Source organism: Malus domestica, chromosome 01 (assembly GCF_042453785.1).
Source record: "Malus domestica chromosome 01, GDT2T_hap1".
In the NCBI taxonomy this organism is placed as follows: Eukaryota; Viridiplantae; Streptophyta; class Magnoliopsida; order Rosales; family Rosaceae; genus Malus; species Malus domestica.
In genome coordinates, this window is record NC_091661.1 from 26683890 (window position 1) to 26825098 (window position 141209).

General features: G+C 38.1%; 13 protein-coding genes, 2 long non-coding RNA genes, 2 other non-coding genes and 1 pseudogene across 29 annotated transcripts; 11 read left to right on the forward strand and 7 right to left on the reverse strand.

Moving 5' to 3' along the window:
- Window positions 1-11087: 11087 nt before the first annotated feature.
- On the reverse strand, window positions 11088-12320 carry LOC103438287 (F-box protein SKIP19-like). The gene is made up of 3 exons (XM_029106483.1): window positions 11953-12320; window positions 11544-11642; window positions 11088-11451 (listed from the first exon to the last, which is right to left on the reverse strand). The coding sequence occupies exons 1-3, from the start codon at window positions 12318-12320 to the stop codon at window positions 11088-11090; spliced, it is 831 nt and encodes a 276-aa protein (XP_028962316.1).
- A 4647-nt stretch (window positions 12321-16967) lies between these two features.
- On the forward strand, window positions 16968-19645 carry LOC103426425 (superoxide dismutase [Mn], mitochondrial-like). Of its 2 annotated transcripts, none has more exons than XM_008364514.4 (6): window positions 16968-17392; window positions 17779-17825; window positions 17914-18039; window positions 18148-18204; window positions 18684-18761; window positions 19341-19645. In XM_008364514.4, the coding sequence occupies exons 1-6, from the start codon at window positions 17095-17097 to the stop codon at window positions 19431-19433; spliced, it is 699 nt and encodes a 232-aa protein (XP_008362736.2). In that variant the 5' UTR covers window positions 16968-17094; the 3' UTR covers window positions 19434-19645. The 2 variants fall into 2 exon arrangements, with proteins under 2 accessions (XP_008362736.2, XP_028958074.1); XM_029102241.2 differs by having other exon boundaries at window positions 17003-17392; window positions 19078-19645.
- A 600-nt stretch (window positions 19646-20245) lies between these two features.
- LOC103406439 (small ribosomal subunit protein eS26y-like) lies at window positions 20246-22545 on the forward strand. The gene is made up of 5 exons (XM_008345420.4): window positions 20246-20978; window positions 21066-21158; window positions 21262-21346; window positions 21532-21665; window positions 22281-22545. The coding sequence occupies exons 1-5, from the start codon at window positions 20976-20978 to the stop codon at window positions 22353-22355; spliced, it is 390 nt and encodes a 129-aa protein (XP_008343642.1). The 5' UTR covers window positions 20246-20975; the 3' UTR covers window positions 22356-22545.
- Window positions 22546-22615: 70 nt separating this feature from the next.
- LOC103438303 (uncharacterized) lies at window positions 22616-26536 on the reverse strand. Its single transcript, XM_029102253.2, has 6 exons — window positions 25634-26536; window positions 25174-25374; window positions 24977-25076; window positions 24276-24476; window positions 24123-24185; window positions 22616-23191 (listed from the first exon to the last, which is right to left on the reverse strand). Exons 1-6 carry the CDS (start codon window positions 26347-26349, stop codon window positions 23087-23089), a joined length of 1386 nt encoding a protein of 461 aa, XP_028958086.2. The 5' UTR covers window positions 26350-26536; the 3' UTR covers window positions 22616-23086.
- Window positions 26537-27751: 1215 nt separating this feature from the next.
- On the forward strand, window positions 27752-29225 carry LOC103438311 (tRNA (guanine(26)-N(2))-dimethyltransferase-like). Its single transcript, XM_029106491.1, has 3 exons — window positions 27752-27964; window positions 28106-28761; window positions 29021-29225. The coding sequence occupies exons 1-3, from the start codon at window positions 27752-27754 to the stop codon at window positions 29223-29225; spliced, it is 1074 nt and encodes a 357-aa protein (XP_028962324.1).
- Window positions 29079-36556, forward strand: LOC103437981 (uncharacterized). Of its 5 annotated transcripts, none has more exons than XM_029102285.2 (10): window positions 29696-29840; window positions 29946-30284; window positions 31409-31603; window positions 32870-32962; window positions 33733-33915; window positions 34002-34104; window positions 34188-34370; window positions 35180-35589; window positions 35727-36181; window positions 36266-36556. In XM_029102285.2, the coding sequence occupies exons 2-10, from the start codon at window positions 30060-30062 to the stop codon at window positions 36321-36323; spliced, it is 1905 nt and encodes a 634-aa protein (XP_028958118.1). In that variant the 5' UTR covers window positions 29696-29840; window positions 29946-30059; the 3' UTR covers window positions 36324-36556. The 5 variants fall into 5 exon arrangements, with proteins under 5 accessions (XP_017189012.2, XP_028958118.1, XP_070675823.1 ...); XM_029102273.2 differs by having other exon boundaries at window positions 29758-29874; XM_070819720.1 differs by having other exon boundaries at window positions 29774-29840; window positions 29954-30284.
- Window positions 36531-41131, reverse strand: LOC103437970 (alpha-galactosidase 3-like). Its single transcript, XM_008376508.4, has 15 exons — window positions 40787-41131; window positions 40439-40497; window positions 40124-40180; window positions 40009-40040; window positions 39590-39693; window positions 39420-39492; window positions 38965-39023; window positions 38810-38875; window positions 38635-38718; window positions 38214-38278; window positions 38035-38117; window positions 37565-37655; window positions 37398-37456; window positions 37014-37154; window positions 36531-36893 (listed from the first exon to the last, which is right to left on the reverse strand). Exons 1-15 carry the CDS (start codon window positions 40993-40995, stop codon window positions 36780-36782), a joined length of 1296 nt encoding a protein of 431 aa, XP_008374730.2. The 5' UTR covers window positions 40996-41131; the 3' UTR covers window positions 36531-36779.
- Window positions 41132-44066: 2935 nt separating this feature from the next.
- Window positions 44067-44372, reverse strand: LOC103438317 (uncharacterized). Its single transcript, XM_008376869.3, has one exon. It carries the CDS (start codon window positions 44370-44372, stop codon window positions 44067-44069), a length of 306 nt encoding a protein of 101 aa, XP_008375091.2.
- Window positions 44373-50547: 6175 nt separating this feature from the next.
- On the reverse strand, window positions 50548-54138 carry LOC103437992 (receptor-like protein EIX1; annotated as a pseudogene).
- Window positions 54139-56713: 2575 nt separating this feature from the next.
- On the forward strand, window positions 56714-56910 carry LOC114826809 (U2 spliceosomal RNA). The gene has a single exon (XR_003775835.1). It is a non-coding gene; the product is annotated as a U2 spliceosomal RNA (small nuclear RNA).
- Window positions 56911-58502: 1592 nt separating this feature from the next.
- Window positions 58503-61600, reverse strand: LOC103426428 (receptor-like protein EIX1). Its single transcript, XM_070825606.1, has one exon. The coding sequence runs from the start codon at window positions 61544-61546 to the stop codon at window positions 58727-58729; it is 2820 nt and encodes a 939-aa protein (XP_070681707.1). The 5' UTR covers window positions 61547-61600; the 3' UTR covers window positions 58503-58726.
- Window positions 61601-67857: 6257 nt separating this feature from the next.
- On the forward strand, window positions 67858-68047 carry LOC114826821 (U2 spliceosomal RNA). Its single transcript, XR_003775836.1, has one exon. It is a non-coding gene; the product is annotated as a U2 spliceosomal RNA (small nuclear RNA).
- Window positions 68048-68393: 346 nt separating this feature from the next.
- LOC139197666 (uncharacterized) lies at window positions 68394-69167 on the forward strand. The gene is made up of 2 exons (XR_011583211.1): window positions 68394-68777; window positions 69078-69167. It is a non-coding gene; the product is annotated as an uncharacterized lncRNA (long non-coding RNA).
- Window positions 69168-79810: 10643 nt separating this feature from the next.
- On the reverse strand, window positions 79811-87711 carry LOC139196063 (uncharacterized). Its single transcript, XR_011581106.1, has 2 exons — window positions 86970-87711; window positions 79811-80045 (listed from the first exon to the last, which is right to left on the reverse strand). It is a non-coding gene; the product is annotated as an uncharacterized lncRNA (long non-coding RNA).
- A 5164-nt stretch (window positions 87712-92875) lies between these two features.
- LOC103417793 (potassium transporter 2-like) lies at window positions 92876-98886 on the forward strand. 7 transcript variants are annotated; one of them, XM_070825633.1, is made up of 10 exons: window positions 92876-93367; window positions 95016-95113; window positions 95287-95521; window positions 95624-95869; window positions 95955-96008; window positions 96162-96422; window positions 96707-96759; window positions 96850-96967; window positions 97179-97433; window positions 97583-98886. In XM_070825633.1, the coding sequence occupies exons 2-10, from the start codon at window positions 95075-95077 to the stop codon at window positions 98686-98688; spliced, it is 2367 nt and encodes a 788-aa protein (XP_070681734.1). In that variant the 5' UTR covers window positions 92876-93367; window positions 95016-95074; the 3' UTR covers window positions 98689-98886. The 7 variants fall into 7 exon arrangements, with proteins under 7 accessions (XP_070681734.1, XP_070681731.1, XP_070681738.1 ...); XM_070825630.1 differs by lacking the exon at window positions 92876-93367 and adding an exon at window positions 94212-94397; XM_070825637.1 differs by lacking the exon at window positions 92876-93367 and adding an exon at window positions 94443-94589.
- A 2350-nt stretch (window positions 98887-101236) lies between these two features.
- Window positions 101237-102402, forward strand: LOC103438335 (glucan endo-1,3-beta-glucosidase-like). The gene is made up of 2 exons (XM_008376885.2): window positions 101237-102292; window positions 102376-102402. The coding sequence occupies exons 1-2, from the start codon at window positions 101237-101239 to the stop codon at window positions 102400-102402; spliced, it is 1083 nt and encodes a 360-aa protein (XP_008375107.2).
- Window positions 102403-102929: 527 nt separating this feature from the next.
- Window positions 102930-108087, forward strand: LOC103438345 (mini-chromosome maintenance complex-binding protein-like). 2 transcript variants are annotated; one of them, XM_029102331.2, is made up of 13 exons: window positions 102930-103254; window positions 103480-103593; window positions 103685-103792; window positions 105614-105658; window positions 105757-105876; window positions 105970-106128; window positions 106297-106371; window positions 106539-106652; window positions 106816-107018; window positions 107089-107224; window positions 107313-107537; window positions 107694-107761; window positions 107846-108087. In XM_029102331.2, the coding sequence occupies exons 1-13, from the start codon at window positions 103087-103089 to the stop codon at window positions 107958-107960; spliced, it is 1650 nt and encodes a 549-aa protein (XP_028958164.1). In that variant the 5' UTR covers window positions 102930-103086; the 3' UTR covers window positions 107961-108087. The 2 variants fall into 2 exon arrangements, with proteins under 2 accessions (XP_028958164.1, XP_028958167.1); XM_029102334.2 differs by lacking the exons at window positions 102930-103254; window positions 103480-103593; window positions 103685-103792 and adding an exon at window positions 104995-105185.
- Window positions 108088-115235: 7148 nt separating this feature from the next.
- Window positions 115236-123475, forward strand: LOC103438046 (uncharacterized). The gene is made up of 5 exons (XM_008376583.4): window positions 115236-115398; window positions 122099-122356; window positions 122469-122775; window positions 122862-123019; window positions 123161-123475. Exons 1-4 carry the CDS (start codon window positions 115274-115276, stop codon window positions 122988-122990), a joined length of 819 nt encoding a protein of 272 aa, XP_008374805.2. The 5' UTR covers window positions 115236-115273; the 3' UTR covers window positions 122991-123019; window positions 123161-123475.
- The last annotated feature ends 17734 nt before the right edge of the window (window positions 123476-141209 follow it).

Genomic DNA, 141209 nt, shown 5'->3' on the forward strand with positions numbered 1-141209 from the left:
ATGTCCAAAGATGGAAAGGTGAAAAATGAAAAAGGTGTGTGTCAGAGCATGAAAAAGTCGTGCATAAGAGCATATATATAAGTATAACCTCCTCTTTTCAGTTCAATACTCTTAGAGCAAGTCCACCCTTGTGGACTTTGCGCCAGCACCCAGCGCATTTATCCACTCAAATAAACAGTAACAGACTCCAATGAACAGTAATAGGTCAAGGCATCTCCACCCCTAAAACTAAATAGCCTAGTCAATTTTATTAAAATATTATTAATTTTTATTATAAAATAATAATTTTTATTAAAGTACTCTCTCGACTCTATTCTTCTTTTTCTTCCGTGATTTTCCAACTGTGATGTCAAGCACAGTTTCACCACTTTTTCTTCCCTTCTTCTTTTTCTTCTCTTCAAACCACCAAAACCCATGTGAGATTAGCCAAGTTCGGCCCTACCCCACGAGCCGCAACCACCAAACGAACCCGACGACCCGCAATCCCCCCCAACCCTCCTCCCCGATCCCCTCACCCACTAGTGCGCCAACCAAAACTGCAAACCCTTCGCCGTCGATCCTCTCAATCCCCGGAGCTCCTCCGATTGCGACTGGTTCTCCGACGCCGCCTCCGATTCAGACCATGACGTCAGCTACTTCGTCACCGATCTATTCAATCGTTGCAGCTCCGAGCAACAGCCCAAGACCGAGAGGGAGAGTTTTGGATATGGAAGCTCGAGTTGGGGTGGTGGTGGAAGGAAAGCAGAGAGCTTCGAATTCAGCTCAAGGAGATGTGGCGGTATCGCCTGGCATCATGTAGGCCGGGCAAGAGCTCAGCACATTCTGAGCCGGCCTAGAGACCAGCTTGGGCTGGGTGCCAGCCTATCTGCTCGGCTGGAATGGATTGGCTGGGTGCCGGGCCAATAATTTGGCTGGGTGCTGGCCTAAAGGTTCCCCGGTGGAACTGCTCTTACAGCTGCACTCCCCTCTCGGACAACACCCTCAGCCTCAAGCAGTCTCTGTCCCAACACCAAGATCTCATTGCCAACCCTCTCCCTCCCCTTTCCCCGGCCATCTTTCTGTCATATTCTGTTAAAACAAACGTAACAAAAGTCATCCAAAAGTTCACATTGCCAACATAAACTAATTGCAAACATCTCTCTCTGTATCTCTTTGCTATTTTTTCTAATTATATATTTGTTTTCATTTGCTGCATTTTCAGATTAGGAATTTTTGTTGAATTTGTTAAAATAAAGTATAAATTTAATTAAAATGTTTAAATATTTGTTGAATTATAATTGTTTGTGGAAGTAAACTGATATTAGAAGTAGCAATTCAATTAGGTAGCATGGTGTTAGTTTTCCCATAATTAGGCTGCTACTTCTACTAATTACCGCGATCGAAACCGCTGATTTAATTCTTTGGTTTCAAGTTTTTGGATGTCTTGTTAATCTCAAGGTTTAAGCTCATGATTGTGTTTGTTTCCATGCCGAAATGCATTGTATTTCCTTCTACAAGAGAAATGTTGGTTAATGTAGAAGGGATTTCTTTTTTCTCGCAGGTCATGTCAACCAACCGATTTGCTGCAGGGTTCTGGATGGTTGTAACTTGTAAGAGTTGAAGAAACTTATGGTTGAAACCACCTCAAATCAGGTAAACCTCAAATATTTACATCAATACCATCTAATCTAGTAGAGTAGAATTTTCTTATTCAAATTTAAGTAATGCCTTTTAAAACTGAAACAAAAATGAGTTTGAAGTGTCAACCCAGATAGTGCTTAAAGTGTTGATTTATCCCAAAAGCCTAGATAAAATCCTACTAACTGCTCTGATACAAACAAACACTTTTAAGTTAGCAAGTCTGTCATCATTTTCTGACTTGAACTAGTTAATGTTAGATGTCATGGAAGCTGGCCGATGATACACTCAATAAGATCCGGTCTTCCTCCTAACTTCTGCTTCTTCGTCTCCTAGCAAGGGATACAAACAACAATGTTGGTTTTAAAGAAAAACCAAATAGAGTATAGACATTGGAGGTAGTGAATGCTAACAGCCATATAAAAACTATTTGAGTAGAGACATATGATATATGAGATACTACCTTATTAGTTTGATAGAAAGACCATGCTAGTCCCCGAGGCAACCAGAAATTCAAGGAGGCCTGTTAGTGTAGTCGGGAACAATCTGGTCAGCTCGCACTCTATTTCATGAAGTGTCTGCATAGAACATGCATATGATACTTAAAAAAAAAAGGTGGGGAAATTATCAATACGACAGACTTGAAAAGCATAACCAAATCATACCATCCGATTCTCCCCAAGCCTTTGTGCATGTTGATTCCCATGGTTTGCTGTATTTTTTGTGAAATCAAATATACCCACCACACTGTCCTGGTATCCCTTTTTGTTGTGCGATCTATCATTGAGAACCGACAGTAAACATTTTTTGTGGACTGACGTTTCAAGTGATGATTGAAGGCTCACCACTGTCCCCTTGTGCTTATGAGTGTAAGCTTGTCTCCAGTTGCTCCTTTTCGTGTCATTGAGGTGCAGAATGGCGCGAAATGGGAAAAAGAACCTCTCTGAAGACCCTTGTAGTAAAGGGTGGTGATATAGGTCATAAAACGTAACTCTGTTGGATTGTAAATGAATTTAGTCTGAGTCTTGTTATAAAAAAACATAACAAGATTTTTATTTGTAAAGTACCTTTGTTGTCCTGCCATGTACATGAAGTGTTTAAGTTTAGGGTAGTCTTTGTCACCTGGAATGGTTTTAAGTAACTCTATCAACTGTTTACGAAGTGGCGCCAACGGTGTTCCTCTGCTAAGTACTTTAAGTATTTTTCCCTCATCGGAGGTGATATTTTTGCCAGTCCCAAGAACCCGCGAGCATTTTCGCTTTCGAACAACTCCATTAAAATGAATCTATATGTAGGAAAAAAAGAATTATTAATTTAAGAAATATAGAGGGAGGGTCTAATTCAATTAATGATTACCTGATCCGATTCCTGTATCGAGGAACCAAACTTTGTCCGTTCCATCGGCTTTCTATGTTGTCTTTATTGAGAACATACGATAGTTGGTGGTACGTTCTACTGAGCCCAAGTACCACCGACTATCAGATGTTCTCAATAAAGACAATACAGAAAGCCGATGGAACCGACAAAGTTTGGTTCCTACATATAAGAATCTGATCAAGTAATTCCTAATTGAATTAGACCCTCCCTTTATATTTCTTAAATTAATAATTCTTTTTTCCTACATATAGATTCATTTTAATGGAGTTGTTCAAAAGCGAAAATGCTCGTGGGTTCTTGGGACTGGCAAACATATCACCTCCGATGAGGCAAAAATACTTAAAGTACTTAGCAGAGGAACACCGTTGCCGCCACTTCGTAAACAGTTGATAGAGTTACTTAGGTATTTATAGTTTTTTGTGAAATCAAGTATACACACCACACTGTATTTTTTGTGGACTGACGTTTCAAGTGATGATTGAAGGCTCACCACTGTCCCCTTGTGCTTATTAGTGTAAGCTTGTCTCCAGTTGCTCCCTTTCGTGTCATGGAGGTGCAGAATGGTGCGAAGTGGGAAAAAAAACCTCTCTGAAGACCCTTGTAGTAAAGGGTGGTGATATAGGTCATAAAACGTAACTCTGTTGGATTGTAAATGAATTTAGTCGGAGTCTTGTTATAAAAAAAACATAACAAGATTTTTATTTGTAAAGTACCTTTGTTGTCCTGCCATGTACATGAAGTGTTTAAGTTTAGGGTAGTCTTTGTCACCCGGAATGGTTTTAAGTAATTCTATCAACTGTTTACGAAGTGGCGGCAACGGTGTTCCTCTGCTAAGTACTTTAAGTATTTTTGCCTCATCGGAGGTGATATGTTTGCCAGTCCCAAGAACCCACGAGCATTTTCGCTTTCGAACAACTCCATTAAAATGAATCTATATGTAGGAAAAAAAGAATTATTAATTTAAGAAATATAGAGGGATGGTCTAATTCAATTAATGATTACCTGATCCGATTCCTGTATGTAGGAACCAAACTTTGTCCGTTCCATCGGCTTTCTATGTTGTCTTTATTGAGAACATACGATAGTTGGTGGTACGTTCTACTGAGCCCAAGTACCACCGACTATCAGATGTTCTCAATAAAGACAATACAGAAAGCCGATGGAACCGACAAAGTTTGGTTCCTACATATAAGAATCTGATCAGGTAATTCCTAATTGAATTAGACCCTCCCTTTATATTTCTTAAATTAATAATTCTTTTTTCCTACATATAGATTCATTTTATTGGAGTTGTTCGAAAGCGAAAACGATTGTGGGTTCTTAGGACCGGCAAACATACTTATCACCTCTGGCAAGGTAAAAATACTTAGAGTACTTAGTAAAGGAACGTCGTTGCCGCCACTTCGTAAACAGTTGATAGAGTTACTTAAAACCATTCCGGGCGACAAAGACTACCCTGAACTTAAACACTTCATGTACATGGCAGGACAACAAAGGTACTTTACAAATAAATATCTTGTTGTGTTCTTTTATAACAAGACTCAGACTAAATTCATTTCCAATCCAACATAGTTACGTTTTATGACCTATATCACCACCCTTTACTACAAGGGTCTTCGGAGAGGTTCTTTTTCCCATTTCGCGCCATTCTGCACCTCAATGACACGAAAAGGAGCAACTGGAGACAAGCTTACACTCATAAGCACAAGGGGACAGTGGTGAGCCTTCAATCATCACTTGAAACGTCAGTCCACCAAAAATGTTTCTTGTCGGTTCTCAATGATAGATCGCACAACAAAAAGGGATACCAGGACAATGTGGTGGGTATATTGGATTTCACAAAAAATACAGCAAACCATGGGAATCAACATGCACAAAGGCTTGGGGAGAATCGGATGGTATGATTTGGTTATGCTTTTCAAGTCTGTCGTATTGATAATTTCCCCACCCTTTTTTTTTAGTATCATATGCATGTTCTATGCAGACACTTTATGAAATAGAGCGCGAGCTGACCAGATTGTTCCCGACTACACTAACAGGCCTCCTTGAATTTCTGGTTGCCTCGGGGACTAGCATGGTCTTTCTATCAAACTAATAAGGTAGTATCTCATATATCATATGTCTCTACTCAAATAGTTTTTATATGGCTGTTAGCATTCACTACCTCCAATGTCTATACTCTATTTGGTTTTTCTTTAAAACCAACATTGTTGTTTGTATCCCTTGCTAGGAGACGGAGAAGCAGAAGTTAGGAGGAAGACCGGATCTTATCGAGTGTATCATCGGCCAGCTTCCATGACATCTAACATTAACTAGTTCAAGTCAGAAAATGATGACAGACTTGCTAACTTAAAAGTGTTTGTTTGTATCAGAGCAGTTAGTAGGATTTTATCTAGGCTTTTGGGATAAATCGACACTTTAAGCACTATCTGCGTTGACACTTCAAACTCATTTTTGTTTCGGTTTTAAAAGGCATTACTTAAATTTGAATAAGAAAATTCTACTCTACTAGATTAGATGGTATTGATGTAAATATTTGAGGTTTACCTGATTTGCGGTGGTTTCAACCATAAGTTTCTTCAACTCTTACAAGTTACAACCATCCAGAACCCTGTAGCAAATCGATTGGTTGACATGACCTGCGAGAAAAAAGAAATCCCTTCTACATTAACCAACATTTCTCTTGTAGAAGGAAATACAATGCATTTCGGCATGGAAACAAACAAAATCATGAGCTTAAACCCTGAGATTAACAAGACATCCAAAAACTTGAAACCAAAGAATTAAATCAGCGGTTTCGATCGCGGTAATTAGTAGAAGTAGCAGCCTAATTATGGGAAAACTAACACCATGCTACCTAATTGAATTGCTACTTCTAATATCAGTTTACTTCCACAAACAATTATAATTCAACAAATATTTAAACATTTTAATTAAATTTATACTTTATTTTAACAAATTCAACAAAAATTCCTAATCTGAAAATGCAGCAAATGATAACAAATATATAATTAGAAAAAATAGCAAAGAGATACAGAGAGAGATGTTTGCAATTAGTTTATGTTGGCAATGTGAACTTTTGGATGACTTGCATTGTTACATTTGTTTTAACAGAATATGACAGAAAGATGGCCGGGGAAAGGGGAGGGAGAGGGTTGGCAATGAGATCTTGGTGTTGGGACGGAGACTACATGAGGCTGAGGGTGTTGTCCGAGAGGGGAGTGCAGCTGTAAGAGTATTGAACTGAAAAGAGGAGGTTATATATATGCTCTTATGCACGACTTTTTCATGCTCTGACACACACCTTTTTCATTTTTCACCTTTCCATCTTTGGACATCTGGTCAAATGAAAGCAACGACGTGATTGGAAGAGAAAATACTGAGCTTTGTCCTGTCCCAACCAAAATATATATATACATACACACACTTTATACCAGGTTTTAAAAAACGCTAGGCGCTAGTCGGGCAACGGGCTGGTGCCTAGTGCCTAGGAGGCTAGGTGGGCGCCTAGGCAACCTAGATGGATTTAAGTAAATTTCTTGTATATATTGTAAATAAGTGCATATTGACACTTACAAAAAATTATATTTGTATGAAATCCATAGATAAGATAATAAAAAAAATGATAAAATGCAAAAAGAGTATTCAACAAGTCCAAAATTTAAAAACACATTAAGCATATATGTCATATAACCATAGTGAGGAGTATTGTAAGATGACAAATGTACAACAAGTTCACAATTTTAATTCACTTAGACTTATATAGGATTTTTTATTTTATTTTTTAATTTCATAAAAAAAAACCGCCTAGCTTTCATATGGCGACCATCCCTCTATATTTCTTAAATTAATAATTCTTTTTTTCCTACATATAGATTCATTTTAATGGAGTTGTTCAAAAGCGAAAATGCTCGTGGGTTCTTGGGACTGGCAAACATATCACCTCCGATGAGGTAAAAATACTTAAAGTACTTAGCAGAGGAACACCGTTGCCGCCACTTCGTAAACAGTTGATATAGTTACTTAAACCCATTCCAGGTGACAAAGACTACCCTAAACTTAAACACTTCATGTACATGGCAGGACAACAAAGGTACTTTACAAATAAAAATCTTGTTATGTTTTTTTTATAACAAGACTCCGACTAAATTCATTAACAATCCAACAGAGTTACGTTTTATGACCTATATCACCACCCTTTACTACAAGGGTCTTCAGAGAGGTTCTTTTTCCCACTTCGCGCCATTCTGCACCTCAATGACACAAAAAGGAGCAACTGGAGACAAGCTTACACTAATAAGCACAAGGGGACAGTGGCGAGCCTTCAATCATCACTTGAAACGTCAATCCACAAAAAATACAGTGTGGTGTGTATACTTGATTTCACAAAAAATACAGCAAACCATGGGAATCAACATGCGCAAAGGCTTGGGGAAAATCGGATGGTATGCCTTGGTTATGCTTTTCAAGTCTGTCGTATTGATAATTCCCCTTTTTTTTAAAGTATCATATGCATGTTCTATGTAAACGCTTGATGAAATAGAGCGCGAGCTGATCGGATTGTTCTCGACTAGACTAACAGACCTCTTTGAATTTCTGGTTGCCTCGGGGACTAGCATGGTCTTTCTATCAAACTAATAAGGTCGTATCTCATATATCATTGTCTCTACTCAAATAGTTTTTATATGGCTGTTAGCATTCGCTATCAATTTCTGTACTTTATTGAGAACATCTAATAGTTGGTGGTACATTCTACTGAGCCTAAGTATTGCCGACTATCAGATGTTCTCAATAAAGACAATAGAGAAAGCCGATGGAACGGACAAAGTTTGGTTCCTACATACAAGAATCTGATCAGGTAATCCTATTGAATTAGACCCTCCTTTTATGTTTCTTAAATTAATAGTTCTTTTTTCCTACATATAGATTCATTTTAATGGATTTGTTCGAAAGTGAAAACGCTTGTGGGTTCCTAGGACCGGCAAACATACTTGTCACCTCCGGCGAGGCAAAAATACTTAGAGCACTTAGTAGAGAAACGCCGCTGCCGCCACTTCGTAAACAGTTGATAGAGTTACTTTAAACCATTCCGGGCGACAAAGAATACCCTAAACTTAAACACTTCATGTACATGGCAAGACAACAAAGGTACTTTACAAATTTTGTTTTTTATAACAAGACTCAGACTAAATTCATTTACAATCCAACAGAGTTACGTTTTATGACCTATATCACCACCCTTTATTACAAGGGTCTTCGAAGAGGTTCTTTTTGCCAACCAGTATACCTTCTATATATTGGGAGGGGTGACACTGCAGCTTGGCTACAGTGCAATGAATGGGGGAATTTGATTATAGTTACGAAATTGCCATTATATTTTTCCATTACAAAATTGCCTTTTTTTTTTATTTTCTATATATATTCTTAGATCACCTCCAATGGAAGGCTAAATGCTAAATTCCCCCCCCCCCCCAAACCATCTCCAACCCATGCTAAAACATTGGGCTAAATGCCAAATGTTAAAGCTAGGCCAAATACCCCCTAGAATTCCCCCCTTACGCGACTGGACTCGCTGGCCATTGGGCCAGTCTCGGCCCGTTCATGCTCCAACGCGCCCCACGCGAAGCGCCTGCAATTCGTTTCCGACCAGGGTGGGCCCCGCTGTCAGCGGTTTGTCGGCCACCCAATGCAGTCCAACGACTACATTTTCAATCCGATGGCTGGTTTTCACGGACCATTGGTTGATCCAACGGTCCATATTCAAATTTGATTTTTTTAAATATGTTATTTTAAAATACATTGAATCCAACGGTTGAGTTCAAATATAATCAAATCTAACGGTCCAAATTTAAATCCAACGGCTAAAATTATTTAACTCAAAATTCACCAAAAAACTCTATAAATACCTAAGTATTTGTTCAAACATCCACACAAAACTCAATTTTCTCTTACAATTATTCCAATTTATCTTTCTACCATTTCTTTCCATTTCCAAATTGTTCAACATGGCAAGAGAGCATATTAGAGGTCGTAAGTGGACATGTGAGGAAGATGTTGCTCTATGCTTGGCATGAGTTTCTATTAGCAAAAATGGTGCAGTTGGCACAAATCAAAATAAGAAGGTTTTGTGGGATAAAATCATTGCAAAGTTTCAAGAAAACTGCAATGGTGGTGGGCGGGATGGTGGGGGTGTTTATGAGCGGTGGAAGACTATCAACAAAGCATGCACTTTATGGAAGAGAAGCTTGGAGAGAGTCATGGTTGGCATGGCTAGTGGACGGAGCGCCACAGAAATTGTGAGTTTTGTTTTTGATATTTTATTTGTCATGTACATAATATTATGTTGCAACTAATTATTTTTATGTATTTTTTGCATAGGGTGACGAAGCAATGAAAATTTACAAGATAAGAGTAACACCAAAAAATCAAGTTTTTAAGTTGCAACATGTTTGGGACGTCCTCAAGGATTGTCCGAGGTGGGGAATCGATGCAGACCAACAATGGGGAAGATTATTTCAACGTGAAGCTGCACAGACAAATGCCGGAGGTGAAGGTGTTGATGAAATGACCCCATCTCCTTCTTTTGCAAGGCCATCGGGAAGAGATAAGCAAAATGAAGCAAAGAGAAAAGGGAAGTCCCAAGATCCGATGAGTGGACACTTTGATACCGGAATTGCAAAATTGAACAAAACTCATAGCACTCGCCAAGAAGAAGCTGCCCGAATGTGTTTGCAAATGAAGGAAATCTCAGATATGGAGGAAAATAGGTTTGAAATTGAATTCTTGATGAATGACCACAACAAATACACTCCAGAGAGGAAGAAGTTCTTACGTGGTAAGCAAAAGGAAATTATGCGAAAGTCTGCCTCAAGGAGTATGTTTCAAGATGATGAATCATTTGAACCCTATATCCCAACATTTCAACGAAGTCCATCACCAAGTGAAGATGGTGGATATGATTGTTAAGTTTATGTAGTGTATGAATTATGTGCTTTGAAAGATTGGTAAATTGAAAGTTAGCCCAGGGCTGAAAGATTGGTAAAAGTTGAAGGCTTGCTTTGTGGAAAATTTAGTGGTTTTTCAATATTTATCGGAATTTAAATTTTTTTAGATTAAAATGTTCAAAATTAATTTACGATAGTCTACATTTTTTTTTTAAATTTAATTTAAGAAAAAAAATAGCCTAAGTTCATTCTTTAATAATCTCAGGCTAAAATTTTAGATCAAAACGGTTGGAGCAAAAAATATGTTTCTAGGCTAAAATATTTGACTTTTAGCCCAACCATTGGAGATGGTCTTAATGTTAAGTATGGACTATCGTTTGGGCTTGTGGGTATGGTCTTAATGCTAAGTATGGGCTATCGTTTGGGCTTGTGGGTTTGGGTGCTACATGAGCTGAGGTATGGATTAATTTGTGGGTTTGGTCATGTGGTGTTCCTTGGTCAGAGTAATGTTTTTGTTCATTTAGACCCGTATTAAGCCTGGCAGAGTAATGTTTTTGCCTATTTAGGCCGGTACTAGGCCTAGCACGATTAGTTGTGACTCATTTAAACATATCTGATTTCTCTTTACGTTTAAGGATTTCATTAGTGGGGCAAGTTCATTTTTTCAGAGTAACATTTTAGATAATGGGTTGAATGTCATGATATGTAAGCACATTTAGTTGTATTTTTTTTTCAACGACATTTAGTTGTATTATTCTAAAAAACAAATGTAGTTTTTTTAATAGTGCTCAATATGACCGTAAAATGTTTCAACTTGATTTCCAAAGGAACAAAGAGCCTAAATTCCCTAGCAAACAACTCTTCTACCAAAAACAACTAAACTATCTAACAAAGAATACAAATGAGATCGATGTTGCTTGGATGAGTAAGGCGGTTATTTATTTATTTATTTATTTATTTTTAACAAACGATATTCTCTACATTAAGGGGAGTGGGTAAGTTTAGCCTCACAATGGGCTAGCAATAATGTGGTTTAAATTTGCCTTTGACGAGAATCGAACCTAAGACCTCTTACTCACAAGCGAAGAGGCATATCACTAGACCGAAGTGAGTATGGCTGTTTTGTTTTCAAATTAAAGTCACCGTAACTTACATGTAGGATATCATAATCGTAATCGTAATCGTAATCATTATACCCTGAGTCGGAATAAACCTTCTATACCAAGGACCTGAGTCGGGATGAAGGTAGTTGTCTATAGCTGATTCAGAAAATTCATAGTCAGCAATGGAATCTTCAGGTAGCCACAATGTTCTGATTCCTTCAGCACATCTCATTCTCAAATCTCCGTCAAGGTCAAGATTGAAACAACAGCGCAGGTCAAGCGACACGAGACGAGGACAACAGTCAAGAATTTTTCGCAAGCCTCCGTCCGTCAGCAAATTTCCGATAATTTGGAGGTGCTGCAAGCCATGCATGGTTCCTGCTATTGCAAGAGCGTCGTCGTTATTTCTCCTCCGTACCACGTTTTGTTAAGTTTGAATGATTTCAAAAGTGGACAAGAGCGTCCGACCACTTGCAAGGATTCACGTGACAATCCATGATACAATGAAATTTCAAGGTGCTCCAACAATGGAAGCTTTGAAGCCACTTTCCCCAGTTCCACAGCAGAATTCACGAGTCGGAGACTTCTAATTCTACTCGAACTGCATAAAGGGTTTAAGATTTTTAGCCACCGATGTACACCAAACTCACATACTAAAGTAACAATAATATATAAACATGCAAAACTGACCCCCGTCCGTCGTCCAACATGGTATAAATTCTAGGGAACTTTAATGAAACGCTTCCGGTACTGTTTACTTTAACGAAAAACCATATTTTAACACTAAAAAGTCAATCATGATACTATTCACTCTATCTTTTGTTTTGTTCTTATCGTTAAAACTCAAAGTTTTCAAGTTCTTTTCATTAGTTTTCCTTAAATTCTATGGTGTTTGAGAAAGCATGACATACCTATCAGCGATATACTCAAGGACAGTAGCGGCGTCGTTGAAGTCGTCTAACTTGACCTCGACCAAATTACCACAGCTGCTATCAACCGCGTGTCGACACATCTTCTTCAAATCGTACTTCATGGTTAAGAGATATATCTCACGATTGCTCTTGACTAAGAGTCCTCGCATGTCAATGGTGCGCCACATGAGAGGATTCTTACAGATGTTGAACCACACCTTGCACACCATCGGAACGCTCGTCAGGATGTCGAAGGTTGTCAACCGTGAGAGTATTGATATTATAACGTCATCTGGTAGTTCCGTCCATCGATGGCAGTTTCGCACACGCTTTGCTCCAAGGCTTTTCATGATCTTTTTCTTCCACATTGCTCTGGTGTTGGTTGTTGTCTCTTTAAAGATATAACACAATAAAACGAATCTATATACACACCCATATGATAATTAGTTTACAAAGAATACAAAAGACAATTAGAACAACTAATCCTATCGTAACCCTAAAACCTAATAGTCTTAGGAGATAGAATTCGTTTTCCATTCCTGATTATGATGGCTAAAATGTCCTATGTGTTGTGATTTTGTAAATAGCTAGTATATTGTATTTATTATACTAGAAGATGTTTATCACTTATTGTATAATTCTATGCAGTTTACCATAAATAAACGCATGAGAATAAACAAAGGGTTGACAAATATGTTTACACTTGTTTTTAGCCTTTAGATTTATCCTCATCCGATGGTCTTAAAGAGTAAAAACCTCACCCTTCTTCCTCTCATCCTGTACGCCATATCACTTATAATCCTCCATTTAAAATCGAGTAGAAGTCGGAGAACTGTGGAAGAAAGGGGGAGGAGTCGTTCTTGTAGTTTAATTTCTTTGTCAATGATTTTTAGTTCTAAAAAGCGAAGGGTGGTGAACAAATTCGCACTCAGACGAATATGTTAATTGATTAGTTTGTTTTTAAACCACTACTCTTTTGCACGATGTCAATTTACACTTCTCCAGCTAACAAACAGAATTTAGGAGATATAATATCAACATTTCGTGGATCAAAAGAACCATATCTATCTTTACAAACCCTCAATTCTTTGCAAAAAAAAAAAAAAAAAAAAAAAAGAGTCACTAAAAGACCTAAAAGAGATGCAGAAAGTTACATGAGGGCTGGATCTTGGTGTTGGGACGGAGAGTACCCAAGGCTGAGTGCGTCTGCAGGAGAGAGAGCACGGGGTTGTTAGAAGTGAGAATGAATAGGGTTATATTGAAAGGGAGAGTGATTTTTGCATACAAAAATGATACTCTTACTTGCTAATCGTACCATCTTTCTAATAGAGATGAGACTTATATGTGTTGGCGGTTTCTATTAGAGAGATGGTACAAATTGTGGTATGACTAGATGATAAGTGCAGCATTACCATTTTATACATTTCGCACCTTTTATTTTTTAAGCAACTGAACTTAATAAAAATCAAAGAAAAAACAAAATGAGCGTGTTTAGAAGGAGAAAATTGAATGTAAAAATTCTTATAAATATTGAACATATACATTAGAAAATGTAATGGTTACATGGAAGCTCAAGAGTCGAAGACAACTAACGTAGAGGGATCCAATTTGAAAAATAATGTAACTATCAATATTCAAACATAACTATTTTTTTCTTTCTCTTTTTCGATTTTTTCTCTGTTTTTTTTTTTCTAGTAACAATAGTGGTCATGCAATGTCTATAGGATAGAAAGACTCATTTGCTTTACCTTGCAACTTCCATGCAAATACAGTGTTTGGTTAAGGGCATTTACTCTTGTACATGATGTCCCGTTCAAATCCTTTTCCTTGGTAGTTTCCATCACATTATGTTAAAACTAATGTAAGTAAGTCATCAAATAGTATGGTTTCACCACAGAGAAGAGAAGGCTGCTGTCAAACGGACCTTACAGGAAAAAAGAAGGCTGGAGATTAAAAGATGAGTTCTAACGGATACAAAGCCTAAAGCAGTGCAACAACCCCATACAAGTCAAATTATGGTTGTAGACAAGCATGAAGAGATGAGAGATAAAAGTACAAGTAACTTTGAAACCTAACTCACATTCATGACTCGTGAGTGTGAGAAAACCAGCGAACTATTTTGACCTAATGAGTGTATATATAAGAGCATAAAAATGTTATGTGAAGATAAGCTCCCCTTTTCAGCTCAACCCCTATTCATTCTCACTTCTCACAGCCGCACTCCCTCTCCGACAACACCCTCAGCCTCAGGTTGTCTCCATATCCCAACACCAAGATCTCATTGCCAACTCCTAGTGAGTAATGTTATTCATACCATGTTTTTATTTGACATTTCTATGCCACTTTAGATGGCATCTGATGTGGACAGCCACATCATTTGAAAAATTTGCAAAACACAAGGAAAAGAAGGAGAAAGACTCCTCGTATACCACAATCATCATTTAATTAACTAGTTTTTCTTAATGAGTAATGCTATTCATACCATATTTTTATAACACATTTCTATACCACCTTAGGTGGCATCTGATGTGGACAACCACATCATTTGAAAAATTTGCAAAACCCAAGGAAATGAAGGAGAAAGACTCCTCGTATACCATAATCATCATTTAATTAACTAGTTTTTCTTAATTATTAGTTTATTAAATAATGAACTAAATTTAAAAATCTGATTAATTCAAATGATGTGCATGTCCACATCAAATGCCACCTAAGGTGGTATGAAAATTTGATACAAAAACATGGTATGAATAACATTACTCAAGCTTTATTGGCTAAAATCATTCTTTTTAGGCTCATTCAACATTGTCACTTTCGAATTTTGGTAAATACTTATTTGTGAAGCATCCAATACTCCGCAAGTTATCCCTTCTTCCTCTAATTGGGCAACTCTTTTTTTGGCAACTCTGGAAGAGTTTCTAGTTGGAGGAAGAAGTAATAACTTGTGGAGTATTGTATGCTTCAAATAACCGAAATTTGAAAGTAACAATATTGAACGAAAGAAAATAATTTTAGCCAGGAAAGATTTAAAACAGGTCAAAACTTTGGTAATAAAAACTCTCCTTTGACAAATTTCGGCTAAAATTCGTAATTGCTTTTCCAATTTTCATACTCGGCATCAAATTTGTTTACAGCTTCTAGCAAAGATTACGCCTTTTGTTCGTACCATAGCAAGAAGGTGTGACTTTCCAATTGACTAAGACTATAACAAAAAGAAGAAATTAGTTACTTGGAAAGTCACACCTTCTTACAATCATATGAATAAAAGGTGTACTCTTGGTTGGAAGCTGTAAACAAATTTGACACCGACTATGAAGATTGGAAAAGCGATTACGAATGAGAAGGGAACAAGTTCGTAGGAATCTATGGCGTGGTTGGTGATGTGAAAGATTACTCAAATATCCTTTGTTTTTATGAATATGGAAAATATAAATAGACGCGTTAGGGTCATACTCAAGAAACGTTGTTGCCCATATTGAAAAGTATTACGAATGAGTAGGGAACAAGTTTGTAGAAATCTATGACGTGGTTATTGATGCAGAAGATTACTCAAATATCTTTCGATTTTATGAGTATGGAAAATATAAAGAGATGCGTTAGGCGCACTCTTGTACTCAAGAAATGTCATTGCCCATATTGAAAAGTATTTTTGAGATAACGAAATGTTATCTTGCTTATAATTTCTTCTTAGCCACGTTTATGTTATAGTTATCAAACCATTTTGAAGGCATCTCTGTAGCACCGTATTGTTCATATCTATTCCAACATTATTTTCTTAGTAACCTAAAACATACAACTTGAAAATATTCATTTCTCTTATTGATGTTTTAAGATTTATATCGTACACTTTAGGGTTTAGGAATCAGATTGAGAGGTCGTATTTGGACATAGAATTGAGGTGCTGTTTGAGTCAACGTCGGAGACGTTTGCTTAATTTGCTTTAGAAAAACAAAGCAAAGATGAAGCATCATGCTGAGATTTGAGTTTTCTTCATGTCTAATTCATCTTCTATGCCGTTTAATTTGGACAAGATTTGGAGGTTGACATTCATTTCTGGTTTGAGTTAGTAGGCACTGAATCTAATGATTGATAACTCATTGCATTCAATCTATATGTCATTTTCTAATTTTGTGTAAGTTGAAAGTAGAGCAGGCATGAAAAAAACCGATTCCTTTTAAAGGAAAAGGATCCTAGCCGGATCTTTTTCCTAGAAATCCTGGAGATCCCGTGATCATGACCGTTCATCGTATATCGTGCGGTCAGTTTTCGTTAGGTACTATTTATATTTAATTTTAAATAATTTTTTATCACACGATATACGATAAACGGTCACGATCACGAAATCCCCAGGAAAAGAATCCGACAATGATCCTTTTCCCCTCTTAAACACCAGACAATGCCAAAACGGCAGAGGAGATAGAGTGTCGTTCATGAAGGGGATTGGGGAAAAAGGCTGAAGATCGATAAGGTCTGGGCATCGAAGGCATAAAAATTCTAGGGATTGAAGAGCTAGAAATTGGGTTTCTCTGGTGGGATTTAAGGTAAGTAGGATTGAATTGGGTTGGGATTTTCTTCATGTTTAGGTCTTCAATCACATTGAAAGAGTCAAATCAAGCGCAATCAAAATTACCAACTTCACTTTACTCGCCCGGCCTTGGGCAGCGAGTAGGCACGCCTGTAACACAAACTAAAAGTACCAAGAAACCCCAAAATCCTCAGCTTGTTGGCCAAGACTGATTTTAAGACCACCAGTCGAACCTAAAACCACCTAGTCGTAGTACTAATGAAAAGGTAGTTTTTGAATGCAAAAGGAATTGATCTTTGGATCTAAACATAAAGGGTGCTAGAGTAAATAATTTGTAGTTTAGTTAGTTAAGAACATTTATTCTGGTATACAAATTCAATCCTTTCACCGGTCAGAAATTGCTTTTATTAAAAATAAAAAAATAAAAATTTAAGGTAGGAATTATTGGATTAAGCCCACAAGAGGCCCAATGTATCTGGCCCATAGTTTGCATTTCCCTACTACGCCCACAGATTCGCACCAAAAATATATACCCCCTTCCTTCTCCACAAGTCTTCTCTCACCTTCTCGCACTGTTTCTCTCTACTCACTCTAAGTTCTTCGCAAGCAGCATTTCCATGGCTCTCCGAGCTCTCGTGGCCAGTAAAGCGCTCCGATTAGGTCTTCAGAGCGAGCCCAGAATCCTTGCTCATTCTCGCGGCCTGCAGACCTTCTCGCTCCCCGACCTTCCCTACGATTATGGCGCCCTGGAGCCTGCAATCAGCGGCGAGATCATGCAGATCCACCACCAGAAGCACCACCAGGCTTACGTCACCAACTACAACAATGCTCTCGAGCAGCTCCACGACGCCATCGGCAAGGGCGACGCTGCTGCCGCTGTTAAGTTGCAGAGCGCCATCAAGTTCAATGGCGGAGGTCAAACATCTCTCTATGTATCTCTGTGCTATTTTTGTAATTATTTATTTGTTTTCATTTGCTGCATTCTCATATTAGGGTTTTTTTTTTCAATTTGTTAAAAAAAAAGTTTAAATTTAATTAAAATGTTCAAATATTGGTTGAAGTAAACTGATATTAGAAGTAGCAATTCAATTAGCTAGCATTGTGTTAGTTTTCCCGTAATTAGGCTGCTACTTATACGAATTACCACAATCGAAACCGCTGATTTAATTCTTTGGTTTCAAGTTCTTGGATGTCTTGTTAATCTCAGGATTTAAGCTCATGATTTTGTTTGTTTCCATGCCGAAATGCATTGTCTTTTCTTTTAAAAGAGAAATGTAAAAGGGGTTTATTTTTTCTCGCAGGTCATGTAAACCACTCGATTTTCTGGAAGAATCTGACTCCTGTTAGTGTAAGTTCATGTTTCCCTCTCTCTCTATCTTACAAGCTGGTTATTAACCGTTCATTTCCCTAATACAGTAATGCTTTATTTATGGCAGCAAGGTGGCGGCGAGCACCCTCATGGTAAGCTGGGCTGGGCTATTGACACAAATTTTGGAACTTTTGAAGCATTGGTGCAAAAGATCAGTGCAGAAGGCGCTGCTTTGCAGGGTTCTGGATGGGTGGTAAGTTTACCATCTTCTTGATTTTATAGCATTTGTTCCATGTTATTCAACTAGATGTTTCAATCGACATTCAACCTGTTCGCATGCTCGTTTGATCTTTCTTGGCAGTGGCTTGCTCTAGACAAAGAGTTCAACAAACTTGTGGTTGAAACCACTGCAAATCAGGTAAACTCAAATATTTACTTCAATGCCATCTAATCTAGTAGCGCAGAATTTTCTTTTAGGTCTACTCAACATTACTTCTAGCCATATTCAAGTTGCACAAATCCATCCTGTGTGTTGTTTTACATTGATAGCAATGATAGCCTCTCAGCAATGTAGTTTAGACTCCTCGTGAATTGTTACTATTAGTTCCTTACGGAATGGTATATCTTCTTTCCATTAATCATGTAGGCTACTGTTGGCTGTTGATTTATGACGGTTAGACTTAGTCTAAAACTTTAGCTCCAGCATAGAACTCATGTTGAAGATCTGTTTTCTTGTTACCCCATCTCAAGGATTATTCAACATTCAGGACTTTAGGATTTACAAAGGTTTCTGTTCTGAATCTCTTTGTGCAAAGCACTTGTAGTAGTTGATATGCAGCACGCAATTATGGTTTTTGTTTCATCTGAATATCCTTTAATTTGAGTAACTTGTTACAGGATCCATTGGTTACTAAGGGAGCATCTTTGGTTCCATTACTTGGTATTGACGTTTGGGAGCATGCGTACTACTTACAGGTACATCCTTCAGTTATTTTCACTTATCAGTTTTTAAGCGACTCAGTGTAGTATATAAGAGTCAATACAGATTGACACACTCTTATTGCCTAATTGGCGAGCCTTGGAAGTCTAAGATATTGTTTATCTTGTGGAGTACAAGTGGATTAGGTAGGAGGGTTGTTAAAACTGTCTTTGTGAAGGACAAATTAGTTTTTGCTCCTTGGAATTGAATTGTTTATGAGGGATAGGTCGTTCCGTGGGATGAAGTTTATAGTTAGGCTTTCGTTCAGACGCTTCGGAAGTGACACCGATTCTTGTTTTCCTATAATGTTAGGTGTCCGTGCACAGCCTCCATCCTTTTCTGTCACTACTTGAACTAGCATCTGAAATGCACCGAGACCTGAAACAAGCTCATCGTTTATTCAATTTATCACCGTCATCAATTTTATCTACGTCCAATGATGATTTTTTGTAGAATACATGTCAGTGGTGTTTGCTCTTGTCAGCTGTTTGTATTATTAGTTTCCTCCTATCCCGTTTCGTGTATCATGCGACGTGAAAGTTTGAATTAAGACACATCCATTTTTCGAGTTGCAGTACAAGAATGTGAGACCAGATTATCTGAAGAACATATGGAAAGTCATCAATTGGAAGTATGCCAGCGAAGTGTACGAGAAAGAAAGCCCTTGAGCTAAACAAGGTGGCCGGATTTGCAGCTGGTTGGGTTCATTGAAAATAAAACAGCCAACGTGACGTGACAAATGAGGAACCCTTATTTAATCACGGATATGTTCCAAGTTTATGAGTTTATGTACTTTTTAATCTCTGTTTTTATAATTTGCTTCTTGTTATGACTGAGGGGTTCGCAATTGATATACAATGAACGGAAATTGATTTTCGCACTCTTTTTTTCTTGTCAGAGGAAGAGTGGTACATAAAAAAAAAAAAAAAAAAACGGGTGTGCAAATCACTACCCTATCTCCTCTGGTCCATTGGGCTTTCTGTTTAACAAAAGAAAATTATTTATAAAGGATAAAATATGGCGCAGAGTATTAAATGAAACCCAAAATTGAATTACAATTATGTAAAAATAACCAAAAATCAAGAGCTTCAAATTTCAACTCATCTCAAACCAAAGAGCAAATTTTTTAGTGTTAATAAGGTTCGGTATATCAAGTGTCATAGTATAATAGGTTAGAATTTTTTTTTAAATTTCTAATCAATTGTTTTTTAACACTTGGTGTACAGGGTCGTAATCCCGGAAAACCCACTCCAACCAAAGATATTGTGGTTATTGGTTCTTACCTGAGCAACAACTACAATATTTTAAATTTCGTTTATGCAATGATATTCTATTTCAAAATGTGGAGATTTGATGCATGTCATATAAAAATTAGGCATCAGTACCTCATTATTTAAGTTAAAGAAATCCGAAATCTTCCACTTATAAGTGAGTATGAATATCATTATACTGTAAGGGGACGTTTGTTGCGCCGGACTATCTCAGACTGGACTAGCTTCAAGGACTAAGTTGGACTGGCTTAGACTAGACTAAGCTGGACTAACTTAGTGAAGCGTTTGGTGCAGTGTTGGACTAAGAAGCTGGATAATAACAAATTCTAATATTATATTATTTAATATATAAATTACTAATATTTTATTATGATCTAGGTGACCGGAGATGACGATGAATCTATCGGGAGTGGTTGTTGAGCATGACGAGGACGGGAGATGATAGTCTTAGCTAGTCCCATGGTTATTGGGGGGTCTTGCTAAGACCTCTTCGTGAAGAGTTTTGTCCATACTAGTCCCCTTTAGTTTCATTAATGTTAGTCCCATCATGGAACAAACACGGTATTGGACTAACAGCTAGTCCTGTCCAGTCCAGTCTCACTTAATGAGGGCAAACAAACGCTCTCTAATATCATTGTCTAATCTTAGGATGATAACAGCTATGATTTTCATAAACTCTTTTTCTTTTCTTCCCAACTTCAATATTAATTTTGGTTTCTAATTAGAAATTATAGGGATCAAAAGGTAAATAAACAAAACAATGGGGACGCAATTACAAATGTGCAACAACGAAGGGCCGTTTTGCTGGGCTAGGGCGCCAGGCCGCTCTCCCATATAAAACGGAAGCCTTCCCGAAACCACTCACTTTCTGGCTTCTGCAGCAGCGAGAAAAAACCTAAACGGCCCCAAAACTCTCAGATCTCCTCCTCTCGGAACGCCATGGTCAGAACTCCGCCCTAAACGCCGCGTTTTATTCGTCTCTCCGTCCTCTGTTTCTTTTTGCTTAATTTTCGTGTCTTTTCTCTGCAGACTTTCAAGCGCAGAAATGGAGGTCGCAACAAGCACGGCCGCGGACACGTCAAGTTCATCCGCTGCTCCAACTGCGGCAAGTGCTGCCCCAAGGTATATATACGTATACATTTGTACGTTTCTGTATATGTATAGGTATACGAATCGTATAAATACGTGATTGATTGGATTTGATTTTGTATTGGTGATGAACTAGGACAAGGCCATCAAGAGATTCCTGGTGAGGAACATCGTCGAGCAAGCTGCGGTGAGGGATGTTCAGGAAGCCTGTGTCTATGAGCGTAAGTTCCAATTTACCGTCACATTTCTCTGTTTTTTCATAATTTGTTATTGATTTATCAGTTTTTTTATTCGATTATCGCGGTGGTTGGTTAAATTTGTAGATTGTGTATTGCATTTGGATATTGAGATCATATGGAGATGTAAAGGATTGATTTTTTTTGTTGGTGTTGTTTGTGATGTGTAGAATACACGTTGCCTAAGCTGTATGCCAAGATGCAGTACTGTGTTTCCTGTGCAATTCACTCCCATGTTGTGAGGGTGCGATCCCGCACCAACAGGAGGAACCGTGAGCCACCACAGCGATATATCAGACGCAGGGTGAGTTCTCGTTTTTGATATTTGAGTGTCAATGTTTGTTCTCTTCTATTTAACGGTGTCATTGATTCTTTGCTTGTATTATGCCGTATTAAGTTATTCCCAAAACCTAATTGAAACATATACATCCCGAATAGTTTGTTCCATGAAACCTGCTCCAAGCAACTCCATTTTGTATAAGGAAATAGGACCCGCCACAGTTTTATCTAACTGATTGTTTGTATGTTTCTTGTTCATCCATTGAAGACAGTGTGATGAATGATTGAAAATTATTTTAATTCCATCTTAGATTTGTGGTGCTGTTACCAGAAACAATTTGATCATGTAGAATCTAAGTTTATTTTTCCGAAGCTCGGAACTGTATATTTCATGTCTATAGTGTTGATGTTTCAATGTACTTTTCCACAACCGATTTTAAGGCTTTTGTAGCAGCATGGGTTTTGTTATATATTTATTTACGTGGCTGTCTATTTTATATCGTGTTGCTAGGCATTTCGTGTATGCTTTTGGTTTGCGCTTGGCACATACATATTTTAATGTCTAAGGAGCCTGATGACCGATGCTTACAGTTGATATGTTATTCTAGTTTACCTGATATACTTATATTTGGCTTTCCAGGATGATGCCCCAAGGCCCGGTCAGCCTGGTCAAGCTCCCCGACCTGCTGGAGCTGGTGTTCCTGCTCGTACTTGATTTGAGCATATCGATCCTTTCGTTATGTGATGGACGCCTCCCGGTATCTACACGATCTTCTGGACTGAGTTGTGTAGGAACTTTTTTGTGATTCTCGTGTTGTGGTTTAGACGTTTTGAGGATTAAAGTACAATGTTTTTGGATGTTTTATTTTGATGATAATGCAATTTTAGAATTCGTTATGGTTTTATTTCGTGGTTTCTCCACTTTCGTTTTCAGATAAACTCTTGTAATCAATTTGGTTAAACCCTAATCTACAGTTTGAAGAACACAATGTGAATTTTCAATTGATTGTTTCTTTCGTCCACCGCCGTTTATGTGTGCAGTCTCAGCAGGTTTACACGGTGATGCAAAATCGTTGAATTCGAGTATTTGACAACATTGATACGAGAGTAGTCCATTTTCTCCCATAAACCGTTTCTCACATGTAACAATTTGCTCCCAAGTCACAATCAATGTTTCAGATGCTTTCTGTGGAAACTTGCAAGGTTTCGGGTATCGAAAAGTGTCAAAACCAAATTTATGAATCCGACTCTAAAATGTTACATGAGCTGAGCAGAGCAGAGCAGCTACCCCATTGCGTCTCTCATTGAGCGACAACACCTCCAAGTCGCACAACAAAATGAGACGCTGCTTTACTGGCCCGGCGAGAGGTTCTTTGATCCGTCAGTGCCCTTGACCCTAACGGAAGTGCAAATGCGTCTGGAAACTCGTCTTCTCATGGGTGTGATTCAGCGCTGCTGAAGTTGCTTGGCAATTCTAATGCAGTCTTCCATCGGACAATTCGTCTTGATTGCATTGGATTCAATGTGTGACCTACTCACAGCATATCCTTCCTGCAAGAGATTATTAGTCTTTGGACTGAAACGAAAAACTATGAGGACTCGAAAAGTCCAGTAAAACCTAAAGCCAACAGCCCGCCTAACTCAATGCTAATAAGACTTTCTTTGCTCAAGTGGGCCAAGCCTCTGGGGCAAAACTATGAGGTGGCAGCAAGTCGATGTAGGGACTCTGACAATGGAACGGGGTTGTGTTTTTATCCAACTTCAAGTGCAACTCCCAGTACACAGGGTTATACTCTTTGTGAAAATGGTTTTGACCTACCAAAGTTTTTCTCTGTATAATTGCCAAAGTAGGCTGTCAAACATGTAACTCATACCCGACAAGTGTCAAACACGCACTTCTAAGTAGTCAGTGGTTAGACTGTCATACTCAAGTTTTTCTCCGTCAAGTGGCATACATGCAAAACCATACCAACAAGTGTCAACATGCATTTGAAACTGACCAGGCTGTCCTACTCAAAATTTTCACCATACAATTGGCAAACATGCAAAATCGTACCCAACAAGTGTCCACCATGCACTGCAAATCAAACAAGTATTCAACACGCACTTGCAACCGACAACGCTCTGTATAATTGGCAAACATGCAAGACCATATCTAACAAGTGTCCATCATACACTAATCCCCAACAGCTCCTAAAACCCCCAAGTGGAAAACATGCACCCATATAGCCAACGGAGTAAGATTCTCTCTCCTCCGAATTCCCCTTCCCTTCTCTCCCCTCATATTTGAACGGTCATGAAGCCACGTCAACATCTTGTGTTGACTTCTTTATAGAGAGAGACAAAAAGAAAAGTGAGAAAGGAGGAGAGAGAATGCGAGAGTAATTAAAGGGGAGAGAACCCTACTCTATTCCCAACACCCCCCCCAAAACAAATGTCAAACATGCACTCATATGCCACACTAGAGTAGTGTGGAAATTACCTTTTGAAGGGTGGACATCACGGCTCTCAGTGACGGAGAATTTACTTTCGCACGACTTGCCACCTGGGACAGTAAAAACAGAAAATCCATCATTTTCCCAGATTAACAACTTTGGGAACAAAAGTGAGTGGTAATTTTTTTTTTAGTAAGGACCTCGTCCAACTTGGTGTAGCCAAAGGGTAATCTGGGGTCACTCTCAGCCACCATTTGGTTCAAAAGTTTGTCCAGATCAGTTCCTGTTTCAATGCCTGCCCATCCCCATTCCTCGGCCAAACTTAACATTTCTGTAATATAAGCAGTGTCATGCAACGGCCCTGTCCAGAGAGGGCCAGAAACAACAAGTGACTTGGAGACCTACAAAAAACCGAAACAACTTAAGGTTTCATTTAAGATTAGAGTACATTGGAACATTGATCCTTAACTTATGACCGAGTTATAGCTTTAGTCGTTAAATAAAAATCAATTAAAATTGGTATCGCAATTTGACAAAATGTGAAGTAGTTCTTGATGCCAAGTCCACGGGTGTACCCGCCAAACTTAAGCACATGACATGCATGTATTTAAAGGGGCATGTGCCCTATTCCTTGACTTACTCCTTAAAAGGGATTCACAAGCCTAATTTTGGTGGGAATTCTTTTCGTGATGTATTTAACAAGGCATGTGCTTTATTCCTCGACTTACTCCTTACAAGGGATTCACATGCCTCATTTTGGCGGTAATTGTTTTCGTGAAAAAAACAAAAACTAAAGAATCATAATTCAGAGATTCAAGATTAATCTGTTATAGTGAAAGAAAGAACAAAAACTTGGGAAGTCAACAAAACGAAATCATACGACCTAAACATTACCCAATACCTTTGAATCACTGCAGGGGCAACCGATCCGACCAAGTTCAGCCCATGAGTACTCTTGAGAACTTCCACAGCTGTTGCAGTAGCTGATGAACCCATAATGTCTGTCGGAGAAAGTATAAAAATTGATCAGCAACAACATAAGAGGTCTAATAAACCACACAGCTTTCACACACATACAAAATCATGCAACCACCTTACTTGTTATCAGGAAGCTTTCCCCGATTGACTTGGAGCATGACTCTGAAAATTGGTCCATGATATGAATAGTATGAAAACAGTGGAGTAACTCGATACCCCAGCACTGAAGCTTCCCGCACAGCCCCTCCAATAAGCATTCGCAAACCAAGCTCATTCGAGTATGGCATTGGCCGGACATAAGCTCCATATGCAGCTAAAGTTCTACAGAAACAAAGTAAAATATATCAGAATTGTATGCAATCAACCAATACAACCTTCAATTGTAAAGTCTCCAACTTCTCGTTCAATTGTAAATCCCATTTAATTACGATATCAAATTCGAACGCATCAAGAAAAAATGCAGTTAGTACTGCAATACCAATTGGTCAAGAAATGAACATGTTATTGCGCAAAGCATCAAACTTTAAAGGAATAGAGAATTGAAACAACCATTTTGCTTGAAATTAGATTTGACACTCACTGTTGAGGCCTGCGACCACCGGACGAGAACCCATCAGTTGAAGTAACATACAACAATCCATTCAACTTCAAAGCATTAAACGCCGACCTCAAAAACGACGAATCGCTCCCAAACGAATCAATGTCAATCAAATCAAAGAAATCCCTTTTCAGATAACACTCCGTCATGATCCGATTCGCATCCGTAAGCGACACCTCCCACCTCGCCTCATCCCCGGAACCACTCTCCACCTGCGACAAGTTCTCCGTGATAACTTTCTTGTTCTCATCATTCGCGTCATTTGCCAGAACAAAATCGGCCTCCGCCTCGACGAGGTACCGAACAGACCGAATCCCGCAGCCACACAGTGCATCGAGAACTCGCAATTTGCCCTCGGACTTCTTGTACAGAGCGGCGGCGAGCACGCCGAGGTCGCGGCCGGTGGCGCTTTCGTGGCGGAAGAAGGTCCCGCCGACGTCGAATTTAAGACCCCTCTCTGTCTGGAACACCGATTCACAATCGGAATCGAGGGTTGGCTTCGAATTGGAGTCTGAGTATTGGGTCACCGCGGCGAATTTAGGGTTTTGGATTTGGGGTTTTGGGATGGGGTTGCAGAGAAATGAGAAAGGAGATAGGGTTTTAGGCGAAGAGAGAGTTATCATGGCGGGAATTAAATGGGTTAGATGGGGGCTAATTTTGGCGGGTCTTAATAAAATGGGTTTATCTACTGCACACATGTATGTGTACGCCTAAGATTAAATCTCGGATTTTGATTTTGCCACATCATCAGATGGGTCCCGGTCTGTTTGTATAGTTGGTCCCACCGCACCGTCGAAATTATACTGCCATCGGAGCAGTGAAGTCTTTCACTGTTTCAAGCATTTGCTCTTTGTTGGGTTTTTACTTTTGGTTTGGAATTAGGGTTTTGACCAGCGAAGAAGATGGTGGCAATGAACTTGCTTGTGTTTGGAAAAGTGCTTATAGCTTGTGACTTTGTTTGCAATAAGCAAGTTAATGATGGATTAATGTGTTTGTAAGAGACCATAGTAGTAGGTTTAGTTGTGTTGGTTTTCTTTGCTTTTCGGGTAGGCAGCTTACCCAATTTAGTTGTTACTCAAAACATTGTAATGTTTTGAGTCTTTCCCAAATAGGGAAAGCACAAACATGTTGCTAATTTGGGAGAATTGCATCGAACCCTTAGATTGGATTTTGGATGTGATTTTTTTCTTTCCAAGATAAAAGTTTATGATGAAAGATAACGAGAAATGAGAGGGGACAACAAAAGGAAGTGGCTAAATATTTTGTTCAAAATCTTGAATCAAATCACAAAACTTTTATTTTGTTTAATCACTTACCGAATGGGAAATTTAGTGTATTCAGTTTTTCAATCTCAGTTAACATTATTGCATATTATTCCAAAATTATAGTCAGTTAAGCATTCATGCTCCTCACACCCATATGGTTTGAAGGCCGTATATGAGCCATTCCGGCAACATGTTTCATTTTTACAGCTGACTATAATTTGGAATAATATGCAATAATGTTAACTAAGATTGACAAACTTAATACACTAAAATTTCCATTAGGTAAGTGATTAAAAAAATTAAAAGTTTTGTGATTTGATTCAAGATTTTGAACAAAAGATTTAACTGAAGCTTAGCCACTTCCTTTTGTTGTCCCCTATCATTTCTCGTTCTCTTTCATCATAAACTTTTATCTTGGAAAGAAAAAAATCACATCCAAAATCCAATCTAAGGGTTTGGTGCAATTCTCCCAAATTAGCAACATGTTTGTGCTTTCCCTATTTGGGAAGACTCGAAACATTACGATGTTTTGAGTAATAACTAAATTTTGTAAGCTGCCTACCCGAAAAGCAAAGAAAACCAACACAACTAAACCTACTACTATGGTCTCTTACAAACACATTAATCCATCATTAACTTGCTTATTGCAAACAAAGTCGCAAGCTATAAGCACTTTTCCAAACATTTTCGAATAAAAATCCCATCTTTCACAATATCTAAAAACTACAGCTGAAATTCTCCAAAACCCAGCTAAATATTTCAAAAAACAATCAAATATGGAAAAGCATTCATTGCGAACGAAAACATCATTAAAGTTCAAAGCTTTCTACCTTTCATGGCGGTTTCCTTCTGCTCCTCCGCTTCATCTTCCGCTTTTGGCCAGACCCCACTTCTTTGTGGGACCCACCAAACGCAAGCAAGTTCATTGCCACCATCTTCTTCGTTGGTCAAAACTCAAATTCCAAACCCAAAAGTAAAAACCCAACAAAGAGCAAATGCTCGAAACAGTGAAAGGCTTCAGTGCTCCGATGGCAGTATAATTTCGACGGTGCGGTGGGACCAACTATACAAACATACCGGGACCCATCTCATGACGTGGCAAAATCAAAATCCGAGATTTAATCTTAGGCGTACATTCATAGACGTGTGCAGAGGATAAACCCATTTTATTAAGACCCGCCAAAATTAGCCCCCCTCCAACCCATTTGATTCCCGCCATGATAAACTCTCTCTTCGCCTAAAACCCTATCTCCTTTCTCATTTCTCTGCAACCCCATCCCAAAACCCTAAATTCGCCGCGGTGACCCAATACTCAGACTCCAATTCGAAGCCAACCCTCGATTCCGATTGTGAATCGGTGTTCCAGACAGAGAGGGGTCTTAAATTCGACGTCGGCGGGACCTTCTTCCGCCACGAAAGCGCCACCGGCCGCGACCTCGGCGTGCTCGCCGCCGCTCTGTACAAGAAGTCCAAGGGCAAATTGCGAGTTCTCGATGCACTGTGTGGCTGCGGGATTCGGTCTGTTCGGTACCTCGTCGAGGCGGAGGCCGATTTTGTTTTGGCAAATGACGCGAATGATGAGAACAAGAAAGTTATCACGGAGAACTTGTCGCAGGTGGAGAGTGGTTCCGGGGGTGAGGCGAGGTGGGAGGTGTCGCTTACGGATGCGAATCGGATCATGACGGAGTGTAATCTGAAAAGGGATTTCTTTGATTTGATTGACATTGATTCGTTTGGGAGCGATTCGTCGTTTTTGAGGTCGGCGTTTAATGCTTTGAGGTTGAATGGATTGTTGTATGTTACTTCAACTGATGGGTTCTCGTCCGGTGGTCGCAGGCCTCAACAGTGAGTGTCAAATCTAATTTCAAGCAAAATGGTTGTTTCAATTCTCTATTCCTTTAAAGTTTGATGCTCTTCGCAATAACATGTTCATTTCTTGACCAATTGGTATTGCAGCACTAACTGCATTTTTTCTTGATGCGTTCGAATTTGATATCATAATTAATTGGGATTTACAATTGAACGAGAAGTTGGAGACTTTACAATTGAAGGTTGTATTGGTTGATTGCATACAATTCTGATATATTTTACTTTGTTTCTGTAGAACTTTAGCTGCATATGGAGCTTATGTCCGGCCAATGCCATACTCGAATGAGCTCGGTTTGGGAATGCTTATTGGAGGGGCTGTGCGGGAAGCTTCAGTGCTGGGGTATCGAGTTACTCCACTGTTTTCATACTATTCATATCATGGACCAATTTTCAGAGTCATGCTTCGAGTCAATCGGGGAAAGCTTCCTGATAACAAGTAAGGTGGTTGCATGATTTTGTATGTGTGTGAAAGCTGTGTGGTTTATTAGGCCTCTTATGTTGTTGCTGATCAATTTTATACTTTCCAAGTTGCAAGCCACATAAATTTGTATTCTTAACCCCATTACATTTATCTTTGTTTGTTAACTCATTTATGGAGAAGAATCTAGTCTTCAGAAAAAAAACTGAAAATTTGAGAAAAGTTAGACTAAACTTTTATATGGTTGTAAGCTTTGATTAAGACCGTTTCATTGGATTGTACTTAAGTTCACTTCTGAGTTCTGTCCTTTTCTTCTATAATTTTTCGTGCTTGTAGAGTTTCTTCAGATAATTTCCCTTGAGGACTTGGGAATCTTTTCTATTTTTCATCAGTTATTTTGACGATTCCTTTTCCCCTATCCTCATAGCACACATGTCAAAATAGCCCCAAAATACATAATTTTCAGCACTGACAAGGACGTTAAATACAGAGTTCGAGGATGTAACAGATATGGACGAACTCTGCATAAAATTTCAAGCATCTAATTAGCTGGTTTTTTTCTCTTCTGCTGAATACACATCCTGGATTAAGCTCTACTGATCTGTGAGCTATTTCAATTGCTACTCATCTGCTGAAGGTGCCCCGGTCTATCCTTCTATCTCTGTTCTCAGGTTTTTTTTAGCCAACCCATCTCATTCCTCCCCCTCCCTGCACCAAAAACTCATTATTTTAAATTTCTTAGTTTTGCAGGTTCCTAAAACCGTGTAAACATTCACTTGTTGAAATCATCAATGGGAGAGTGTTTGTGTGGGTTTCCTGGGTTGCATTTTTAAAGAGTTGAAAGTCTTACCATTTTATGGAAGATTGTCAAGTGGGGTTATCATATTCCCCTTATTTTCAATCTTCTTCCTCCTCCACTAAGAGCTTGTTGAGGACGATGGATGCAGAAGTGTGGTCCTCTCTAGAACAAAGGACCCAAGAGATTTTACGGACTATTCAACCAAATGTTGAATCTGAGTTGAGGCGGAGGATTTTTACTAATTATGTTCATGGGCTTCTTGTATGTCATTTGCCACCAGAGGTGAGAAGTTCCCCATCTCCCTACTTTCTTTTTTATATTTTTGCTACTTGGCGCGAAGAGAAATCAGCAGTGGTGGATTTTTTATTTTATTCTATTTTTTTTATAACTGTAACCAAGCTTCTTTAAAGTCTGTTCGTGAGGAATTAAAATTGTACTTCATCACATTGCTATAGGTCTGTGCTTCATAATTTTGGGTTCATTGATTACCTCTGTATGTTTTCTAGATTGGTAAATCTCAATGTCTTAAGATGGAAGAATGTCAGTAAAATTAAAATCTATAAAAGGGCCTGGATTTATCTATGTGTATCCATTTCTGTGATTAGATGTATGCTCCCTCCCTAGCATTTCGAAGCATTCCCATTGTTACCTTTATCAATTGGATTCTCTAAGTATAGTCAGCATACCTAGTAATTTATTCGATTTCCTGTTGGCGCGGAAAGAGCTGAGCTACACTATGGAAGTGTGGTTTTTCGTTACAGCCAAACGAAACTAAACAAAGTTTTAGGCGTCAACATGAAGTAACTATTTGACATTGTAGCATGTCTGGATAATGAAATTGGTATCTCTTATCTGTTACAAAAAGAGCACAGAGTCATTCCTTAGATTTTGCTGATGTCTTCGATGCCACTGCCACATGACCTAGTGTCGTATGTCCAGCTTTCAATGTCATCTTGGAGGGTTTTGTATTTCATTTTTATTACAAGTTGTATTCATAGGTTCTAGTTCTGTGAAAGTCTGACCTATCTTCATAGAACTTATTTATGCAGCTTCCATAACATTAAGCATCCAGTACGTTAACTGTTTGTGTTGGATATGCTTTTAGGGTTTGGCATGGAGGTGTTGGATATGCTTTTAGGGTTTTCCGCTTTTTTCTTTCTTGATCAATACATAATGTACGTGGCCATTCATTTTGGAATCTGATTGTCACTCAAATCTGAAATCCACGTGTTTCATTCCGTGGACCTGAAATTAATATAATTGAGAGACACAGGATTTCGATGTTTTAACTTCTAACTGCTATTTGCAATAAGAAAACTCTACTGGGGGAATCTTTGATTGATTCATTACAATTATTGTATGCTGCTATTTTAATATGCCTAAATTAATGTGAGCTTGTGGAACAGCTTGCGTTACAGTTCTACTCCTTTGGCTCATTCCCGTTGAAGGCCTATCTTCCTGATGGAGATATTGATTTGACTGCTCTCTGCCGTCCAAACTTGATGGAGGGGCTTGCTCGTAAAATCTGTGCGATCCTCAGGAGTCGTCAACCACAGGACTCCGAGTTCCAGATTAAGGATGTCCATTACATTCGCGCACGGGTTGAGATTTCTTAGCTCCTTTTATCCTTTCCAATAATTGATCTGCATGTTTACTATATTTTTGGTTACATATTACATGTATCCTTTTTAGTATTTTCCTCCCTCATTCTTGATTGTCTGTTATTTCAGTTATTCGCATTAAGGGCTATTTACCCCTTTACTTTCACAAATGAAAATGTCCAAAAGCGAAAAGTTTGTCAATTCTTTCTTTTCTTCTCATTACAGTGCTAAGCATGAGGGCCACATCCTATCTCCATATCTTGAAATTAGACCAACATTAGTACTCTAGACCCCAATGACTTATGACCCTTGTTATGTTGGATTTTTCTCCATCTTGACAAGTGGTGATTCCCAAAAGTGTGTGATAAAATGAAGAAATATCTACTCAATCAATCCTCGCACCCTGGTACCACATCAACCAAGGCTACACCTGTAAAAAGCACATCATATGTGTGCATGCCTAACACCTGTTTGGCACTTAAAAGACAGCTTATTAGTTTATGTTCAGAGTATAAAGACTTCTGCCTTGTTCTCATGAGTGGTTTTTATCCGCTCCCACTGTTGAAATTCTTATTAGGTTGTGAGAACTTCAACGAAAAGTTAATTTCGTGCTTATGAGCCTGAACCATTAATGTTCAGTTCTGATATAGAAAGGGTGAATAAGTTTGTAAACGTATGGATCGTGCATGCTAATTGTGATATAATTATTTTCCATTTATTAGAAAATTGTGTGAACGGGTTGATTTAGTACATTCCAGGAAAATGGATAACTCAAACAGAAAGATGGGGGATGATCAGGGGATGCGCACAAGGAAAACCAGAAATTGACAAAGATGGCATACATCGCAACCTCAAGATTCAAATTTAAGAATTGAGATCAAAAGCCCATTGCTCCACCTCCTCTTCCTCTTCTCCTCCTTGATATCCTCTATCCTACTTCCTGACTTTGCTCAATGTCACCTTCTCTTGGACTTATTTCTTCTATCCTCAAGCTACTGCTAAGCCAAACTGTTTGGATTTATTTTTTATCTGAAATTTTATTTTTGGTGGTTTCTGTTTAATGTGAAATATTTATTGGATTGGTAGACAAATTATTTTAATGCTTTTGTCATAGTTTAAGGGAAGCATTTTCACTGCCTCAGTTGCTTTTTTTGTCTTAATAAATCAATCATGTTGCATAAAGGAGGTATTATCATTTCTTAACTTTAAAGGGGGGGATCCACTGTACTTTTTTGATATCGTTCTTGCTGGAATTTTGGGTGGTAGGTTAAGGTCGTAAAATTCTTTGTGAATAACATGGCAATTGATATTTCCTTCAATCAGACGGCCGGCCTCAATACACTGTGCTTTCTGGAGCAGGTTAAAATCTTAACCCTTGATAATATGAAGCTATTACTTAGAGTACTAACTAGCATTCTTAAAAGCTTTCCTTCAGCTAGCTTGATTTTTTTTACAAGCTTAGTTAATTTCGTACTAATAATTGTAAATATAAACTTAGCTGCACTTGTAATTTTTGCAGTTAATTACTTTGAACTTCTTCTGTATAAGTTAACATGCTTCACTTCAACTTTTGGTTCTGATCTGTTGGCAGGTTTGAAGTTGGCTTATCCCCAATTTTTTGTCGCTTTCTTTGCTTAGCTCCCCATTTACATAGACAATGTTTTGATGGTTCAGTTAATGTAGTCAGCTCCATCTGATTTTTTTTTTTTGTCGTTTTCATTCACTATAGCCGACCCCACTTAGTGGGAAAAGGCTTTGTTGTTGTTGTTGTTGTTGTTTTCATTCACATAAATGATTATTGTTCTACATGGAAACATCTTAATTTTTCTGGGATAGTGGTAAACCAACAAACAATTTAACATGTCGAAGATCTTGAGTTCGAATCCCTCCAGCTTAAGCTTTTTGGCTCTTCAGTAGCGGAGGAGACTCATCTGAACAGCTTAATCTTTTTGTAGTAGTCGTAAACCAACAAAATATCTACACTTGGCAATACTTAATAACAACAAAACTTATTAACATGCACACACGCGCGCCACACACACACACACACACACTCTCTCTCTCTCTCACTCTCTCATTTGAAAATTTTAATGTTCCTCTTTAACTGACATGCCTGGTGCTTTATACAGGTTGACCAACTGATCGGAAAAGACCATCTTTACAAAAAGAGTATTATCTTAACCAAAGCTTGGTGCTACTATGAGAGTCGAATTCTTGGGGCCCAATATGGCCTGATTGCATCATATGGACTGGAAACATTGGTGTTATTTATCATCAATCGCTTTCATTCATCGCTCCGTGGTCCGTTAGAGGTATTTCTTTTGTTTTGTTTCTTCAGTTCAGCAGTCACATTTACATCTGTAAGTGCTCAAACAAGACTTTGAAATTGTATGAACAGGTCCTGCATAGGTTTTTGGAATACTATAGCACATTTGATTGGGGCAACTATGGTATCAGTATAAATGGTCCATTTGCCTTATCTTCCCTTCCTGAAATCATAGGTAATTTATGCTCAAATATGTGAATGTGTAACTGATCTGTTTACTCATTGATTAGAATCTTTTATCTGTATTATTTGCGACAGTGACACCCCAAAACGAGGGGGAAGAATTTCTCCTGAGCGAGGAGTTTGTAAGAGAGTGCAGGCTGGTGTTTCCAGATCCAGCTGTGGCAAACGCAGCTAGAGTTGATGAATTCCAAATTAAGTTCCTCAACATAGTGGATCCTCTAAAGGACAACAACAATCTAGGCTGTAGCGTCAGTAAAGGTACTCGACCACTTCACCTGCTGGATCAGTTTTTTGTTCACTCTCTTAAAAAAAAAAAACATTTTTGTTCACTCATTTTGAGATGACTGAATTTGCAATATACTGTATTATCCCTGGTAAATGAAAGTGGGAATATCTATTCTTCCTCCATCATCGTTAATGTGATAAACTTGAAGCAGAATATTAGTGAATAACAAAGTCGCAACAGATATGTTTGTATCATTTAAAGGTTTCTCCATTGTGACCAAAAGGCCATAGGTTCAGGCAACAGAAAGGTTGCTCCTTTGTGACCAAAAGGTCACAGGTTCGAATCGTGGAAACAGCCTCTTTGCAACGCAAGGGTAAGGCTGTGTACGATAGATGTTCCCTCCCTGACCCTCACAAAGCGGGGAGCCTTGTTAGCTTGGGGTCGCCTTTTTTTATTTAAAGCATGTTCAAGGAGAGATTTAAGTATATCATACTATTAACATTTTTACGCATGAAGCTGTTATTTTAAGAGTTTAATCTATGTGCCCTTATGCCGAAAATGTTTGTAGAGTAGATTATAGTTACCTTGATAATTGGCATAACTATCCAATAATTAAATTAGTAGACAAAATCTTGTATTTAAGACAATGACGTTTTCTTAATAAGGTATGATTTACAAAGCATAAATTTGGTATATTTTTAATAATCTTTAATTCATATAGATTTCCATTTTTTTTAAATCTCTTATTCAAAGTGCTTACTTTCCGTTCTAGTGTATGTCTATTTCTTACCCGTTCTGTATGCTAATTAGCTGACATGCTGAACCACCTAATCTTCTCCAGGAAACTTCTGTCGTATAAGATCTGCTTTTTCCCTTGGGGTTAAAAAATTTCGAGAAGTATTAATGCTACCAGGTGAACGCAGAGGCATGGCACTTGACAAATTCTTCGCGACCACTCTAGATAGGAATGGGGGTGGACAGAGAGCAGATCTGGCAACTCCTGTCCCTGGATTTGGTACTGGAACATCTGAAAAATCTGACCTCACTGGGGACTACGAAGAATATTGTGATAGCCTGTTGTCTGCAAATGCATATCAGTTTTCTATTACACACAACAGTGCTCCACCTTTTGAAGCCGATGACATGAGCAAATGGAATGCCCTGGTTCATACGGCTCAACAAGATGGGAATGTCATTTTTCAAATGGCAGAAAATGCAGACCAAATCTTTTCATGTCGCCTTCCTCACCGGGTATATTGAATTCAACTCAATTCTTTAGTTCAAATTAAAATTTTAGATACTGCTGATCTCTTCTTCCTCTTTTGTTTCAACTTTGGACTGTAAAAGATGACTGACTGGCTTTCTTATCCCAAAATAAAATACTTCAGGTAATGCAGAATCAAAATAATTCCACCAATGTGCCTCCAAGAGCGAGGGGAAAAGTCCCGGAGTCTAGCAGCTGCGGTCTGAGGATGAAATCACTTCAAAAGACTAACCAAGTTGAGGTTTCCATCAAAGCAGGCCCGAGTGAAAATGCTCCTTGGTTTAAATTTTTACCTGAAGAACAAAATGATTCCACCAATGTGTCTCCAAGAGCGAGGGGAAAGATCCCGGAGTCTAGCAGCCGTTGTCCAAGGATGAAATTGCCTCAAAAGACTAACCAAGTTGAGGTTTCCACCGAAGCAGGCCCAAGTGAAAATGCTCCCCAGTTTAAATTTTCACCTGAAGAATTCCCACAGCTTCCTGGCACTCAAATGCCTTCATCATCAGATGTACATCAATCTGCTCAGACTGAATTGGCATCTCCTCCAGCCAAGGAATTCCCACAGGTTACCGCAGCGACGTAAGGCCATTTTCATCTCTTGAGAGTTTCTTGCCATATTTAAGATAGCAACTGATGTACCCTTTTAAATGGTTAACTCTGCAGGATTTGCTTTAAGAGGTTCAAGCTAGACAATGATAATGACTTCCCCCCCTTGACCTAATGGCGGCACCGAGGTGGCAAATGTGGATTAGCTCAGTTGACCAGCACAATGTGTCTACCCCTTTGAGTCCGATCTCAAATCCTTTTGAAGTTTAAATAAAAAACGCTGAGACATCAATTTCGTTTTGTGTTTCCGATTTCGCTATTTGAACTTGTGCATAAATGTTGAAGTTTTCCTTTGGTTTCTGGTTACTGAGATATTATCCTATAAATGTTGAATGTTGGAGTTTCACATTTAGGTATCATTATTTCAACAGCTGATGGTTCCGAATAAGTACGCAGTCATATACAAACTGCGGTACGATACTTTTATGTGAGCAACATACATTACAGATAGGCACTTCGATCGTCGCCAAGTTCTGCAAAACCCTAGAGATTTACAGCCGTGAACTGTTGCAGACAACGGTTGTGATGCGTTAACAGATGGACGCCGCCTTTTGCTGGAACCATTTTAAGGCTAAGCTATATTTCTGAGCGAGGTGGTATGGGGAGTAAAAATGTACATCAGGCAGTCGTGAGCGTCAACTTGAGCACCAAATGATGATACTGCATCGACCGCTACTTCCTTGTGCTGCAGGAAATTTGGATGCCATATAAGCATGAAACGAATAAGTTCATAGAAGGAGAATGAAACGAATTAAAGCTGTCAATGGATGAAATTGTTATACGTCGTATAGGTCAGTTTCGTTACCTGCCACAAATCTCTCACTGAGACACTAATGCCGGATTTGAGTCCAAGTGCTTCCCATGTAGCTGTTATGGTATTTGCTTTCGAGCAACGGTTCCAGAGAACAACGGCCCATCGATAGCCTGATAGAGGACCTGCCCAAACCTGGAAAACAGAATTATCACCAAAGTTTTAACGAAACAGTTGATATACAACAGGCTTATGTTAAAGATCCAAAAGATGTAACGAACTTCTCCCTTGGCTCGTAATGATATATGCGAAGGGAGATATATTCTGTCAGAGTACCATAGATACTAAATCTATCAACCAGATATACAAATTTTATCCTATCAAGTTTCGACTAAGCAATCACTACAACTTTGTACAGCACAAGAAAGGGGGGAAAACCTGATAGCAGCCATCTGGTCCAGAAACATTAACCTTCCTTCCCTGAACCCCAAGTGGATCTGCAAAAACAAAAACATTCCTCTTTTAGTTTCAGAACTTCATAGTTCAAAAGACTGATATGGCAAAAATGATACTTTCAACCGAACCGATTAGCACCAAATTTTCACCTTGGTTTACAGCAATAACCTCCTCATTGCTTAGAATCTCAAATGTTTCTGCAGTCATGTTTCTCACATCGCAACCAATCAAAAGAGGGGCCTGGATATTCGAACGCCCAATTCTCAGTATGTGAAGAACTAGAAAGTATATGAATCGAGCCAAGGACAAAACAGTTCATATGCAACATGTATTATGATGCCCCTTGTGCAAGATAGAATTGAACTAAATTCGTTATATGGACCGCAGAACAAATAAAAGCCATTATGACTTACGAAAATGATACTTTTACTCAGACTAGACAGCGTGGTCAAAACTGATATTAAATATGAAATAAAGCAGCCGAGAGAAAACAAGTAGCTTCTTTGAACTGCTCATATAAGATTATTTTTGTGACACAACTATGCAAGACAATGGATGAAGGTTCGATCTGAATTATGGGAGCGACATGCCAGGAAGAAAGGAGCAGAAGTTTAAGGACCTTCATCAAAGCCCAGATGCTAAAATGAGAACGGTACTCCTGGTAAGTCATGCCTCCATTGCCAACTTCCAACATATCGGGATCTGCCCAAAATAAAAAGATGGGGCATGAAAAATAAATCACAGTTGGAGTACTGATACCTAATATCTATGCCTGTTTCGAAAAGCTCATGTTTATACCATTCCATCCACCAGGTCCTGCATATGCTGCCCACTTGTCATTCAAATCAGCAATTGCTGTCATGCTAAATAACATAAGAACAGACAACACTGAAGATTTTATTAAGAGTAAAACTGCAGGATCATGTATATAAAACCTTGCAGCCAAATAATAACAGCAAGAAAGAATGATGGACAACAAATGTGAGACATTCTTGTACAATTTCTACAATTTCTGAAATAAATGCACATATATGAACGATCAACTTGGAAGTTACAAAGCACTTTTAAGGGTCCTCTAAGGTGAAAGCATATACCACAAACCATTTCTGAGGGTTTACTACAAAATTACAAATGATGGTTTCAGTGTGTGCAAGTAGAACTATGATGTAACCCCAGACACTGAAGTTACTGTCCAAGTTAATGGATGAAGAGTTATAACCTCGCCCAACTATCATTGATGTCGTCTGTAGTACGCCAACTATTTCCGAGCTTGCCAGCCCATAAAGCAGGGTCGTCAACACCCCTGTCAAATAAAGAATTTATGAATCAGGATTTCCATAAACTTAAAGTGAACTAATCCAAATATTATAACACAGATCAATAAACTGGATTACCATTCACAAATCGAATAGAAAATTGTGCGTCCAGACACATTTAGGGCCTCACGCATTGGTGGGTATCTGGAAAGTATGAAACCACATCAAATAAATTTATAGCTACTGAATGCAATACCCTCGCAATTAAAGTTGAGAGTAAGAATAGCCAATACCGTTCCTTTGGTGGGATCCCCAGGTTATAACAGTTGTCATACTTCAGATAATCCACACCCTAAAAATACAACATTACTCCTTGATTATAAATAATATCGTAAGAAAAGGAATGGCTATAATTCCAAAATAATAATTCTCAACAAAACTCATGCATCCCAAACTTTGATTGCAAAAAATTGTTGAGCGGAGATAAGGGGAAAAGATTACATACTGTCAAATATTTGAGCAACTCCACTTTTTTGCAAACATTGATTAAGTCTATTAACATTGAGAGTAATCAAAATAGAAGGCTTTAAATTTAGTAGTAATGAGCTCACAGGTGAATCTGTTCTACTTGTATTTCAGTCTTTGACTTACAAAAGCAATATAAAATGCAGAAACAGTGCACTATGAATGCCCGCTAAACCAAATATAGACATTCAACAAAAATTGAATCGAGGAAACAGAAACTAACCCAAGAAGCAAACAGCTTTGCATCATCACTTTCATGATAAAGTGATCCAGGTCGAACTTGACATGTAAAAGCCCTACAAAATAGAATCAGTGGGAAGTAGTCAGGAAACTGTACTGAGTATAACACAATTCATATTGAAATAAAAATACATAGAGTTTCATTCATTCTACCCAGCGTCAGAATAAATTCCAAGCTTGAGTCCTTTTCCATGTATATAATCAGCAAGTGCTTTAATTCCCGATGGAAATGCTTTAGGATCCGGGACCAATTGACCCTGAAACAAGAACAGTTCGAAATTCAAAAATTAAGCATACATCAAATGATCAAATTCACAATTTTACAAGGACGTGGATTTCCATGCTAGAACCTCTATCGGAAAATTTATATTCTTCCATGTTTGTGCGCATATATCGGTAGAGTGGAGAAGAACTTATAGCTACTGGACAGAGATATGATTTTGAAAAGTTGCACTTAAATAATTTAAAGCAAAAGTGCCTTCATATACAATGAAGACGGGTATTCCCCAGAGACCACAAATTATAGAGATAGTGAGAAATATATCTTGGTTAAGTAATGCAATTCAACTGACCTCAGAATTTCGTGTTGGACACCAGCAATCATCTGCATATATTGACATTGCATTACATCGTAAGTATAAGCAAGTGTTAAGTTTACTAAATACTTAAGGTTTGCCAGAATGATACCTATATTGACATACACATAGCCCAAATCAGCTAAGCCAGTTGAGATGAGCGCATCAGCTGTCCATCATCAAAATACATGTTAGTACTTTCACAAAATTCGATTGCGGATGAAGAAATGTTATACTTCATTGAACTGATCGAATCATAATGGTCATTTTCCCCAATTAATATAAGCATATTTCACCATGTGCCGGATACACCGGCACAAAACCAACCATTGATGCAATAAGGAAATGCAACGAATGATCTATAAATGGTATCGGAGCAGAATCAATCGCAACGAAAGGAGATGAACAATGAAAGCACAAAATTTACCGGTTTCTTTGATCACGGTTTCATCAATATTGCAAGCAAAGAAATTCCAGCTATTCCACCTGCCCACATATAGTACAATACTCAATTAACACAATTACAATGTCAAGAAGTGAAATTCCCTTCATGTATCCAAAAACAAGTAAACCACCAAAAGGGTAACTATAAAGCTGTAATTCCAAGCTACCCAATTCCAAAAACCCACAAAAATTTCCAATTGACACATAAAGATTTAATTTTTTCCATCAAAAACAAACAATCCAAAAAGTGGGTAGGAGTAAGCAGACGAAGAAAGAACAGACTTCAAAGACTACAAGTTAGAGAGACAGAGAGAAAGAGAGAGAGAGGAACCCCATCTGAGGCGTTTGAGCCAAGCCGTTGTTGAGCTGCAAAATCCCATACTTGGAAGTATCAAAAATCCGATTAAATGTTGGTCTTTTAATACTGGGCTTCTCCTGGGTTTGCAGGACAGGCGTTAATCTGACTGCAACTGCCAAGGAGACAACCGATAGAGAGAGAATCAGAGTGTAGAGAGAGAGAGTGATCTTCCTCTTCGCCATCGTTGAATGAATGCTCTGTTTTTTTTCCCTTCCTCTATCTTCTTTTGGCTTTTTTAAAACTGAGAGTCCGTGAATCGGAAGGAACCCAGAATATTAGACAAAGAATGAAAATAGCGACGTGGGATATCAGAGCAAACACCCGCCAATTTGTTATTGGTAATATTAGGAAATTAAATTTGTAGATTATTTATAAATTAAATTGTTATCAATAGAATATAAACATGTTTATCAACATTTATAATAATTCAATCATTAATTTTTAATTTATCAATTTTTTTTCTACAAATTTAGTCTCTAGCATTACTTATTTTTCATTTATTTTCAAAAAACAAAAATGTCAATCTTACCACATTTATTAGTGAGAGATTTTTTAGTGTACCAAAAGTATAATTCGGTACACTTCAATATCATAATACAAGTAGTTAGATATTTGAAGAAAAGAATTTTAATCACTTATTTTATGCCACTTGATGTACATAGTCGTAATTTCAGTACACCTGAAAATTTTCTCTACTAATAAAATGAGATACTTATGTTAGTGAGCTCTGTTTCTATTAAAAATATAGTACAAATAGGATATGAAATTGTAGTAATTATACCTTTACTCTCCTTTTATTACAAATTAAATAATTATATTATGTTACTAGTGTATTGAAAGGTTAAACTCAAGTCTCTTTCTCAGAATAGATAATATATTTTATTAAAAAAAAATTATTGAATTATTCTCGAAGAATCAAGCAACAATTAAGGCTTATCCTCTAATTGTCATGTCATGAGTCATCATCTCATTTTTGGATTTACGTATTTTTTTATTATTCATATCAAATTATGATTTTGATCTTTGTAATTAGGGTGAAGTTGTTTTTGGGTTTCTTTAGTTTTGCAATTGACTCGTGTGTGTTGTTACATTTTTTTTTTTAACTACCCCACCCTTACCCACACCCTCACCACTAGGCCAGTGGTGAATTGCGATTGAAAAGGCAAATTTCAATTGTTACATGTGACAATTGAAAAGAAAATTCAACGTTACTTTATATAAGTTATTTTTGCATATACGTGAATTGCGATTTGCAGCAAATGAAAAAAAATGTAATGTTAGGAAGATTAAATTTGTAGATAAAAGTTGTAAACTAAATGATGTGTCATCAATATAAAATGTGCACGTTTATCAACCGTTAATCAATAATTCAATCGTCAAGATGAAGTTTATCTACAAATTTAATATCTCTAGCATTACCTGAAAAAAAAAATAATGAATCCATAAAGATGAAGTTTTTCTTTTAAGTGTAGAACTACGTTACAAACATGTCATTTGGAGATGACATCAAGTCATTGACCATATGGCACTTGATAAGCATAAGATGGTAAACAAGTAAAGCTTTCGACCAAAAAGAAAAAGTAAAGTGAAGCCTTGTTCTCCACTTAATTATCTGCTAATTTTTCAAAGGGTGGCAATGGATAGAGATTACTTGCAAAGCTTTCCCTTTTTTTTTTTTTTTTTTTTTTTTTCGGAAACTACTTGCAAAGCTTCTAAAACCAAGGTCTAATAGACTAATTGACTGACGGCTAGGTTGTACAGTTTTGTTAGTTAGGGCACCAAGCAGCTGCGCCTACACATTCATCTTTCTTGATTTCAAAACTAACTTACTTTAGTCACTTAGTATTATGGTCTGATGGTATTTCTCTTCATTTAGAGGTAAGGGGTCTTAGATTCGAATCTTGTGAATGACGAATTCAATACCAAATTAAGTTGTTCATTGTATAGCTTAGTCGTCTCCCCCCTTAGTGTAAAAGAGCGATGTACTAAAAAAAAAAACTGCTTAATTTTCTCATCACTAATTAGAAAACACCGATAAGAATATTCATTGTTTTCGGCTTTTTAGTCAAAATAGTTTCTGAGATTGGCATAACTCTTCACTTTGGTCTCTGAAGATGAAAACTGATAGAAGTGGTCCCTAAGTTTGTCCATCGTAAATTATTTTGATCATTTCATGACAAATTTGTCAATTCATATCTTTGTTAAGTAGAGAGGTTGGTTTGACAAAAATACACTTTAAAATGTAGTCTCGTAGTTGTTCAAGTGACAATTAAATGATGACATTGACAAATTTTTCACACTATGACCAAAATGAGATTTACAATGGATAAACTCATGGACTACTTCTATCAATTTTCATTATTAGATATCAAAATGATGAATTATGTAAAATTCAGAGACCATTTGGACAAAAAAAAACCGAGGGCCTAAATATCTTTCATTTTTCCTTAAGGTTCCCTCTTTCTTTGAACTGCAGTCTGTAGCTATACCTATCAAAGTCAAAATTGGACAGCAAAAATTGATTCCTTAATCTTTATAGTATAGAAAAACTTCTATCTTCACAAAGAAATGTCAACTTCTTTGCAATTTTTTATTTATATATTAAGTGTGGTTATTCTCAACCGAAATATTCATTTAAATTGTTTAGCTATAGATCATGATCTGCAGGCACCCTTGGTTGTTAATTGATTGTTTGAAACCAAGAGTAGACTTTGTGATTAAATTACTCCGCTTGAAGGAGAAAAAGAACTGAAATAAGGGTAAATTAAAGTATATAGCTTTGTTATAAGTTATGAAGCTTTCATATTTGAAACATGTAACGCTTGTAGGAAGTTAGGTTTCCATGCATGCACCAAATTTATAATAACTGAAACAAAATTTATGGCTTATGGAAACTTAAGTTATTATAAATTTGGTGTAATGCGCTACAAATTTGGCTAATATAAACTTGTCATGATTTGAGGAAACTATCTTGATTTCATTCAGAACTTTATATTTGAAGGATTGTATTTCATTTTAATAGTTTTGAAATGAGGTCATTTCCTTTGAAAAAGATCAAAGAAAAAACGTACAACCTAGCTCAATGCTTGACTCATGATATGGATCATTAGTGGATAAACCTTGCTTAATGCTTGACTTAAACCAGTATTTGTTTGGATTAATTAATGAAATATCAAACTATTGTTTCTTGCTATAAATAAATACATAAACACAGAGAAATGAAATCTGCTTCGATTCGTATCACTCGATGTGTTTAGTTCTTGAGGTCGTTGGTTCCTTTGCTGGGTCCAGAAGGCGGCTTTGTTCCTTTGGGAAGAAGATTCAAAACGAGCGGTCCATACTTTGCAGCTGCAGCAGCACCAAATATTGCACTTTCAACAGCAGAAGCTTGAATATCTGTATTGTCGTCTTTGTGGTATGGCAACACTTGCTGTTTCCGTGGCTGTGAAGGGTTTTCTGGTAATAACGTAAGGTGGTCGTTCAAGAGCCTAGCGGATGCAGAAGATGTTAGCACTGATGACAACACTATGAGGAAGAGGATTAATACCGTTTTTGCCATTATGGTTTCTGTGAAAAACTTGGAGAATATGAACTGATTTGGAGGGAAGTAATGGGATTGGAAGATTGAGGAGGAGGAGGAGGAGGAGGAGGTGGTGGTGGAGGAAGAGTGGTGTGAGCTAAATAAGCTGCTGGTTAATTTGGGTTTTGGGTGCAGTGTTGAAGAAGGTGTGAGGTTTATGGGGATTTTGTGGGGATTTTGTGTGAATTTAAAGTGTGTTTTGGAACCTCAAACTGTTGTATTCTTCAGTTTGACGGAGTCTTGTCACGCGCTGCTACGGCTTTATTAGGAAGTTGGCTCCTTATCATTTACATAATTTCAAGCATAATTATTATTTCGGACTGACTATGGTTATGAAGTTTATATTTTTTATGACGTGATATGTTAAATGATGCGTACAACTAATATTGAATAAAATAAAATTCTTAATTAACGTAGAGTAGAATGGTACAAAATATGTTCTCATTTAACATTTTTCTTTTGGTATTAAGGGCGTCAAAGCTGAAACTGCAGTCTAATTTTTGTTGTGTCTAAAAACTTTACAAATATCTTCGAACAAAACTCATCTTGTATAGGTTGTTCAATCACATTTAACAAAATAATAACATTAATCAATATAAAGTGTACATCTTAATTTAAGAAAAAAATTTAGTGTGATGGGAATACAGGTTGGTATACTAAATGTCGTAATTCAAATAGTTAAAAGTTTGTGTTTCAAGTATCCAACTATTTGTATTGTAATATGCGGTGCACCGTGATGTGTTCTTGACACGCATAAAAACTCCACCCAATTTAGATGTTCACTATTTTCTTTGAAACTGTTATTAGCACTCTAAAAATATTTTCTTACATTCCTCACAAGTGTATTTTTCTTTCTAATTATAAAAATTTTTGAATGCAAAATAAGATTTTTAGAGTTCCAATAATTTTTTTTTTTTTTTTTTTTTTGTGGTGCTATAATTTTGGTGAAGGCGCGTGAAGAGGACAGGGAGTGGGAGAGGAGGTTCCAGCGATTGCGGACCAGATAAGATGCAATCGGCCCCACGTCAGCTGAAGGGAGATTTCAACCGCGTAGAAATTTGTCAACTTTTAGTACGCGTAGAGATTTCAAACAGTCCGCGTCCGAGAATCGCCACCGTCCCTCACAACTCACAAACCTTTTCTTTCTGGACATTTGGACCGGGCACTAGGGAAAACTGTTTGCTAGGCCTGCTTTGGCAATTTATTTACCTTTTCCCAAGAGAAATTCCCAAAACCGTCCATTGCCCATGCAGTATAGAATGGACGATGATAGATGTTTTAAATTACTCTAAAAAAGTAATCACTACAGGTGGTTTAATGATTGAGGATAAATTTCAAATTTGTATTCAACATAACACGTTTTGAGTTTAATTTTTGGCTTTGATGAATCGCACGATTATGGTTAGGGAAGGTTGAAATGCCTCTTTGAGTATTCTCAACTCCTGAAATGATAAAATATTTGACGAAACTATCAGTTAGTCCCATTTTTACAAAGAAAAAATTACTCTACAAAAGTTGAGTTCGAATGCAGAGAGACGTGCGTGCTCTTCTAACTAGTTGGCCTAACCCTATGTACGTATTCGAGATGGACAACATATAAATTGTAAAATGAAATTTAAATTGCACTTAAAAAAGGTTGAACAATCAACAAGGCATCTATAAAAAGTGACTTGCTTAGGAATCGAATTTGAATTTTGTCACTACTTAATTGGATTCATTTGGACCGTAAGTGTCACCCAATTGGAGCATAATATTGGAGCATGGGATACTTGCTTGACTATATGCATTGGAGGAATTAAACCGCGTTGATGTCACAACTTGTATTCATCAAATAGTATACAACAAATTGAAATTTGAAACCAATAACAAGTATTTAATTCAAAGTGGAGAAATGGCACGGTTGCACCATGCATGAGATCAGGGCCGGCATTAAGATTTTGGACCTTGAGACTCAAGTGGAGATCTTGTGCAATGGCACCACTTACACTCTTTCAGAGTAAATTCTGCATGAGATAAAAATATATATTTACTTACTCATTTCGTTTTTAAAAGTTATTTGAGAATGTTTTTTAAAAAGTTGAAAAGTGTTTTTGAAAAAGTTAAAAATGTTTTCTTACAAACAAAACGTTTCTAACCATATTAGCGCATAACTTAAAAGTGTTTATGAGGAAGGGAATCACTTTACAGATAAGTACATGATATGTGCTCACCACATAAGCTAGTTCTCAACATGGCCTTAGAATGAAGTCGGGAACTTTCCTCATGGCAATGTCACAGTCGATCCTAGCTAGTTCCCAACACATTATAACGCGTGTTTAATTCACTCCGTAATATAAGTATATAAATTTTGTTGTTCACTTATATTATTAGTATGTGATGGTACGACTATGACATCCAAATTTGCCTTGCTTTTGCGAGTTCTTTTGAATGAGCAGCATACATTGAAAATGCTTGCAACCTGTTAGTTTGTACGTGCGCATACACATGTAGCTTACGTGTATAAACCATTCGGCAGATGATCAAAATCCCATCCGAATGAACAGAGTTTTGAGAAAATATATGTCATTCGCGCGCAGTCGTTGCATCATTTGGGACATAGAGTGGTACTTTTCCTTTTTTGGGTCAGTACATCCGGTGGTACTAAAGGAGTTCCTCTTCAAAAGAGCATCCTCTCTTAATTCACTTTGTGGGTATCATAAGGATTCTCATATCCTAACCGTTCATTATATATCGTACGATCAGTTTTCATTAAATACTACTTGTGTTTAATTTTAAATGAAAAGAAAAATCAAAAGATTTATGATCATATGATACACAATAAATAATTAAAATATAAGGATCTCTAAAATTCCCATAATTTGAATCTGGATAGAATCTAATTCCTCTTCTAAATAATAGGTTTAGGCTTAAAATTTAAACTCAGCTTTTGGACGTGAATATGCCAAAAATGTAATAGTCAATAAAATAATAGTAAAACTAATGAAAAGAGCTTCAAATCTTTACATTTTAATCAAAAATCACCCACTAACTTTATTTTAATAATAAGGACAAAAGACTAAAAACAAAAAAAAAACATAACAAACCCAGCGCGTGCCCCCCCCCCCACCCCAGTCCACTTTTTTTCTCCTACCTTTTGTCCCATCATTCAGCTACATTAATAGTTTTTTTTTTTTTTTGCATAGAATAAAAAAAAACTTCGAATTGAATTACATTCTCCTGTTTTATTTTTGTGGTGTTGTTTTCTAATAGTAGTCATGATGATGAGAAACTTTTCAATGTGCCCATAACACGGAATGGTACACTCCATACAAGTTATGAGAATCTTGTGTTAAAAAATTAATAACATAAAAAATAAAATTTCCCACCACACTTATATAATAACATGTGGTATATCATTTGTGTTATGGGCACAAGGAAAAATTTCTCGAATATGACACCTAAGCTCAAGAAATTGGATGGAAAGCTACATTTATTATTGTAGGTATATGAAAAAAGTGAGGAAATTTATGAAACGAAAACAAGAATTAGACATAATTTGAACACTGGACTATACACTATTTCTGAAACTGGAGTAAGAACTAGACAATATTTATGAATTATGACAAAACAAGTATGCACTATTTATGAAAGTGAACTAATAACTAGACACTATTTATGAAACCGGACCAAGAAAGAGACACTATTAATGAAATGTTACCAATTAATATACATTATTTATGAAACTGGACCCAATAACTAGACATTATTTATGAAACATGATCAAGAACTAGACATCATTTAATGAAAGTGGACAAAAAACTAGACACTATTTATGAAATTGAACCAATAAATAGTATAGTACCGCTTAGTTTCATAAATAATGTTCAGTTTTATAAACATTATTCAGTTTCATAAATAGTGTACATGTACTGCGCGCGCGTCAGGTTTTTTTTAATTTTAAATTGTGTCATTTTCGTTAAAAATTAAGTTTTTCTATCATTTTTATTAAAATTTAAGGGTTTTTCATTAAAATTTAATTCTTTTTCATTAAATAAAATTTATAGCATATTTTTTTGTTAAAATAAACTTAGTTCAAGCCCTTTTCATTAAAGTTCCCTAAAATAATATCAAGTAAATTATACTTTTTAAAACCATTTTGCTCATTACGAAAGAATAATAAAGAATTTAAAAGTAATCGGTTTAAACAAGCCGATCAAAACCAAGTTCGAGCTTGAAAAAAGACATGCCCCGATCTCGGTGTCCTTCATGGCCATGTGTTGGCCGACATTTGAAGGTGAAGCAAGTCATCTTATCATGTGTATGCTCTGAACTTGTTCATGTATTTTCATATTTTAATTTTTAAAAATACATATTTTATTTGGAACAAATTTGTATGGATATTTACATCTTCTTAGCATAAACAAGAAAGGATAGCTTGCATCACCCTTGATAGTCGGCCAACACGGGGTCCAATGGCATAGCCAAAAATTATTCGGTGGGTGGGCTAAGCTAAAATTATACTACGAAATCAAATTTTTAATCTTATGTTGCCTACATAAAGTTATATAATAGTAAAAACTTGAATGTAGTAATTTGAAACAAGAATTTTATGCTATGTTTTCTAGGTTTCTAGCCTTCAAAGCTTTCAAGTGAATAAACTAAGAAACCATTTGTGGTATGAAAGTTTTAATGTACTACTATTAAATATAATATTGGTTAAAGTGATAAGTTTATTTAACATCTATTAGCTCTTATTATTATTAAAAGCAGCCTTACTAATAAAAAAATTCATTTGTTAAGTGGAATATGACAATTAACAAATGAATATTTTTAAGCTTGAAGAACCAAACTCTCCCTATGCTATAGCCTAGAGGAGCCTTGTACTTGGCTCCGCCCTTGACGGGGTCATCCTGTTGTAATATGAGAATGTATAAACATGTTCAGAGCATACACATGATAAGATGACTTGCGTCATCCTCGAATGTCTTCCATCACGTGGCGATGGCCATCTCGGTGTCCTCCTATGAGCCTTTTTTGAGTTTGAACAGAACTTGAACACGAATAATATCATCTGATCTTAGTTTGAGCACTTTACTACTCAGCTTGACTCGGCCAATTTACATCCTTTAGTGGTGTGTGTCTACATCAACCTTATATACGTTGGTCCGCAGGCCAACTTTTTAACGAAGCTTTATCTCTGTCCAGATTGGATGACATGACACTAGCACCATATGGTGGTTCATGCACTAACTTAATAAATCAAATTCATGAGCATATGGCCTCACCACCTATTAAAGTAGTGCATGTCTCGCTTATTCTTCTCCCTTTCGACTATTAATTACCATATCGATTCTACTGAAAAATGGGGAGGAGGAAGTTGTTCGATATTCTGCTCATTTTTCTCTTCTTCTACTGCCTGTGGGCTGTGGTTGTAACTATCAGACTCAATAGTGGAAAATATCAACTCCGGGTGCCACAATTTTAAAATCGTCGCGAAAGCGTTTGGTTATGGGAGAGTTTCCGGGAGAAGCTGCTGATTATGATGTCGGCAATGGAGATTACGATTATTATAGATGGTATGGCGATGTTCCGAGCCCCGGTGTTGCTCACTGATCGATCATGATCATGAAGTGAGTCTGCTCTGATGGGGTTTTTAATTTTCCTTTTAAGGGGTTTGTTTTACTCCAAATGTGCCAACTTCTTGTTAGACATGTATATTTCCCATCAAGAAGGAGCTTTATAAGAAGGATTCCGCTCCATTATTTATGGAGTAGGGTAAGATAGCGAAAGTCTTGTCTTGAACGTTTCGTGATCAGTATTGATAATATAGTGACCAGTTAGAGTACGATATTTTCACTATATTTTTGGCTTTACACCATAAAGGTACCGTGCAGTCAACACATGTTACCAAACGGACAATATTTATCCGATCCTTGAGTCATATTTCTTGACTATTTGTAAGTCCAAATTAAGTAGCCAATTATAAATCACAATCAAACATGTATAATACTCTCTCTTCAATCAATCAACAGTTGAAGGATTCTTGATTAATCAAAAGTTCACAATTAGTAGGTAAAAAACACAAAGAAAAGCGACTTCATCTCACTTTTACATCATAAAGTTTGCTCACTATCCTATTTTTAAAACAAAGTAAATAAAAAAATACAATCAAACAAAAGTATGGTATTTGTCACAGCAAGGAAAATGCCAACAAGCTCACTCAAATACATGATACAGTTTAAGCACCATCCTATTCAGCAACTGTGAAAGAAGAATGCTCCATGGCATGTTTACTAGCAAAGAACCAAGCACAATCCAAAACCCCGCGAAGAATCCAAGTCCCAAGCTCAGGTAGAACCACTTGTCTTCAAGTAAACGGTATCCTCCTCCGTCTTGCTCAACTGTTGGTGGCACCATCCTATCTGAGCTGCAATTCGTGTTGAGTGGATCTCCGCAAAGTTCATTGCCGATGAAGCTAGACTGATCAAGGCTCTGAAGCTGAGTGCTTTTCGGAATTTCTCCCGTCAAACTGTTGTAGGACACTTTTAAGTGACTCAAAAATGTCAAAGTTCTCATGCTTTGGGGAATTTCACCATCAAGTTGGTTCATGGATAAATCCATAGACTCTAACCATTTCATGTTACCAAGCTTTGAAGGGATTCTTCCAGTCAAAAGATTTTTCGATAAATTCAAGGACTGCAAGCCAGGGAGGCTGGTCAGTTCGTCAGGGATCTCTCCAGATATCATGTTGTCCGAAAGGTCCATAATTATGACCAACCCAAGTGTTGACGTCCCATAATATTCGTCTTGTCTCCCTTTTGTCACCACTATCACAGAATCCAGAAGAAAACCGAAAAAATTCCACACCTTGTATACATCTGGCATGGTGACCATGGCATTGAAATTTTGGAAGCATGTTGGTATTGCTCCTGAAAGGTTATTGTTTGCAAGGTCCAAGATTTGGAGAGTTTTCTGATGACAGAGTTCATGAGGAATGTCTCCTTGAAGCTTATTTGAATGAATGTTAAGAATCATCAATTTCGGAAGGCTTGTCCCAATCCATGTAGGAATGCTTCCAGAAAACTTATTTTGGCCTAGGTCAACAAGTAACAAATCCGTACAGTTTTGCATGGACAAGGGTAATTCTCCATATAGATGATTATTGCGCAAATGCAATGATAACAGTCTCTCCAAGTACCCTATGGAGCTTGGGATGTTCCCAGTCAGCTTGTTGCTGTTTAAATTTAAAGTTGACAACCATTTCCAGTTCATCAAACAATTTGGAATTTCTCCAGTGAGAAGATTGTCCCTAAGATGAAGCTTGGTAAGTTCTTTTGGTTGTCCATCCTATCACAAAAGAAGTGGAAGAGAGATCCAGAAAATGATGAGCTGGAAAGATCTAGTTCACTTACTGAGGAGGAAACCAAAGGTAACGAACCGTTAAACTAGTTAAAACTCAGGTCAACAACCGAAAACAAACTCCCCCCAACTATTCCTTGAATCTCAACATGCAACTGGTTGCTAGAGAGATTTAGAGTATCCAACTGCCAAGTTATGTTCCAAAACCAAGTCAGAATGGTGTCTGAAATTCCTGTATTGGGTAGGCTTAGAAGCTTCAATTGCGTTTGTGTCCGAAGCCACATAGGAAATTCATGCCCTAGATGCCAATAAGCCAACGATAAACGCTCAAGTTGGAAAGGAGGAAGCCAGTCTCGACTTGTTTTCAATGTCAATGGGTTCATGGCTGCAATGAAATGCTTCAGTTTTGTGAGGTGGGAAAAATGAGCTTGAGACACCACACCTTCGAATTGGTTATCGGATATATCCAGAAAACTCAGCATTTTCAGCTGACCAATCACTTCCGGAAGAGTTTCATTAAACCGATTATCGGAAATGATTAAGAACTCCAAGCATGATAGGTTACCTAATGAAATTGGGATGGGACCTGATATTGAATTGCCATAGATATCAAAGTGGTTTAAGTTTCTAAACTCTCCTAACTGCTTTGTTAAATGACCTGAAAAATTATTACCACTAACGACAATGACTTTATTGGGTCTGGACTGTAAGAATAAGCATAGCCTTTATAATATACTTAGCCAAGAACACAAGAATTTAGCAACTAAATCACAACCAACGCATCAAATATGTTATACATATGCAAATACTGAAGTAATATCTGCAACACATACCTGCCTGCAGACTGCTTACGAAGTCTTTCCCATGTGTGCTGTCAGAAGACAGCAGATGGTGCTGCTGCATGTGTGGCGTGCTGTCACTTGTATTTTGAATTGTAAAGTTGTATGTTGCAGTGTATATAACAAAGCCTTCCCGTAAGGCCTAAGATATGAAATTGATTTGAAATGCTGCTGTGTTTCTTAGTTTAACACATACATGGATGAAGAAGCCATGGACGAATCCACACACAACCTTCTCCTCTCTGCAAAACTCAATGCTCTCCAAGTTATAGGTAATTGGAACAATAAGAGCGTATTTTTGTGAGAGCAGGGGCTTGTGGTTTTTATACTACAAAATCTGGATTACCCTATAATAATCCTACAAGGAATACAAGATCAAATCCTTGTACAAGTATGAGTTCTATTTTCGAGCCAACAATAGAGTTTCAATCCAAACCAAAGTTGAATTAACTCTTATAAACACATTAAGACATCTTTATACCAATCTGAAATAACAATGATTATTACTAAACTGTGAGAATCACACTAATACTCTAACATGCACCACACACAGACAAGCTTTCAAAGATATCTGATACGTTTGTTGTATGAAAGATCAAGATCCATCAGCTCACATAGATTATCTAATGCAAGATCTGGTTCCTTGGGATGGCTAGAAAATGTACCTTGAAAACCACAACTACTGAGATAAAAGGGAAGTTAAATTTCAAAGACTGAAAACCCACCTAGGCATCAAAGAATCAAAACTGCTATAGGAAAGATCGAGGACAGAAAGCGAAGTAAAATTTATGATAGGAAGAGGGGGAATGTGATCAAGTTGACAATTGACCATATGTAACTCTACCGAAAAAAGGAAGCTTGTTTATTGCTTGCAACCAATTAGATGCTTTGCCATGATTAATAAAACTCAGGTCTAGGTTTTTCAAGTGGGAAAGACTGGAAAGCCATTCGAGATTCTCAACTTTCAGCGATTGACAACTGAGACTGAGAAAATGTAGATTTGAGAGGTTTCCCAATTGAGGATGAATTAATCCTTGGAATCCGGCAACTGAGAGGTTAAGGTATCTCAAAGTTTTAAGAGAACCCAAGAAGCTAGGAATCATGCCTTGAAAATTGTTGCAACTTAAGTCCAAATAGTTGAGATGCTTCAAATGGAGCAAAGAAGGATTTATCTTACCACCCAACCAATTAGCTGATGAAATTGAGGTTCCACCTTAAAACCAATTGGCAATATGGGGGGTAGCCTAAGATTATATAAGCACATAGCAAACCTTGTTTCTTACCGATGTGGGACAACTCTCAACATTAACGAGGTGAAGCTCTCGGATGTGACCAGTTAAGTCATCACAGAAAACTCCAGTCCAGTTGCACCAGACCCCATCACTAGTCCATGACGAGAGCCAATTTGAAGGATCCTCAAGATCTTGCTTGAACATCAGAAGCACTCGTTTGTCACCTTCCCTGCAACGCACACACAGATTTCCATTGCATAAACCGACATCAGTAAAGGTTGCAATGGTTAGAAACATGATCATAAGAAGCAAAGCAGCTCTCATGGGGCTCTCCATAGTGTTGCCTTGTAATAAAAACGAAGTAGGTGATTTGTATGAGCAATGACGAGTAGTGTTACCTATATATACACACATATACTAAACATAGAAGACAACAGGAGAATTACAGAACTTTGGTTTTTTCTTTACAACATGTGTCTGTCTTCATCAAAGGAATATAAAAGAATCCAAATATAACTTGGGAAAACTGTTTGCTAGGCCTGCTTTGAAATTTTATTTACCATTTCCCAAGAGAAAATTTCAAAAATTTCCATTGCTCATACATGACAATGTCATAAGTTTTAAATTACTCTAAAAAAAATTGAATCTTGAGTGCGAAGAACCAAGTGTACTCTTCTGACTAGCTAACCTAATTTTATGTATGTATTCGAGTCAATGTATTAAAAGCGTGAGGCGTGGGCAAGGCATCTGAGGGATAGGCCAGCCTAGGCGTGAGGTGAAGCCTCATAGGATCTAAATTTTTTAATATATACACTGAGCGTACACTTATATTATATTAAAAAAAAGATTATTAATCAATAATCACCCTAAGCACACACATATATTATAAATACATACACACACACACATATATATATATATACATATATTATATATATATATATATATAATAGAGGATGAAAAGCACAATGAGCACACATATAACAATGCACGTAGAAGGCACACACATCCATTATATAAAAAATAAAAATCAGAAAACAAGGTAAAGAGGTGATAGTGCAAGGAAGAGATATGAGGTAGTTAAAACCCTACCCAAAATTTGGGTTTGGGAGCAATAAAAAAAAAAAAAAAATCCCCTGAGGCGCGCCTAGGTGGCTCCGGCGGCGCCTTCTGCCCACTCTCTCAAAACAGAGGCGGCAACCCTCAAGCCCAGCTTTACTGGACGCCTAGACGCACCCTCAGGCGAGTCTTTTAAAACATTGATTCGAGTTCAAGGTGAACAAATTGTAAAAAGAATGTTGCTTAGAACTCGCATTTGAATTTTGTCACTAATTAACTGGATTCATTTGGAGTACACTGCCAATTGGAGCATAATATTAGAGCATGGGAGACTTGCTTGACTATATGAACCTCACCTGACCTACCTCCCATTAATTAATTAATTAATTAATGAAATACGTTTGGTTTGGAGGTAGGGATTGGAGGAATTAGACTGCGTTGATATCACAACTTGTTTTCATCAAATAGTTTACAACTTGAAATTTGAATCTAATAACAAGTATTGAATTCAAAGTGGAGAAAAGGCACGGTTTTACCATATATGAGATTAGGGCCGGCCATGAGATTTAGGGGTTTGTTTTTTGTAATAGAATTAAAGGGTTCCGTTTTGCTCTTTATGTGCCACCTTCTTGTTAGACATGTATATTTTCCCATTAGGAAGAGCTTCATAAGAAGGATTCCACTTCATTATTTATGGAGTAGGATAAGATAGCGTGCATCTTTGTCTAGAACGTCCCATGACTATGTACATATCATACAGTGACTAGTTAGAGTTGAATGTTTTCACTCTATTTTGGGTTCACACAATAAAGGTACCATATAGTTAATACATGTCACCAGACGGACAATATGATAATTGTGGAGCAAAAAATAATCAAGAAAAATATAGAGGCGACACGTAGATTTTTGGGTTAAAAAGACAAGATTACCCTCAAGGCACACCAAGATTTCTACACGCAAGCCGTGGGCAATCATCTCTCAATCAAGTCAAAATTGCCCAAAATAGGTATTTATTCAAAACTTATTTCATCTATCCTCATCAAATCTTCTGCACAAGGTAACCCCCAAATCATTCATTTCTAAATTATATTAATTAGCTAATTAACTGATTAATTAATTACCCAATTAATCTATTATTTAGCTAACAAATCACGAATCTCATCCAAAAAACCATCCAAGTGGCTGGTCCATCTCCTCCCAAAGGAGCTGGCCACACCCCTATATAAACACCCTTATTCTCTCCAAAACCTAAGTTCTACACTCTTGCTAAATTCTCTAAATTCTTCCAAACACTTTTCCCTCAAAATTCAAACTTTGGCATCGGATGTTCTTCGGCCAAGGCCCTCCCCATTCATCGTGGGCGTGTGAGGCTCTTGGCTTTGACCTAAGGTGGTGTTTTATTCCCCTCTATACGTTTTGTAATATATCCTCTGCGAGTTCGAGTTCTTGATGCTAAATTATATACATGATGTCAGAGATGTATATTCCCAAATGTGTTGTATACGTAAGAAATATATTGTCTTGTTAATAAGAGAGTCTCTGGTTGAGCCTTGGAGTTTTGTTGAAGCAACAGTTTGTCTTAGTTTAATTACCAATTTAATTTGATTATAACTAGACAAATTGAGGCTGCAGATCTTGGAGCTGCATTCTCCACCTTCGAATTATCTCCCGCTGAATCGTTGACGCCATATGTTAAGGTTACAAAATTTTACTTTGAAGAACACAATTTTACTTTGAAGAACACCTAGTTTAACGACCAAAGAGATAAAAAGTTTAGTGTCACATCGGCTAGCGAAAATGAGAATGTACTAAAGAGGTAAAATAAAAAACAAGGCCCAGCGTGTTAAAGCTCATACCTTTCTCGATCTTTTGGCTAAAATCAAGTGTAGTGTCTGTTTTTATTAATTTAATACTGGATATAGTGGGTTAATGGTCGATATGATATTAAATTAATTTTTTAAGAGAGAGGATCTCCTACATTAGTTTGCTATTGACATTCTCGCATGTCTTCCAAGCGATGCCCTACTGCTCGGGCCTTGCGCACCCCACCAAATCTCAATCATATTCTTTCTCATGGAGCCCAATGGGCTTATGCCCCTTTGAATTAGAAACGATTTTGTGCGTGGAATTAAAAATACATTACATGAGCATAATACTGTAGCAGATTTGTTAATTAGAAATGATTTTATACGTGGAATTAAAAATGCCTCACATGAGCATAATAAAGTAGCCGATTTCTTGGGTTAGCCAAGTGTAAACGCTTCCAAGTTTTTTTTTTTTTTGGCGTCTACGACATTACAATTTACAATCTTTCTATGACAATGTTTTTTTTTTTAATTACAAACTGTATTCTATATTAATGTACAGTAGGAGAAGTGGATTCTAGAGAAATGCTCTAATCACTATAGAGAATTCCACCACTTACAAATTGCGAGAAATTAGTTGTCAAACAATGTGCAATTAATTAAAGTAATACATTTTAGATATGAATTATAAATTATAAACATAATTCATAACATAACTCATAAAAGGAAAAAAAAAAGAACCGATAAAAAAAATCAATCAAACAGAACTAAAAAAGTAATACGTACAACCTTCTTTTATGTACGTGACTTTAAGGGGATTTGTTCTATTTGAATGGAAGGACGTCGCCCACTTTAAGTGGACGTCCAAACTATTTGACCACCTCTGTTTTGGTTTTGTCCTTCCTTAAAAGGCGGTTTCAGGTCGTTTGGGTGGGCAAAATGGGCTTCGGTGAAGGAGCTTTTTACGTACTAGAGTCGCTCTGCCTACTGGAACACTTAGAGGAGCTCCAGTGTCGATCACTTCCATTCCTCTCTTTAAGCCATCTGTAGCACACTCATAGCTACAAATCTAACTTGATTATTCTAATAATTGATGTACTTCACAAGTCACATTATTATGTAACTCGTGTTCCTAACTTCCCACGAAGTGGCTTTTTAATGAATTTCACTTGTTGCTCCAACTACAATCACACACACATAGGGGTGCAAGTTGGAACGCTGCTTTCGACTCCGACTGTAAAATTTTCGAATTCGAATATTTTTCAAAAAACTAGAACCTAAATTGGAATGCATTTTTAGATTTCAAAATTTCTGAATTTGCAATTTGAAATTTTTCAAAGTGTTCCGAACTAATTTTGTTAAAAAAAACTTTCGAAATATTTCAATTTTTGGTATAATTATTGACTCAAATTATATATTTTGTAATCTGGTTTTGCATTTTATTGTCAGTTTTGAATACATTTTGTTTATTGTTTTTAACAAAATTAATTGAATTTATACATAAGCATATATCAAATTTGTAGATAAAATAATAAATTACACGTACGAAAAAGTTGGAGAATATTCAAAAACTTATAAAATATATGAATTTCTTAATTATGTTCCGAAATTTTTTAGATTATTCCGATTCTAAAATTTCCGAATATGTCGAAATTTATGAATATAAAAATTGAGATATGGTCCGATCCTATTCGATTCCAAAATTTTAGAACATAAATTAAAAACGTTGTTTTTTATCCTATCCTTGAGTCTTATTTCTTACTCTTCTTGACTATTTGTACGTTCAAATTAAGCAGCCAATTATAAATCACAACCAAACATGTATAATACTCTCTCTTCAATCAATCAACAGTTGAGGAATTCTTGATTAATCAAAAGTTCACAATTTTCAGCACCAGAAGGAGATGGATCGTGATTGTAAAATTGTACAGAAAAAACACAAAGAAAAGAGACTTCATCTCACTTTTACATCATAAACTTTGCGTACTGCCCTATTTAAAAAAAAATATACAATCAACAAAAGTACGATATTCGTCAAAGCAAGAAAAATGCCAACAAGCTCACTTGAATACATGATACAGTTTAAGCACTATCCTATTCAGCAACTGTGAAAGAAGAATGCTCCATGGCATGTTTACTAGCAAAGAACCAAGCACAATCCAAAACCCCGTGAAGAATCCAACTCCCAAGCTCACACAGAACCACTCGTCTTCGAGTAAACGGTATCCTCCTCCTCCGTCTTGCTCAACTGTTGGCGGCATCCTATCTGCGCTGCAATTTGTGTTGAGGGGAGCTCCACAAAGTTCATTGCCGATGAAGCTAGACTGATCAAGGCTTTGAAGCTGAGTGCTTTTCGGAATTTCTCCTGTCAAATTATTGTAGGACACGTTTAAGTGACTCAAAAATGTCAAACTTCTCATGCTTTGGGGAATTTCACCATCAAGTTCGTTCATTGATAAATCCATAGACTGTAACCATTTCATGTTACCAATCTTTGAAGGGATTCTTCCAGTCAAAAGATTGTTCGATAAATTCAAGGACTGCAAGCCAGTGAGGCTGGTTAGTTCCTCTGGGATCTCTCCAGATAGCATGTTGTCTGAAAGGTCCATAACTATGACCAACCCAAGTGTTGACATCCCATAATATTCGTCTTGTCTCCCTTTTGTCACCACTATCACAGATTCCATAAATAAAGGGGCAAAACCCAGCGGCTTGTTTACATCTGGCGTGGTGGCCATGGCACTGAAATTTTGGAAGCATGTCGGTATTGCTCCTGAAAGGCTATTGTATGCAAGGTCCAAGATTTGGAGAGTTTTCCGATCACAGAGTTCATGAGGAATGTCTCCTTGAAGCTTATTTGAACGAATGTTAAGAATCATCAAATTCGGAAGGCTTGTCCCAATCCATGTTGGAATGCTTCCGGAAAACTTATTTTGGCCAAGGTTAACCACTAACAACTCCGTACAGTTTTGCATGGACAAAGGTAATTCTCCATATAGATGATTATTGCGCAAATGCAATGATACCAAACTCTCTAAGTACCCTATGGAGCTTGGGATGTTCCCAGTCAGCTTGTTGCTGTTTAAGTTTAAAATTGACAACCGTTTCCAGTTCATCAAACAATTAGGAATTTCTCCAGTGAGAAGATTGTCCCTAAGATGAAGGCTGACAAGGTTTTTTGGTTCGTTCATCCTATCACAAAAGAAGTGGAAGAGAGATCCAGAAAATGATGAGCCGGAAAGATCTAGTGAGGATACTGAGGAGGAAACCAAAGGTAACGAACCATTAAACTGGTTAAAACTCAGGTCAACCGAAAACAAACTCCCCCCAACTATTCCTTGAATCTCACCATGCAACTGGTTACTAGAGAGATTTACAGTCCACAACTGTGAAGATATGTTCCAAAACCAAGTCGGAATGGTATCTGAAATTTCTGTATTGGGTAGGCTTAGAAGCTTCAATTGCGTTTGTGTCCGAAGCCACACAGGAAATTCAGGCCCTAGATGCCAATAATCCAACCATAAACGCTCAAGTTGGAAAGGAGGAAGCCAGTCTCGACTTGTTTTCAAAGTCAATGGGTTCCTGGCTGCAATGAAATGCTTCAGTTTTGTGAGGTGGGAAAAATGAGCTTCAGACACCACACCTTCGAATGGGTTATCCGATATCTCCAGATAACTCAGCATTTTCAGTTGACCAATCACTTCCGGAAGAGTTCCATTAAACCGATTATCAGAAATGATTAAGAACTCCAAGCATGATAGGTTACCTAATGAAATTGGGATGGGACCTGATATTGAATTGGCATAAATCTCAAGGTGGCTTAAGTTTCTAAACTCTCCTACCTGCTCTGTTAAATGACCTGAAAAATTATTTTTCGATAACGACAAGGACTTTATTCGGTCTGGACCACACACAGACAAGCTTTCAAAGATGTCTGATGCATTTCCATTGAATTTGTTATATGACAGATCAAGATCCATCAGCTCACACAGATTATCTAATGAAAGATCTGGTTCCTTGGGATGGCTAGAAAATGTACCTTGGAAACCACAATTTTTGAGATAAAGAGAAGTTAAATTTCTAAGACTGAAAACCCACCTAGGCATCAAAGAATCAAAACTGTTCTCGGAAAGATCGAGGACAGAAAGCGAAGTAAAATTTATGATAGGAAGAGGGGGAATGTGATCAAGTTGACAGTCGACCATATGTAACTCTACCAAAAAAGGAAGCTTGTTTATTGCTTGCAACCAATTAGATGCTTTGCTAACATTAACAGAACTCAGGTCTAGGTATTTCAAGTGGAAAAGACTGGAAATCCATTCGAGATTCTCAACCTTCAGGTTATCACTGAGACTGAGAAAATGTAGATTCGTGAGGTTTCCCAACTGAGGAGGAATTAATCCTCGGAATCCAGCTTCTGAGAGGTTAAGGTATCTCAAAGTTTTAAGAGACCCCAAGAAGCTAGGAATCTGCATGCCTTGAAAATTGTTGTAACTTAAGTCCAAATAGTTGAGATGCTTCAAATGGAGCAAAGAAGTATTTATCTTACCACCCAACCAAGTATTACCGTTGTAGGAATCCCAAATGGCGTAGTGGAAATCCCGCTGAAAGTTGGGATTAGTGAGGCGGAGCTCGCGGACATGACCAGTTAAGGGATCACAGACAACTCCAGTCCAGTTGCAACAGTCTCCATCACTAATCCATGATGAGAGCCGATTTGAAGGATCCTCAAGACCTTGCTTGAACATCAGAAGCGCTCGTTTCTCACCTTCCCTGCAACGCACACGCAGATTTCCATTGCATAAACTGATATCAGTAAACGTTGCAATAGTTAAAAGCATGATAATAAGAAGCAAAACAGGTCTCATGGGCTTCTCCATAAAGTCGCCTTGTAATAAGAACGAAGTAGGTGGTTTGTATGAGCAATGACAACAGTAGTGCTACCTATATATACACACATATACTATACACAAGCCTATCTAACCTTGCAGTTTCAAAGAAGACTGACTGAAGGTTGAATTTTCTCTCATGACCATGACAGCCTACCTAACCTTGTCGAGAGCCAACAGCGAACGCTTCCTTGCAGTTTAAGAGAAGACTGACTGAAGGTCGAATTTTCACCTCTCCCAGACCCTGCGTAAAGCGGGAGTTTTGTGCACTGGGTACGACATTTTTTTTTACCCTTTCTACGTTATGCACGTAACGTGCTGAATTTTCGAATGCGTCCAATTTTCATTTTTTCTTGGTTCCCTGGCAATGAATTGGGTGTGAGGGCCTGTTGATTGTGGGCTTTTAGAGTCTTCGTAGAAAATGTAGCATGTTATTCCAATAGAGTGTGACCAACGGTCTGCATATTCCATCAAAGATAGAGTAGCTATATTTGATAAGTTGCGTGCATAACGTGTTCGTATTGTTCAAGATGTTTGATAAGTTATGCACATGACTTGTTCTCTTTGAAAATTCATGGAACCATCTTAATTGTCTCCCTTTTGGTAGGTATATCCGCGGGAGTAGGATTCTCTACCCTCATATTTTCATCCCCTTCCCTTCCCTCCTCTCACACATTGTTTTTTGTCTTATTATCTCTATAAAAAAATTAGGGTAAAGTACAAAAACTACCTCAACTATTGGTATCACAACACTTTCATATCGCATCTTTTAAAATTGACAGTGTCATACCGCATCTTACGAATTTGTGATAATGTCATACCTCCGTCAGTTTTTCTGTTAATTTTTCTATTAAATACTGACGTGGCCCGACACTTGTCCCACTCACTAATCCAGCTGGATTAAAAAATAATTAAATATATTTTTAATAATTAAATATTAAAAATTTAAGAATAAAAAAAAATCCTAGGGGTGCGGCATCCCCTTTCCTTCTCCCGCACCAATTTCAATTTTTTTTTGTTCTTCTCTCTCCTTCTTCTTCTTCTTCATCTTCTTCTCCTGGGCCGAAACTGGATTTGTCAATTTTTTTTCGTTCTTCTTCTCTCTCCTTCTTCTTCTTCTTCTTCTTGGGTCGAAACTGGGTATGAATTTTTTTTTCTTTTTGTTTTTTGTTTTTTTTTTGGTTTCAGGGTTGCAGGTAGAGGGAAAAGGGGACGAAAATGAAGATGGGGAGGAGAAAGAGAGGGTTTTTCTTATTCTTCTTGGGCCGAAACTGGGTTCGATTTTTTTTTTTTTTTTTTTTTTTTTGGGTTGCAGGTAGAGGGAAAAGGGGAAGAAGATAAAGATGGGGGAGGAAAGATGAGTGCGCATTGGGTTGGGGGGGGGGACGAACTGGGTTGGCAAAGTGAGGGAGGTGGAGTAGTCGAGGAAGATGATGCCGTGGAACAGCATCGTTGCGATCTCCAGATCGAGGGTGGCGGGATGAGGGAGGCGGAGTAGTCGAGCAATATTGGGTTCTTCGTTTTTGGGGTTTTCGAATTGCGACAACAATTGCTACAATGGGAAGGTGGGTTTTGTTCCTCCGGGTTTTGGGTCTTCTGGGATGCAGATAAGTGAGAGAGGCGAGAAAAGGGGGAGAGAGAGAGAGAGAGAGGAGAGAGAGGGTGGTGGAGGACGGGTGGGAAGGGGTTTTGGGTTGCAGAGAAAAGAGAGTGGCAAGAAAGGGGGGAGAGAGTGAGAGAGATTTAATTTTTTTTTATTATTAAAAATATATTTTATTATTTTTTAATCCAATTGGATTAGTGAGTGGGACATGTGTCGGGCCACGTCAGCATTTAACAGATAAATTAACAGAAAAACTGATGGAGGTATGACATTATCACAAATTCGTAAGATGCGGTATGACATTGTCAATTTTAAAAGATGAGGTATGAAAGTGTCATGACACCATAGTTTTTTGTATTTTACCCAAAAAATTAATATAAGATGTTGACGTGATTTAACCGTGACCGTTCAAATAGGAATGGATGAAAGGGTAAAGAGATTAAGAACTTAGGACTCATTAATCTAGTAAAAAGATTATGAGGGTAGAGAATCCTTCTTGTATATTGGAATCCTATAGGATGCGTTTGGTACGCAGACGGGACGGAACGGGACGGGACGGGATGGGACGGAACGGGACGGGACGGGACGGAACGAAGGTGTAATTTTTGAAAAAGACATGGGGTATATTTGTCTTAAAATGGTAAAACATTGTGTTCCACAGACGTGGAACAAACCCGTTCCAGGGGGGCAGGTGGGACGCAAAAACACCCAAAATCTGTCCCGTGGAACAGCCCGTTCCACCCATTTTTGGCGCACCAAACGCGGGACGGAACGCCTCGTCCCGTTCCGTCCCGTCCCGTCCCACGTACCAAACGCACCCATACAGAACTCGACATAATTTGGAAAATCTTCCCAACGTCTGGCCCATCCAAGGTCCTATCAACTTTTTGTAATTTGGAAAATCTTCACAACGTCTGGCCCATCAAGGACCTATCAACTTTTCGTGCCACATACGTAAACCTTACCATGTGAATATAACACGGTCCCCGCTTTTCTGCCCTCCCAGTTTTTATACACTCTCATCCCCTCTTATTTTGTGCGGTCACGGTTAAGCCACGTCAATATTTTATATTGATTTTTTTTATTGAGATAATAAGACAAAATGCAATAGTGATATAAAATGTTAACATGACTTAACCGTGATCGCACAAATAGGAAGGGATGAGAGTGTATGAGAATTGGGAGGGCAGTGAAGCCAGGTCCATATAACACATCAATGGCTTACAAAATGCCGACAACGGATGCTTCCCGGCAGTTTAAAAGAAGACCCACTGAAGATCGAGTTTTCTTTCTTTATACGAAGATATTTTTTATCACCAACGCTACTTATTTTTTAAGATGTTTTGAACGTGTTTAAAAGGAAAAAAAATAATATTTAATAAATAACTTATTGAATCACATTATTGTATGCGTAAGAAAGACCTTTTTTATCACCGGCACTACGCGTCTCTTAGGATGTTTTGAACATGTATAAAAATAAATAAAATAATTTTTAATAAATAACTTATTGAATCATATTATTGCTAACTCATTGTGAGGTACTAATTATAAATAATAATAATAATTATTATTATTAAAAAACAATGTTTTTATGACTAAATTATCTCTGCGTTATTTGATGCATTATTTTGAGTTGCTTTTATACTTTTTGTGAAGCCCATGACCCCAAATGGGACTTTCCGGCTTTATATATAGACTAGTCTTTCTGTACCCGCATGAGGACGTGCAAAGACCTTTTTTATCACCAATGTTACGGGCCTCTTAAGATGTTTTCAACGTGTTTTAAAATAGAGAAAATAATATTTAATAAACAACTGATTGAACCTCATTATTACTAGCCCATTGTGAGGTACTAATTATAAAATAAAATAAAAATTAATTAATTATTAAAAAAACATTATTTTTATGACGAACTTACCCTTGCATTATTTTGGGCTGCTTTTGAACTTTTTTGTTTGGAAAGCATTTATGTTCAATTTTTTTTGTTTTTTTTGGGTTTTGTTTTGGTGAAGCCTATGACCCCAAATGGGACCTTCTGGCTTTAAATGTACATATTTCTTGAATAAATTATAACATCTTGTTAATTTTTTGCCATTGATTAATGATCAAATATTAAAAGAAGTGTGTGAAAAATAAAAAGCATTACAATAAATAAAAAACAACAGGAGAATGGACTTTTCGAAATATTTAAACAGTTGAGCAGTTAAGCAACAGTGAGCGCCCGCCCAGGACCGCAACTCCGGAGAGGCCCACAAATTTTTTTAAGTAATCGCCCCGCCTACGACCGCAACTTGGGAGAGGCCCTCAATTTTTCAAATATATATATATATATATATATATATATATATATATATATGTGTGTGTAATTTTTACAATTTAAGTTCAATAAAAATATCAAAAAATAAATCATAAGCAATAATATAATTTCCTCAAAAATAATTTTATTGTTTTTTTTCTTTTCTCTCACCCACATGTAACTATAGTTTTATTCTTTTAAATCTAATTAAAATTTAAAAATAAAAAATATAAGTTATTTTTCTCAATACAGACCCACTTGCTTTCTCTCTGCGTTTTCACAAAAACTATCGCCCTTCTCTCTCAGTCTTTACATGGTGATCACTCTGATATTGATGGGAAAAACTTGTTTCTAGAGCTAAGAATCTTCAGAGAAACTTTACCAAAGGAAATAAATCGAGCAATGGAAGTGTTGAAATATATGAGACAAATGGATAGTTGTTTCCTGAATGCATGAGTTGCTTATAGAATTTTGTTAACCATACAAGTTACTATTGCCTCTGCAGAAAGAAGTTTTTCAAAAATAAAGTTGAGCAAATCTTATCTTCGATCAACTATGTCACAATAAAGATTGAATGAGTTAATTATTTTATCAATTAAAAAAGAATTTGTAGAAAAATTAGATTATGTAAACTTAATCAGTATATTGCGAGACGTGTAATATTAAAGTAATATTTATATCTCTTTTTTCTTTTGATGTTAACTTTTAATAATATTTGATGTAGAAATAGACTTTTTCATGTACTTAGCGAATTTTTTTTTTGTACATATCAATGTTCAAAGGCGGGGGCTAGAAAACTTTTGGTTACCTACTTCAAAGCCTCGCCTAAGACCCTAATTCTCAGACCTGGCTCTGTATCCACCCTTAACATAACAAATACATGGGAGAGAGATTTGTTTCAACATGTGTAGTTTGTGGCTTAAAACGGGACTTTGATTGTTTGTGTTATGAGCTTGCCAACCAGCTAGGGTGGATCACCATCTAGATTGGATTTATTGCATGATTTTGTATCCCAAAACCCTCATCGAATCGATTATGGTAGAACATGCATCTTCGGTTCAGTTTAACAAACCGCGCTCACAAAAACAAAGTAAACCTAACTATTGTTAAACGGTTGGACTGGACGGTTTAGCCTAAACCAAGTTCTTGTTTTCTTTTGCATTTTACAACTTTGTTAAGGCAATTACGATTTAAAAAAAAATATATGCATCTAAACTTTAAGGTTTACTAACTAATATAGTTACAGTAAATATCTTCAAAGTTCCATTGAACTTTAAATTCCAAGTTCTTATCTATTTATTAGCAAATAAGAACACCGTACATGTAAAACAAAATAGAAGCATAAATGAATATATAAATGGTCAGTCCATCCATCAACGAAAGCTCAATATCGCAGAGCATTGATATAACATCCTGGCATCATTTTTTTTACAATTTTTTATACAAGTTTTTATAGTTTTTACTCTGCAATTATTTCAATGATCTGAACCGTCTATTTTTTAAAGATTTTTCTCAAAGATCATGTCTACTAAAAATCATGTAAATCCGAAATCATATGACCATTGAATTAAGGTTTAGAACCATATTCTATGTCTTAGTAGTTTTGGATTTGTTTAATTTTTTTTTTGTAAGGATGATCCATGAATGATGTTCTAAAAAATAGACGGTTCAGATCGTTAAAATACACTATGGAGTGAGCCTCATAAGTAAATAGTAATACACCAATAAATCTTTCCTGTCACACAATTTTATTGGAATGTCAATTTTCAAATTGTATTGTTCTTAATGTCATTTACTGTTTGGAGGTTACAAAAATCTTTATCCGAAGACGAGGATAATGTTTACGACCAAAGAAAAATGGATTTTTTTATATCCCACATTGACCGGTCTAGATGATAGTGAGTTGCATAATTGATATAAAAATAAAGGCTCAATCAAATAAAACTCAAACCTATTATAGTTAGTCTAGTGTAAGGCTTAACCCATTTTTTCGGCATTTTAAACCACATTATTATAGTTAGTTTAGTGCAAGGTTTAGCCATTTTCTCACTAATTTAGTGTAGATAATATCGTTTATGAAAAATAAAATGTGTAGAATAGGTTTTTAGACCATCTCCAAAGGAGATGTCAGATCTTAAGTGAAATGTCATGTAATCAAATTTGAAAATAGAAGTAAACTTCAACTGATATGTTATGAGTTTTCATATGTCAAATTTGACATGAGAAAATGTGATGTCAAATAATTTTTAATTATTTTATTATGTGGGTCTCATTAATACACCAATTAAAGATCTTGAAAATTTATTTTAATGTATCCTACAAATATCATTTATACCAAAAAAACATATCGGTTAAAAAATAGAAAATCTGACATTGTCACGTCAACCATCAAATTAACATTTGACATTTATCTTTTGATATCTCCATTAAAGATATTCTTATCAGTTTAATATATGATACGTAGAGTCGTTGACCAATGATTCACATGATGTTAAATTAATTTCTTTAAAATGAGAGCCTACTACAATATACTATTGAGGTTCTCACACGTCGCGCAAGCGTTGCACTATTGCTCGGATCCGGCGCACTCCATCAAATTTAGTCCGAACGTTTTCTTTGTAGCAAGCCCAATGGGCTTTTGACTGTTTCCATGAAAGTGTTATGTTTACGAATCGGTTTGGTCTAATGGATTCGTTTTGCTACGTAAGCTTAACTAAATCTGCCCTTACATTAATTGGCAAGCATTAAAAAAAAAAAAACTAATAAAAAGAGCTTTAATATATTGCATTTTAATAAAAAAATCATGTTATAACTTCATTTAATAGTCAAGACAAAATCCAACTTTAAACCAGTCCAATTAAAATAGCCAAATGATGAGTTTTCGATTTTACCCTTAACGGCACGTCTTTTGTCCGTCTAATATCCTTCTAGAGCTCTCTGCTAAGCCTTATCTCCCCTCTCTGTCTCCTCTTCCGTTGCTCCATCACCCCAACAGTGACTACCCCTGCCATCTCACTCACTCTCAATCATCATTAGGTACTACACTTTCACTCATGTCCTCATTGTCTTCGTCCATTGACGTCGAACAGAACTGCCTCAGTGTTACAACAATAACGCTAGAGTTTCCCGTCGAGATTCACCAGGAGGAGAGGGTCTACGTCTCGGAGTTGATATTCGGACACCTCATGACCAGTAGCAACTATGATGATACGATGAAGAAGACCACCAGTGGACGCAAAGGCTACGGCACCAAGCTTACGAACATCTTCTCCACCGAGTTCATCATCGAGACGGCAGACATAATGCGATAGAAGTATAAGCAGGTATAAAATTGTGGATTCTCTAATTTATGTGATGTTTGATTTGTGTTTTAGGGTTCTAGTGTTTTGTGGAATTTCGGAATTAGGATTTGGTCTTCTATTTTAGGGTTTGGTGTGTATAAAATTGTGGATTTTAAGGTTTCAATGTTTGGTGGAATTGCAGAATTAGGATTTCATCTTCCATTGTGATTGTTCATTTGATGTAATTTTCGTTTTGTAACATGTGATTTATTGGGGATTACTGTGACTAGTTTTTCAATGGGTTTGGCTAATTTGTGATTGTTCGTTTCATGGACTTAAAAGTAGGTTTATCTTGAGCACCTGTAAGAGGTCCTGAGAAGATGATGAACATGGAAATGGCATTGAAAGTCAACAGAAGAGAATTTTAAAGAATTTTGAGATTTCATTTTAATGAATCCATATATATATATGCACACACATTTAATAAGAAATATGAATATATACTAGCTAGTATGCATATAGCTTTAGACGGTGATCAGTAGTTGATGAACCGAACCGTTACATAGAATTATACATAAAAGGTATAAAATATCGATAATATCAGAAATATCGGTAGTCCAAAAACACGGAAATTTCGGTGGAAATATCGGGATATTATCGATATTGATAAAAATTGAATAAAAACCATGAAAATTGTAAGAAAAACTTAGGAAATTTTTATTGAAACTTTGCAGGATGTTTATTTAGTCAATTATCTATTAGTTTATCACAAAAAAATTGAAAGGAAATGCATTGCATGATAGATATAACTTATTTAAGTTGATTATATAGCGAGCTGGCAAACATTGTGAGTGTAGAAAATATGTAGTAATTAATGAAAGAAGTTTAAACACACCAAAATCATTTATATATAATGAATTAGTACAATATTTTACACTTTATACTTTGTATAGTAAGATACATGAGTGACTTAGCAAGATCTAAAATATCGATGATATCGGAAATATCGGTAGTCTAAAAACACGAAAATTTTGATAGAAATATCGAGATATTATGGATATTTTAGACCATACATAAAACTATGACAGAAACTTGGCAACGGCACAATCAAACCAAAAGTACACTTAACAGAAGTGAATAACTTTACCCCGATCCCTGAATTGATTTTTTTTTGAAACGGATACTTTTAAAGATGCGTAGTACTTGTACTTATCTAAGACTTAGAGTAACAAATTACGGAGTTATATAGCTTTAAAGCATTTTCTGCATAATGATTTTTTTTTAGGAACTTACACGAAAAGCTATCGGTACTGTTCATTTTAATGAAAAACCACATTTTTAAACTAAAAAATAAATCATGATACAATTCATTTTACTCTTTATTTTGTTCTTATTGTTAAAACTCAGTGTTTTCAAGCTCTTTTTATTAGTTTCATGTCTGCAACTAAATTCTTAGACTTTTCCTTTAATAGTTATTGTCAAATTATTGGAAAGTGTTCCTTGCCAAACATCCATGCACTGCGTAGCTTAATTAATAAATAACCGCTCTCATTCTTCCCACCTAATCAGCTCCTTACTCAATGGAAATTATAGGATTTTGAAACAATAAAGCTTTATGTAACAAAAAAGCCTCGTGTATAATTCTATGAAACAAAAAGGCCTTGTGTATAATTAAACTTATTTTCATAAATAGTATGAGTTATTTTAGTTCGGTTTCATAATTTATGCTGCAACCTATCATTTTTACTTAGATGTGCTTGGAGTAAGATTTGCATATTGTCATCTTTACATCATGTGTCTCCTGACAATCCTGTTTTGAATGGATGGTGAATCGTTGATAGACTTTAAAATCTGCTTTTGTGGTCGAAAGAGGTTGGTTATTCAATATTTTTATTTATGCCCTTTTAAACTTTTAGTTGTTTGAAATGGACTTTCTATAATCTAAACTAGAATATGAGCATACACTTTGTGTGTGAACAATTTTATTTTGTTTTTGTTTTTTATAAAGGAGTGTGATTAGTTTTTAAAATTTTTAAAGAGTATGAGACAATAATGATGGGATCTCTTAATAAGGACATATTTTTCTTAATATTACATAATTACCATTTTGCCCTCTTTATGTAAATATTATGCATCAAAAGTGAGGGTAAAATAGGAAAAATAGGGATATGATTGTCATTTTACAAAAGATACAAAATTACTATTTTACCCTCCTCATGTCAATATTGTGTATTGAAAAATGAGGGCAAAATTGGAAAAAGCGGGGAATTTTTTTTGACAAGGGGTCTTCTCTTAATAAAATAGATGAAGCTAAATTTAATAGTTGTCCTTGTATATTGTACTTGCATTGTTTAATTGGTTTTTTTATTTTTTATTTTTTTGCTGAAAAATATAAATGATCACATGCAACAAATTTACAAGTTAACTACTTACATTAATAATTTAATGAATGTTTATTAGATACATCACAATTTTGTTCATAAGATTTGTACAAGTATCTCAACCCCCTTAAATTCTATCTGTTAAACAGAACAGAAGTGCTCCTAATGCTACTCACCAATGTGAAAATCACCAGGAATCATTTTTTCGACTCTTTCAAAGTCCCTCTAGTAAGATTCCAAGTTTTACCCCCAATTTATTTTCTCTGTTTCTGTGCCTTTGAAAAGTTTTAGTTTTTTCGTATTTCTCTAACCCATCAAACAGAGTACTCACACACACACTCTTATATATACGTATATGCACTGTTGATGCACAAAACCGGAGGGGTCTTGGAACAACGTAAATTCGACCGTGAATCTGCAAGAATGTAAAGAACAAAAGATGTATCGTGATTCACCCCAATGTTTGGGCTACGTCCACACTGATTGTATTTCTCTTACTGTATGTATGGATTACAAGGGTGAGGGGGAGTCCCCTAGAGAAAGAGAGAGTTTGAAAGGGCTCTCTGTTTGTAAGCATGAGAGCTTGAGAGAGATGAGCTTTGTGAGGGTGAGAGGGCCTCCAATTGTGAGGGTGAGGAGACCCTTTTATAGAATAAGGGATTCTCACTTATTACATATTTGCCATTCCATTTATTACATAATTACATTTGAGTCCCTCGAGTATTTATACGAGGTCTAAATACGGATGCCCTAAGTGTGATACAAACAGTAGTCCCCCAAGTCTTCAGTCAAGAGAGTCTTTTGGCTGGAGACTTGAAATTCAGTCCATGTGTAGGCCGAAGTAACTAGATGTCGTCTAGAACTGATACTCGATATGAGGCGATGCTCAATGTGCAATGATGCTCAACTAGAAGTAGCACATGTTGCGAGGCTGCTCGGCTTATGACTTATGTTGCCTTGGTTGGCTCGGCTTGTAGCGTTGAAGGTGAGGGAGTCCCTTTTATAAAATAAGGGCTCGCTCCTCAATACATAAATGATGGGTTAGAGTTGATGCTCTCAATGAAGGTGAGTGAGTCCCTTTTATAGAATAAGGGCTCGCTCCTCAATACATAAGTGATGAGTTAGAGTTGATGCACTTTAATGATGGTGAATGAGTCTCTTTTATAAAATAAGGGCTCGCTTCTCAATACATAAGTGATGGGTTAGGAGTTGATGCTCTCTAATGATGGTGAGGGAGTCTCTTTTATAGAATAAGGGTCATCAATACATAAGTGATGGGTTACGAGTGATGCTCATGGCGATGCGGTTGCTCAGCTGGCGGCTATACTCTCTAATAAGAGTGAGGGAGTCCCTTTTATAAAATAAGGGCTCGCTCCTCAGTACATGAATAATGAGTGCTCTCTAATAAAATTGAGAGAGTCATTTTTATAGAATAAGGGCTCGCTCCTCAGTACATAAATAATGGGCTAAGTCCCCCAAGTATTTTTCATGAGGCCCAGTTGAGACCTAATATATGGTACATAATGTAGTCCCCTAAGTCTTCAGTTAATAGGGTCTGTTGGCTGGAGACTTCAAATTGAATCCATGTATGGGCCGAAGTGGCAGTTGTTCGGATGCGGTATTTGTATACCCTGCACTGAAGCTTTGTAGGTGAAGCTTTGCAAGTGAAGCTTTGAAGCTAGATCTCTGTAAATGAAGCTTTCGAAGTTGGAGTTTTTGTAAATGAAGCTTTTGAAGCCAGAGCTCTGTAAATGAAGCTTTCGAGCTAGAGCTCTGTAAATGAAGCTTTTGAAGTTAGAGCTTTTGTAAATGAAGCTTTTGAAGCTAAAACTCTGTAAATGAAGCTTTTGAAGCTAGTGCTTTTGTAAATGAAGCTTTTGAAGCTAGAACTCTGTAAATGAAGCTTTTAAAGCTAGATTGACATGAGTGATGCTCATGAATATTTATGTTGATTGACATGAGTGATGCTCATGGATGTTGACATGAGTGATGCTCATGAATGTTGACATGAATGATGGTCATGAATGTTTATGTATGATTGACATGAGTGATGCTCATGAATGTTTATGTATGATTGACATGAGTGATGCTCATGTATATTTTTGGAGTACTGGATGTACTTTTGATCACCTGGTTGGTGACAATAGCGGTAGGCTGCCGAATAATTTTGGAGTACTGGGCGTACTTTTGATCACCTGGTTGGTGATAATAGCGGCAGGCTACCGAATAATTTTGGAGTACTGGGTGTACTTTTGATTACCTGGTTGGTGGTAATAGCGGCATGCTGCCGAATAATTTTTTGTAGCACTAGACGTACTTTTGATCACCTGGTTGGTGATAATTGAGGGCCTGACTCTTTTGGGCATATGGGCCTTCACCCTCCACATAACATTTCAGCCCATTATTTTGGGCTTGCCGTTTATATATATATATATATATATATATATATATATATATATATATATATATATATTTTTTTTTTTTTTAATTACCATCTGATGGGGTTATACAAATGTCTCCGAAAGATAAAAAAAATAAATCACATAATTCAAAAATAAATCCGACCCTTTGCTCAATAGGTCACGCCCATGATTCCCTTTTTTGCATGTCATCACCACTGCAATTATGTTTGCTTCTTTTTATCTTATTTTGCTTTCTGCTTTTGCTTTTGCTTTTACTTTCTCTTTTGCATATCCTGCATGTTCTCTTGTAAAACGTAACAGCTGCCTGGACAGCCTTGACACCACCCACTTGCTTTTCTCTGGCTTTCTCAAAAAATGGGAACCTGCATATGATGAAAGTGTGGGCATCTTCTTTGGTAGTCGACAAAAGCAAAAGTAGACATGATAACAATGGGACTGGAAATCACCATGCCTGAGCTGACCAAACGAGCTATCTCCGCACGTGAAAAGATCTCTGCATCCCTTCCCCATGTCAGTACCTTCCCACTTGAGGTTAAGGCGAGAACGTGAGCGCCGTCGCAGGCAAAGGAGCAGATGGATCCGACGGCGGGGGAGAGAGAAAGGTGGCGAAGCAGCTGAGGGAGGTGCTCATCTTGTACCTTGCCCGTGCCCAGTTGCCTGTTCGTTCTTGCCCCATAACTTCATATATGTTGCTCGCTGCTTCCTTTTTCGGCGTGCTTTGCTACTCTGCTTTCTTCACTCTACGATTAATCGTTTAGACTCGGCATCGAGTGCAATCGAATCCAGAACCCTAACTGATTCGATTTTCGAGCTTAGGCTGCCTTTCTGCAACACCAGTTTAATCAAAGCGAGGGAATTACCGTTACTCTTCACCATTAATCGGCTCAATAGCTCGTTGACTCCGATCTGTATCCTGTCCGGGAACTAGACTTGAAGTCATAAACTGGAACCTCAACCTACTTCCCTGCTTTTAAATCATTGACATTCTGGAGCAATGTGTCGTAGTCTATCAAGCGTGGATCATCAAAGTTTCCATCTCGAATAGAAAGATCACTTACTCGACATAGGAGGTCCAACATGGGTAGTCCTTCAACAAGAGAGAAACATTCGAGTCACCTTAAGTTTTCGAAGCATGCAAGGTCTGTTTTTCATCCTGGTCGCTCTCCTTCTCCCCGAACAAAACGGTTAAGAAGAGCTCAAACTGACAAAGAGGCTGAGAGAGAACTTCATCGTCAGATTAACAGCGCATGAGTAGGCATTGATCTTCCTCTTCTCAACCTCGAGAGCATCAACAACATCAAAACAAAGCTGCATGCGAACAACAAAATCGGAGTTCCTTGGAAGTGTCGAGAGTAATGGTGGAGGAGGATGGCGACTTGGAGACGATGAGAGTCAACTCGGGATTCGAATCCGGAGGAGGAGTATTCTCCTGGAGATTCTCTCCCATCGTCGAAGTTCAAGTGGATGATCGGACAGAATACGAAACGGCGCACGTTTCGAAAGCTCTTGCAGAAGAAAAAAAGGGAGTCGAGATGATCCATTGTTAGTGGTGAGTTTGAGGAAGTGAATGGAAGGGAGTTTAACTGGGGTAGGAGATAAGCAAATCTTTTTGGTTTGGTTCGTGTTTTGTATGGGTGGGTTTCAGAGAAGATGGTGAATTTGGAGCCACGTGGATTTTTTGGTTCATACGATTTGTTAGCAAGTTGTGCTAGAAATCAAATGCGAGAAGGAGATGGGTTTTGCAGTGATTCTGCAGGTGTTTGGTTTCTTGGGTTTTGCAGATCCACGGTGGACAGTGGTGAGGTTGTGAAGGTTTCACGTGGTGAGATGAAAAAATTGAGAGAGAACCGACATAGCTTTTTGTGTTGATTTCCCACAAATGACGCCAAATGTTGATGCATGCACAAAACCGGAAAGGTCTTGGAACAACATAAATCTGACCGTGAATCTGCAAGAATGTAAAGAACACAAGATGTATCGTGGTTCACCCCAATGTTTGGGCTACGTCCACACTGATTGTATTTCTCTGACTGCATGTATGGATTACAAGGGTGAGGGAGAGTCCCCTAGAGAAAGAGAAAGTTTGAGAGGGCTCTCTGTTTGTGAGCATGAGAGCTTGAGAGAGATGAGCTTTGTGAGGGTGAGAGGGCCTCCAATTGTGAGGGTAAGGAGACCCTTCTATAGAATAAGGGCTCCTCACTTATTACATATTTGCCATTCCATTTATTACATAATTACATTTGAGTCCCTCGAGTATTTATACGAGGTCTAAATACAGATGCCCTAATTACATTTGAGTCATTTGAGTATTTATATGAGGTCTAAATACGGATGCCCTAAGTATGGTACAAACATGCACCTTCTTTAGTTTCTTTGTGAAACATGTACTCTCTCTGTTATTGTAAAGAATGTTTGATTTAGTGACTTTAATTAATCTCAACTAGCCTACTGTAGTTGAAGATTTGGACTTTACTTTGGTTTATTTTCAATGAATGGTTTGTGTAACATCTCACATCGCCTAGGAGAGTGATCTTTAAATGTATATTCTCATTCCTACCTAGCACGAGGCCTTTTGGGAACTCACTGGCTTTGGGTTCCGTAGGAACTTCAAAGTTAAGTGAGAAGGAGGCCATAGCACTCCCAGGATGGGTGACCTACTGGGAAGTTGCTCGTGAGTTCCCAAAAACAAAACCGTGAGGGAATGATAAGCCCAAAGCGGACAATATCGTGCTACGGTGGTGGAATGGGCGCGGGATGTGGTGGACCTGGGCCGGGATGTGACAAATTGGTATTAGAGCCAATCCCTGGCCTAAAGTGTACCGACGAGGATGTCGGGCCCCTAAGGGGGGTGGATTGTAACATCCCACATCGCCCAGGGGAGTGATCCTTAAATGTATATTCCTATCCCTACCTAGCACGAAGCCTTTTAGGAACTCACTGACTTCGGGTTCCGTAGGAACTCTGAAGTTAAGCGAGAAGGAGGCCAGAGCACTCCCAGGATGGGTGACCCACTGGGAAGTTGCTCGTGAGTTCCCAAAAACAAAACCGTGAGGGAATGGTAAGCCCAAAGCGGACAATATCGTGCTACGGTGGTGGAACGGGCTTGGGATGTGGTGGACCCGGGTCGGGATGTGACAGTTTGCACTCCTAATTCCATGTCTTTCTTATGTTCATGGTTTTGATTAAGCTTTGTGACCGTGTGTCTAAAACTTCAGTTGGTATTTCTGAATGAAAAAAAAAACTAATACAATAATCAAGGGTTCGGTTAGGACCCTTGATTATTGTATATATATATGTGTTTTGGTTATGTGTGTGTGTGTGTGTGTGTGTGTGTGTGTGTGTGTGTGTGTGTATGTGTGTGTGTGTTGGAATGTGTAATGGGTTATTTTATATTATTAAAATAATTAAAGTGTGGCTGACAAGGAACAATTGCTCGGCAATCGCAACAAGTTCTGTGCAGCGCTTCTTCATCGTCACAACATTCCTTCCAATTCTTTCCAAACCCTGGCTTCTTCAATCCCCACCGCACCATCTCCGCCGCCCAATATCAGATTTAAAAAAAAATCATGGAAAAAAATTGAACAGAAAAAAATCGAAACTGAAAAAAAAAAAAACCAAACCCAGCCCTAATCGCAATTCCAACCCCACATTCTCCTCCTCTCCCTCTGAAAATCACATAAAACCTTATCCATGCTTATGGTCCTTTTCTAGAGTTCTCTAGATGTACAATGGGTGGTATGGTCAGTTGCGTGGGTGTGTAGATGAGGTGAGACACCTTGGGGCATAATATTAGAACTTATCTTTTAGAATCATTTTGCTATCTAAAGCTTTGAGGACATACCATTCACTAGCACCAAACATACACGTTTGTCTTTTACTGGCTTGGCCTTGTGGCCTTTAGAAAAGGAACATCAATTAACTTGAATGAACTTCTTCTTCTTTAATTTTTAGTTAATGATTTTCAGTTACAGGTTGATAGCTAGTTGGCTGACTTCTTTCCCTGTTATTTTCAGTTACAAGTTTATTATTTACATTACTTTCCTTGACATCACAGTGAACTATACCGAGCTAGAATTTGTGCACTCTTGAGCATAGATTAATTGGGTTTGTTTGCAATTTGTTGCCTGCGATATTGTCCTTAATTTTTTTTCTCTTGCATCTCCGCAGGTTTATGAGAATTTTTTGTCGGCTAAGTTACATGTTTAGTTTATCAAACATGTTACTAATGTAAAAATTACTTCTCTTGAAATATAAATATCAGCATGATGTAGTTCATATTATTCATTTGCTTGTTCGCTAAAATTAAAGTTTTAATTATATATTATCAGCCAAAATTATGAAAATAATTAATTGAGAATTATGATAAATTACACAAAACTACCTTAATTATGAGTTTAACCACAATCTCATACTTCATCTTTTGAACATTGCAATGTCAGACCTCCATTAATCAATTTGTCAAATTGGTGGTTAAGTGATGACGTGGTAAATGTAATCCCATATTTTTGCTGACATGGATGCCAACTTTGCACAATATAAATATAAAAATATTAATAGAAAGAATTTCAGAAATACAAAAGAATCCAAATGGGCAAAGACGGAGCTAGTGTAGGCCTAGGGGGTGGATGCCCCCGATCATTTAAAAAAATGTATGGTTACGTTCAAATTCTCAATAACTAGCCCTAAACGAGTCTACCGTTTTGGATCCCAAATGCCCTACCTGATGATAATTTAATTAACAATTAATTTAATTGTGCCTCCATGTTTTTCTAACCCTAAGTCGTTAATCCACACAAAACTCATCCCACCAAGTACGGCAAAAGCAATTCAAGTCCTCAACTTCTCCAGATTCCTCCCCTTTCATTCAACAAAAACTCAATTGAATTTGGAGTGTTATAGACAGTTGAAGTTCAAGTAATCAATTATCAAAATTCAACGCAAGAATTTTACTCCACAAGGTATTTTATACGACTTTATTTCATTAATTTGTTTTTGGCATTTCAATTTAGAATTTAGCTTTCTAATTTAGATATCAATTGATGAATATTAAAATGATTATTTTTATATAAAGAGATATTTAATGGTATTGGTAATGATATTGTTATGTTATGCTTTTAAAACATGAAAACGATTTGAGAAATATTGTAATATGTTGTATGAAAAACTTTATGAATTAATATATTATTATTTTGTTCAATAAATTCTTGTTATTTTTTATTGTGACTTTGTTGTTTGAGAATACTCTCGCTCGTACAAATCTTTGGTTTCGTCCCGCAAATGGGTATCAGAAAAATGGGATCTTGGACGTGGATGTAGCTACGGTTCTCCGGCGAGCTCCACTCGCAGGTTGTCGAAGGTACACTTTTGGGGCAAATGGAATCTTGGACGCCTTGTCGTTCCACACGACGAACAAACCCAGACCAGCAAAGCAACTCAAACCCCCCACAAACACAGCCAAGCCAAAGCTTCGTACTTTCCAACAGTGTCGGCGATTTGATCGATGCAGGGTTCGGGAATCGGCGTGCCGTTGTCCCAGAGAGCTCGTTGTTTACGACATCTGTCGGGGACGACGTGCCGTTGTCCCATTTGGATTGTCAAATAAAATTATTTTTACAACACAATTCCTTTAAAATTCCGAGAGTTGTCTCTATTCCTCAAAATTTCGATATATGTGACGAATTTCAGTGGATATGTGATGATCCTCATAAAATCCATGTTTTCTTGTACCGACTATACTCGAGTTTTAAAGTTTATTATCGAATCTTAATTTGATTCCATCCCTAAAATTGTTTTATTGTTAATAAATTTTAAAAGGCTTTAAAATTAATAGATTTGATAGAAATTAATATGAATATTTAAAGATTTCTGTGGTTTTAGTTTGACTTATGAGATGGATAGACTTTTTATGAACGAGAATCCTCTTCATATCTTATTTGTGAGGATCTCGAAGATCCATCGTATATCATGCTGTTATAAATCATTTAAAAAAAATTATTTAAAATTGAACACACAAAGTATCTGATGAAAACTGAACGCACAACGAGTCAAATTGTAAATGGGCAAATATGTATGCTTTTTCCTCTCTGAATGGAGTGTATATATAGGTTTACGAGGAGTCTATACAAGTAAATCAGCTATTCAAGGGAACAAATAAAATCCCAAATATCGTGCTACTAATGTAAATGGGCATATATGTATGTTTTTTCCTCTCTGAATGGAGTGTTATATGTTTACGAGGAGTCTGTACAAGTAAATTAGCTATTCAAGGAAACAAATAAAATCTCGAATATCGTGCTACTAAAATAAAATTACTATAATCAATACAAATCGCTACAATTTCGAGATTCCAGACTGGTGGTATAAATACGGAACACCTTAAAGAATCCAACATGCACCCCAAGATTTTCAACACCAAAAGAATTCTGAGGAAGAGGAACTGAGAAGATCGCCATTAGTCAGCTGTGCCAAACCAGATCGCTGTCGTTTTTGTTGGAATTTTTGGATCGCTGGGCCCGCCCCACTCTAACGACACCGATACTGTCCCCACTTTAACCACCTGCACAATCCTCAGGTGTGGGGTTTTACCACAAAAGGCCTCAGTATTAGTTAGAGTGGGGTAATACTATTTAAACCCCTTTGGTTTTCTTCACCCCACCGATGTGGGACAGTTTAACACTCCCCCTCACGTGTAACCTCATTTTAGTGGTTCACACGTGGAGATCCACATCGGTGATTGAAACTCAGAGGTCGGCTGATGTTGGGCCCACTTGTTTTCAATTGGAACTCAGCGGTCGTCTCTATATTAAGAACTCAACGGTCGTCTCTATATTAAAAACCAGATGATGGAGCATGGATACTACCTGGTTTTTGGAGGAATTGAAGTCAGAATCTATGATGATGCTACATGCTCAAATCTAGTTATTAAAGTTCCAATGAAAGGCAATAGAATCTTTCCTTTGAAATTACAACCAGGCATTCATCTTGCTATGAGGGCTAGTGTTGGTCAATCTGCTGAAATATGGCATAGAAGATTAGGACATCTGAACATGAATGCTCTAATGCAGCTTCAAGAGCATGAAATGGTAACTGGTCTGCCTGAGATGGAAGTGAACACCACAGTGTGTGAAGGCTGTGCACTTGGTAAGCATTCCAGAGAAGCTTTTCCCAAGGCAACTAAATGGAGAGCTGTCTTACCATTGGAATTGATCCACACTGATATATGTGGACCCATGCAAACACCTACCAAGGCTGGAAACAAATATTTCATCACTTTCACAGATGATTGTACAAGAATGGGATGGGTTTATTTCTTGAGGAATAAATCTGAGACATTCAGTGTGTTCAAGAAATTCAAAGCAACTGTTGAACTTCAAAGTGGATATAAACTGAAAAAATTAAGAAGTGATAGAGGAGGAGAGTATACTTCACTTGAATTTTCTCAGTTTTGTGAAGATTTTGGTTTAGAGAGACAGCTCACAGTGGCTTATTCCCCTCAGCAGAATGGTGTTGCAGAGAGGAGGAATAGAACCATTGTAGAAATGGCTAAGTGTATGATGTTGGAGAAGGGTATTCCATTTGAATTTTGGGCAGAAGCGGTCAACACTGCTGTCTATATTCTAAATAGATGTCCCACCAAAGCTTTGAACAAGAAGACTCATTTTGAATGTTACAGTGGAAGGAAGCCTGGAGTGAAGCATTTAAGAGTGTTTGGATCTCTATGCTATGCACAAGTTCCATCACAAATGAGGCAGAAATTGGATGCAACAAGTGTCAAATGCATTTTTATTGGTTATGGATCTTGTGAGAAAGGTTACAGGTTATTCAATCCTGAAACCAAGAAGATTATTATCTCAAGAGATGTAATCTTTGATGAGAACTCTTGCTGGAATTGGAAAACTCATGCTGAGAAGAATCTGTCCATTTCAGTCTCTAATGAAGAACATTGTGATGAAGGGAGTAATGTTGAAAGTGAAGTAGATGAGAGGTGTACAGAATCCTTACTGGAGCAACAAAATCAAACTGTTGGTTCTCATTCAAGTCAAGAGGAACAAGTAAATCTTGCTGAATCTCAAGAGTTTGATCACACACCTCTAAAATTCAGAAGTGTGAAAGATATATATGAAAGGTGCAATCTATGTGTGATAGAACCGGAATGTTTTGAAGAAGCATCAGGTGATGAAGCTTGGAGAAAAGCTATGTCTGCAGAAATTGAAATGATAGAAAAGAATGATACATGGGAGTTAGTTAATAGGCCGTTTGATAAACCAGTAATTGGTGTCAAATGGGTCTATAAGACAAAGCTTAACCTGGATGGATCAGTGCAGAAAAATAAGGCAAGATTAGTGGCAAAGGGCTATTCTCAGAAGCCTGGGGTTGATTTTAATGAGACTTTTGCACCAGTGGCAAGGCTCGATACTATTAGAACCTTGATTGCACTGGCAGCTCAAAAGGAATGGAAATTGTTCCAATTGGATGTTAAATCGGCATTCCTGAATGGTACATTACATGAGGAAGTATATGTTGATCAACCTCAAGGGTTTGAAGTCAAAGGGAAAGAAGACAAAGTTTACAGACTGAAAAAGGCCTTATATGGTCTGAAACAAGCTCCCAGAGCTTGGTATGATGAAATAGATACATATTTCAATCAGTCTGGTTTCAAGAGAAGTCAAAGTGAAGCTACTTTGTATACTAAATTCAGTGATGCAGGTGTGCTTATTGTATCTCTGTATGTAGATGACATTATCTACACAGGGAGTTCTGATACGATGGTTCAAGAATTCAAAAATGATATGATGAAACAGTATGAAATGTCAGATTTGGGATTGTTGCATCATTTCCTTGGCTTAGGCATCATTCAAACTGATAATGGCATATTCATTCATCAGAAGAAGTATGCCAAGTCTTTACTGGAAAAATTTAGTTTGAAGGATTGTAAAGCAGTGAAAACTCCACTTGCTATTACTGACAGGTTATCCAAAGTTGATGGAAGTGAGGAAGCTGATGAAGGTTTATACAGGAGAATGGTTGGTAGTTTGTTATATCTAACAGCTACTAGACCAGATTTGATGTATGCATCATGCTTGTTGGCAAGATTTATGCATAAACCTACCATGAAGCACATGGGAACAGCTAAAAGGGTACTGAGATATGTACAAGGGACACTGGATTTTGGAATTGAGTATGTGAAGGGCAAAGCTGCTGTGTTGATAGGCTATTGTGACAGTGACTGGGCAGGAAGCTTGGATGATATGAAAAGTACCTCGGGCTATGCATTCAGTTTTGGTTCGGGGGTATTCTCTTGGGCTTCTGTTAAACAATGTAGTGTGGCACTATCCACTGCAGAAACAGAATATGTATCTGCTGCAGTAGCCACAACACAAACAATGTGGCTGAGATTTGTGTTGACTGATTTTGGGGAAGAACAAGTAGAGGCTACACCTTTGCTTTGTAATAACACCTCTGCCATAGCCATGTCCAAGAATCCAGTATTTCACCAGAAAACAAGGCATATCAACAGAAAATATCACTTCATTAGGGATGCTATTCAAGATGGAACCATTGAATTACACTACTGCAGGACAGATGAGCAATTGGCAGACATGTTTACAAAGGCTCTTCCTTGAATAGCAAACATGTCTGCCAATTGCTTCTCTGTCCTGCAGTAGTGTAATTCAATGGTTCCATCTTGAATAGCATCCCTAATGAAGTGATATTTTCTGTTGATATGCCTTGTTTTCTGGTGAAATACTGGATTCTTAGACATGGCTATGGCAGAGGTGTTATCACAAAGCAAAGGTGTAGCCTCTACTTGTTCTTCCCCAAAATCAGTCAACACAAATCTCAGCCACATTGCTTGTGTTGTGGCTACTGCAGCAAATACATATTCTGCTTCTGTAGTGGATAGTGCCACACTACATTGTTTAACAGAAGCCCAAGAGAATACCCCCGAACCAAAACTGAATGCATAGCCCGAGGTACTTTTCATATCATCCAAGCTTCCTGCCCAGTCACTGTCACAATAGCCTATCAACACAGCAGCTTTGCCCTTCACATACTCAATTCCAAAATCCAGTGTCCCTTGTACATATCTCAGTACCCTTTTAGCTGTTCCCATGTGCTTCATGGTAGGTTTATGCATAAATCTTGCCAACAAGCATGATGCATACATCAAATCTGTTCTAGTAGCTGTTAGATATAACAAACTACCAACCATTCTCCTGTATAAACCTTCATCAGCTTCCTCACTTCCATCAACTTTGGATAACCTGTCAGTAATAGCAAGTGGAGTTTTCACTGCTTTACAATCCTTCAAACTAAATTTTTCCAGTAAAGACTTGGCATACTTCTTCTGATGAATGAATATGCCATTATCAGTTTGAATGATGCCTAAGCCAAGGAAATGATGCAACAATCCCAAATCTGACATTTCATACTGTTTCATCATATCATTTTTGAATTCTTGAACCATCGTATCAGAACTCCCTGTGTAGATAATGTCATCTACATACAGAGATACAATAAGCACACCTGCATCACTGAATTTAGTATACAAAGTAGCTTCACTTTGACTTCTCTTGAAACCAGACTGATTGAAATATGTATCTATTTCATCATACCAAGCTCTGGGAGCTTGTTTCAGACCATATAAGGCCTTTTTCAGTCTGTAAACTTTGTCTTCTTTCCCTTTGACTTCAAACCCTTGAGGTTGATCAACATATACTTCCTCATGTAATGTACCATTCAGGAATGCCGATTTAACATCCAATTGGAACAATTTCCATTCCTTTTGAGCTGCCAGTGCAATCAAGGTTCTAATAGTATCGAGCCTTGCCACTGGTGCAAAAGTCTCATTAAAATCAACCCCAGGCTTCTGAGAATAGCCCTTTGCCACTAATCTTGCCTTATTTTTCTGCACTGATCCATCCAGGTTAAGCTTTGTCTTATAGACCCATTTGACACCAATTACTGGTTTATCAAACGGCCTATTAACTAACTCCCATGTATCATTCTTTTCTATCATTTCAATTTCTGCAGACATAGCTTTTCTCCAAGCTTCATCACCTGATGCTTCTTCAAAACATTCCGGTTCTATCACACATAGATTGCACCTTTCATATATATCTTTCACACTTCTGAATTTTAGAGGTGTGTGATCAAACTCTTGAGATTCAGCAAGATTTACTTGTTCCTCTTGACTTGAATGAGAACCAACAGTTTGATTTTGTTGCTCCAGTAAGGATTCTGTACACCTCTCATCTACTTCACTTTCAACATTACTCCCTTCATCACAATGTTCTTCATTAGAGACTGAAATGGACAGATTCTTCTCAGCATGAGTTTTCCAATTCCAGCAAGAGTTCTCATCAAAGATTACATCTCTTGAGATAATAATCTTCTTGGTTTCAGGATTGAATAACCTGTAACCTTTCTCACAAGATCCATAACCAATAAAAATGCATTTGACACTTGTTGCATCCAATTTCTGCCTCATTTGTGATGGAACTTGTGCATAGCATAGAGATCCAAACACTCTTAAATGCTTCACTCCAGGCTTCCTTCCACTGTAACATTCAAAATGAGTCTTCTTGTTCAAAGCTTTGGTGGGACATCTATTTAGAATATAGACAGCAGTGTTGACCGCTTCTGCCCAAAATTCAAATGGAATACCCTTCTCCAACATCATACACTTAGCCATTTCTACAATGGTTCTATTCCTCCTCTCTGCAACACCATTCTGCTGAGGGGAATAAGCCACTGTGAGCTGTCTCTCTAAACCAAAATCTTCACAAAACTGAGAAAATTCAAGTGAAGTATACTCTCCTCCTCTATCACTTCTTAATTTTTTCAGTTTATATCCACTTTGAAGTTCAACAGTTGCTTTGAATTTCTTGAACACACTGAATGTCTCAGATTTATTCCTCAAGAAATAAACCCATCCCATTCTTGTACAATCATCTGTGAAAGTGATGAAATATTTGTTTCCAGCCTTGGTAGGTGTTTGCATGGGTCCACATATATCAGTGTGGATCAATTCCAATGGTAAGACAGCTCTCCATTTAGTTGCCTTGGGAAAAGCTTCTCTGGAATGCTTACCAAGTGCACAGCCTTCACACACTGTGGTGTTCACTTCCATCTCAGGCAGACCAGTTACCATTTCATGCTCTTGAAGCTGCATTAGAGCATTCATGTTCAGATGTCCTAATCTTCTATGCCATATTTCAGCAGATTGACCAACACTAGCCCTCATAGCAAGATGAATGCCTGGTTGTAATTTCAAAGGAAAGATTCTATTGCCTTTCATTGGAACTTTAATAACTAGATTTGAGCATGTAGCATCATCATAGATTCTGACTTCAATTCCTCCAAAAACCAGGTAGTATCCATGCTTCATCATCTGTCCCACACTTAACAGATTCTCCTTCAAACCAGGTACAAACATAATCTCTCTTATATATCTTCTGCCTTGCTTAGTTTCAACCATTAAGTCACCCTTTCCAACCACATCAACTAGTTGTCCTGTACCCATTTCTACTTTGGCAGTTACTCTCTTATCTAAATTCACCAATAGATCTTCTCTTCCTGTCATGTGGTTACTACAACCACTGTCAATATACGATGTATCTTCATGCTTTTTCACAGCAGCTGTCATACACGTATAAAACATAGTTGGAGTATTATCCACTTGTCCAACATAATTTGCTTGTTGAACTGCTTTCTTAGATCTGCAGTCTTTGGCAAAATGCCCTGGCTTATCACAATTATGGCACCTTGGTTTTCCTTTGAACCAACATTCTCCAAAGTGGAGTTTGTCACAGTATTTGCAGGAATTTTTAGCTCCATCAGGGGATGTAGCAAATTTCCCTTGCTGATGCACATGTTTGTTATCCCACTTCTTACCCTTAGACTTCCAATTCTTTGTGGGTTTGAAGTTTTGATTGGCATTATAATTAGTCTTCCTGGGAGCTATACTTAAACTAGCAAATGCCTTTTCATTTCTATCTTCAGAGTGTCTATCAATTCGTTGTTCATACCCCTTTAAGGTAGCAACAACATCCTGCACATCAACACTCTCCAGATCCCTAGTGTTTTCTATCACAGCAACAATACTATCATAAGACCTAGGCAAACTTATCAATAGCTTCTGCACAATTCTTTGATTTCCTATATCTTCACCATAACTTTTCATTTGTGACATAAGATCAAATAATCGCACAACATACACAGAGAATGCTTCATTTTCACCCATACGAGTGTATTCAAAATCTCGCCTTAAACTTTGGAGTTTCACAGATCTCACCTGTTTATCCCCAATAAATTCTTGCTTCAGTGCATCCCAAGCCTCCTTTGCCGTCTCCAGTATGGCGATTCGTGGGAAAATTTCATCGGACACAGAACCTTGAATAATCCCGAGAGCCTTAGCATCCTGCAACAACGATGATGGAAAATTGTCGATCTTCTCCTCCAACAACGAGGATATAATCGTCGAGATACTTTCATGGCTACCGGTCATATGTCTCCTGCGATTCCGTTGTGTATGCAAGTCATGGGGCGCCTTAATCTCCACTCCCCATTTCTTCGACAAGCACCGACCATGTACCAACGACAACGACAACAACAAGAATGTCCTGATTCTCTTCAACCGCTCCCCTAGACGTGCCGATTACTGGGAATCACACGATTCACTCCCTTCTCGATTTCCCCAACTCACTGACTACCAATCACTGAAGAATAAGAAGAATGTTGCTGCCTCCGCCTCCGCCGCTACAGCAGCATCATTAAGCAGACGTAGAAACCTTGAAGATGAATTTCCAGATGATACTAGTGTCCGCGATTCATCCCTTGCGGGTTCTTGCAATGGCCTCATTTGCCTACTAGGTAAATATGAAGGAGTCTGTGAACTTCGTGACATGTTTATAAAATGGTATGGAAACAATAGACTTCTCTTGTGGAACCCTAGTACTAGAAAAGCCCGAAAGTTACCGGACATCGACTCTTTTCGTTTCGGCCCAATTTATTATAGATTCGGCTATGATTCCACCACTCAAGACTACAAGTGTATTTCATAATTTAAATTCGTATTTCGCGATTACGTTATCTTTATTTGTAAATTTTAATTCCACTAATTATAAGTTTAGTATTTGATTAGTTATTGAGTTGGAAGTTTCATGAACAATCTTTATCTTTCGTTGAAATTTCGAAGTTACAACTAGTGTTTTTAAATAAATCTTGAACCCATGAACGCATAAGCGAAAAGCGTTTGCGAGTCCGAATTATAATGGTATAGTTACAGACGTTTGAATTGGTGAAACTATAGATTGTGGGAATTATTTTAATTTCCACTTATGGGTAAAAGGCCCAAACCCTCTTTGGATTAATGGACCGGCTATTATAAGTGGAATTTGGCAATTTAGGTGGTGGAAAAAAAAAAGGTTAGGCAGCAGCCACTAAAAAGGGGACCCATCAGATTTTTTTTTTTTTAAAGGATGAGAAAGGACCAATAGGAGGAAAGAGAGGTTGACATTTTCTTTTCCCATTTGGTGAACCCGTGTACACTACCAACCCCTTTTTATTTTCAAACCAACCAATTTTAGGCCAATTCCTACCATTTCTCTTCTGATTTTTCCTATCTACTCCACTTGCAACTTGCTCAACTACCTTCCTCCTTCCCTCTCTACCAAAAATCAAGGGTTTTAAGGTCTATTTCATGAAGAATTCCATAGGAGAACCCGGGGGTTCTCGACGACGAATTGTCATTCCGAAGAGTATCACAATTCACCATCACCCTTGATCAACTTCCCTTGGACCCAGGAACAATACCCAACTGGTGGTTGGGGCGTTGGAACACCAGGGAAGCCGAATTGAAGAACACCCACCTTAGGGTTTCGTTGGGTGCGAGCCAATTTGAGGACCTTCTTGGCCAAATTGGACTCGGCCACATGTATAAAGTTTACTCTACTTGTTGAAATCTTCATTCTTGTAAAATTTGAGAATTTTTGGAGAAAGTCAAATTTTTCGGTGTGTGACATTCGATTTATGAAAATGTTGTTGGTTGAGTATTTTATCGATAAGGTTCGCCCTTGATTATTCTAACCATTTGACGAACTTACCATTGAATTGAGACAAGATTTTAATATGCTATGGTAGATATTGTTTAAGGACCTTAGGGATTTACTAGTGAAAATCTAATGATTGGATCTTACGGAACAAGTGACGTAAGATCATGAACCCTACCTTAGAAGATGGTTCGATTCCTCATTAAATGTTTGTTGTGGGAGACATATGAGAATTTTTTAGAATGTGAATTATCGAAGGAAATCTAAATGTGGATTTGTGCTTTGTTAGGCAGTGATAGGACGTGATGCCTTGACTATCGTGCTAGGGTACATTAGCGCAAACTCCAGGTGAATGACTTTAATATATGTGATATTGGTAATTACCAGGTTGTCATAATTATGATCCTATGTGGATATGAATTGGTTCTATGAATATGTTCTATTGAATTGTTATTCCAATACGTCGACATCAATTTATGTTTATGAAATGGGGTGTGGCGTGTATATTTGAAATGGGGTGTGGCGTGTATATTTGAAATGTGGGTTGATGTGTATGGTTGGCATGTTGAGATTAATGTGAGGACTAGTAATGGACTGTTAACCATTATGATGGGGATTTGTTGCTTCGATATGGTTTCACCTTCTGCTTCGGTGATTGGTTCTAAATTTAGTAATTGTGCATAATCTTCCTTTGTCGAGTTTTTGTAAATTAAGAGCATGTGCTTGTCTCATTTCTTTGAGCCGCCGTACATTCTGATTGTTGGTCTTCTGCGATTCCGTTGAGTCATGGTCTGGAATTGTTCCACTCGGATTCCGTTGAGAGATGGTTCAGAATCCCTTATATTCCGCGATTCCGTTGAGTGATGTTCCGGAATCGTATCTAAATTGGGTTTCATTTAGTTATTGTTATGTATTGTATTTAGCGATTCCGTTGAGTGAGAGTCCGGAATCGTATCCACTTAGATTCCGTTGAGAGATGGTCCAGAATCCCTCATATTTCGCAATTCCGTGGAGTGATGGTCCGGGATCGTACTCACCTTAGGGTTTATTGAATTTGAATTGAGATGGCTTCAAAGGTGTAGGCTTCAGCCAAACTGTGTCGCTCTAACTCTACTTTTCATTGTGTTGTATGAGAAGATAGTTGTGAGATGTTGTGATTGGTTTCAGACGAACCGTTGGATGTCTGGGTGACTCCTTCGGGGTTTGATTTCTTATGAATGATTTATATTCAAGATATGTAAATTGTGTTTGATGGTTGGCATTAGCATTATTCTCACATACTTGATATTATTGTCACTCTCATAAGCTTTGCAACTTATCCAGGTTGTTGTTTGCCTGGTGCACCATTCCGATGGTGTAGGCACTGATCGTACATGTGACAAGTTTGAGTAGACTCCGAGAAGTTTGTAGGTGGGGGGTAGCAGTGCAGTTATCAGGGACTTGGAGCATTAAGTTACCCTTGATTCACTCTTGTACTTTATCTTTTGGGACTTTCTTTTGAGCACCTCATACTTGTTCTTAGTAAAGCAAAGATTATGCTTCTTTTTTGGATGTAAATATTTGTAAATATTTTGTGGAGAACTTATCCACCTTCACATTATTTTGGATTATCAGTTAAAGTATTTCATTCCGTAACTTATACCGTATTCAACGAACGTTAATTTCCTTATCACGTGCCGATTCTCAACGTATGTTGGAATCAGGGCGTGACAACAAGGTCCGTTTGGGTTGTAGGAATTTGGTTGCAATCTTTGCACTCAAAACAGGTTCATGGAAGATGCTTGAGACTGCCTCGGTAGAAATTGATAGGCGAGGGTGCTTTTTGAATGGAGCTCTACATTGGGATCAGTTCACATCACATCGGGATGGGGAACAAGAATCTGTTGCTTTGATTTCGCACAGGAGAAATTTCATTCGTTGTCCTTTGTTAGGTATAAACCATTAACATCGAGCCAGGGGAGGGGACTGGGAACTATTGGAAATCGTCTCTCCTTTTACAATTCCCGCTTTAAGCATGCAGATCATCATGCGTTGGAGGACGGCCTTACCATATGGGTGATGATGGAATATGATTTTCGCTCCAGATGTGAAGTGGTTGATGCCTATATACCATATGGAAGATGATGGTACAGTTCTGATGCGGTCGAGTCAAGGTGACTTTATATTATATATACCTAAGGAAGAGGAAGAGGAAGAAGACACATGCATGATTGCGCTCGACAATCCTGGTATTCCTAGTAATCCTTATTTTGGAGAACCAGATCTGACCTTAGAAGCGGTTATGTACGTGGAAACTTTGGTTTCACCGGTGACTGGTGACGGCTAGCTCATGCATTTGATTTCAAACATACCAAAAATGTATTGCGAGCCTTGCCTTTCCTTTGCTCATTTTATTAACGTAACAATGTGAATGTGACGTAATTGTCATACAAATTAAGATATTGTGGAGGGTTGTAGTTTGTACTGAAGTTGATTTGTACTGAATTTTTGCAGGAGCAGGATGCTGAAGATGATGAAGATCAAGACTTGAGCCTAAACCATTTCTCTGTTTGCTCTGCTGTGTTGCTAACTGCGGATGCAATTTCTCAATAAGTTTTGAACATCAAGACAATATTGAAAAAAATAATAATTTGGAAGCACTAGTTCCTTTTATCTTTTGTATCACTCTCTCATACTTGTTCTACATCACTGAAAACTTAAGAATTATTCGTCTGCACTGAATTTGCGTCTGATGATCCAACTGTATCTTCAAAAGCTTCCACGGCGATGGTCATGTCATCATCGATATTAGATTGCTCTACCTCTGCCGTAACTTCATCCCTATCGCCGCCTACCATAAGTTCCACCCCATTTTGCACTAGTGAATCAGAGTCAATTTTAGCTTCTTCAATTGCTTTGTCTGGTTCAACTGAATTTCGCACCGTGAATTGTGGATATGGATCCCTTGAGACTGGCAGCATAGATGTCGCTAATAGATTCTGCGAGCAAGAAATGCTAGTTGTAATGCTACGAATAAAAAGTTTTAAGAAAACTAATATGCAAGTTGTAGCTGTTAAACACTTCAATATTAGTTAAATTAAGGCGGCAAGGATTAACTTAAAGAAGCAATTTGATCAGGCGCATGAGAATACCTTCATCCAACCTCTTCACCAGCTCGAGATAGATTTCTCGTAACAATTAATGTAAGGTGCCTAATTTCCCTTTGTTTGCACAACCGGAGATATATTTCCTCGACCAAAACCATTACCGACCAAAGGTTAGTCCACCTCTCTACTAACATTTGAAACTTGAAAGTTCTTGATGTGCTCGGCATCTAATATTTGAAAATTCTTGAAGCAGGAACTTGGAGGTGGGATTCGAGCAACCATCCAAGTTGTCGTAGCTAAAGCAAGGGCCAAGGTGAACACTGCTCAGATGCCAAAGTTGGCACCCCAATTTGTCGCAAGAAAATATGGAGGAACTGTGGGATATCCAACATTGGCAAAATGCTATTTATCAAATCAATCAGTAAATTATCTATGAATTAGCAAACGCCAATGTATCCTACAATCCAAAAGAGGCAAATGCCAATGTATGTTTTACCTCAGTGGAAAAGGGTTGCAGTTTGGGGGTTAGGTTTCTTCGAGCTAGAGATTGAGCGGTGGATTTTCGAAGAAACGTTCAAATGATGATTGGGTTGGAGAAAATAACTCATTTATATACGAGGGCAATTAAGTCATTTCATATTTTAGAAAAATTATATTTTGATCCCCAAGGTTAAGAAATCTTGTGCATATCGTATGCATGTTTTGTGCGTATTCTAAAAATGCTATTTTGGTCTCAAGATTAACAAAATGGGTAATTTCGGGTAATTTCTGGTAATTTCTTTGTATTAAATCAAACACTTTTTTATCCATCACAGCTAAGTAACCATATCAGTTGCCCCTCTCAACTTCCTCTCTCTTCCACGATTTTCTCCAAATAAAATACTTTTAGTAACGAAATAGTTAACTAGAAACAGTCACTAAAAATATGAGCAACCTATTTAACAACCAAAAATCATTTGAAGGTCGTCTAAAAATCTTTAACGACCATTTTATATTTTCTCTTTTTATAAATTTAATTTTCAAAATTTTAATATAGTACAATTGCTAGTATTAATAAACCAAACATTCATTCCCATTTGTAAAAGTCTCATGTATGACACGACCTTTACTTTAACAATTTTAAGAACAGAAGCAATCGATATCCTCCCAAACTCCCCCACGTTCATAAATCATATAATATTGTCACTTTACTGATGAGTGAATAATATACCGAGAGAGAAACATTCGCAATGGTCGGTTGGTCGACACACTTTGAATCTTTGACATGCAATGCACCCGAAGCCACCATGACTCACTGTCACATGCTTTTTCACTCCACTCAAACACACATCAAATCCATCCCCTATCGAACCGAACATAAACACCCAAATCTTTGACCCGTCTGTTTACTGCTTCAGTTTGCTTTGACAAAGCCTGATAAACACCCAGTTGCCAGTTGTTGTCACCTCCGAGCAAAAAAAGTGTGCGGCTCAGCTCAAGTGCTCTCAAGTAGAAAACCTCGTTTACGAGAAAGGGTTTGTAGCTCGGTTGGTTAACAAGAGCATACAAACTTGCATTCGAGTTCGTGAGTTTGATTTTTCCGCCTCGCAATACGGTTGTGTAAAGAAGAAGAAAAACAGAAATATAAAAGCCTCATTTTCTGTTCAATGCCTGGAGATCCATGCTGATTTGCTGGTGCGAAAATCTTAGGTAATTTTAGTTTGTAATCGGTTTGTGTAAATGCAAGCTCTACTTCATTCTCTTTGTTATTGGTTCCATTTTTTTTTTCCAGGATTCGATATTTTAAACTACTCTAATTCACGAGATAGAAATTCGAACTTAAGCCAAAGGAGAAAGACACCTTGCCTACTAACTGCTTAACCGATAGATTTAAAGTTATTTCCTTGAATTTCAAGCTTAAATTTTAATATTGTATTGGTGGGTTATAACTTAGAATTGCAAAGGCAGAATCTTCCAGAAAATATCTGTAATTTGGACAAAAATGGAAGTGGCAATCTTCAATCCCGGCAAAGATTGATGATAGCTGATGCAATCAAAAAGTTGTTTAGCTAAAATGAAGAAAGGACAAGGTGGGTGGGTCAGAAGGGAAGAGCCCACAGAGGCCATTCCTACTGGGTGTGATGGAAAATCTGAAAAGACTGAGCCTTTTATCCCCTCATGTTGTTTGTCTTTACGGGTTGGGAAAAAGTTAGCTCCTTCGAGCTAGCATTAGCATGTTCATAAGTCCTTAATTTCACATGGGTTTGCCAATTGCCTCTATAATTTAGATTATATAGTCCTTGTTTTGCAAATTTTTTTTATTTTTTTTTACTGCCATTTGGGTAAATCTTACAAGTTTCTGGAAATTAACTTTTGGTATGGTCTTGGTTTTGTTTGTTGATTTCTTCAGTTAGCTGCAAACCCTTTTGTATATTTATTGAGATAGTGACAGTTTACCTTCTGTGTTGGTAAAAAAACTTGTTAAGAGACAAGCTTTCAATATCATGTTTTACAAGCCCAAGAAAATGAAGGGTTTTAGCAGTTAGGTGGGAATGTGGAACAACCAGAACACTCATAAATGAAATACTTGATTTATAAAAGGTTGTGGGTTAGAGAGAGAGAGAGAGAGAGAGAGAGAGGTGATAAGATAGTGGCTATGAATCTGAGATAAATGGTCCTTGAAATCAGCTTTATTTGCGTGGGCACCAGTTACCTGACCCCGAATTTTCTTTTCTTTTGGGTAAATGCAACTCTTCTTACTGATTCACGTGGCTATGCCCTTGTTTCTATTACTCAACTTTTTCTTTGGCCATCTGCTGATATCTCCAATTTCCATATGTTTTTCTTGTGAAAAATGGGAAGTTTTATGTCACATGCATCATAGTTAAATTCAAGTTTCTCCATCTTTTTCCTATAGAATGTTGACAACAAGGTTAAGTTTTTATTTTCTAACCCTACCAACCATTGAAGGTTGAGAAGGGTAAAGTGACAGGGAGCTGCGTATAGAATGATTGAGGGCCCCTTACTTATTTCTATGAGACATTTATCTGAAGAATTCTAGACTTTCTAGTGCAGCTGACCTCCAATTCTTTTTTATTTTTTGGTTTTTATCCCTTTTGAGTTTTCATTCTTATCCTGCAAATTTGTAAAAGATTTTTCTCTGAGCCTTCAAACTTTTGGTGGGAATGTGATTACTAGTATGGATTCCATGTGGGTTTACCGGAAAGTGTGTGAATATGTTCTTGGAAGTGTGATTATTCATACTTTGAAATCTATAAAGCTGTGGATTTTAAATATTTGGATTCTGCAGAATCTGCACTTTGAGTTAACCAATGAAATTTGTACTGTTTCAATGCAGATCTGCAAATAACTGCTTCCAACTGATCTAGCACTCAAAGCTGAAATTTGAGCAGCGCCATGGATCTTGAGAGAATTAAGTGTTATGACACTCCAAAGGTTAGTGCTGTATCTTCATTGTGCTTATGTTCATCAACCCTTTTGATGTTTCTGGCTGGTTGTGGTATAAGTCTATATAAGCAAAGCAATTTATGTTTTAGAAACTTGGTGAATGATTGTTCCTAGAATCGACCCGAACACTCAGAAATTTGTTTGTTGGACTGAATTTCCAGAAGGATTCTTGGAAGAATATTATGCTGTTGGCCTACCAGAGCCTTGGAGTAGTGTATGGTGACCTGAGCATTTCCCCTCTCTATGTTTACAAGAGTGCATTTGCAGAAGACATTCAACATTCGGATACGAATGAAGAGATTTATGGTGTACTTTCTTTTGTCTTCTGGACTCTTACTTTAGTCCCGCTGTTCAAGTATGTCTTTATAGTCCTTCGGGCTGATGATAATGGAGAGGGTAAGTACTAAACAAGCAGTTATATGAAAAAAGTACTAAACAAGCAGTGAATGCGTACATCTTGTATTTAGGCTATAACATTTGGTGCATGATTTTCTGCAGGTGGTACATTTGCACTGTATTCGTTGATATGTAGGCATGCGAAAGTAAGCCTTCTGCCCAACCGGCAGCTTGCTGATGAGGCCCTTTCTACTTATAAATTGGAGCACCCACCGGAGAAGGAAAAAAGTTCAAGGGTGAAACTTGTACTTGAGAAGTGCAAGACCTTGCACACTGCTTTGCTAATTCTTGTTCTTCTTGGAACTTGTATGGTAATTGGCGATGGCGTGCTCACTCCAGCCATTTCAGGTAGAATGCATTTCGTATTGAAGAATAAAAGATGTAGCAATTTCTTCTGGTTTGATGACTGATTCATGGCTGTGCTTTATTTTAGTCTTTTCTGCGGTGTCTGGCCTCGAATTATCCATGTCCAAGGAGCATCACCAGTGTAAGCAGTCTCGTCTCCTACTCGATTTTCCATTTCCAGTCAATAGGAGCGTAGGATTAATCAGTTTTTGTTTTCTTAAGATTTGTATATGATGAAATGTCAACTTTACTTTAATTATACTGATGTGCGTAAATTTCACTCGCCAATTTTCAGATGCTGTGGTTCCAATTACTTGTTTCATATTGTTATGTCTATTTGCACTTCAACACTATGGCACCCATCGAATCGGATTCTTTTTTGCACCAGTGGTGTTGGCATGGCTTCTGTGCATCAGTGCTCTTGGCTTGTATAATATAATCCACTGGAACCAGCATGTCTATCAAGCTCTGTCTCCTTATTACATGTTCAAGTTCTTGAGGAAGACAAGGATAAGTGGGTGGATGTCTCTAGGTGGAATATTGCTGTGCATAACAGGTAACATCGGAGAATAATTATCATATTCCCCTATATACATCTTGTCGTGTTGCTTGTCCTGCATGTTGATGAGTTGTGGAAAACGTATGCATAAAGCATAAGTTTGCCAGTGCATGCCAGATCCCATATGGTAGAAAGCATTGAACATGGAATTCCAGAAAACCTAACTGATATAATTTCATAGAACTGACATTCATTTCCTGAAATAATTTGATGGCAAATAAATGCAAACGAAAAGAGAGAAACCAAATAAATGCTAATGATATGTGTGACTATGCTTGCAGGCGCAGAGGCAATGTTTGCTGATCTTGGCCACTTCTCATATAATGCCATTCAGGTAATACCTTCCTAGTAATGTCTTCGCTATGCATTTCCAACGCTGATTTGCATACTGATAACAGAAGCTGCAACCCCCTTCGTTGTGCAGGTTGCTTTTACCTTTTTGGTTTATCCAGCTCTTATATTGGCATATATGGGGCAGGCTGCTTACTTATCGCAACATCACCACACCAGTCACCGAATCAGTTTCTATGTCTCGGTTCCAGGTATGTGTCATTCTTGTTTTAAAGGCAAGAATATATCCAGCACGCGTAGAAATAGAATCAGATATGCTGCTGCATGAGAATTGGATGATTTAGTTTGCATTGTACTACAAGGGGTTCATGCCGTAATCTTTTAGGATATCTATCATACTGTAGTTGTCTAGTATATATACTTATTATGGAAGATGTAACAGCTCTTCATTTTTTGGGACAGAAAGTGTGAGATGGCCGGTGCTTGTACTAGCCATTCTTGCTTCTGTTGTGGGAAGCCAAGCAATCATCAGCGGAACATTTTCTATCATAAACCAGAGCCAATCATTAGGTTGTTTTCCGAGAGTCAAGGTCATCCACACTTCTGACAAGGTACATGGCCAGATATACATCCCCGAGATCAATTGGATGCTCATGATCCTCTGCATTGCAGTGACCATTGGATTTAGAGACACAAAACACCTGGGAAATGCTTCTGGTAAGTTACCCTTACATATTTTGCTAGCTCATACTATATATTTGATCTTAAAGCCTGCGTAAACTTCAAAACACGAATGCATCCAAGAAGAAGTTAATTAATCACTTTTGTTGCTTGGAGTACTAAGCGGTTGTTATCTTTAATTGCAGGGCTAGCAGTGATGACAGTTATGTTGGTTACCACATGCCTCACTTCCTTGGTGATTATCATTTGTTGGCACAAGCCGCCTATTGTAGCCCTTTGCTTCCTAATCTTCTTTGGCTCCATTGAATTGCTCTACTTCTCAGCTTCGCTCACCAAGTTCCGAGAGGGTGCCTGGCTTCCCATCCTTCTTGCGCTGTTCCTCATGACTATCATGTTTGTATGGCACTATGGAACCATCAAGAAGTACGAATATGACCTCCACAACAAGGTTTCATTAGACTGGCTTCTAGCTTTGGGTCCAAGCTTGGGAATCGCTCGGGTCCCTGGCATTGGCCTAGTGTTCACAGATCTCACCTCCGGCATTCCTGCTAACTTCTCCCGCTTTGTAACCAACCTCCCTGCTTTCCACCGCATCCTAGTTTTCGTGTGTGTAAAATCAGTCCCAGTCCCATATGTGCCGCCTGCTGAACGATACTTGGTGGGTCGCATTGGTCCTGCAGCTCATCGGTCCTACAGGTGCATTGTTCGTTATGGATACCGTGATGTTCATCAAGATGTTGACTCCTTTGAAACAGAACTAGTTGAAAGGCTGGTTGATTTCATCCGATATGACTGGTGGCGAACACAGAGAACCAGCTCATGTACCGAGGATGATGCATCAAGGTCTACTGACACGAGCGAGTGTGGACTAGCTGTCATCGGAACAGTAGCATTTTCTGGTGCACCAGCTTATGAGATTGAGGAGACTCAACCGGCAAGTGTATCTGCTGGTTTCCCAACTATAGAAAGTATAGCAGAAGTTATTGAGATGGAACCGGTGGAAAGAAGAGTGAGGTTTGTTATCGACGAGGAGTCTCAGCCTGACACCCGGCCTGAGAATACAATGCAGATGCGCGAAGAGCTTGAGGATCTCTACGCAGCTCAACAGGCTGGGACTGCATTTATACTTGGGCACTCACACATAAAAGCCAAGCAAGGGTCGTCCTTTATGAAGAGATTCGCCATTAACTTCGGTTATAACTGCCTGAGGAGGAATTGCAGGGGGGCAGACGTGGCGCTGAAGGTCCCTCCGGTGTCTCTTCTCGAGGTTGGCATGGTTTATATTGTGTAGACCAGACGGACATGCAATTACCGAAAAAGTTTTGTCTTTGTTTTTATCATGTCAATCTCGTTGATGAAATTTACTACCAGAAAATTGTAAAAGTTACTTCTTTTTTCTTGGGTGGTTATGAGGCTTGACTTGTTAGAAGTGTTTTTATTAGAAGCACGTTAGGCTTATTTGCTTTTATGCCCCGTCCTTTGACGAAAATCTCGCTATTCTCCTGAACTTACAACCGTATGACTGTGCCTCTTACGATTCATCTCGGAAACCTATGTTACCTCCTATGTCAAGTTGTTCAGAAAAAATCGTTAACTTCGATAATGTTCAACTGACCAAAAAAATGAGTGCCCTTACGCCACCTCATTCTTCATAAGCCAACTTAACGAGTTTCTCGTTTTACTTGATAGGGAACTTTAACGAAAAGCATCCGGTAATGTTCACTTTAACGAAAAAACACCAAACAACTGCTATGACAAATGGCCATGTAGTATTATACAAACCACCAGGTCTTCTGAGTTCCGAGTAGTGGCCACTACTTAGTCCCCCAAACAGGCAAAAAGTGGCATTCGTTCATAAAAACCCTCCAACCAAACAGAGAATAAGCAATTAATCCATACATGGGAATCCTAATTAGAACACTTGCTCTGAGCTATCCCCATGGCAACTTCCCTTCAAATTTTTTGGAGCTGCAGAGAGATTACCAAACAGTGGATTTATCAGCAGGAGCTCGTCCTCTCAGCTTAGAGTGCTGGCCAAAACAGAAAAGGGGGAGAAGGAAGAAGAACCAAAGAAGAAAACCAAACAGTCCTTCTTCTGCAATGTGACAGAAGCACTTGATTTTTCTCAGACCAGGTCTGCAGAGGATGCTGTGCTTATTGAAGAAGCTAGGGATGGAGAGATTTTTCAGTGTGACCGACACACGAGGTGGTACACTACGTGTCACTATACAAATGACGGGATATGTGTGTTAAAAAGTTAATAATTTAACAAATAAAATTTCCCACCACTTACATAAAAACACATGGTGTACCACCCGTATTTCCATCACAATAAAAAAATTCTGCTTGGGATGACACTAAATCTGGAGATAGAGTGTCCAGACAACAGATATAATCACTAACTCATTAAATTCTCATCACCTTCTTCAATTTGCCTTCTCAACTTTCAATTTGGTTTTGAGCCCCTTAATTTTTTATAAAGTGTAAATTTACCCACACCGTCCTATACACCGCATTTTATGTTCGTTTTTCTCACATAAATGGCAAATTAGCACATTCAACAAGATTAAGGAGCTCATAATCAATTCTAAAAACAGCTGACAAATCCGAATCACGCCTTAATTTTAAGAGGGATCGATTAACAAAAATTAATTAATTAATTAAACTAGAATGCTTGTGCAAATTTGCCAATAGAGTTTCATTATTTTCATGCAGCATGGGGCTCTGAGAAGGAAAATTGGAGGGACGTACAAGGATTTCTTCGAAGACTATGTCGAGGGTATGTAGCATTAGCAATTTCAAATATTCATATATTCTACAAAGAAATTTAGGACAATATGCACGCAAAATGCTTACAAACGAGAACTGGAAGGACACTAGGTCTAGCAAACGGATCGTATTTAATGCGTTCGTGTCGTTTTCATGTCATACTAATTATATTAACGGGTCGTGTTTGTGTGTATTTTCTTTAAAAAATATTTGTTGAAATAATTTTGCTAATTTGGATAATTGTTTTTTACTTGAAATTAGTGGATGGGAAATATGTGGAGGAGGGGTGGGTGGACAAAACGTTCAAGGTTTGCAAGAAAGATACGGGTGGCGAGCCCAGGGAAGTGGACAAGCTTGGAAGATATGTTCATGTGGCCTGTTTGGAGAAATCAAAATCCGGCAATTTCTTTACCAGACTTTTCTCTGGATGATGAAGGCTCATCAGTTTGCTTTGTTATGTATATCAGATGTCCCAGAGAGCCTAAACATAAATACGTACATTATACATCAATGATCGGATTTAACGTCGGCAATTGCTTGCGTGCCAATTCAGGCAACAAATTTTAACCGGACACACACATTCTCCGTTTCCGGAGCTCTAGGCTTCCGACGTGAAGTTTGGAAAATTAGATCTTTTAGGGCCTTAAAATTATGTTCGAAGATTGAGAGTGTGAATTACCACTCTAAGAACGTCATCCTGCACTTTTTTTGAGCTCAACTTTTTACGCTAGAGAGCAATGCAGCTGTTTGAGTGCTAATATTAATTCCCGTTTCGTCTTTATTAATTTAGGTTTTCCTAGTCTGAGTTGAACTCCTCGTTTAATTTAGGTTTTTCTAAGAAACATACCTGTTTTTGTTAGTTTAACTTTCCTTTTCCGACAATGCAGTAAGAGTTTCGATTTCCTTTGTCCATCAGGAAATCAAGTTTTCTTTTTACTGGTTGAAATGGGGTTTGATAACTATATAATGCATGGTTTAGAGCTGTCTAATTTGCAGATTATTCACACTACCAATTCAGCTCGGTTTAGAACTTGTCTAATCGATCCTGTGTTCTTGAATCATTCTTTGCGATGGCCCGTAATCTTCTGTTGCTTTGTCTCGCCTTCTTTGTCACGCTTTCGACAGCACTCAGTTCTCCAATCGGAGTATGCTATGGAATGCTAGGTAACGACTTGCCACCACCAACAGAAGTAATCAACATGTACAAACTGAATCAAATCGGTCTAATGAGACTCTACGATCCAAACCACGAAGCGCTCGAGGCCCTTCGTGGTTCTGGCATTAACGTCGTAGTTGGAGTTCGTAATGATGAACTTCAACAACTTGCAAGCACTGAATCCGCTGCTGGGGACTGGGTAGCAGCTTACATTCGTCCTTATTGGCCGCAAGTCAATTTTCGATACATAGCCGTTGGGAACGAGGTCATCCCAGGAGAGGTTGCAAAATACGTCCTCCCAGCAATGCAAAACTTGCACAATGCATTGAGCTCCTGGGTTCTTAACTCTATTGAGCAAATAAAGGTCTCGACCGCAGTTGCAATGTCGGTACTGGGTGAGTCTTACCCTCCCTCGGCCGCAACATTTTCTCAGGACACCGCGGAGTATATGGTTCCGATCGCACGATACTTGAACAACATTGGTGCACCGTTGCTAGTCAATGTGTACCCTTACTTTACCTACGTTGAAAACCCTAGCGACGTTTCACTACCTTATGCATTGTTCGCTTCCGAAAACGCTGTAGTGACAGATGATGGTCTGAGTTATTACAACCTGTTTGATGCCATGGTGGATGCGGTTTATGCATCGTTGGAGAAAGCAGGCGCACCCCAAGTCCGAGTGGTGGTGTCCGAGACGGGCTGGCCCTCCGGCGGGAATGGGAACGTGACAACACCAAGCACTGCGCAAAAATACAACTCTAACCTAATTAGGCACGTCCTGTCGTCACATGGCACTCCAAGGCGGCCGGGAAAGTCCGTCGAGACTTACTTGTTTGCCATGTTTAACGAGAACATGAAATCTGGTGAAGCAGTGGAGCGACAATGGGGTCTGTTTTATCCGAACAAGAGACCCGTTTATCCTATCAATTTTGAAGAACAAAGGCTGGAGCCGGTACAAAGGATGGAGCCGGTAACGGAAAGTAATGCGAGTGCACTATTAGCTCAAAGTGCAGTTATATTGTGTCTTTGTTTAATTTCTTTTTTCTTAATTAGTATGTAATTCGTCTCCAAATAATGTAACATTCTTAGATTTTTTTTTTAATTTTTTTAATTTATGTGTTTGTCCAATTTGATTCTCTTCTACGTTTATGAACTGATGATGGAACTAATGAAGGCTTTTCAGAACTGCTAATTAACCAGCAAATTAACCATAATCGAAGATTAGAGGCGTAGCTAAAATGACTGAAAAATATACTCTCTCTATACACCCAATTAAGTTCGACGTTTTCAATAATAAAATTGGAATAGAAATAGATTTTATCGTCATGAAAAAATTAATCAATAGAAGTAAATTTAATCCTTGCGTAACTAAGTTCGCTAAAATAATACACGGACTCTAACTTAAGTTTGAATCCGTCTATCATATTTATTAATTAAAATCTAAAATAGCTCACCCAAGCTAAGCAAGCAAAAACAAAACACAACTTAGATTTCCAGGCATCCAACGATCCAAAAGTCGTCTGCGACATCCGAGGATCCGAAACTCATTAAATTATACTCTTTGTAAGTAAGAAGATAGAGCCAGTAACCTAGGACCAAAATGGCGGGAACAAGCACTTCTTAGCGGGAAAAAACCCAACGACCTCACTTAAAAGCGCGGGAAACCGAATCCCAAACGGCACATCGACAGAGAGAGAGAGAGAGAGAGAGACTGTGAGAGCGAGTGAACTGGGAGGAGAGAGAGAGAGAGAGAGAGAATCAGATATGGTGGGAGTAGCGTACGACTGTCTGGCGAACCCTCTCGGAGCGGTTCGATCCACTTTCGCGAAGGCGATTGCGTCGGGATCCGACCCGGCCTCCTTCAGCGGCAAGGACTGGGGCGCCGTCGATCTCTTCCGCAGTTTTCTCTACGACGACGGCGGCCTCTCTCAGGTCCAAAACCTAATACCCGCTTTCAATTGCTAATATGCCTTTTGATTTTCTCATTTTATTCTCCTTGAAACCCTAATTGTGTATTTTCCCCCTTTTCCCCATTAATCTCTTTTTCTTAGCTGGGCTTATATAATATTATTCTGTGTGCGATGCCAATTAACAATTGAATTTATTTCTATAGCAAAAAAAGATTTGAAATTTATTTATTTGCTTGTGAAAATTTAGGTGCCACTTCTGAATTCTGCAAGTATAAGATGGGTTCAGCCCAACACTCTGGTTCGATTTCGCGGAATGATACAAGACATGCTGGGAAATGAATTCTACGTCGGTGCTTATACGGTAGCAGTCTTATGCCCTCCGATCATTTTTCTTATGATCCAATACTGACTGATTTCTTTGGTGCTAAAACAATGTGTTGTTTGTATTGAAGGATGGTTCTGTTTGGAGGACCAACAAGTTTACCGATGTTCCTCAATTCCCCATGGATTCTAAGCCCGATATGCGATTGTGGGAACGCCGTATGATCTATTGCACACCGGTGAATCTATGTTCAAACTCTTTCTTCTTTATAGCACCATATGCTTTAGTTTTAGTAAAATGGTGGTAGAAATTCAAAGCACATAAGCATATGCCTAGTGTGGTATTTGGTATATGAATTTTCACTTTTTTAGGATAAATGACATTCCTTTAACTTCAAAGAGCCTGCAAGGATTTGCGGGCCGACATTCTTTTGATTTTCATTTTGTTATATTGTTTTTGTCTCTAGGTGCCAGGACAGAATGTTGTGCTAAGAATAGCACCAAACCTTTGGGAACCAACTCTTTATAACCCACAGGAAATATATCAAATAAAATGCAAGAACAAAATATTAAAGACACCAAGATTTTAACGAGGTTCCTCAACAGTGTAACTGGAGTACGTCCTCGGAGCAGTAGGAGCTCACCCAATAATCCACTATCAACCAAATGGGAGTTTACAAAGTGTTGGCAATCTCACAACCCAAATAACCCAATACACCCAATAGCTCTCACACACCAAAGAAACAAATAGAGAAGAAAATATAGTGATTAATTTCTTCTCTATACAAAGCTCAAAGCTATTACAATTACTTTGATGGATGATTACTAACCAAAGAGAAGAGTACCTTCTTCTCTTCGAAATGGGGTTGCTGCTCCAGATTTCTTCTTCTTCTCTGCCCACTGTTTTTCAGCTCTCACTCACTCCCTTTTAAACAATGAGGATAATTGCTATCCTTTAATTAAAACCCCAAAGCCATCCGTGGCTTTTCCCATGGGTCAAGACAAAAAAAAACAATTCCCTTTTTTCCTCCCCAAAACAAGGAAGACACAATCATTAAGTTGTCTTTTTTCTTTTGGAATTGTTTATTCTAAAGTATATGGTCACTTGGCCACATAATCCAACAATCTCCACCTTGGCCAAGTTCCGAAAAACGCCATGATAAGCCAACCAACACAATTAACACACAACATCACTCCCAAACACTAGCAAGAGAACAACTCATGCCGAGCCAAATGCTCCAAAACTCCTACTACTCAACGCCTTCTTTATATAGGCAAAATGTGAGCCAAGTTCAAACAGTGAACAAACTTGGCTACACCAACAACCTTAGTCAACATATCAGCGGGGTTGTCTTTAGTTGGAATCTTCTGGAGAATGATTTCCCCTTCACCAACAATTTCACGAACAAAGTGATAACGCACATCTATGTGCTTGGTCCTCGCATGATGAACCTGATACTTAGCCAAATGGCCAAGTGACCATATACTTTAGAATAAACAATTCCAACACAGAATTCATGGACTGAATCTCCTTCTGAGGCGGTGGTGTATAGAATTATGGATTCGGCAACCCAACAAAGAGAGAAGCGTCAGAGAGTGGATGCTGAAGCTACTGATATCATGGATTACGATGTAATTTCCATTTTCATAATCTGCATATTAACTGTTTCTTCTTTATTGAAAGGATAATCGTGATTAAGTATGCATTTTAACTGTTCTTCTTTATTGAAAGGATAATCGTGATTAAGTAGAAAATGCATACTATATTACAGTGCAAAACCTCCTTATGGTCATCGTTATGATGGGCTTCAAAGCAGCTCAAAGCGGTTATTTGAATTTAGGAAGTTTTGGTTGGTGAATTGAGTAGGAAGCTCTCTGCAAGGGTTTCAGTTAATTGGATTGTCATAGTTTACTTGATTGGCTAGATGCATTCATGTTGCTTTGTTTATTTCAGATGGTTTTTATTTTCTGCACATCCCAATCTCTGAATTGTGCCCTCAGCTTTGTACTGGGAACATGACATCTTGTTTGTCTACCTAACATACTGCATTAAATAACAGGTTTCAGATGATGGGATTGAAGGTTCTTCTTCTCCCAAAAAGCTGGTAAGTAGTACCAACTTTATTCAAATAAAAAAAAACATTAGTTTTCCATTCTGATGGAACATATACTTATTCATACTGAATTTCTTCTTGTTTTCCAGAAAGAGAATGGACATTCTTCCCTTCCTACTCCATCTCAGCAGTCAATTACTGAGGGCACCAGCTCTAGTGTGATTATGGTGCCTGATGTCGACAGGGATTTGCTTCCTTGTCTTATTAAGGTACATTGGACAATTAATTGTACTAACAGAAAAATGATGAGCCGAGATTTGTTCTCTCTTTGTGAAAGCTGATGAAACTTTTGTTGCTTTCAGATATATGATTGTCCGGAGTCTGACTTAAAGCTAAATGAGGTTTTTGAGTTTGTTGGAGTCTTCACTTTTGATTCAGAATTTAAAGAGGACAAGGATGTATCAGATGATTTCACAAATGGTTTTAGCGAAGATGTGTTGGTTCACTTGCCCCCTAATAAGGTATTGGTTAATCTTGCATTTATGAAATTGTTGGTCTCCATATATAAGAAAAGACTAAATTTTGCATGTTTGGTTCTGTACAGCTTGTTTGTTAGTACTTGGTATTGGACTATAAGTACATACATTTTTATACTCTCTTTTTTGTTTCACATTTTTCCCTTGGTGCAGGTACCACGTCTCCACTGTTTTATTCACAGGAAACTTGCAGTTCACGACTTCCTTCCTTGTTCCCCTACAATCGAGGTGATTTTGTGCTCATTATGGTCTCATATTTCCTCAAACAAAGGACTTCTATGCCTGTCTGAGTGTGTATATGCAAACCTGGGATCTCTAAATTTCACCACTTCCGCATTCCTCCCTTAATTACTTAGATATTGTGTTTGACAATGCTATTATTGTCTACCTTATAGCCAAAACCCAACGTGGTGAAAGAGATCAGGGAGTCTCTCTTGAGGCACCTTACAGCTGTTCTTGGTAATGATGGCATAGCTGCTAATTTCATGCTGTTGCATCTCTTGTCCACGGTAAATGGTCCTCCTCATATCAAAATTTTCGGTGTTGGATCCACATGATGATACTATTTTTGTTCATCATGTTGTTTGATTTCATGTCTTATTTCAATCTCTTAAATGACATCTCTCCTCATCTCCTTTACTTATGAGGTATGATTTAATCTCTTTTTGACAGGTGCATTCTAGAGTTGAAACTGTCGCTGTGGGGAAGCTTTCACTAAATCTTAATTGTTTAAGCAAAGAAAGTGCACCCGTGTTTGGTACTCGGATTGGCCGTGCTCTCAAGAATATTTTACCTTTCACACAATGTATATCCCTAACAGTGGATTATCTCAACACTGCTTCTCTTGCGCCAAGGAAGGATTATGAGACAAGCAGGTAATGAGATTTCTAATTCTGTACCTTAGTGTCAATTTTGTTCTAGTTTTAACTTTTCACATTGCTCCAGGCTGATAACTGGAGCTCTGCAGCTGGCTGAGGGTTCACACATGATATTTGATGAGACCCGGTTGGAAGCTGGCATTCTTAACTCTGTTGGGGTTGAAAATGCAAGATTGCTTAAAACTTTAATAGAGTTGCAAAAGGTGATTTTTCTATTCTATTATACATGTGTCAGTTTATAGCACTGAAATGCACACTGAGGCATGATACTTTTTTATTTGTCCTTTACAGGTGGAATATGATTTCAAGTTCTATAAACTGGACATGCCAGCAGACATTCAAATGGTTGTTCTTTCAGAAGGCAAATCAAACATTTTGCCAGCGGATGTGGTGTTACCTTTCCACCCTTCTTCAGTGGCTTCTGTTGAAGTTACCGCAGAAGCACTAGAGGTTTGGAGATGGTACTTGGCTACTCTTAGATCATTGCCACATTCTATTGAGTCAGAAATACAGAAGGTAAGAGTTTCTTGGGACGATTTGTTACCCTGAAATTGCTACTTCAGTGGAGTTGGGAACTTTGGATTACTAATTTAGTTCAGAAGTGTCGTTCTCCATGTAACAATAAAATGATGGATCCGCCTCTAGCTGATGTCTTTCTCTGAAACCTTACAGGTGATAGAAAATGACTTGGTTGCGGCAAGGCAAGAAGATAGGACACTGGGAACCCAAGATTTCAGCAGGTTAGAGACTGAAAGATTTGCGAAATGTTCCTTCTTCTTTCGAGATTCGTTAGTAAGCCATTATTCTGTTGCTTGTGCTTGCAGATTGCTGACAATGGGTCGATTGATGTCTATGAGTTTCGGTGAAACCTCCCTATCATTAGAACACTGGCAGATGGTCAAGGAACTCGAGAGGTTAAGAAGAGAGAGACTCAAGTGAATGTAATATTTACTACTGAGATTTGTTGTTACCGGCCACAGTGCAGATGTTTTTGTAAGAAAATATTGTGCCGTTAATGTTAACATGCTTAGCCAATTTACATCAAATTTCAGACTCTTCAAATTCTGGAGTGGACCCTTTTCTGTTTGTTTTACCGAATACCTCTTTAGGTTTTCTGGTCATATGAGGAATAACACTAACCTTCTTCAAACCTAATTTGTAGATGTCCAAAATTGGATCAACGAAGTTAAATCTGCTAGACACAAGCGTTAACACACCTAATGGTAGCTTTTCTCCCAAAAAAAAAAAAAAAAAAAAAACTAATAGCAGCACGTAGAGATGTTGGAGAGCAATGACAATTTACGGCAAAAATTCTTCACCCGTGTCTCCAATTCGAACAGCTGTGCGGTCCGCCCTTGACAATTAGTTCAAGTGAGGGATGCATAATGGAATGTTGTTACCATTCCTCGGTGCCAAGAGAATATGTTCAATTTTGTACGCATTTGTAACACAATTTTATTGTCTACTGATAGAATTTTTATCACCTGCAAAGTAGGGATAAAAACACTTTAAAATAGTAGGGATAAACACACTTAAAAATATTTACAAAGTTATCGTAGTATAACAGTTCAAGCAAGATCGTTTTCCACATGGATTGAAAGAAAAATTTGTATTTAAACTAATCCTTAGCTAATTATTTAGAACAAAGTTTCGAAAATGTTGATTTTGGAATTTAAAATAATAAAAACTAATTTAAATAAAAATAATTAAATAGATCAACGAAGTAAAGAAAGCAAAAGAAAGCGGTTTTGGAAAACAATTTAAACACTAAAATTTTGCCGTCACCATTAACAATTATATGCAATTTTACCAAGTACTTACGAATTTCTACATACATGCTTTGAAGGTTAGGCTTTCCTAATACATATTTTCCTCGTGATGTTCAAACGAAAACGTATATCTAACATGCAACTCGTCTGTGATGTTCAGATCAAATATAAATATGCAAGACTTTGTGAAAACCTTTTGAAAAACCATGCAACCCTTAAGAGCATGATGATCGCCTTAAGTGAACTTACAATTACTAATCACAAAAAGCCCACCTCAATTTCAGGGTGATGTTCCAACAGAAATTGCATCAAATTACTTGTTTAAAAACCGTAATGGTCACAAATTACTAAGACAATTAGATAATTTAATCGTAGTGATTAATAATTCAAAGCAAGCATGCATCCATTCATAAGCAAATTAATAAAATCACATATGCATGCTAAGGCATATGGTTTCTCCCTAGCAAAAGAAACTAGATACGAACAATCATAAAACAAAATAAAGAAAATATATTAACTAGAAAAAAGAATGAAAACAAGGCAAAAAATATGAAGTTCTCCAAAATAATGCTAAATTCTCTCAATGTTGCTCCCCCAAAACCCTAATGGCTAAAAACCTTATTTATACTACTCCAAATTAAAACCCTCATAGAAAAGGTTTTCTAAAAACTAGGAAATAAAATAATAAAAATATAACTAGGAATTACATTTCTATTCTGACTATGAAATCTGCCCAGCAAAGACATAACCACGTTTCTGGATCTTCAGGGCTCCAAATCAGGCCCAAAACGACTCAAATTAAAGATTAGGATCTCCTCTTCAAGTTCCAAGAAAAGCCCAAGTCCAAAATTCATCATCCTCCAGCCCAAAAGTCACAAATAAGCTCTGCAGCCCAATCTGCCGGCACTGCACGCTGTGCATAAATTAATTCGATACGATCAGAAGCTTCAGGATAAAATTATGAAATTTTGCTACAACCTTCTTAACAGATTCACGAACCCACTCCAATTGGAATCACTCAAAAATTCCACCGTTTGACTACTTTATGCTCAGAACAAGTTCGCATGTCCTACATTAAAAATGCATATTAAAGCATCAAAATCTCAACAAAATAATAACCAAAATATACCAAGAATAGGAAATAATATATAGTATAAAATCGACTCATCATCTACCATATACAAAGCAATAGAATCTTGGAGTGTTTGATGATTGTGTTATAAGGGTATTAGTACATGCTATTAGAAACATCCCGTTTTATCAAAGACTTCAAGGTATATGTATCAACAAAAACTATCCACGTAAACATTTACGGGTTTAATTTTACACAATTTGATACAACCACCCCACTAAGCCTTGTCCCATGAGTGCTCTGAGATCGATCATGCTTAGAAAGTGAATTTTAAAGTATAATGGAAGTGGGTGTTGATATTGACCAAATGACCTAGATTGATGGTTGTAAGTGACTTAGCTTTAGTCATAAGTTCAAGTGAGGGATGCATAATCGAATGTTGTCATCATACATGCTTAGAAAGTGAATTTTAAAGTATAATAGTGGTGGATGCATTGAGGGGCAAGGGGGTCAACTAACCTTCCGAACTTCGGTGAACGTTTACGGATACTTTGGATGCTGACCTTCCAAACTTCGATGAATGTCCATGGATACCTTGGGTGCTGCCATTTTGAAGATTATAGTTGGCTTCATACATGCCCTCCAACTAACTTCAGGCCTACCAAGACTCGATGAATGTCCATAGATAGCTTGGGTGCTGCCCTTTGCATACATTAACAAGTGTGCAATATGTCTTTCCAAATGACTTTAGGCCTACCAAGGCCCGATGAAATGGCGATATGTATGCTATTTCTAGTAAAAAACAATTGTGCACTGAGCGCGCTATTCTTACTGACCCCCCTAATATTATTTCCTAGATCCGCCACTTATGGAAGTGGTGGTTGACATTATGACCAAATGACCTAGATTGATGGTTGTAAGTGACTTAGCTTTAGTCATTAGTTCAAGTGAGGGATGCATAATCGAATGTTGTAATCATACATGCTTAGAAAGTGAATTTTAATAAATTGTATAATGCAAGTGGGGTTTGATATTATGACCGAATGACCTAGATTGAAGGTTGTAAGTGACTTAGCTTTAGTCATTAGTTCAAGTGAGGGATGCATTATCGAATGTTGTAATCACACATGCTTAGAAAGTGAATTTTAAAGTATAATGGAAGCAGTGGTGGATGCATTGAGGGGCAGGGGGGTCAGCTGACCTCCGAATTTCGGTGAAAGTTCATGGATACTTTGGGTGCTGACCTTCCGAACTTCGGTGAATGCCCATGGATACCTTGGGTGCTGCCATTTTGAAGATTAGAGTTGGCTTCATACATGCCATCCAACTAACTTCAGGTCTACCAAGACTCGGTGAATGTCTATGGATAGCTTGGGTGGTGCCCCTTACATACATTAACAGGTGTGCAATATGTCTTTCCAAATGACTTTAGGCCTACCAAGACTCGATGAAATGACAATATGCATACTATTTTTGGTAAAAAAAAATTGCGCACTGAGCGCGCTATTCTTACTAACCCCCTAATATTATTTCCTGGATCCGCCACTGAATGAAAGTGGGGGTTGACATTATGACCAAATGACCTAGATTGATGGTTATAAGTGACTTAGCTTTAGTCATTAGTTCAAGTGAGGGATGCATAATCGAATGTTGTAATCGTTCATGCTTAGAAAGTGAATTTTAATAAAGGAAGCTTTAATGAAAAGCCTACGGTACTGTTCACTTTAACGAAAAACCACATTTTTACACTAAAAAGTCAAACCTGGTACTGTTCACTTTAACAAAAAATTATATTTTTACACTAAAAAGTCAAACCTGATACTATTCACTTTACCCTTTATTTTGTCCTTATAGTTAAAACTCAAAGTTTTCAAGTTTTTTTTCATTAGTTTTCCTTTTAATAAATTGTATAATGCAAGTGGGGTTTGATATTATGACCAAATGACCTAGATTGAAGGTTGTAAGTGACTTAGCTTTAGTCATTAGTTCAAGTGAGGGACGCATAATCGAATGTTGTAATCATACGTGCTTAGAAAGTGAATTTTAATAAATTGTTTAATGCAAGTGGGGGTTGATATTTGTCACAGCCCGTCCTGGAAAATAATGCTTGTTGACGTAAATTGAAGAAAATGCCCATGGACATTAAGTTGTGTAATGTGGTTTAAATGTTGTTTTTGGGTCAATATCCTTAAATCGTAATTGTTTGGAACCAATTAGGATTAAGTTATTGTGTATTTTGGTTGTTAACCAATCCTAGGCCACACACACATTCTCTCTCCTTCCCGTGCTGTCTCTCTCGCAGACTCTCTCTCTCTCTTCTCTCTTGTACGGACGACACCCAAAACCCTTTGAAATGTGACAGATCGAGGGTGTGAAGCACACCATTGTGTTCGTGAAGTTCAAACAATTCGATTCGTACTATTTTCAAGTAAGGAAACATTCGATTCCACGTCGAAACATGAACCACCGGTATATACCTTCGATTCCGACGCCGTCAGTTAGTTTGGATGGATTCCGTTAGGACTTAACGAAATATTCTCCAGTATATACTTGACGGCGTTGACTGACGCCGTCAATATGCCTGTCACGTGGCCGCGCGTGGGGGTGCGTATTGCCGTGCCTTGGCGGGAGCGTGGGTGGTCGGAAACATATTCTAAAAATTTGGGGATGATCCTGAGGTTGTGTAGGTCACGGTGGTATATTCAAATACCAAAATTGAGCATTGTATGAGAAATTATTAGCTAGTTTTGTCTATATGCTCTAAAATAACGTTTTTATAGTTAATTCGCATATATGTGAGACTCATCCTGAGGACGAGCGTATCCAAGGGCGACTCGGGGGTTACGACCCGTCGACATACCAGTGAGTGGGCTTTTGGTTTTCAGTATATATTATATACTTGATATTTTCCCAGAAATATATGTTTAAATGATAGTATGCCATAAATGCCATGCGTATAAATATAATTCGTATATGAATTGTTATATGATGCTTTATATATATAAATGTGGTGATGTGGACGCTCAAGTAAGCTTAGGTAAGTTATGTTTGGTTATGTGAATCATCGATGATGTGATATGTGATTGAATAATGTTGAGCTCATAAAACTGCACTTAGGGTGATTGTGATTTAGCCAGAGTTATGGCACATACCTGTTTATTATGTCATCTCCTGCACCATATGCTCATATTGGATCCAATTTAGATGCACAGTCTTGTCGTACAGACCTTTACCATGGTTCCGACTCGTAGGTAACTAGCGATTTATCGCCCAACTATTATGTAAGAGTAGTGCTGAGCATGATTATATTACACCCATTATTGTTGTACAGACCTTTTCATTTGGTTCCGACTCTTGTGCAGTATAGTGCCGTATAGGGCATTGTAATGACTCCGGCTAGATTGACTTTTGAGCTATGATTTCAGCCGTACAGACTACCACAGGGGTTCCGGCTAACATGTTATATTTCTATGAAATTATTCTTACCTGAATTGCTTACTCTGTTATATCTTGGCATGACATACATATGAATATGATTATGTGAAGTATGAATTGAGTTGATATATTTCATATCTGATTATGTATATGCTTATATTCTGATTCTGGGAAAAATTATACATGTTTTACAGCGAGGGGTTAGATATGTTGATAAATGAAATGATTTTGTAAAACATTTGTTTTTGCCCACTCACGTTTTCTGTTTTGCGACCCTCCAAGTTTTAGATAAGTCTGCTGTTGCTGAGTGCGAGGACTTCGACGGTTCTGACACCTCTAAATAATTGTAGGACATCTTATGGTACTGTATAACTAGTACTTGTCCCACTAGACTGCACCTAGACTTTCGATGCTCTGAGTATGAGTGTTTACTTCTGTATCTTACTCCTAACACTTCATGTTTAGTAGTGCACTCTAGTAGTTCGGTTTTAAATTATTCATATATTTCTTATCATTATTGCTTCCGCACTGTACACATGGCTACGTCACTCTCATGTGACGGCTAGCATGTCTTGATCTCGGTCAGGCTGTGTCAATATTAAGACCAAATGACCTAGATTGACGGTTCTAAGGCAATTTCCAACCGGGCTGGTCATAGGGCCATAGGCCAAAGAATAGCCTTTTTTAACACAAAATTCATCTCCAATGGAGGTATGGGCCAAAAACTCTTGAGACCCACCGGGCCAAAATCAAGCCATATGGCTAGTAAGCTGGCCATCTTTAGGCAGTCAGCCCCTTCAGTTGGGCTAGCTGGAACTTTTGTTTTTTTGCTTTTTATGACGAAATTAAAAAAATTAAAATTTTTTTCCTATAAATACATAAGACATTTCTACACAATTTCTCACATCATTTTCACCTTTTCATACTATCTTACCTAATTTTATTTCAATTCTTCACATTCTATCCACCTCAAACACTCCTTTTATACACACCCCTGTCTTACCTCTTCCAATAATCTTTTCTTTAATTTTTTCAATAATTTTCAAATGGCCACATCTTCAAGTGGCACTCAAAATAGGCTCATTCATTTAGCCAAAAGTGGCACTTAAAATATGTCTGGAAACCTTATTTTAATATGGTAATTTAAGTCTATTGACCAATAAAATTACAGAACAAACTTAAAATAATAAACTATTGAGGGGGCTGAAAAATAGCTCCCTTCGGTTGGAGATGAGATATAAATATGGCATAACATTGGTCATTAAAAAAATAATTTCTTGTAGGGCTATAATATGAACGGGGGCTAAACATAGCCCATTCGGTTGGAGATGGCCTAAGTGACTTAGCGTTTGGGATGCATAATGGAATGTTGGAGGCATTCTTAGGTGCCCAGAGAATATGGTTCAATTTTGTACGCATAATGTAATTTTATTGTCTACTATATAAAACGTAATTGAACCCTGGAGTGTTTGGAGAGTTTGATGATTGTGTTATGGGGGTATTAGTACCAATGGAATGTTGCTACCATTCGTAGGTTCCAAGAGAATATGGTTCAATTTTGTACGCATTTGTAATGCAATTTTAATGTCTACTACATACAAAGTAATTGAATCCTTGAGTGTTTGAAGATTGTGTTATAAGGGTATTAGTACATGCTATTAGATACATCTCGTACTATCAAGTATCAAATACTTAAATGTATATACATAATTAAAACTATCCACGTAAAATATTTACGAGTTTAATTTTACACAATTTGATACAACAACAACCCTTGTCCCACCAAACCTCCCACCAAACCTTGTCCCATAAATTGTACGAGATCGATCATGCTTCAATGAAAGTGGGGTTGCTATTATGACTAAAATGACTTAGATGGATGGTTGTAAGTGACAATGTGTCATTGTTTTAACACTGCATGTTATATAATAAGATTGGCCCGATTGATTTTAACATGTACCTGTTTCAGCTTCACGATGAGACGATCATATCTAAATGCCCTTCAAGCAACTCCATCTGATAATAAGACGCTAAAGGAGATTATGCAGATACATCCATGGAAGGGAGGCCAACCTGCAGACACACATCGAGCTATTTTGAGGTTAGCCTTACTTGCAATAATAATCCAGATTAGTTAGCTAAATAATTTAGAGCAACTGAAATTAAAATTAAAGCAAGTTTTCAATTTTTTCAACTCACTGAAATTTAAGCAATTATAGAGACACGGCGACATGGAGCACGGACACTCCGAAACCCCCGAGTGTTGGAGCGTCGGACACCCCGAAGTGTCTGGACATCCTGAAACCCCGGAGTGTCGGACACCCGAAGTGTCTGACATTCCGACACGGCGACACGGAACACGGACGAACCGAGTCGGTTGTTGTTCATCTAGTCATGCGATTCTTTAACTTCTGGGAGAGAGATTGAGATTCTTCAGCGCATCAGGTGTCGACTTGTTAAATAGATGGATTGGGAAAATGGGTTATAGATGGATTGGGAGAGATTGAAGATAAAAAAAGAGGATAAGGAGCTTTGTTTCCTGATAGATTTGGATTTGAGCATGTAGTAAATGTACGGAAAAAACGAAGTGAAGGGTGGAAAGGTTGAGAGAGAGAGAGAGAGTGTGCGTGGAAGCCTGGAAGGAAGAAACGAAACGAAAAGAAAATGGAAGATCAAGTGGTCAAAGTGGATTTATGTAGAAAATTGACACGAAAAAGCAAGTCTGAAGGAACTCGCTATTTAGGCGAGTCCGGCTAGCACTTATCTTATTTTATTATAAATTTATAGTGCTGATATGCATACACTTAATGACATATTTATCTTTTAACAAAAGACTTTGAAACTCTTATCTAATTAATTACTAAAATTTTGAAAAAAACCAAAAAGTAATTTAAAAAAAAAAAAAAAATGGTGAGAGGAGACAATAGGTTTGGGATCTCGTATCCCTACAAGAGGCGACAATAGGTGCGAGTACTGAGGTTTGTCGAGGGGGGAGTATTGGGCCATATATATGGAATTCGGTGGAAATAGAGGGGTGGGGATATGGAGAGAGATCGGGTAGTGAATTTTGGGTCAGTAGGAAGAAATACGATAGAAGGGGTGCCGTGATTTGAAGAATATGACGAAGGTCTAGGTCTTGGGTCTCAGATTTTCCTTCATTTTTTGTTTTTATTTATTTTATTATTATTTAAAGATATGTTAGAGTTATTTTAAATAAATAAATTTGGGTTATTTTGGAATAATGGTGGATGGGGAAATGACATTTCAATTTTTAAATCTTTTATGGTGGGTGAGATTATAATGTAAGTGGAAAAATAGGACACTATGATGAGTCTAACAACATTCTGAATTTATTATATTTGAATTGTTGTGTCTGTGCTCTTATTTTTTAAATTTGCTGTGTCGACATATATGTGCAACATACCTCCGAAAGTGTATAATTCTTCGAACCTAGTTCATCTTGAATCTCTTGAATTGAAATTGTTAGGAATGTCGGTACTACAAGATAGAGAATGCACAAAGTAAAGTAGAAAATGGACGCCAAGAATTTATGTGGTTCGGCAATTTATGCCTACGTCCACCAAACAAGGAATCTTCACTATATGAAAAAGATGAATACAACAAGAGTAGTCTTACCAAGCCAAAGACAAGGCTTGATGGATACAAGAAAGTATAACACACACTTTCTATCACTCTAAACTTCACTCACACAATGTGTAGTGGAACACTCTCACTCTCACTCTTGGAGTGGAACTCTAGCTTTGGACTTGATCCTTTGCTACTCACTCTTCTCTTGATTTTGTTGGTTCACTACAACATCACACCCATATTTATAGGTGAGGGTTTGGCATTCTACTAGTTTCTAGTGTATTCTTCAAACCTCTAGCATAGAAAGATCTAGACTAGCCACAAAAGTGTGGCTTCTAGATCTTTCCATTTGCAACCAAGGAAGCTAGTACTCTCTAGCTTCTTCCATCAACTTAATAACATGCTAGAATTGTCTAGCATGCTCCAGCCATCTCTCTTGCTTACTAGAATAATCTAGAACATTGATCATGGGCTGGACCATATACCAACAATCTCCCCCTCCAGTCCATGAGGGAGGAATTCCGATCATGACTCCAAGTTACCTGGAGTCCATCCCAGCAGCCTTAATGCAGAATTCCAACTTTGATTTTGTGACCACCTTTGTCAACATGTCTGAAGAATTATTATCGGTATGAATCTTCTTCAGCTGTAGCATCTTGTTCTCGATAGCATCTCTAATCCAGTGATAACGAATATCAATGTGCTTGGTGCGTGAATGGTATGCAGTGTTCTTGCTCAAATCCAGAGCACTCTGACTATCACAATAAACGCCATAATCACTTTGCTTCAAACCCAACTCTTGGAGAAACCGCTTCAGCCACAACAACTCCTTGCATGCTTCTGTAGCGGCTATGTATTCAGCCTCGGTTGTAGACAAAGCAACACACTTTTGCAACTTGGATTGCCAAGACACGGCTCCCCCTGCAAAAGTAAACAAGTACCCAGACGTAGATTTTCTACCATCCAGGTCACCTCCCATGTCAGCATCTGTAAATCCTTCCAAGATTGGTTTGGAACCGCCAAAGCACAAGCACATCTTAGAAGTCCCCTTCAAATATCTGAGAATCCACTTAACAGCTTCCCAATGGTCTTTCCCTGGATTAGAGAGAAACCTGCTCACCACACCTACTGCATGAGCAATATCTGGCCGTGTGCACACCATTGCATACATGATACTTCCTACTGCTGAAGAGTAGGGAACAACTGCCATTTTCTCCTTTTCTTCATATGTTTTTGGACACGACTCTTTGCTCAACTTGATATGATTGGCTAAAGGTGAGCTTACCGATTTGGCTGCTTTCATGTTGAACCTTTCAAGCACCCGTTCAACATACTTTTCTTGTGACAGCCACAACTTCTTGGATTTTCTGTCACGAATTATCTCCATGCCCAAAATCTGCTTGGCTGGCCCTAAGTCCTTCATGTCAAAGGACTTAGATAACTCTTCTTTGAGCTTTTTAATCATAAAAGCATCTTGACCGACAATCAACATGTCATCAACATAAAGCAACAAAATGATAAATTTACCTCCAGAAAATTGTTTGATATAGACACAAGAGTCAGCATGAGTTCTTTTGTACCCATTACTCACCATGAATGAGTTGAACTTCTTATTCCACTGTCTCGGAGCCTGCTTAAGACCATATAAGCTTTTCTTGAGCTTGCACACCAAAGTTTCTTTACCCTTGACTTCAAAGCCTTTGGGTTGCTCCATATATATCTCCTCTTCTAAGTTACCGTGGAGAAATGCAGTTTTAACGTCTAACTGCTCGAGCTCAAGATCCATGCTTGCTGCCATACCAAGGATAACTCGAATGGAAGTCATCTTCACCACCGGTGAGAAAATCTCATCAAAGTCAACTCCTTTCTTTTGACCAAAACCTTTGACAACCAAACGAGCCTTGTACCTTGTCATGTTGTCGTCATTTTTCAATTTGAACACCCACTTGTTTTTCAATGCTTTTCTGCCCTTTGGAAGCTCCACCAACTCATAGGTATTATTCTTTAATAAGGAATCCATCTCTGACTCCATTGCCTTCATCCATTTATCACTGTCGTTATGAGCTCTGGCCTCCTCATAAGTTTCGGGCTCTCCATAATTAGTCAACATGATATACTCTGATGAAGAATACTTGGTAGACGGTCTTCGACTTCTGCTGGATCTTCTGACCTGATCTTCATTCTCTTGCGGGGCTAGAGGCTCCCCCTGATTGGATTCTCCTTGAGTCTGCTCTTCTTGACTAGGCTCCCCCTGATCAGCAATCTCATGGTCTGGCACATCTTGATCAGGCTCCTCTTGATCAGCATTATCTGATTCTGCAGGCACTTCATTGGCAGTTGCTTCAGGGATGTCATCGTGACTTTCTTCATCTGAAGCTAATGGATCAACTCCTCTGACTGCGCCATCTGGTTGTGCCTCTTTACCCGAATCCCCAATTGTTTGATCTTCATAAAAGACCACGTCTCTACTTCGGATAAACTTCTTCTGGTATGGGTCCCATAATCTGTAACCAAAATCTTCACCGCCATAACCAAGAAAGATGCACGGTATAGCTTTGTAGTCTAACTTCGATCTCTGCTCTTTGGGCACATGCACAAAAGCTTTGCAACCAAACACCTTCAGATGAGAGTAAGACACATCATTACCAGTCCATACTCTCTCTGGAACATCAAGACCTAATGGTACTGATGGAGATCGGTTGATCAAATAGCAGGCTGTCCTTACAGCTTCACCCCAGAACTGCTTAGATAACTTTGCAGTCCTCAACATACACCTGACTTTCTCCATGATGGTTCGGTTCATTCTTTCAGCAACACCGTTATGTTGTGGAGTTCTAGGAACTGTCTTCTCATGACGTATGCCATGTTTTACACAATACTCTCTAAACTGGTGAGATGTGTACTCGCCGCCGTTGTCGCTACGAAGGCACTTGAGAGGTTTCCCAGTTTCCCTCTCCACCATGGCATGGAACTCCTGGAATGTCTGAAACACCTGGTCTTTGGATTTCAACAAATACACCCACACCCTTCGTGAAGCATCATCAATATAAGTAACAAAATATTTATTTCTTCCAAGTGACTCGACTTCCATGGGACCACACACATCTGAATAAACAAGATCTAACAAGTTTCCTTTCTTTGTAGATGGAACAGAAAAACTAACTCTTCTTTGTTTTCCGAATAAACAATGCTCACAAGAGTTTAACGACGTACCTTTGGCAAAGGGAATATGAGACTTCTTTGCCAAAACTTGTAGGCCCTTCTCGCTCATGTGGCCTAGCCTCTTATGCCACAAGTCTAGAGATGAGTCTTCCACAGCATTCAACTCACCTTTCAAAACCTTGGCATTTGACCGGTACAACGTACAACAAAGTCGTGCTCTTGCTACCACCATTAAGCCTTTAGTAAGCTTCAATTTTCCTTCGCCAATATGGTGATAATATCCTTGTCGATCAAGGGTACCGATGGATATCAGATTGAGACGTATATCAGGAATATGTCTCACATCTTTCAACATCAATTGGCAGCCGAGATTAGTTCTTAAGCAGATATCACCAATTCCAAGAATTTTGGAATAGCTTTCATTCCCCATCTTCACTATGCCAAAGTCACCTTCTTTGTATGTACTGAAGAACTCCCGTTTGGACGTGGCATGGAAGGAAGCTCCATTATCAAAGATCCATTCAATGTCTCTGTCAGAGTTGCCCATATGCAGACATTCACCAACAGACAATATTTCTGGTACATCACCACATATGACAGCGGTGGTATTGCCAGTATCATCTTTCTTCTGATTGTTTCCTTCCCTTTGCTCTCTCTTCCAAACTCGACAATTTTTCTTCATATGGCCTTCTTTGCCACAATGGTGGCATGCACCCCTGAACCTTGACTTGGATCGGCTAGGACTCCTGCCATGACCTCTAGGCCCTCTACTCTTGCTTCTTCCGCGGTTCTCTGTGACAAATACTTGGCTGCTATCTGTGCCAGAAGTCTTTCTCCTTGTTTCTTCATTGAGCATGCTATTTTTAACATTATCAAGAGTAAGAACACCATTAGAAGCAGAGTTACTTATACTCACCACAAAGGTCTCCCAACTGTCTGGCAAGGATCCAAGTAACAAGAGCGCTTGTAGCTCGTCCTCGATCGTCATTTTCATAGTAGCCAACTGGTTGATGATATTCTGGAAATTGTTCAAGTGTTCTGCTACACTTAAACCATCCTTGTACTTCACATTGATGAGCTCTTTGATCAAGAAGGCTTTCTTGGCTGGGGTCTTCTTCTCGAACAAGGACTCAAGCTTCGTCCAAAACTCGCGAGCATTGGTTTCATTAGACACATGGTGAAAAACACTATCATCCACCCATTGTCTAATTGTGCCAATAGCCTTGCGATTCATCTTCTTCCACTCGGCATCGGACATGCTCTCGGGCTTAGCGGCATCTCCTTCAATTGGCTCATGCAAATCCTTGCAATAGAGAATGTCCTCCATCCTTGGCTTCCATGTTACCCAATTGGAGTTGGTGAGTTTGATCATAGTGCCACTTCCTTCCATCTCGTAGTACGAGCCAACCGGGCTCTGATACCACTTGTTAGGAATGTCGGTACTACAAGATAGAGAATGCACAAAGTAAAGTAGAAAATGGACGCCAAGAATTTATGTGGTTCGGCAATTTATGCCTACGTCCACCAAACAAGGAATCTTCACTATATGAAAAAGATGAATACAACAAGAGTAGTCTTACCAAGCCAAAGACAAGGCTTGATGGATACAAGAAAGTATAACACACACTTTCTATCACTCTAAACTTCACTCACACAATGTGTAGTGGAACACTCTCACTCTCACTCTTGGAGTGGAACTCTAGCTTTGGACTTGATCCTTTGCTACTCACTCTTCTCTTGATTTTGTTGGTTCACTACAACATCACACCCATATTTATAGGTGAGGGTTTGGCATTCTACTAGTTTCTAGTGTATTCTTCAAACCTCTAGCATAGAAAGATCTAGACTAGCCACAAAAGTGTGGCTTCTAGATCTTTCCATTTGCAACCAAGGAAGCTAGTACTCTCTAGCTTCTTCCATCAACTTAATAACATGCTAGAATTGTCTAGCATGCTCCAGCCATCTCTCTTGCTTACTAGAATAATCTAGAACATTGATCATGGGCTGGACCATATACCAACAGAAATCTGAATTTGTCTTACTTTTTTCAGAGGTCTCATCAAAAGAATTGCCCAATTAGAGGAAGCAGGGATAACTTGTGGAGTATTGTATGCTTCACACATTATATACCAAGGTTCAAAAGTGACAATACGGAATGAGCCTACACGAAATGATTTTAGCCAGGGAAGCTTTAGAGAGCAGATCAAAATTTGGGTATCAAAAATTTTTCAGGTCCCAGCAGCACTGCATAGTAACATAGAGTCAGAGTATAGGGACTTCCTCAAAGAGATGCACAATGCAGGAGATAAGTAAGAACAATAAATGAACAAACTTTGTTTTATTTTATTTTATTTTTGTTTTTGTTTAATAGCATTTTTATCAACTTTGTTTTGTTTTGTTTTGTTTTTTTTTTTTTATCAGTTTTAAGCAATTGGAGAGTCACCCTTTCTTGCGATCATATGAAAGAAAGGCGTACTTTTTGTTGGACGCTATAACCAAATTGAACAACAATCATAAAGGTTGGGAAGGGAAATACAAAAATGAAGTGACCGACGTCGTAAAAATCTACGACATAATTCCTAATGAGAAGGGTTACTCAGATGTTCTTGGTTACTTATGGAAATATAAAAAGAGGAAATATGAAGACAACATGCTAGGAGCACTCTTGTACTCAAGAAACGTCATTGTCCATATTGAAGAGTATTTTGAACAGAACGAAAGGCCACCTGTATGGATATATATTACCTTTTTATTCATTTCTAGAATTTTGATAGTCCTATATCTAAAGTATTTTTTTATTATAAATTATTGTAGAGTAAAGAGGAAGTCGGCAAGAGGCTCAGTGAATTCTTCCCCGAAATGATGCTAGGCCTCTACAAGTTTGTGGTTAATAAAGGAATTGACATTAGATCTGAACCTAGAAGTGTTAACTTGGTCGACTAAATGACCAACTAGACTCCTCGGTGAGAAAGGTGAGAATTTTGATATTGTCCTGTAATACTAATAATAAGAATAATAATAATAATATTCTATTATTTTGTTATTAATAGTAAAATTAATAGGTCAAGTGAGTTGAATTGTTGTTTTTTTATAACTTTGGGTATGTTGTGCAGGTTGACTGTCAAGGAGATTGTAAGAAGACAGCCATGATAAATGGAATGGTTAAAGTAGAGTAGTAGAGAAACTAAGGAATAAGAAGGAAGACGGTGGGCCCTGTGAAACCCCATATCCCATATTTTAAGAGTTAAGTATAACATATTTATCATGTTTTAAAAATAATGTTATTTTCAAATCGACGCTACGGTAGAATATAAAGTAAATATGATAAAATATTTATGAGGTTTGATAAGGATGTTTATGTTCTCGGGACAGCTGTATTTTCTTTTTATTATCTGAAATAATATGAGTACAAAATTAATTCTTGCCCATTTTTCTCTGTTCTGTCTAACCTTAGAATAACTCACTAATATTTTTCTTTTCTTTCTTCTTCTGTGAAATCCTGTCCCCGGATTTCATTATTTAAAATTTCGTATTCTTAAGATCAACGCGTTTATATTTGCGGCACAAAAAAAAGGTTAAAAGGATGAAAATGCCCTTAATGGACTAAACGGAATTTTCGAGGACGCATTTTATGTGTATATATTTTTCCACATTTCTTTATGTATTTGGATAGTACTCATCGATACGAACATGTGCGCGCAAACGGAAGGTGATTTGGAGCTATAATGAATGAAATATAAACGAGCAAAGGTTAGGGGTAAAATGGTAAATTTGGCCCATTTTGCTGGAAGGCTTCAGAAAAGTTGGGAGCCTTCCCGTTATTTTTTAGCCAGGTAGATGGCGTGACTAGGGGAGGAGGAGCTGCCCAATCAGAATGAGGGAATGAAGGGAAATGAGGGAGAAGGAGAAGAAGGGGAATTGACCCAGACCCTCCCCTCGACCCGACCCGGTTTTTCGCGAGGGATTCCGACGAATTTCACTGATTTTTCCAGCAAATTGCAGCAATCAATCACTACCACACGACTCATCGACCCCATCCTCTAGATTTTCCACCTTGAGTAGACGAGAATTCGTTCCTGTTTCATGGAGGACAACGACATCGGGTCTGAGAGTGATTCATTCGACCAGCACCACCATTAGCTTCCTCTTGAGCCTAGGAACAAGACCCAGACAAGTTTTGGGGTAGCGGAGCAGAGGAGACGTCGAATCGAAGTGCACCTATTTTAGGGTTTTCGGCGGATTGAATGAATTTCAAAGGGTTTTTCGGCCAAATTGGCCTTCGTCCCATGTATAAAAATTACTCCCCTCACTGAGATCTACCTGCCTGTAAAATTTGGTAATTTTTGGAGTTAGGGAAAATTTTCCGGCGAGTCGGAGCAGCGTGTGGGCCGAGACCCCACCTAACCTTCCTAGGCTAAATTCGATACCGATATTCCATATGTGACGTCCGATTGACGAAATATTGTCGTTTGAACATAGTTTTGATAGAGGCCGCCACTTGATCATTATACGAATTGACGATCCAATAGTTAGATCGTCACCAAACTTTAATACGTGATAGTATGTAATATTTGAGGACATTAGGAACTGACGAATTGGGAATCCGACGTACGGATCTTCTCGAATTGAATTTCTAAGTTTGTAAAACTAAACGTCGGCCGCCATTTAATTTTAGCACTTGGCGGAGATCCGACCGTTGGATCGTTCCGAAATTTTAGGATATCGTTCTAGAAGATTAATTAGACTCTTGGGAAGTTACAAATCAGAAATCTGATTGATGAATCTTCCGGATTAGATTACTAGGGTTGTGGACCCTACCCTCGACCTTGATCGATGGTTGACTTTTTAGTCAACTAGCCCGAGTTATTCTAGCGTGTCGTGTATCTTAGAGTGTTGTTAAGATTTGATGGAGCTTAATGAGCTCATTGTGATGACATGTGTCTTGATTTACGTACTAGTGACTATAATATATGTGATTTCTATTTAATTGTTATTTTTATTTTTAGCCATCGATCTATGTTTATTAAATGTGATTTGACTGTGGACTGGAAACGTTTATGAAATGTGATTTGACGTAAATATTTGAAATGTGGTTTATTTTGCATGATTGGTATGATGTGATGAAATGTGAGGGCTAGTAGTGGACCATTAACCCATTGTCATAGGGTTTGTTGCTTCGAAACATGTTTCACCCTTCGTTGCATTATTTCATTTCTCATTTCGTTGAGCCGTTCTACATTTAATACTTGTGTTTTGTTTCATTTCGTTTAGCCCTTCTAAATTGAGTACTTGGTTCATGTATTGTTTCTTCGAGTTGTTGTCATATTTCTTGGGCTTTCACTTAGTTCCGTTGAGTGGTCCGGAATCGTATCCTACTTTAGATTTCATTGTGTGGTCCAATATCCATTGTACTCTGTGATTCCGTTGAGTGGTCCATAATCGTATCCACTCGGATTCCGTTGAGAGGTCCGGAATCCTTTCTACTCCGTGATTTCGTTGAGTGGTCCGGAATCGTATCTTGATTTGGATCCCGTTGAGTGGTCTGAAATCCCGTTTGGTGTCTTTGTTCCTTTGAGTGGTCCGGAACCCGATGTTGATCGATCTCGTTGAGTGGTCCGAAATCGCATGTAACGCCCCGCCCCGATATATTAATTTCGGGAAAAGATATTGGTGACGGCCCAAAATAAACTTCGCTTTATTTAGCAAATTTTAAATCACGATATTATTTAAAATACTTATCTAATTCATTCCATTCACCACTAATCTTTATGTAAAAAGCCTTGATTCCACAAATGAGCCCTAATTGTAATTCCTAACCGAATGTACAATATTATTTTCGATTTTAACACCATTCTCTTTTAGGGACAAATTTCCATTTTAAACCTTTAATCTCGAATTTATTTAACCTCACATATTTTATGGCTACATCTAACTTCCCGTTAGACTGCCTACGTACCCTAAACAGGGATCAAGCCATTCGTAGTTCTCCAATTCAAATTCAATTAAACTTTGGCATTACTACACATAGCTAACAATCACCATCTAGCTTCAAACAAGTGTATCACATTAAGTGCTTATTAAATTTCATTCCAGAACATCAAAATTATCTTAAAAATACGGCGTTGCCTCCCTGGCCACGCACCACCGCCAATGGCGGTGGGCTGTCCTGAATCGCCAGAAAATATCAACTATTTCAAAAAATTACCAAATTTTACAGAAATGTAGATCTTAATGAGTGGAGCAAGTTTCATACCTGCATCAAAGTCCAATTTGACCGGAAAACACCTCAAATCGGTCTCAAACTGCCGGAAACCCTAGAAAAGGGTGTTTTCAATTCGACTCCAAAACCATTCCAATTCCCCAACCAATGTTTGGGCTTTGATCCAGGGCTCAAGGGGAGTCTAATGGTGGAGGAAATCGATGGGATTTCATTCAGAATTTGGTGAATTTTCCCCAAGAGTCCCACGACACCGTCGCCGCCATACACCATGAAAAAGCCACCCTTGCTTCGAACCTATGGGTGATTAACTACGGAGGCGGAGCATGATGATGTTTGCAGGTGAAGGAAGTACCAATTCGCCGAAAAAAATGGTGAATATTGCACCGAAATCAACTCGGGGTGACCGGGTTGGAAACGGGTCACGGGTTTGGAATGGATCAAGGGAACAAGGGGTTTGGTCGTGTGCCTCCCCACTCCCTCCTTTCCTTCCTTGTTCTTCATCCTGATTCGCCCCCTATCTTCCTCCTTTCCCTCCTGCAACTCTCATCTCTTTCTTTCTTTCTTTTTTCCTCCCCCTTCATAGCCACCCATGTGGCCTCTTTCTACCCAAAACAAACTCCAGAAAATTCTGGAGTTCTCCAAATAACGGGGTTTAAAATGACAATTTTACCCCCACCTTCGTTCACTTCTATTTTATTAGTTATAATTCCGTTTGACAAACAGTTTTCGCCTACGCGCTTGTGAGATCGAGCTTTATCCAAATATGCCAAGAAATACAATAAAATATGTGAAGGTAAAATACGTCCTCATAAATTATGTTTAGCCAACTAGGGCATTTCCATCATTTCACTTATCGACAAAGAAAAACCGACGTAATTTATAAAAATTCCTAGAAATAAAAATTTAAAATTTCCCAATTCTATTTCCATAACCATAAATTGATTTATTTTCGATTTTCTCCACATATTCATAATTTTGAATATATAATTCATATATTTAATTTCCAGGGTATTACATTCACCCACCGTTAAAATAAATCTCGTCCCCGAGATTTCAACTATCGAGTGACGAAAATGGATTTAGGGCAAATTCCACCATTCCATTTATAGTGAATAAATTTATAATGATTTGCACTATACGCTCATATTCTTAGCAACATTTACTAGCAGGACAAAATATCCAAAATTTTAGCCATACACATTGGCAAAAATTAAACATCAATCATCAAGCCGCAACCCATTATTGGCTAAATAATTACTAGCATAATGACCACAATATAATAAATTTCAGCCATAACCATCTTCAGCCAATTTAAACATCAAAATTTCAAGCCAAAATCATTCGTGCCCAAGTAATTATCAAAATTTCAAACCAACCCAATCAAATTGACAGATCACATATCAAGAATTCCAAACAAAACATGGAAATTCCCATCACACTCACTGGGTAATGGAAATAAGTTTAAAACCAAATCTGCAGTACCGTTAACATGGAACGAAAACAAAATCTCATTCTATGATTTTCTTTATTTCCGCAATTAACTAAGTTATTCATGGTAAATTTAAAGCCTTTTAAATCTTTCTTTTTACCATTTCTCTTTTCCATTGATTCTAAATGCAGCTACAAATGACATAAATTAACGACTCGCACTTCTAGTGCACCACTCACATTCTATTAACCCAAGAAGATAATTTATATAATTTATATATCACAACTCAATTGGCCAGCCCAACTAAACCTTATTAATCGCATAGCCATAAGAATATGTGTTCCTCAGTGATTTAGTTCATGATATCGAATCCAACAATGACGACTCTTGAATATGGCAACCCAGGCAATAATTTTTGTAATTACAAGCTTTCCTCATCCTTTCTTTTCATTGAACGTAAAATACAACTGGGCAGACGTCAATACTAAACGAACTCAAAATTTCATTTCATAATTTTACTCACATCCATCAATAATAAATGAAGAAAACTTCATGGTCTTTCCACCATTTTAAATTATAATAACCAAATCATAACCTCAGTTTATGATTCCATTCTCACTCGATGAATTTTCATACAAATTTCCATTCATTGCCATTTGGAAATTTACCTCGTAATTATTGGTAATTCCGCTTCCCATTACTTTTGACAACACGAATACTAGAAATTTTGGCCATAAACTGTTAGAGTAAATGTAGAATAATGGAGAATAATTCGAATAATGACTTTGAGGTACGACTTGAATTGTTTCCTTAAAGTGTTATTTGCCCCCACTCGAATGAGTTTGCTAAAGGGTTCTTGGCAAATCACTTCCAGGATACAACAAAGTATGGAATATTCGATTAGCAAAACCGAATTATATTCCCTTAGAAATAACTAGAAAGAAATTGTATGAATGTGATGAAGAGAGAAAAGAGAGCAAAGAAATTATGTAGACAACAAATTTCTGAATGAATCTCTTATACTAATGTTACCAATATATATAGAGAGAATTGCACCTTTTAGACATATCTTTTGGTTTTGGGTGTGTCATCTCACCATGAGATACAACTGAACATTGCAACAATATTTCTAATGGATATATTTGATACAAGAGGCGTAAAGAAATGCATACGTACGGGATGCATTATGTCTTTTAGCTAATAGAAATAAAGGTGCACTGTTTCAATCAAAAGATGTGAGAATTTCATTTCGTCAAACATCCTCATATATATATATATATAATATATTATTATATATTATTATATATTATTATTATATATATATATATATATATTTTTTTTTTTTTAAATATTCAACAATCCTTCCCTATTTTAAAAAAAATATATAGAAAATGATATTACAACTCTCTCTTTATAATTATCACAAGCATACCGATATAATCATGCATACAATAAAGGTGTCTTTCGAATTAAACCTTTAATTAGTGTAAGTGATTCAAAGTTATAACGAATGCGATGGTGACCTAAGTTTAAACCACCTATTCTTATGTTAAAACCGGAATCACTACACACATGATTATGTCTTATTTCTTTAAAGCAATTTCTGAACTAATTAAGCACTATTATGGCCTTGTGCTTCATCCTGGTTTCATGAACATTTACAAGAGAAAACCCAACTCTTGGCAGAAGCGGCACCACTTCTTATGTTCATATAGGTGAGGTTCCTTCTCATGTCCCTGCTACTATAGACATAACTACAAATAACCTCATTAAGAGATAAAACTCATCCTCCTAAACGTAGCAGTGCACTGATCATCCTGGAATGAGCTATATAATAATTTTCAGTGCTTTCACAACCACTTAACAATAACTTGTTATTACCCATTAAACTTTTAAACTAGTGATGTTCTAGAGAAAGTTGGGTTACCATTATTAGTGGCTAATTTTCAGTAAAGGGTTTTAGCCCCATTCCACTAGATGTACTAACTACCAAAGCTCTTGAAAGTGCTTTCGTTAACGGATCCGCCAAGTTATTACTTGATTTAACATAAACAATATTAATAACTTCATCAGTTATTAATTGCTTGACATATTCATGTCTCAAGCTAATATGTCTAGACTTTCCATTGTATACCTTATTGTATGCTCTAGACAAAGTAGTCTCACTATCACAGTATAAAGAAATGTATGGCATTGGTTGTGGCCACAACTCTATTTCCAATAACAAATTTCTAATCCATTCCGCTTTTTTACCTGCTGCTGCTAATGCTATAAATTCAGATTCCATAGTTAAATGTGCTATACATGTTTGCTTCTTCGAAGCCCAAGAAATTGCTCATCCGGCAATTGTAAATATCCACTCTGATGTAGACTTATTATCATTAGCACTTGTTATCCAACTTGCATCTGAATATCCTTCAAGTACTGCTGGAAACTCAGAGTAAGTTAAACTCAGGTTAATAGTTCTTTTAAGATAACCAAAAATTCTATTTATTGCTTTCCAATGAGCAGTACCTGGATGACTAGTGTATCTAGAAAGTTTGCTTACTGCAAATGCGATATCTGGCCTGGTACAATGCATGGCATACATTAAACTTCCGATTACACTAGCATACTCAAGCTGTGCAACAGACCTACCAGAATTATTAAGCAAAATCTCACTAGGGTCATAAGGCGTATTTGCTTCTTTTATTTGTAGTTGCTTAAACTTAAGAAGCAATTTTTCTATATAATGTGACTGACACAAGGCGTAACCCCCACTATGCTTATTTACTTTAATTCCCAAGATAGTATCTACTTCATTCAAGTCCTTCATCTTGAATTTTGAATTTAGATACTCTTTAGTTTCAGATACACCTTTCATGTTTGTACCAAAAATTAGCAAGTCGTTGACATATAAACATATAACAACACCATAATCATTTGTGAATTTAGAGTATATGCATTTATCAACACTGTTATGTCTAAATCCATATGATAAAATGACAAAATCAAACTTTTCATGCCGTTGTTTTGGTGCTTGCTTCAATCCATATAATGACTTTACTAATTTACAAACCTTCTTTTCATTCCCAGGGAGAACAAAACCTTCTGGTTGTTCCATATAGACTTCTTCATCTAAATCACCATTTAAAAATGCCGTTTTCACATCCATTTGATGCACATGCAAATTATATAAAGATGCCAATGCAAACAATATTCTAATTGATGTGAGCCTAGCTACTGGTGCATATGTATCGAAATAGTCTATTCCCTTTTTTTGCTTAAAACCTTTGGCAACTAGCCTAGCTTTAAATGTCTGAATAGACCCATTTGTATTGTATTTTCTTCTAAATACCCACTTACAACCTATTGCTTTTAATCCTTGGGGCAAGTCTACTAAAACCCATGTCTGATTAGATATTAATGATTCAAATTCATCATCTATAGCCTCTTTCCAAAAGGTTGCATCTCTTGAAGTCAATGCTTCACTTAGACTTTTAGGATCATCCTCAACATTCAACAATATAGGTATTTTCTTAAAAACCTTTGTTCTATTTCCTTCAACTAAAAATACAATAGATTGAGATGAAATAAAATCAGAGCCTAGAGTCTTTTCTTTTCTTACCATTTGGCTTTTCCTTGGTTCATTAACAGTTTCAGACTGTTTTCTTTTTGCTAAACCATTTTGTTGTGGTGTATAGGGTGCAGTTCTTTGATGTACAACACCATGCTCTTCACAAAAAATAGCAAATTCAAGTGAAAAATATTCACCACCTCTATCACTACGAAGACATTTAATTTTCCTTCCCTTTTGGTTTTCAACTTCAGCCTTATAGCGCTTAAAACACTCAAAAGCTTCATCTTTATTAGACAATAAATAAACATAAGTAAACTTAGAACAATCATCTATAAATGTGATAAAATATCTTTTTCCTCCTCTTGTTAAAACACCATTAAATTCACATATGTCAGAATGTATTAAGTCTAATAAATTTGTATTTCTTTCGGTAGTTGGAAAAGGTTTCTTAGTCATTTTCGCTTGAATACATGTTTCACATTTATCATTATAATCATCATTGCAAGCAATTAAACCAAGTGTGCGCATGTATTTTAAAGATCTAAAATTTATATGTGCTAAATGTAAATGTCATAAATGAGAGGAAGATTCAACAATATAAGCAGAAGAATTCACTTTATTATTAATACTTAGTTTGAACATCCCATCACAAGAATACCCCTTCCCAACAAACATCCTATTTTTCGACATTATTAACTTGTCGGACTCTAGAACAGTCTTTATACCGTTCTTACATAATAAATTTGCAGACACAAGATTCTTTCTAATTTCTGGAACATGCAATACATTAAGTAACGTTAATTTCTTCCCAGAAGTAAATTGAAGTTCAACGGTTCATTTTCCTAGAACTTTGGCGGAATTATGATTCCCCATTAAAACTTCTTGATTGTCCGTTGATGCTTCATATGTCTTGAATTGTGCCTTGTCATTGCACACATGAATAGTAGCCCCTGAGTCGAGCCACCAATCGGAGGATTTTATTGCCGCTGCCATATTCAGTTCGGTAATTATGCCAATATGCATCATTGATACCATTGCAACAATGTTATCAATTCTAGAGTTTTCCACCATATTTTCGCTATTGGTCTTATTGGCATATTCCTCACTTGTTTTTCTGTGTCTACAATCACGAATGTAATGACCTTTCTTTCCACAATGGTAGCATACGCCATTTGCATTCTTTTGATTGTTGTTGGAATTGGTCTTCTTATACTTCCCTTTGTCAATTTTAACTTTGAAGTTCTTTTTATATTTGTTTCCTTCGACAATGTGAATTTTAGAGAAATTTTGATTTGCAAAATTCTTATCACGATTTCGAGTTTCCTCTTCAATTTGAATACCCTTTTGCAAATTCTCCAAACTAATATCTTCCACCATGTGTAAAAGTTTCTTTCTATAGTTATTCCATGTTTGGGGTAATTTTGCCATAATAGCCCCAACTATCATAGGATCCGAAATAACTATTTTAAGTTCACGAAGCTTTGAGACCAAGACCAATAATTCATGAACTTGGTCTAGGATGGGTTTGTTATCAAACATAGTGAATTCATAATATTTGAACATTAAAAATTTATCGGTACCTCTTTTTTCCGTTATGTACTTGTGTTCAAGCGCTTCCCAAATTTCTTTTGGAAATTGAATGTGTGCATACAGGTCATATAAACGATCAGATAATGTGCCCAACGACATACCAATTCATCTTCTTCACGCTTCTTTCGATCGGCAACTATATTGTCCGAGTCTTTGTCACTTGGTTCACAAATAGGCTCCAATTTCGGGTCCAACACATATATGACATTTATAACAGTAAGCATGAAACGCATCTTGTCCTTACATCGGGTGAAATTTGATCCATCAAATTTGTCTAATTTGTAGACATCTTGATTGATCATCTTCAAAGCCATGTTATCAGATTTGTTATCCATGACGAAAATAACACTTTAAGATTGTTAGAGTAAATGTAGAATTATGGAGAATAATCCGAATAATGACTTTGAGATACGACTTGAATCGTTTTCTTAAAGTGTTATTTGCCCCCACTCGAATGAGTTTGCTAAAGGGTTCTTGGCAAATCACTTCTAGGATACAACAACAACAACAACAACAACAACAACAACAAAGCCTTTTCCCACTAAGTGGGGTCGGCTATATGAATCCTAGAACGCCATTGCGCTCGGTTTTGTGTCATGCCCTCCGTTAGATCCAAGTACTCTAAGTCTTTTCTTAGAGTCTCTTCCAAAGTTTTCCTAGGTCTTCCTCTACCCCTTCGGCCCTGAACCTCTGTCCCGTAGTCACATCTTCGAACCGGAGCGTCAGTCGGCCTTCTTTGCACATGTCCAAATCACCAGAGCCGATTTTCTCTCATCTTTCCTACAATTTCGGCTACTCCTACTTTACCTCGGATATCCTCATTCCCAATCTTATCCTTTCTCGTGTGCCCACACATCCCACGAAGCATCCTCATCTCCGCTACACCCATTTTGTGTACGTGTTGATGCTTCACCTCCCAACATTCTCTGCCATACAACATCGCTGGCCTTATTGCCGTCCTATAAAATTTTTCCTTGAGCTTCAGTGGCCTACGACGGTCACACAACACGCCGGATGCACTCTTTCCATCCAGCTCGTATTCTATGGTTGAGATCTCCATCTAATTCTCCGTTCTCTTGCAAGATAGATCCTAGGTAACGAAAACGGTCGCTTTTTGTGATCTTCGCTAGATTGCTCCGGTCATTAGTGTGGATAAATATATAAATGGATAGAGATAGGAAAGCAAACACAAGATGTACGTGGTTCACCCAGATTGGCTACGTCCACGGAATAGAAGAGTTCTCATTAATTGTGAAGGGTTTACACAAGTACATAGGTTCAAGCTCTCCTTTAGTGAGTACGAGTGAATGATTTAGTACAAATGACATTAGGAAATATTGTGGGAGAATGATCTCGTAATCACGAAACTTCTAAGTATCGGAGTGTGGTGTCGTCTTGACTTGCCTTATCTGTCTCATAGGTAGATGTGGCATCTTCTCTGGAAGTACTCTTCCTCCATCCAGGGGTGGTATCTTTAACTGGTGGAGATGCACAAGGTAATGTATCAATTTCACTTGAAGCTTACTTGTAGTTTCAGGCTTGGTCAAGCGCGATACAAACCATGTAGTAGGAGTCCCCCAAGTCGCCGAGCTAGGGGGTCTGCTGAAAGAGGTGACAGACAAGGTAAGCAATCAGAGCTCCGACTGATTGTTCACCTTCTCCCCATCTTGCAGCAGCATGAAGGATAAAGAGAAGAAAAATGAGAAGAGATGATATGAGATACTTTTGCTTTTGAAGAAGTAACTTTCCACAGGCTTATTCTTGAACTGAGCTGGAGGGTTTTCTGGTTTCCTCCAGAGTATAAGGCCGACTGAAGAATTTGAGGGTCAAAACAAGTCCATCAAATCTAGAGTACGTTCCACCCTGCTGATATGAGATACTTTTGCTTTTGACAGAGTAATGGATGTATCGGCACATGTGCTGTTACGCTTGTCTCCACATGCTTCCTTGTATCCTTCGCACTTGCCCTATCTGTTCCTCAAGCAGATGCGGAATCTTCCCTGGAAACATAAGATGATGAAGATGAGTACTCGAGAGCAATGCCAGGTAAGTAATCAGGTAAGGAGTTCCAGGCAGTCAGTTCCTGGCTGGAAGCTTGATTCCAAGTGCTGACTGATTGCTCTCTTTCTCCTTGTCTTGCAGGTAAAAACAAGGCCAAAAGAAAAAACAGGGAAAAAGCATGATATGGGATACTCTTGCTTTTAACCCTGATGATATGAGATATTCTTGCTCTAGTATAGCTTGTTTGCAGAGGTATTATCGGGGGGAAAGAAAGCTGAATATTTCGAAAGGCTTTGTTGGGAGTGCCCTCTCAGATATGATGAAGGGTTGAGCATTTTTGCAGGTCTGCCTGTCCGTTGGGGATGGAGGTCGACATATATAGGAGTCTCCCTAACAACAAGTAGTAATGCTATTCCTTTACCCTGCTTGGTCATAGCACGGTAGTGGGAGCTGCCAGTTTCACATGTTTTAACTCTGTCAGAGCACTTTGAAAAAGTGGTCTGTGGTATCTGGCTCTCGAGATTCGGAGAACGATGCCTCATCGATTTTTGAAAAAGCAATCATGTTGGGGGTCTGACTCTCGAGATTCGGAGAGCAGTGTCTCTTCGATTTTTGAGGAAGTAATCATGTTGGGAGTCTGGCTCTCGAGATTCGGAGGGCGGTGCCTCTTCGATTTTGGAGCAAGCAATCTTGTTGGGAGTGTTGTCTCGAATGTGAGTAAAGGTTGGACATGTTTGCTAGTCTACCTTGCCACGAAGCACAAAGGTTGACACATAGGGACTTTCCAATTATCCAGCAATGGTACTGTTCCTTTACCCTCTCTTCGATTTTGAGAAAGTAGTCATGTTGGGAGTCTGGCTCTCGAGATTCGGAGGACGGTGCCTCTTCGATTTTGGAGCAAGCAATCTTGTTGGGACTGTTTTCTCGAATGTGAGTAAAGGTTGGGCATGTTTGCTAGTCTACCTTGCCACGAAGCACAGAGGTTGACACACAGGGACTTTCCAATTATCCAGCAGTGGTACTGTTCCTTTACCCTTGTGGGTAATAATACGGTAGCTAGACCTTCAAAATTTATGTGTCTAAACTTTGTTAGTGCTGTTTCTTTGCTATTCTTTTACCTTTCTTGGTCAGAGCGATGTAGTGGGAGCTGCAAGCTTCACGTACTCAACTTTGGCAGAGAACTTTGGCAAAGTGATCTGTGGTACCCATGAGTTATTGTTGCGTGTGGGAAGTGGGTGATTGAACAGTAAGATTCATGTGCTTTCTACTTCACCAGAAGTCTTCGACAGAATGCCCATAATTTCTGCAAAGCTGAGTGTGCGTGTGACAGGTGCTGACAAGGCTAGAAAAGTAGGTGCCTCTTTGATTTCTGAGATCGGCCCTCGTGGTCTCTGAGCAGCCCAGCTTTTGAGAAAGTGAGCGCCTCTTCGATTGATTCGGAGAACGGTGCCTCACCGATTTTTGAGAAAGCAATCATGCTGGGGGTCTGGCTCTCGAGATTCGGGGAGCAGTGTCTCTTCGATTTTTGAGAAAGTAATCATGTTGGGAGAGTGGCTCTCGAGATTCGGAGGGCGGTGCCTCTTCGATTTTGGAGCAAGCAATCTTGTTGGGAGTGTTTTCTCGAATGTGAGTAAAGGTTGGGCATGTTTGCTAGTCTACCTTGCCACAAAGCACAGAGGTTGACACACAGGGACTTTCCAATTATCCAGCAATGGTACTGTTCCTTTACCCTCTCTTCGATTTTTAAGAAAATAGTCATGTTGGGAGTCTGGCTCTTTAGATTCGGAGGACGGTGCCTCTTCGATTTTGGAGCAAGCAATCTTATTGGGAGTGTTTTCTCGAATGTGAGTAAAGGTTGGGCATGTTTGCTAGTCTACCTTGCCACGAAGCACAGAGGTTGACATACATGGACTTTCCAATTATCCAGCAGTGGTACTGTTCCTTTACCCTTGTGGGTAATAATATGGTAGCTAGACCTTCAAAATTTATGGGTCTAAACTTTGTTAGTGCTGTTTCTTTGCTATTCTTTTACCCTTCTTGGTCAGAGCGATGTAGTGGGAGCTGCAAGCTTCACGTGCTCAACTTTGGCAGAGAACTTTGGCAAAGTTATCTGTGGTACCCATGAGCTATTGTTGCGTGTGGGAAGTGGGTGATTGAACAGTAAGATTCATGTGTTTTCTACTTCCCCAGAAGTCTTTGACAGAATGCCCATAATTTCCGCAAAGCTGAGTGTGCGTGTGACAGGTGCTGACAAGGCTGGAAAAGTAGGTGCCTCTTCGATTTCTGAGATCGGCCCTCGTGGTCTCTAGGGAGCCCAGCTTTTGAGAAAGCGAGCGCCTCTTCGATTTCTGAGATCGGCCTTCGTGGTCTTTGAGCAGCCCAACTTTTGAGAAAGCAAACGGCTCTTCGATTTCTGAGATCAACCCTCGTGATCTCTAAGCAGCCCAACTTTTGAGAAAGCAAACGCCTCTTCGATTTCTGAGCAGGCGCCTCTTCGATTTCTGAAGCTCCGTCGAGTGCAGATTTTTATAGGGGCTGGCATTAAGTTCCAAAGCACACTTGAATCTCCACCAGTAGAAGCTTCATTCTTGCACTTCTAAGATCTTGATTTGTCCGACCTCTTCTCTCTTCAACACCTTTGAAAATGTCTGGCCCCTCCGACCGTCGTTTTGACTTGAACCTTGTTGAAGAGGCAGCCCCGCCTTCTCCAGACAACATATGGCGCCCATCCTTCGTCTCCCCAACTGGTCCTCTTACCGTTGGGGATTCCGTGATGAAGAATGATATGACCGCTGCGGTGGTGGCCAGGAACCTTCTCACTCCCAAAGATAACAGACTACTTTCCAAACGGTCTGATGAGTTAGCTGTTAAGGATTCGCTAGCTCTCAGTGTTCAGTGTGCAGGTTCTGTGTCTAATATGGCACAACGCCTATTTGCTCGAACCCGCCAAGTTGAATCATTGGCGGCTGAAGTGATGAGTCTCAAACAGGAGATTAGAGGGCTCAAGCATGAGAATAAACAGTTGCACCGGCTCGCACATGACTATGCTACAAACATGAAGAGGAAGCTTGACCAGATGAAGGAAACTGATGGTCAGGTTTTACTTGATCATCAGAGATTTGTGGGTTTGTTCCAAAGGCATTTATTGCCTTCGTCTTCTGGGGCTGTACCGCGTAATGAAGCTCCAAATGATCAACCTCTGATGCCTCCTCCTTCTAGGGTTCTGTCCAGTACTGAGGCTCCAAATGATCCCCCTCCGGTGCCTTCTCTTTCTGGGGCTCTACCGACTGCTGAGACTTCTCCTAAGCAACCTTTGTGAAGGCTCCCTCTTGTGTGTTTATTTTGACTCATGTATATGTACATATTTGTAGCTTATCGGGGATATCAATAAATAAGCTTTCCTTCATTTCAACGTATTGTGTTAAATACATCAAAGCCTTCTTCGCTAAGTTCTTTGAATTTTCTTTTGTTGAAGCTTGTATGTTGAAGCTTTCTGAGTGGAGCATGTAGGTTGGGGTAGTGTTCCCTTAATTTCCCGAGTGAGGAAAACTTCTTGGTTGGAGACTTGGAAAATCCAAGTCACTGAGTGGGATCGGCTATATGAATCTTAGAACGCCATTGTGCTCGATCCTGTGTCATGTCCTTCGTTAGATCCAAGTACTCTAAGTCTTTTCTTAGAGTCTCTTCCAAAGTTTTCCTAGGTCTTCCTCTACCCCTTCGGCCCTGAACCTCTGTCCCATAGTCGCATCTTCTAATCGGAGCGTCAGTAGGCCTTCTTTGCACATGTCCAAACCACCGTAACCGATTTTCTCTCATCTTTCCTTCAATTTCGGCTACTCCTGCTTTACCCCGGATATCCTCATTCCTAATCTTATCCTTTCTCGTGTGCCCACACATCCAACGAAGCATCCTCATCTCCGCTACACCCATTTTGTGTACGTGTTGATGTTTCACCGCCCAACATTCTGTGCCATACAGCATTGCCGGCCTTATTGCCGTCCTATAAAATTTTCCCTTGAGCTTCAGTGGCATACGGCGGTCACACAACACGCCGGATGCACTCTTCCACTTCATCCATCCAGCTTGTATTCTATGGTTGAGATCTCCATCTAATTCTCCGTTCTTTTGCAAGATAGATCCTAGGTAACGAAAACGGTCGCTCTTTGGTATTTCTTGATCTCCGATCCTCACCCCTAACTCGTTTTGGCCTCCATTTGCACTGAACTTGCACTCCATATATTCTGTCTTTGATCGGCTTAGGCGAAGACCTTTAGATTCCAATACTTCTCTCCAAAGGTTAAGCTTTGCATTTACCCCTTCCTGAGTTTCATCTATCAACACTATATCGTCTGCGAAAAGCATACACCAAGGAATATCATCTTGAATATGTCCTGTTAACTCATCCATTACCAACGCAAAAAGGTAAGGACTTAAGGATGAGCCTTGATGTAATCCTACAGTTATGGGAAAGCTTTCGGTTTGTCCTTCATGAGTTCTTACGGCAGTCTTTGCTCCTTCATACATATCCTTTATAGCTTGGATATATGCTACTCGTACTCCTTTCTTCTCTAAAATCCTCCAAAGAATGTCTCTTGGGACCCTATCATACGCTTTTTCCAAATCTATAAAGACCATGTGTAAATCCTTTTTCCCATCTCTATATCTTTCCATCAATCTTCGTAAGAGATAGATTGCCTCCATGGTTGAGCGCCCTGGCATGAACCCGAATTGGTTGTCCGAAACCCGTGTCTCTTGCCTCAATCTATGCTCAATGACTCTCTCCCAGAGCTTCATTGTATGACTCATTAGCTTAATACCCCTATAGTTCATGCAATTTTGTACGTCGCCCTTATTCTTGTAGATAGGCACCAAAGTGCTCGTTCGCCACTCATTTGGCATCTTCTTCGTTTTCAAAATCCTATTGAAAAGGTCAGTGAGCCATGTTATACCTGTCTCTCCCAAAACTTTCCACACTTCGATTGGTATATCGTCTGGGCCTATTGCTTTTCTATGCTTCATCTTATTCAAAGCTACAACCACTTCTTCCTTCCGGATTCGACGATAAAAGGAGTAGTTTCTACACTCTTCTGAGTTACTCAACTCCCCTAAAGAAGCACTCCTTTCATGTCCTTCATTGAAAAGATTATGAAAATAACCTCTCCATCTGTCTTTAACCGCGTTCTCTGTAGCAAGAACCTTTCCATCCTCATCCTTGATGCACCTCACTTGGTTTAGGTCCCTTGTCTTCTTTTCCCTTGCTCTAGCTAGTTTATAGATATCCAACTCTCCTTCTTTGGTATCTAGTCGTTTATACATATCGTCGTAAGCCGCTAACTTAGCTTCTCTGACAGCTTTCTTCGCCTCTTGCTTCGCTTTTCTATACCTTTCACCATTTTCATCGGTCCTCTCCTTGTATAAAGCTTTACAACATTCCTTCTTAGCCTTCACCTTGGTTTGTACCTCCTCATTCCACCACCAAGATTCCTTTTGGTGTGGGGCAAAGCCCTTGGACTCTCCTAATACCTCTTTTGCTACTTTTCGGATACAACTAGCCATGGAATCCCACATTTGGCTAGCTTCCCCCTCTCTATCCCACACACATTGGGTGATTACCTTCTCTTTGAAAATGGCTTGTTTTTCTTCTTTTAGATTCCACCATCTAGTTCTTGGGCACTTCCAAGTCTTGTTCTTTTGTCTTACTCTTTTGATATGTACATCCATCACCAACAAGCGATGTTGATTAGCCACGCTCTCTCCTGGTATAACTTTGCAATCCTTACAAGTTATACGATCCCCTTTCCTCATTAGAAGAAAATCTATTTGTGTTTTTGACGACCCACTCTTGTAGGTGATCACATGTTCTTCTCTCTTCTTAAAGAAGGTGTTGGCTAAGAAGAGATCATATGCCATTGCAAAATCCAAGATAGCTTCCCCATCCTCGTTTCTCTCCCCAAAACCATGGCCACCATGAAAACCTCCATAGTTGCCTGTCTCCCTGCCCACGTGTCCATTTAAATCTCCTCCTATAAATAACTTCTCCGTCTGAGCAATTCCTTGCACCAAGTCTCCAAGATCTTCCCAAAATTTCTCCTTCGAACTCGTATCCAACCCTACTTGAGGTGCGTACGCACTAATCACATTGATAAGTTCTTGTCCTATTACAATCTTGATTGCCATGATTCTATCTCCTACCCTCTTGACATCTACAACATCTTGTACCAAGGTCTTGTCCACGATGATGCCAACACCGTTTCTCGTTCTATTTGTGCCCGAATACCAAAGTTTAAACCCTGAGTTTTCTAGATCCTTTGCCTTACTACCAACCCACTTAGTTTCTTGTAGGCACATAATATTTATCCTTCT

Coding starts and splice junctions, on each gene's coding strand:
- LOC103438287 (XM_029106483.1), bottom strand. CDS start 12,320: ATGTGGAAGAAAAAGATCATGAAAAGCCTTGGAGCAAAGCGTGTGCGA. Junction 11,643..11,952: donor CTTGAGTATATCGCTGATAG/GTATGTCATGCT, acceptor CCCTTTATGCAG/TTCGAGTAGAATTAGAAGTC. Junction 11,452..11,543: donor GAGCACCTTGAAATTTCATT/GTATCATGGATT, acceptor CGTGGTACGGAG/GAGAAATAACGACGACGCTC.
- LOC103426425 (XM_029102241.2), top strand. CDS start 17,095: ATGGCTCTCCGAGCTCTCGTGGCCAGTAAAGCGCTCCGATTAGGTCTT. Junction 17,393..17,778: donor CATCAAGTTCAATGGCGGAG/GTCAAACATCTC, acceptor TTTTTCTCGCAG/GTCATGTAAACCACTCGATT. Junction 18,762..19,077: donor AGCATGCGTACTACTTACAG/GTACATCCTTCA, acceptor CTATAATGTTAG/GTGTCCGTGCACAGCCTCCA.
- LOC103406439 (XM_008345420.4), top strand. Junction 21,347..21,531: donor GGAAGCCTGTGTCTATGAGC/GTAAGTTCCAAT, acceptor TGTGATGTGTAG/AATACACGTTGCCTAAGCTG. Junction 21,666..22,280: donor AGCGATATATCAGACGCAGG/GTGAGTTCTCGT, acceptor TTGGCTTTCCAG/GATGATGCCCCAAGGCCCGG.
- LOC103438303 (XM_029102253.2), bottom strand. CDS start 26,349: ATGTGTGCAGTAGATAAACCCATTTTATTAAGACCCGCCAAAATTAGC. Junction 24,186..24,275: donor GCTACACCAAGTTGGACGAG/GTCCTTACTAAA, acceptor TTACTGTCCCAG/GTGGCAAGTCGTGCGAAAGT. Junction 23,192..24,122: donor TGATGTCCACCCTTCAAAAG/GTAATTTCCACA, acceptor AATCTCTTGCAG/GAAGGATATGCTGTGAGTAG.
- LOC103438311 (XM_029106491.1), top strand. CDS start 27,752: ATGGCGGTTTCCTTCTGCTCCTCCGCTTCATCTTCCGCTTTTGGCCAG. Junction 27,965..28,105: donor ATGGCAGTATAATTTCGACG/GTGCGGTGGGAC, acceptor CGCCAAAATTAG/CCCCCCTCCAACCCATTTGA. Junction 28,762..29,020: donor GGTGGTCGCAGGCCTCAACA/GTGAGTGTCAAA, acceptor TTGTTTCTGTAG/AACTTTAGCTGCATATGGAG.
- LOC103437981 (XM_029102285.2), top strand. CDS start 30,060: ATGGAAGATTGTCAAGTGGGGTTATCATATTCCCCTTATTTTCAATCT. Junction 30,285..31,408: donor TATGTCATTTGCCACCAGAG/GTGAGAAGTTCC, acceptor CTTGTGGAACAG/CTTGCGTTACAGTTCTACTC. Junction 32,963..33,732: donor CACTGTGCTTTCTGGAGCAG/GTTAAAATCTTA, acceptor TGCTTTATACAG/GTTGACCAACTGATCGGAAA.
- LOC103437970 (XM_008376508.4), bottom strand. CDS start 40,995: ATGGCGAAGAGGAAGATCACTCTCTCTCTCTACACTCTGATTCTCTCT. Junction 38,118..38,213: donor AGGACCTGGTGGATGGAATG/GTATAAACATGA, acceptor TATTTTGGGCAG/ATCCCGATATGTTGGAAGTT. Junction 37,457..37,564: donor GGTTATTGCTGTAAACCAAG/GTGAAAATTTGG, acceptor TTGTTTTTGCAG/ATCCACTTGGGGTTCAGGGA.
- LOC103438317 (XM_008376869.3), bottom strand. CDS start 44,372: ATGGCAAAAACGGTATTAATCCTCTTCCTCATAGTGTTGTCATCAGTG.
- LOC103426428 (XM_070825606.1), bottom strand. CDS start 61,546: ATGGAGAAGCCCATGAGACCTGTTTTGCTTCTTATTATCATGCTTTTA.
- LOC103417793 (XM_070825633.1), top strand. CDS start 95,075: ATGGATCTTGAGAGAATTAAGTGTTATGACACTCCAAAG. Junction 95,522..95,623: donor GGCTGATGATAATGGAGAGG/GTAAGTACTAAA, acceptor GATTTTCTGCAG/GTGGTACATTTGCACTGTAT. Junction 96,760..96,849: donor TCTCATATAATGCCATTCAG/GTAATACCTTCC, acceptor TTCGTTGTGCAG/GTTGCTTTTACCTTTTTGGT.
- LOC103438335 (XM_008376885.2), top strand. CDS start 101,237: ATGGCCCGTAATCTTCTGTTGCTTTGTCTCGCCTTCTTTGTCACGCTT. Junction 102,293..102,375: donor CGGTACAAAGGATGGAGCCG/GTAACGGAAAGT, acceptor TTTCTTAATTAG/TATGTAATTCGTCTCCAAAT.
- LOC103438345 (XM_029102331.2), top strand. CDS start 103,087: ATGGTGGGAGTAGCGTACGACTGTCTGGCGAACCCTCTCGGAGCGGTT. Junction 105,659..105,756: donor CTTCTTCTCCCAAAAAGCTG/GTAAGTAGTACC, acceptor CTTGTTTTCCAG/AAAGAGAATGGACATTCTTC. Junction 107,225..107,312: donor CTTTAATAGAGTTGCAAAAG/GTGATTTTTCTA, acceptor TGTCCTTTACAG/GTGGAATATGATTTCAAGTT.
- LOC103438046 (XM_008376583.4), top strand. CDS start 115,274: ATGAGACGATCATATCTAAATGCCCTTCAAGCAACTCCATCTGATAAT. Junction 115,399..122,098: donor ACACATCGAGCTATTTTGAG/GTTAGCCTTACT, acceptor TACTTTTTTCAG/AGGTCTCATCAAAAGAATTG. Junction 122,776..122,861: donor AACAGAACGAAAGGCCACCT/GTATGGATATAT, acceptor AAATTATTGTAG/AGTAAAGAGGAAGTCGGCAA.